The sequence below is a fragment of the Nyctereutes procyonoides genome, unplaced genomic scaffold, assembly GCF_905146905.1.
Source record: "Nyctereutes procyonoides isolate TBG_1078 unplaced genomic scaffold, NYPRO_anot_genome, whole genome shotgun sequence".
In the NCBI taxonomy this organism is placed as follows: Eukaryota; Metazoa; Chordata; class Mammalia; order Carnivora; family Canidae; genus Nyctereutes; species Nyctereutes procyonoides.
The window spans coordinates 32,859,628-33,002,017 of NW_026575030.1; the positions used below are offsets into that span (position 1 = coordinate 32,859,628).

Consider the following 142,390-nt stretch of genomic DNA (forward strand, 5'->3'; position numbering starts at 1 on the left):
GAGCCCCATGGCCTTGGGAAACTGGCCTGCTGCTGTTCCCATCTGCTGGCAAATGCAGGAACGGGAATGCTCAATTTAAGAATTTCCTTCCAGCAAGCTTTTCTGGAGCACCAGGCCCACATAGTCACCCCCCAGCCCCCCCAACCTCACCCCCACCCCTCCCCACCCCACCCCTGTGGCCTGCGGTGGACACAGGTGCCTCTGGACACTGTGGCTCCTCTGAGGCCCTCCACCGCCTCCCGTGCTGGCCTGTGAGCCCCTGGGGGACAGGACCTGTTTCTGATCTGTCTTGGTCTCCACAGTGGTACAGGTTGGGCATGCTGGGAATTTTGTGTGAGGCAGGCAGGGGTCAGGGGCTGGAGGGAAGCGTGGTTTCCCTCTCAAAGCCCCACCCAGTGTGTCTCCCTCCACTCAGCCTCTCAGCCTGAGCTCGCCTGCCCCCCTCGGCTGTTTCTCGTTCAGCTGGTCCTGGGGCTCCCCTGGGGTGCGCTGCAGGTTGGGGTGGCCTGATGGGCTATTGGTTGGCTCTCTGACTGCTTCTGTTCCAGTCTCCACACTCCCTGCCCCACCCGGCCTCCCCCCTACTCCCCACCCTCTCTCCTCAGGCCTCCCCACGGCCTGACGCTGATTGTATTTCCTTTCTCCAGGTAAAGAAATGTCATCTGCTCCCACGCAGGTAACGCAAACATCTCTGGGCCTTTTGCTGAGGTTCCCCAGATGGCAGGAGTTGGCCTCCAGGACCCCTTCAATCCTTGATATGAAAGAAAGACTTTAGACGCCAGTCCTTGTCAGCCCAGGGCCCTGTGTGGGGCCTGGTGGCCCCAGCAGCAGCCACCTCTGTTGCCCATCTCACTGCGAAGGGACTGATGCACACGGAGCCCCATGCTGATGCCAGGCAGTGAGCTGAGAGCTTTGCCTGTAGTGGCTCATGCACCTGGTACAGCGACCCCAGAAGACCGGCACTATTATTTCCCCTCCTTCACAAATGAGAAAACTGAGAGTTAAGTGATACTGTCCCCAAGCCAGATAACTGGCAGGAAGTCAGCGGCATGATCCAAAACCAAGCCTCAGTCCCAGATCCAGGCTCTCCCTCTTGTACTTTGCTGCTTTGCTCTTTATCTCCTGAGATTCCACTGACTGGGAGCTTCTCTTGAGTGGTTTCCCTTTTGAATAACACAAAAATCCCTAGAATGAGTAGTTAAATATCATAAGCCAATCATGTTAGGGTGGCCTCGGGTTGTTCTTATGAGCAGGCTCCCCTCAAGGCCTGAGACTTGGGAATTATACCCATTGGCAGGGGTCACTCTGGAACAAGAGGCAGAGAGGACCTGCCTGGGGAGGCGGAATAAATATTCTAGACAGCGTGAGCTCTCTGGATGCCTGAGCTAGGGGTTAGGTGGAGGCAGTCATTTAGGAAAAAGAGCCAAGAGATGGAGAGGAGATGGTCATGGAAGACAGACCTTGCTCGGGGTTGGGTCTGTGTTGAGCCTGGAGTATGTAAAGGGAAAGGCAAGAGGCCCACTCTTGATAAGATTCTTCTGTGCCCAACAGGACAGTGCTGACCAGAGCTCCTCGGAAGATCTCTGCTACACCCTCATTAATCACAGCGTCCTTGGGGGAAAGTCATCAGGGATCTCTGCTGAGAGGTGCTATGAGAACATTTCCCTTAAAACCGAGACACCCAGGGAGTCCTTGGGAAAAACCGAGGTTTCATATGCACTTCTCCGTGTGCCTTCCTCTCCAAGGCATTCGTCTTCCCCAGAAGATGAATATGAACTCATCATACCTAGGAGAGTCTTCTCCTACTCCCTGCAACAGCCACATCCACCAACACCACATTTGGAGAACCGGGTTTCCTACTGATAATGAAACAGTTGGACCAGCGCTCGTCTAATAGCAGTAACTATTAGATAGGGGTTGTGGGGCTTTGGTTGAAGCAGGCATGGGGTATAGGGCCCTTCAGGCTTACCCCACCTCCACACACAACAGCCCTTTCTTAAGGGGTCTCTGCAGAATCTGGTTTGCAAACCACAGGGCCTCATAGATCCTGTTCCATAGTCATCCAAACACCAACCACCCATCCTGAACACCGCTCTTTGAGAAGAGAGTGGCCATCTGTGATTCCAAATGGCTTTGGAAATGGGCCACTTTGCTCAGTGGCAGGAAAGGTTTCTTGGTCCCCTACAGCTATGAGCATCACAAAGGGTCTGCTCCTCTGTCCAAGTTCTTCTTATAAAACGTCCACAATGATTGTCTTCTAAAGACACAAGGAAGCTTTTACCCATCGTAGTAAGTGTCCCCAGGGGTGTCCACTCGTTCGACACATGTTTGAAGGCCCTACCCCTCACCCAGAGTCTTCCAGGTGAGAACCTGTGTGTGCTTCGCACCCCATGCCACTTAGGTATGTCCTTTGACTCATTGACCCTTATGAGTTTGTTGGTTATGTGGTCTGAATCAGTATGTTCTGGACCAAGTTTTTATATAATTTTTAATATAATTTTATCCCATGTTTTTTAACCTGTATTTCTCCCTAGAAATCTTATCAAGAAAATCATAGCATTAGAGAATGGTAGAGTAGAAAGACCTATGGAGACACTCTAACTCCATTACCCTTTTTGCTTAGAGAGGATAAGTAGGCCAATGTACCTTGCAAGTTAGTGTCAGAACTTTATCCAGAGCCTGATTTCCTGGTTTCCAATTCAACACTCCTCCAACATACTACATAGAAGAGGCTATACTCAACTGAGTGGTGTATGCGTGGATGAACTAATATGCTATGTATAACATATGAAAAAAATGTGTCCACATGGGAAAAAAGAACACACACACACACACACACACACATCCCTTCTCTAATGAGACTTTCTGTATGTTCTGATTATTTTTCCTAATTTTTTCCACATTGCTCCTGGAATTCCATCTATTGCCTAAAACAGGGTCAGCAAACTGTGACCCAGAGGCCAAATCTGACCTACTGTCTTTTTTTAATATAAATAAAATGATATTGGAACACATCCATGCTTATTCATGTATACTGTATACATGTTCATACTGCTCAGCCACAGAAGAGTTGAGTAGTTGTGACACACTGGAGGTCCCACAAACCCAAGAACACTTTTTTTCCCTTTTCAGAAAAAAAAAAAGTTTGTAGATCCCAGGCCTAAAGGATGATACTTGGAGATAAACTTAACAGAAGTGTGTTTGGGTCTTGTAACTCATAAGAACTGGTACCAGTAAACTGGCATGAAAATATTAAACCACAAATGAGATGGGACCAAGAATAATTAGCAAATTAGACTATTTCTATAGTCACACCTGCATTCTCAACTTCCTGTTTTATTTAACCCGTGGCCATTGTCCTAATTTTAAGGATGTTAAAATAGTAGAGGTTTGTTGACAAAGTAGTAGATACATTATGTGAATTATTGTTTGGTCCCCCAAAGTAACAAAATAACTATTATTTAAAATGTATTTTAGTACATTTTATGCCATCTGTGATTTATGCATTTACGCCAGTGAGGAGAAACCCAGTGACATCAGGTGGGATGTATCAATACAGGTTCGCTGAGACTTTGGCTGGTCGGTGATCTTCAGCTAAGAGCCAATCACATCTGGGTATCTTATCCTCTACTAACTTCCTATTTTCAGCAAAATTCTCTCCCATGGGACCCCAGCCTTGACCCTTGGCCAGGATTCACTTAGGGAAAGAGTATGGACACTAGGATCAGATAATCAGTGACTCACATCAGGGTTCTATCCATCCCTTCCTCCCTCTACGACCTTGAGCGTGTAACTCGAAGGTTCGGCTTTATCACCCACCAACAGCAGAATGATCTAATATATGCAATCCACTTACTGCAGACCCTGAATAAATGCTATCCAAGAGCAAAGAGAAACAAACAAACAAAAAAAACTTGATGATGTATGAAGAAAAACATGTGTTGACGTGCTTGATTTTCAGGGTCACCCAGCGATCATCCAGTGGGTTAGAAATGGAATTGCTGGGTTTTATCCTGGAGTTTTTCATTTGGACACTGGACCATTGTTGAAGTTGACTGGCTTAAATATTTTTGGTATGACATAAGTTATATCAGTTTGAGTCTTAGCCTGTGAAAGTATTACTTGTCCCAAATAGTATATGCCTTTTACCATATATAGTAAATATATAGTATTTACTCCAGCAATAGATTCGGTATAAATGCTGAGCCAACAAAATTTGTTCTCAAGACATCTAGAGGGATGAGGGAAGGGGATCACTTTTGAGCAGGAGAGCCCTTTGGGAATGCTTTGTCTGTACATAATGCTAGTCCTGTTTTCCATAGATTTCAGGATTTTGATGAATGCGATGGAAAATACACATTCACACACACTCGCACATGTTTCATTCCATTTCAAGTGCTTGGGGATGCCACCCGTCCCGGAAGGAATTCTTGGGTTCTTTTTTTTTTTTAAATTTTTATTTATTTATGATAGTCAGAGAGAGAGAGAGAGAGAGAGAGAGAGGCAGAGACACAAGCAGAGGGAGAAGCAGGCTCCATGCACCGGAAGCCCGACGTGGGATTCGATCCCGGGTCTCCAGGATCGCGCCCTGGGCCAAAGGCAGGCGCCAAACCGCTGCGCCACCCAGGGATCCCCAAATTCTTGGGTTCTTGATAAGAAACCGAGGCTGAGGGTTTAAACTGCTCCCTCGGGTCACAAAGATCATCAGGAAACTCCCCCCGCACCCCCCCCGCCCCCAGCTCGTCTTACACCTGTAGCAGCCAGCTCACACAGACACATTTTATGCGGCAACTGCAGGTTTTGTGGTTTCCGTTCTATGTTTGTAGTAGCGTCTATAAATAATCTTTAGGCTGTGAATAAATTCTTATTCAGAACCAAACAGAGGTAAAAGACAAGGGCAAAGCTAGGTCAGGACAACTGACCGTTGATAACAAGTAAATTCAAATGCTGACATTTTTAGAACAACCTTGGGTGACAGGTGCTTCCAATAGTCTGAGGAATGGAGGGAGGGGCAGAGCTGGGACAGGACAGGGGGATCCCCAGGATGTCACAGGATGCCTCAGACAAAAGGAGATGCTGTTTACATCGATCTGACTCCCTACTTTATCCAGTGGCCCCTTGTGCTCAGAGAGCAACTTGAAAGTCACTAGATCTGAGCACCCCTCAGTTCTGCAGGCTGTGAAGTGGGTCAGCAGTTCCCCCGACTTTCCCACAGGGGGTGCTTTTGCAAGGCACTCTGGGGAGCCCTGAGAGGTCATTACCATCGCAGTCTTCTGCTGTCTGATAATGACCCCACTGAATGCATCCCCTCCCCTCTCACCATCTGAGTTCTTGGGGGTGGGGGGTCCCAAATTTCAGTCAAGCCTGAAGGAAACATGGCCCCGGGGGCCACCAAAGTCAGAGGCCACTGACGGTGTGAAGGTGCCAAGCACGTTGGACTTTGCTCCCCAAAGCTGCGGAACCCCAGCCTCATCCTCCCACCTCTCCAGACCGCGGTTCCCTAAGTACACGACGAGGGACTGCCTTCGGATGCTAAGAGCATCTGCTCTCTCACCATCAAAGAAGGACGAAAAGGCATCTGTGGGCCCCACTGCCAGCAACGCAAGGACAGTGAGGATGAGCTTACTTTAAGGCAATGAAGCCATAATGGAATCAGGGAAGGGAAGACGTGAAGAGGCTTCTCTCATTTTTCTCAGCACCGATGAGATGCTAAATAGGGCAGGTGTCCATGCAGAGCCCACAGCTAAAAGGGAAAAGAGGGGCGCGTGGGTGGCTCAGTCAATAAGCAACTGACTCCTTTTTTAAAAAAAAAAAAAAGATTTTTATTTATTTATTTGATAGAGTGAGAGAGAGCACCAGCGCGGGGAGCAGAGAAGCAGGCTCCCCACTGAGCAGGGAGCCCGATGTGGGGCTGGATCCCAGGACCCCGGGATCATGACCTGAACCAAAGGCAGATGCTTAACCGACTGAGCCACCCAGGCACCCTGAGCATCTCTCTCCTGATCTCAGCTCGGGTCCTGATCTTGTAGCTATAAGATTGAGCACCACATTGGGCTCCATGCTGGGTGTGAAGCCTACTTAAAAATAAAATTAAAATAGGGCAACCCAGGGGCTCAGCGGTTTAGCCCCTGCCTTCAGCCCAGGGCCTGATCCTGGAGACCCGGGATGGAGTCCCACGTCGGGCTCCCTGCATGGAGCCTGCTTCTCCCTCTGCCTGTGTCTCTGCCTCTCTCTCCTCTCTCTCTCTCGTGTGTGTGTGTGTGTGTGTGTGTGTCTCTCATGAACAAATAAAATTTTAAAAAATCTTTAAAAAATTTAAAAAATTAAAGTAAAATAGAACAGAATAAAATAAATAAATGGGAAAAGAAAGAACGTGAGCTTCACTCTAATCAGACACAAACATGTGCTAAGGGAAGCCAATCTGTTTATTCCAATCCCACCACGGCTTCAAGTTCAGCTCCGGCGTCCTTCCTAGGCAAGGCCTTCACTGACCACTCTCCCTTCTGACTACCCACAACCCCACGGTCTGTCTCTATTGTTCATCCCAGGCTGTTTTTTTCCTGCTGTTTCCTATTTGGTCTGCGCAGAGCCTCGCTGCCTAACAAGACCAGCAGCTTCTTATTATTGCCCTGCTCTTCACTGTTATCTCCCAGAGTTTTCTGCAAAACACATCCTTAAAAAAAAATCTACGGAGCTAAGTTAAATTGAAAAGTAGAAAAGAACTGAATTCAGGGACAGAAATTTTGTTGGGGATGGGAGCAGGGGCACGCTCCACTGCTCTGGCTGTACCCTTCCTGCCCGCATCTCAGTGACTTCCAGAAAAGACCAGTGTCTCTTCTCAAATCCCTTGTACTTCAGGGATAGTTGTTGGAACCTTATTATGCCAGGGATTATGCTCATCATGAAGATGCCTGATGACCAATAAATTTATCTCCTATAGCAGAGCAGTGTAGACGTGAATGCCATTTCTTCAGACACCTCACAAAGTCCAGTTCTGCACATGCCACTAGAGCCAGAGTCAAGCCTATGCAAAGTCTTCTGTATGACTTGCAAGGGGTCCAGGTAGCTGCGTCTCAGCGCTTTCCAAGGGAGAAGGGACGAACACACTGTCTTCCTTCCAGCTCCAGGCCCTTCAGACACCTGGGCCTGCCAGGGGAGCCCCAGGAGGAAGCAGAGGGGAGAGAGCACCCCGCTGCTCTCCCTGGAACAGAGAAGGACCTAGCCCACTGCAGCCCATCCGGCTGAGTCTTACTCAAAAGGGGAAACTGCCGTCAGGGATATGAAAACACCAGTTCCAGCACCATTTACCGCAAGAAAATGCCAGCCCACGTCACGGGCCTGGAGAGTCGCACCTGTGAAGCAAACGTGAACGTGACAATGCCCGTGCAAAAATAATTTATTGTAAATATTTTTAAATCCCTCCCCATTAAAGTCATTCATTACATTCTAAAAAATACAAACACACAACAGTTTACATTTGACATGTGAAAAATAAAGAGGAAGAAGGGAGGTGCACCTATTTGGCTAGTTTGAGGAACTGGCCTCAAAATGAGACACCAGGTTACAATAAATGCATCCTCTAGTTAAATAAGAAAGTGAATTCACATTATCCAGAGTCCTGGAGCACAAAAAGACCAGGGCAAATCCAGCCTGAGACACCCCCTTGGACACTTCCCGTACACAGCAGCCCCCCACACTGACATCTACCCACGGCCAATTTAACTGAGATCCTGGAGCTAAGAACATCTCCTTATGGGACCACAACACACAACACTCTCTCCTGGAAAATTTCCTGCAAACAATTTTTTTCCAAGGAAACAAACACTGTTTCCTCGTGCTGGACAATTCTACGTCCGTAGATGATCAACACAGTCACTAACATTCCCCCCAGCCTGCAAACAGAGTGGCATTCAGCCTCCCACAATTAACTTCAAACAGAAAGTGGTTCTTTCTGTTTCCAACCACCCTCAGTAAGATACACAACCAGTGCCTGCAGACACTGAGTTTTGGACGAAGCCTAGTCCCAAGGGACAATAAAAAGCCATGAGCCAGCGTGCACGAGGTAAGCAGCCTCAGTGATCCTCTGATGGAAGCTGGAGAAACTGTTAAGTGGGAAAACGATCCCAAACGACAGCAGTGCGTTCAAAACTCAAAACGCTCAAGGACCCACGTTTCCAAAAGGGGTGTTCAAGAGTCACAGGTGCAATGAGGAAGGGCGAAGTAAGAAACACGCATCTCATTTCAGTAGCTCCACATAACACAGTAATGTTGGATGGCGGGTCTCAGGCTGGTCTGCTAAGGTATGCAGCCGCAGGTCCTGGAATCGGACCCAGAACTTTGCTGCTTTGGTCTCCCAGGTGCCTCCCTCACAGTCCTGCTTAGAGGTAGATCGTGCATCACATCAGGCCTGGGCGAGTGGGAGAAGGATTTCAGTGAGTGATTAGCTATGCAGTCCCTCACCTCCTGCCTGCACACTCTCTCCACCTGCACGGAGAGGACCCGCCTGAAAGGTCACCTCTGCACTATGGAGTAAGTGTCCACATGTAGGTGGAAGCAAGCGGTGCTCTGAGAATAGCAGCGAGTTCCACCCACCGTCTGACTTCCTGCCTTTGCCTACACCCAGCTGGGGTCGCCCCTACATGCTGTTGCTGGACGCAGAGCCCAGACTTCCCAAGTGCAGAATCAGGAGAAAAAGGACAGCCTCCAACCCTTCACGTCATTGCCAGTCCTTCTCTGGTAATTCGCAGGATCTTCTCTGGAAAGCAAAATGCATTCTCTCATTCCAAAAACTCAGTGGAGCGCTGCTTTCAGATACAGACCAACATCCTCCACTTCATTCTGAAAAGAGAATACAGACAAACGGAGGTCACTCATTTTTTAAAACCGTGATTATTTTTTAAAGATTCTTTTTTAAAGATTTATGCGTTCACTTTTCCCCCATTGGGTTTGAATATAAACTCTTATGCAAAATTGAAATGCCTGGAAATTCCTAGCAGAGGAAGTTTTCTTTTCGATCAACACACGCGGACACACATACAAGTGCACGCGCGCACACACCTATCTCTGAATGCTTTACGCAAAGCAAGTAACACATTGCTCATTTGTTTTGGCCTAATTCTTGGTAAATGACATTTGGTGAGGCCTTTTGGGTGCTGAAGATATTTAAATACTCAGTCTTTTTTCATAATTTAACTACTAACCTCTAAATTTTCAGTGTGCTATTGTGAGAAAGTCTGATGAGGAAATGGTGTGGACTTGGCCTGACCAAGGAGGACATGCCCATGTAAGGACCTGGGGACATCACACAGAGAGTCCACGCTCTACCACAGGGTCCTCGCGGTTGCCATTATGGGCTGGATAATTCTTTGTCGTAGAGAGCCATCTGTGTAGTAGAAGATGTTCAGAAGAATCCCTCACGCTACCCTAGATGCTAATATCTCACATACACACCCATCAGGACAACTAAAAACATCTTCAGACATTGCCAAACACCCCTGGGGTGCAGTGGGGGCACAAAGTTGCCCCCACTTGAGAATTAGTGCTCCTTGGCTAAACTTCCCAAGTTTCCTGGACAATCTATAAACAACCCAAATGACTGTCTTTGATACCAAGCAGTCCTTTTAAGGACAGAGCTCACACAGTGGCTCCTCTGCCAACAGGCAGCTCATTGGTTCAGCCCAAAAATGTGCAGCCAAGATTCACTGTTCTCATTGCCTACAGCTTTTTCCTCTTTTCTCTCACACAAATCTGGTCTGTGCCTTTGTTTCTCATTTAGTCTACTAGCTGACTCCTTCCCATATGAGAAAACACTACCAAATATCTGACTCATGTTGAGATGTCTAAAATAACTCATGCTGCCATTTTATATTTGTAAAACAAACTTTCTCTCCTCATCCCTGGGCCCCCAAACATCCATAAGGTGAAACAGGCCAAAAAACAGGGGGAAAGGGAGGTGAGAGCTATTAAAACAATCCCCTGGAGACACCTGGGTGGCTCAGTGGTTGAGCATCTGCCTTCGGCTCAGGTCATGATCCCAGGGTCCTGGGATCAAGTCCTGCATCGGGCTCCCGGCATGGTGCCTGCTTCTCCCTCTGCCTTTGTCTCTGCCTCTCTCTCTCTCTCTGTGTTTCTCATGATTAAATAAATAAATTATTAAAAAAAAAACAATTCCCTGAACCTTGATACCATCATGCTGCATGAAATTAGATAGAGAAAGACAAATGTTGCATGATCCTCACATGTGGGATCTAGAAAGAACAAACTCATAGGAAAAGAAATCAAACTGGTTGTGGGGCAGGGGGCTCGGGGGGGTTGGGTGAAGCCATGGCACAAACTTCCAGTTATAAAATAAATAAGTTCTGTGGGTGTAATGTACAACATGGTGGCTAGAGTTAACATTGCTGTATGGTAACTCTGAAAGTTGCTAAGAGAGTCAATCCTAAAAGTTCTCATTATGTGGAAAAAAAATTTTTTTAAAGAGTCATTTTCTGGGCACCCCGGGTGGCTCAGCGGTTTAGCGCTGCCTTCAGCCCAGGCCCTGATCCTGGAGACCTGGGATCGAGTCACGTCGGGCTCCCTGCATCATGGAGCCTGCTTCTCCCTCTGCCTGTGTCTCTGCCTCTCTCTCTCTCTCTCTCTCTTTCTCTCTCTCTCCCTATGTCTCTCATGAATGAACAAATAAATAAAAATCTTTAAAAAAAATAAAGAGTCATTTTCTTTCATCATCAACAATAGCCAAGCTATGGAAAGAGTCCAAACGTCCAGCAACTGATGAAGGGATGAAGAAGACGTGGTGTATATTTATTATATATTCTATATATGGAGTGAAATATAATGGAATATGACTCAGCCATCAAAAAGAATGAAATGTTGCCATTTGCAATGACATGGACAGAGCTAGAGTGTATTAAGCTAAGTGAAATAAGTCAGTCAGAGAGAGACAAATACCCCATATGATCTCACACACATGTGGAATTTAAGGAAGAAAACAGATGAACATAAGGGAAGGAGAAAAAAAAGAAGAGATGGAAGCAAACCATAAGAGATTCTCAATGAGAACAGAGGGTTGATGGAGGGAGGTGGTGGCGAGGGGGGCGATGGGCTAGATGGGTGCTGGGGGTTCAGGAGGGCACTTGTGAGGAGCACTGGGTTTGTATGTCAGTGATGAATCCTTGACTTCTACTCCTAAGTCCAACATTGACTATATGTTAACTAACTAAAATTTAAATTTTTTAAAAAAAGAATCATCGCTCTCTGTTCCTGCGGAACATTATCTCGGTAGGAAACCAGCTGCCCAGCTCTAACTAACCGCCCACTAACTGCCTGGATAACCAGAGGGGTGGGGAGGGCAGCAACCCTCAGGCCCACAGTGCACATGAACACGGAAAACTGGCTCAGGACACACGGGGTCTCACTGGGTCCCTCCCAGGGGCCTCTGCCTCTCCAGCCCACCCCTCCTGAACTTGCCCCCTCTCTTGGCCAGCCTGCCTTTCCTAGGTCTCTCTTCTTCCTTCCTCACTTCTCAAATGGTCACTGTGTCCTCTTCCTTCCTGTGACTGACGTTTACATTCCTGAGAATATCAAAGGTCTCAACTACAGCACATGCGTACTCTAGAAAGTGGACATGGGTCATGGAAACACCCATCCCCTACAGCAGAAACGTCTGGGAGGAAGGGCACAATCCCTGGCTGAGCTCCCAGCTGCCCCCAGGGGACGGTGCGGAGTCTGGCCCTGGGGAAATGTCCCCAAGGCCATCTGCTCAAGGTCTGTCCAGGCTCTCCTCAGGCTCACAAGCCACCCCCTCCCCTTCATCACACTCTGTATGGCCTTCTCAACCCCATAATCTTCTCAACTCCTCCTCTACCTTCCTCGCCTACATTTGGAAATTGCTGGTAACCACCAGACTCCAGAGGGGGCTCAAAAAACCAAGACCCATCACAACACAGCAGTGGCCACCACACAGAGCTCAGGCAGTGGGCCTCCCCTCTCCCCTCTTCACACAGGAGGGGGCCGAAGGGCTCCCTTGTTTCCTTTCATCTTTTTCTCTCTTTCCTTCCTTTTCTTTCTTTCTAAAATTCCTATAGAGGGGGGCATAACCTCTTCACTCTCTACATGTATGCCCTCTGTCTGGCCCACAGACACATTTGTTTTTTAAGATTTTATTTATTTATTCATGAGAGACACAGAGAGGGAGGCAGAGACATAAGCAGAGGGAGAAGCAGGCTGCCTGCGGGGAACCCGAGGCGAGACTTGAGCCCAGGACCCTGGGATCATGACCTGAACCCAAGGCAGATGCTCAACCACTGAGCCACCCAGACACCCCCCCACAGATGCAATTTATTCAGATGTTCAGCGAGGAAACTATTCATTCCCAGCGAGCTAAGATTTGGCCTCCTGAATGTCATCCTTTCCACTTATTTGGGAAAAAGAAAGCTTGAAGAACTGCAGTACATAACCCTTTGCCTTCTTACACAGGGATTAGCCTACTTTAACTTCCCATTATAAGTGAAATAAGAAATAAGTGTCATTATAACGGACGTCCCTTCTCATACTATGAGTGGCTGGGGAGCTTCATAACCTCACTGCTCTGCTCTTTGGATGCTAGGCTGGGGGGCCTGTGCTCGTGGCTAACCCTCCCCCGATCTGCCTTTCTCAGCCACTTAACAGCATTCGCTCCTACTAGTGGGTGCACAGTGTTTCTGATGGACCGTGGATGATGGAATGTCAGGGACAGTCGCATGGGGGGCTAATGGGAGCCCAGCGAGGGGTCAGAGTGGGACGGGAGACCAGAGGTGAGGGCAACCTGGTGCAGATGCAAGGGGGCACCTCTCCGGGGCTTGTCACCCGCTTTTGTGCCAAGTCTTAACTGCTCTCAGATTGTGACATGTGGGTGGCCTTCCCTGCTCACTGAGTGACATACCAGTTCTCTCATTCCACCCTTGGTTTCAAAAGCAGACAGGGTACGTTCATTCTACTTTTCTAAGGAAGGCGACTGGTTTGCCTTGTCCGGCCCCTGGGTCACTGTCAGAGACCCAGTGGCCCCCAACAGAGAGAGACGGGTTCCCCCCACTGGGATCATCGTTCAACAAGCTGGCTGGGTCAGTCGCCTCAAATGGGACACTCACTTCTCCCGTGAAACCGCGGCCTTCCCATGGAGCCTACTAATAATTTTGCCAAGTGGGGTACAGGCCTTCAAATGTGGGTGAAGGACACCAAGGAAACATTTAGCCGTCCTCCTCCTTACAATTTAATTGGCTGCCCTCCAACTACTCCGTCTGTCGGTCTGTCTGTGGAGGGCAGGCACCTGGAACCTCCCCGCCAGCTGCCCTCGCTCTGGTTCTCCCGTTGAGGCCTCACGTCTGCCCTCCTGACTTCCTCCACTTACCGTAGAGCAGGAGCGACGCCGGCCCAAGGCCCAGGGTCTCACAACCAGACACCCCCTCGTCATGCAGACTCTGCAGTAAGACGCCCCGCACCAACTCCTCATTCATCATGTACCGCATAAAGCTGTCGTCCTCGGAAGGAACCCCAAACTGCAGGTGGTAGGCTATCGTGGCATTTTCACCGCTGAAAGGCACAGCAGAGATAGCGACAAATGTCAGCGGGATCACACTGCCACTCGGGAAACTCACTTCAGCAGGAGCCTGTTTGCAGTTCCTCGGCTTCTCCCAGTAGGAAATAGCACAGGGCCTGGTGTCCTAGAAGGACCCTCTTCTGTCGTTTCCTCACAAAAAGGTGAGGGGACCCCACCCTCTTCCTTCCACCTAAAACCCACCCTCTGGGAGACCAGTGTTAGAGGCCGTAGAAGGGAGAGTCAGGGAAGGTCCAAGGCTGGCCCACGGTGGGTGAAGCAGGCTCCCCGGGGGAGCCCCAAGCGGGACTCGATCCCAGCACCCCGGGATCTGACGCTCAACCACTGAGCCCACCCAGGCGCCCCTGGGTTCTCCTGCTTACTCCCCTCCCATGTTCCCACGCTCCATCCACCCTCTCCCTGCCCTGACAGGTGCTGCTCAGGACTATTTGGTTTAACCAGTTCATTCCTTGGCCTATAAAATGTTCAAGGTAGGCCCGGGCTCCCCGCCCCCGGCTGGCCGACGACTCCTGACCCCACAGGCCGCCCTGCAAGAGCAGCAGCAAATCCCACCTGCCCGGTTGGTCTCTGAGGCGAGAAACTTTATGTTGGCAAATCGAACTCCAATAAAACATAAATAAATAAATAAATAAATAAATAAATAAATAAATAAATAAATAAATATTTAGATAGATAGCCATTTAGATAGATAGAATGGTAGATAGACAGATATTTAGATATTTAGATAGACAATAAATATTTAGATATTTAGATAGAGAAAGAGAGAGAGAGAGAGAGAGAAACTCGCCCTGTCCCATTCCCGTCTCCCGGCTCCAGCTCTGCAGGGCTCAGCAAAGGGACCAAAGGAAAAGGAGTTTTCATCTGCCTGGAACGTACCTTTCCATCACCAGAATAAAAATGATCACAGGGCGTCCTCGCTTAATTAGCAGCTGACGCCGCTCGTCAAAGGCCAGCTCGGCATTTAGGTTTGCCAAAGGCATCCTGTGACCTTGCTTCAAGAAGGCCCAGATGAAGAGCCAGCAGTCAAATAATCACGAGGGGCCCCATCTGAGACACCCCCCAGCCCCTGGACCCCCCCAGGAGCCCGGATCGGCCTGCAGGCCCCCCACCCCCGGCTCACGACGGGGAGCCAGTGCCCTCTGGTGACCAGAGGTCACCCAGGCCACCCCTCCGCCTAGAAACCGCGACCCCCAGTAGGGTGGGCAACCCTGCAGTTCAAACGCAGAACACACCAGCAACCCCCGGCCGGGTGTGCTGCTCCTGGCACGCTGGAAGTGCGCGTTCACACTCAGCCGGCCACACGAGCTTGCAGGTGTCATCATTTGCACCCGAGCCCCGCCTCCGATGACTGCCCTCCGTGGTCACCGCCTGGACACACAGTCACCGCCTGGACACACCTTGCCCACGGTGGGCAAGGCTCACCTCGGCTGCCGGGTGACCAGAGGCTGGCTTTCAGGAGATCAAACCAGGTGAAAGGGAGGGTGGCCCTGCCTAACTCTGTCCCACCCCCTAGCGCCAAGGCCCACTGCGGCAGGTCACCCACCGGGGGACTTTAGAGGGGAGGCCAGATTTTGAAGCAAAAGGAGAGATTTGCAAGAAAACAGAGAACCCTGGGGGCTTTGCCTGGCTGCCTGCTCCTGGTCAGAACGGGCCTGGCAGCTGATGAACCAAGGAGCCTCCCAGAAGGTTCCCTAGGGCCTTGGCCCGGACAGGACTGGGGCCAGTATCCCCAGGCTCTAGCTCTCTCCTGCCCACTAGAAGCAGCATGTTTTGGGGGGTCAATGGCTTTTGTTTCTCGATTCAATATTGTTAAAACACTGCCTGCACCTCTTGGCACAAAAAAAAAAAAAAAAAAATGCTTCCTGTACAGAGCTCCTCTATCCCAAATCCTAAAACCCTTGGGTTTTTCTTTCAAATCACTTTGAAAAGCAAATTCCCTAACATTAGGTCTTCAGAGGTCTAGCCACATTTGACTCAACTTGAGGATGTCTTTTTCCCTCACGTCTACCCCAACCCATCCTGCAATCCCACCTCCTCTAGAGCCATGATATGGGGCTGGATTCTTGGAAAGAAGCAGGTTGAGTGTCTTTCCTTTCTGGGCTCAATCTTTAAATTGCAAGTTAGGCAAGTACTTGGAGGAAGATGTGTTGGGCTTTCCTACTGGCATTTTAATACCCACAATCTGCGATTGAAATGAGCCATGTCGGGGGCAGTCCCAGTGGTGCAGCCGTTTAGCGCCACCTGCAGCCTAGGGCATGTTCCTGGAGACCCTGGATCGAGTCCCACGTCAGGCTCTCTGCATGGAGCCTGCTTCTCCCTCTGCCTATGTCTCTGCCTCTCTCTCTGTGTCTCTATGAATTAAAAAAAAGAAAAAAAAGAAAAAAAAAAGGAAATGAGCCATGTCAGGGATGTCACCCCAAGGTAACACGCACCACGGGGGTTCCATAAAGGAAGAGGAACAGTGTTGGTGCCAGGGCAATCCGTCACTGTAGGCGCTTTCAGACTTCGGGTCCCTGTTGGTCCCAAGTCATTGTGCCACTACCTGCTTTCCATGTTTCCCCTCCCGTCTGCACCGTGATTATGTTCTGGGAAATGTGGACTTTGAGAGGGGGGATTTCAATACAGAGCTATCTTCCATGGTCACACTCCAGAGGTACCTTAGGAATAGTGGATAATAAAGCTTTGCCACGTAAATCTTGTCCTAACAATACAAAAAGACAATCAAATGACTCCTCCACACATATACCTTTTATCTAAGTCCTGTAGACAGAGACACAAATATTTTAAGAGACGTAAAAAGTAAAACTATATGTGTGCGTAAAAGCTCTACATGCTTAGTACATAAAGCATATATGGCAAATGTAAGTATAGAAGAAACCACACCAAGCCCGTTGATGGCAGTCCATTCAGCGGAAGGGAGTGAAATGTACTGCGTGTATGGAATTGACTGGTACATGCAGTATCCGGGGGTAGTAGGTAGTAGGGTGGAAGGGAGAAGGTAGGCTTTTCCTTTATGACATGTCTTTATATTCTTAATGATACAAGGGGCAGGGACTCCTTATGTTCCTCAAAAGCAAAAGCTAGTGTACAGATTATATCATTTATATCACATTACTACTGGAGATCTGGTTTTTTTTTTTTCTTTTTAAGTAGGCTCCATCCAGTGTGGACCCCAATGTGGGGCTTGAATTCACAACTCTGAGATCAAGATGATCAAGACCTGAGCTGAGACGAAGAGTCGGATGCCTAACTGACAGAGCCACCCGGGTGCCCTTTGAGATCTATTTCTAGTCCTACCTGTAGCTTATTTGAGCATCTGCTGTTAAACAGGAATGGTTCACCCAGGACTGGCTTTTCCTCTCTTTTCCGCGTGACCTTATTAAGACATATAGCTAATAGGGGCTTGACTGCGCTCCTTTGTACAATCAGGAAGTTGAGCTAGTGGGTGTCCAAAGCCCCTTCCAAAGCCAACAGTCTGTGATTTTCTCATCGGTTCCCTCTGTGCTTTGAGACTCGGGAAGTCTTTCTAGACAAATGGTGATCGGTGTCGCTTTCTAGAGGAGACGGCCAACATGGAACTCTCCACATTCTTACCTGAAGTCTGTCATTTCCACTGAAGTGAAGTAACGACTGAGAGATGGGGATGAAGTGTACACATCTGTGAGCTGAAACAAACAGGAACAAGTAAGACAACCACACGCATCACAGATGGATCACACTGCAGATCACCTGACAAAGCAAAACTACTGGGACACAGATTCCACGCTAGCGCTGGGATCCACTTATCTGCAGGCTCTGGATCAAGAAACAGGAGGGTGTGCGCCCACCCCCATCAAAACTCAAGTTAACACTCATTTAAAAGAACCTCATTTATAAGGAGCAAGTGACCAGGCTGGGATTTTCAACATCTCTCACACGTTGCGATGACACCTGTGGCCTTCATGGTGAGAATGGTCAGCAGCCGGAGCCCACATGGACCCCGAGGACCCTGGAGAGGAGATAACACTAAAGTGGCTGGGCAGGTAGCAGAACAGGCCACTCAGGACCTGGCACATCATGGGACAAGGGCTTATTCTCTGCTTTCTATAGAGCTTCGTTGTACAGAGAAACAGCCAAGGGAGCCCCATATAGCACTTTCCCCTGGATAAAGGGACTGGATGAGGTTGGTGGATAACTGCAGAGTTCTTACTGGATGCCTGAAATACTGTAATCACACGCCAGAAATGACACCTGCGTGCCCACAACCCACGTTTCTCACCTTCACATTTTACGATATTTAGTTCAGCCCTTCACTCTAAGAAACAAAACAAAACAAAGCTAAAGCTACTCCTACACTGTTTTTCCTCCCTCCCACCCCCAACTGAAGGTTCTAACCATTGATTGTCCTGAAGTGGGCGTGTGTTCCTTTTCACGCCTGTTTTTATAAATGTAATACTTCTTTGTGTGATCATAACGATTCATAATGAGTTTGCTTTTATTCAAATAAAAGGTGCCACATTCTACACAGTCTTCCGTGACTTGCCTTTTTCACTCAAAATTACATTTGCTATTTACCCATCGAGATGGAGGTTGTTCAGGGTAACTCCTAACTCCTGCAGAGATCCCATTAAATGATTCCGTACACCAACTTTCCCATTCCCCTATGCTGGTGACGTGCATCATTTGGGATTTTCTCTCATCACAAACTCTGCCCAAGTAATCATCCTTGAACATTTCTGCGCCTCTTTTCCTGTACCTGTGAAAGCTTCCCTTGAGCATGTGCAGAGAAATGGAACTGGTGCATCCAAGAGTGGGTGCATCTCCAACCCACCTCATTCTTGCCAAGTTGCTCTCCATCTGAGCAGGTCTACGTGCTCCATTCCCCACACCCTTGCTGGCACCTAGTGTTGCGAGATTTTTTAAAAAATTATTGCCAACACAAGGGGTATAAAGCCGCTTTACATTGCTTCAATTTGCACTGTTACTAGTGGGGTCGAGTATCTTTTCATGTGTGTTTATGAACTCCTTTGGGATGGTTCACCTTTGACTTGCCTCTTGGCTTCCTGTCTTTCTCCTGGGTTGTCTGCTTCTTGACCGTATCTGTATCTTCTGTATCTGAAGTTTTGGTGTTATATTCTGGGCATTAGTTGCTTTTACATTACCAATATCTTCTCCTTGTCTTTGATTAGCCTTTTCATCATGTTTCAGAGACGGGAATGCCAGCCAATAGGACTTGAAGACAGGCAGCTGAATGTACTTACATTGCACTTTTGTAAAATTGGCATTTGAAGGTTACATGCCTTGGTCTTTTGCAGATGGGTTCCAGCAGAAATTGGGAGGACTGCCCTGGGATCTGGCCATACTCTCTACTATGGACCCAGCTCTGGGGCTGCGGTGAGCCCACCTCCAGGCCTCTGAGAGCCCAGCCACGCCGACTCCTGCCTAGCATGAAGTCTTAGTCTTTGACATATTTTTGGAAGGCTCAGTGGCATCCAATGGCCTCCTAGTGCCAAGGTGACTGGCCCAGCTGCACCCATTATGGCTCAGTGCCCTATTACCTCATCCGGTGGCAAGTAGCAGTGCCCCGAGGAGAGCTCTGCTCCTTTTGTCTTCCACTCAATTCCAAAGGGAATCTCAAGGAGCCTACACTTCCATACACTCCCACTTGAATCACCTGCTGACAATTCAATCCCTTCGACGTGGAGCAGGGGGGATCAGAGCACCTACGGTTTGTATGCCTCCAGTCTTGTCATTTCTGTTGCGATCTTCATGAGAACCTGACACAAGAGGCATTACTCCCCCTTCCCTTTTTACTAATAAAGGAAACAGCATTCAGAAAGGTTATGAAACCTGCTCAAGGTCACTCTACTCATAAGGAATTCAGTGCTAGGTGTTACAGACACTAAAACCCACCTTCTTCACATTTTACCACACTGCCCAGTGGGGATGAAGCAAGAGGAAAGGTTCCAGAGTATCAAGGAGGAAAGAAGTGACAAGTGATAAGAAGTTTGGGAAAAATGACTGAGTCACCTTACAGTTTTTGAGCCCCAGAGAAAAGAACGCTGCCAACAGGCCAATGCAGGAAGTAAGAAAGTGGCTCTCACAGAGCTGCTCAGAGCAACTGGGAGGAGGAGGAGGAGCAGCCTATAGATGGGGTTTTATTTTTCCAAGCACTTCCTTACACACACACACACACACACACACACACACACACACAAACAAATGGGTTCTGGCAAGGATGCTGTCCTTCTAGCCTTCTCTGTTCCCTCTCTCCTCTCCTTCCTTTTTAATCTTTAGGGCCTAGTATTGTTTTGCGTATAGTAGGCTCTCAGAAAAAGATGCTAAGCTAAAATTTTACATTAAGAGCTGGAATGTTGTCCCAGATCACTTCTAGTGTCCACTCTGGTTCTTTTTGGCGACGTGGTGCCCTGCTGTCATTAGGACATGTTCACACACCTGGGAGCTGTTAACCACACTACTTTGGGCCTGAAGAAGTGAAATGGGGGGCCCCTCACCCCTTGCTCTGGAGTCCCACACTAACACGGTGCCCCCTGAGCTAGGCGCCCAGTGAGCTGAACCAGAGTTGGGTAGTCACGAATTCGGGACCTGGTAGGTATCTTCCCCATGTTACCAGAGGTGCCACTGTTAATTCCTGCATCTAGTGCACAGGCCAGGGTAACACAGCTAACAGGAGGGCTTAAGCAGAGCAAAGGCCCCAAAAGGAAGAGAACTCTGGGGGTGGAATAAGGGAGAGGCTCGAAAAACTGTTTAGAAAAGCAAGACTAGGGACGCCTGGGTGGCTCAGCGGTTGAACATTTGCCTTTAGCTCAGCGCGTGATCCCGGGGTACAGGATCGAGTCCCACATCGGGCTCCCCACAGGGGGCCTGCTTCTCCCTCTGCCTATGTCTCTGCCTCTCTCTCTGTGTCTCTCATGAGCAAATAAATGAAATCTTAAAAAAAAAAAAGGGGGGGGGAAAGCAAGACAATAAAGCAAAAGCGAGGACTTGGTGTTCCACTATCCACTCCCATTCACCTTCCATATCCGGAAACCTCTAGAAGTTGGCCTGAGCAAATGAAAGACTGGGGTTCTTGACCTGACAATAAGACTAGTATCTCTTAAGCTCTCTCTTTTGTTCCTGAGCATATTTGGTTGAGACACCAGGGGGCAGCAGCTTTTTCACCTCTCGGTGCCTTAGCTCTTATCTGTAAACCAGGCCATTCTTTTTTTTTTTTTTTTTTTTTTTTTTTTAACGTTTGTAGTTCTTTATATGCATCTCATATGCACCTGTGGGTATACAGGGAAAGTACAGGATTTCCATTTATCAGAGAAGGAATAGCTCAAACAGGCCGGTGAACTTGTCCCCAGGATCGTGCCAGCCCCTGATCCTTTGCCACTACACAGCGATGAGCTAAAAATACCTACAGAATCTGTTCGTGTTGGCTCTGTGCAAGCGATAGGCTCTTAGCTGAATGATTAACATCTATTTCCCTTTGACATACAGAATTTGGTCTGTAACACGTGACACATTTGGATGCTGAATCATCGCACTTCTGCGCAGCAAATGTAAAACCCCTGGCTGAAAAAAAGAAAAAAATCAAGAGGAAAAAGGCAAGAGGCAACCTGCCCTTGAAGCAAGTGGAAGAAAAGGATGAAAAGAGCCTTGCAGATAAAATTTAAACAAGCAAAAGAAGGAGGAAGAGAAGCCCAGGTCATCATCTCAGAGCACAAACTCTTGTGATCAAGGAGCAATCAAATAACATGCACTTGGGTACCCAGAAACTAACTCTGGGGTGACCGAGATGGAATCCCCTCCTGGCCAAGCTTTTGTAGGAATCAGATGGAAACTAAATGAAGGTGACTCACACCATTCCACCTATCTATCAACTGCAGAGAAGAGTGCAATGGATGGCAGGCTAGACTTGCTTAGATTGTCTTATCAAATACTTTTCTGGGTCTGGCTATGAACCCAACTAACACTCACGGTGAGGATGCATGTCCTTGTATTGCACAAAGGACCTTCTCCTGCATTTCCTGCTCCACAGAACAAAGCCACCATCCACCCACTAGGTCACCGAACCAGGAGCCTGGAGTCGTGTTCTCCCTGACTCCCACATCCCACCAGCCATAAAGTCCCACTGAGTAAAAAGATCTCGTAAATGTCTCTTGAATCCTCCATATCCCTCCTGCCACTTCACTGGGTCGAGGCCCCCACATTGATCACCAGGACGACTTACTGCAGTACCTTCTAACTAAGCTCTCAGCCTCCAGGATTTCTCCACCACCACACAGCAGGACTAAAATGAAAAGCTGACCATGTCAACAAGCAGATGAAAATGCTTCAGTGCCTTACCAAAGAGTAGGAACACCTTCATGCCTCATCCCTGCAGGTCCCCACCACACTGTAGGCCGAGGCAGCAGGACACTGCAGTGCAGACCCCCTAGCGATCTCTGCTCTTTGATCAAGAACACTCCTGCCTCATCTTTCAAGACTCATCCTGAGTAGCACTTCCTGCAAGAAGTCCTCCAAGTCCTTTCCATCCCAACCCCAGGTAGTTTAGATGACCCTCCTTGGTGCTTGTCAAATATTCTGTGCGTGCCTCCATGAGAAAACACTTCACACTTTTTTAGAACTATCCATTTAACTGTTGCCTCCACTTGGACTGGGGGCCCTGACACTTGGCATATTTTCTGGCACATCGCAGATCCTCAGGGACACTACAGGTTGAATCAAACGTAAGACCAGAGTGAGGAAACAGAACACGGTCCTCCTGAGTAAGGGACAGGTGGGGGTACGGTAGGGGGCTACGGGGTCAGGCTCACAGGAATCCCCAAAATGCTGACATGTAAGGAAACCAGAGATAAGGGAACAAACCAGGCCACCCTGTCCTAGGTGTGGGTGGGGAAGAGGACTTTTTTACGACAGTTATCTGTGACCAACAAAGAATAACCAGCCCCCCGCCCCCCAAAGAAGTAAGTTGTTAGAGATGTCATCACCGGTCCTTACTCAAACCAAGACATCACAAGAATCATAAGGCCACAAGCTGGTCAGTTCTACATAAAAGACTGTCAGCGGGGGCCCACGGTGGTGACCCTGTCGGGACCCATCTCACTCCTGACAGCTTTTTTCTGTATCCTTGCTTAATAAACTTCTGTCTCTTTACTCACTCTCCTTTGTCCTCAAGATTCATTCTTGGACTCCGTGAGACAAGAACTTAGCTCTCCTGCTTCACTCCAGGGCCCCTTTCCGTGGAGGGTAGGGCTCTTCTCTCAGCCCTTTGCACTATAGAAAAACCACTTCTAAGCATCTTTTTCTGCCAAAATCCAGACAAAGAAGCCAAGCCTGCAGCTACTTACTTGACAGTGCCAGGCCCACTCTTCTGGAAGAATCCGCATTCTAATGTTAAGAACTCTGTCAACAATGCTGAAGATATAATTACCCTTTTGGTGAGCAAGTGAGGCAATTCCTCTTCAGTAACACACTCCTCTGGAATCTTCAGCATGACCAAGAAGGTTTTATTTGATGATAATTCAAGTATTTCGTTTGCATCTTCGTCGATGTAAGTTACTAAAAGGAGGTGATTAAAAGGAAAGGAAACACATGCTTACACACATCGGCCAATGAGCATTGATCAAGGAGAAAGCCTGACACAGTCAGCAAGTACAAGCAGAAATGCTTTGTCTCCTCAGTGACCCCAAATAAAGACAGTGGCTTGCCTCCGTTGTGATAAAAATTTTGTTTGTTTTAACGCATAAGAGGTCCCAGATTCCAGTGAATACAAACTGGGGGCAAAGCCAGTGGGAGGATGTGGGAAGAACATGAATTTCTTGGCTAAATGGAACCTGTCGCTTTAGTTCCGTACACGGGTGTCAAGGCAGGTGCTTGGAGAGGGTCTACACGGGCTGAACGATGGGGGTGGCAGGAGGGGACAGGGATTGGGAGCAAGGAACATCAGTGAATCACCTTAGTACTGGGCCGTTAGAGACCAGGATGAGGAGGGGACGATGTCATGGACCAGAACAGAGCAGAGCAGGGACTAGACGTGAGCACGTGAGCCATGTCTTGGAATCTCCCAGCAGACAAGGGATGGGCATGAAGCCACCCCTCTGCAGTCTGTCCCACGGGAGAGAAATGTTGACTCTCTCTCTCTCTCTCTCTCTCTCTCTCTCTCTCTCTCTCTCTCTCTCTTCTGACACACTGTGTTTGTAGAAGGGAAACCAAAGTGCACTCAGAGCCCCAGGGCCCGAAGGCCTGGCATTCCTGGCACAGTGAGTTCTGTGCGGCTGCTGGGGCTCTAATCGTGGTGAGCTAATGGACTGTTAAGCAGTTAAAGCCAAAGGAAAAACACAGCAGGTCAGGAGCCAGGAGCTGGAGGCTGGCACTCGAGGTGCTCACTCTGCTCCCGGGCTCCTCGACTGCTGGCTGGGCCGCAGGATCCCAGCCTCTGGGGCCCTGAGAAAGGCGTGGGTGGCGCAACCAGAGCTATGCTGCCTTAGACCTGACTCGCAGACCTCATGCTTCAGACATAACCTAAGCAGCCACTTTTGCTGGACTTTGGAAAGGCTGCGGGAAGGCAGGTGAAAAGAAGTAAGAATCCGGATTCTTATTCCCTGAGAAAGTTCAGGAAATGTGAGACCCAAGGAGCAAGGGGATGTGCAGACAAGAGTTCACAGGGCCTGAGTGACCAGTGCAGAGAGGCCTGTGCAAGGCGGGGCCCTGGCTGGCCTCGGGGACCCTGGGTCTGGGGAGGGTTCCCTCCTTCCCCTCCCAGGAGGGCCTCACTGTGCCTCAGAACCCTGGTATGAACAACCCGGCTTACGCTGAACACCCTTCCCTCTGGGCAGCTGGAATTTTAGTATGTTCCAGGCAGAAGCCACCTGCTGGATCCAACCCCAGCTCCCCGCACAGAGCCCCAGACGGGCGCCCCGGTGGACAGCACTTCTCTTGTGTTGTTGCATCTCATCATTGCAGCAATTAAGCGTGTCCTCGCCTTCATGCCTGGTTTCCTCTCCATTCTGCTACGATGAGTCTCGACTGATGTGATTTGACATGGGGTCTGGGAGCGAATGGCCAAGAAAGAATTTGTGATATGTTTTGGGGGCCAAAAAGGTGGTTTTATTAAAGCAGGGGGACGGGACCTACAGGCAGAAAGAGCTGCACTCAGGTCTTAAGGAGCCATGCATTATTACTTTTAGGTTAGGAGGGGCGGAGAAAAAGGAAGTTTCCAGAAGGATTTTCACTTGTTAAAGAAGACTTAATGGAATCCTGGAGGCCTAGCTATTGTCAAGCTGGGGTGGTTTGTTTTTCCCGTCCAGCAAGGCGTTAACCTGAAGACAGTTGGGAGTTCCCAGAGGAATGTCCCAGTCCCCACTCAAGTATTTGTCAATGGGCTGCAGGTTATGAGGAATTTCATTTTATCTACATTTCCTTTTTTGCCTTTGCTCTCGTCTATAATCATCTCTATGACTATATGCTGAGCCCCATGAATTCTCCCAGCAAATCACTAGATCTAGGAGTGATTTTGAGGACCCCAAACATAGGGAATTATTCCCACACCCTTATTTGTTGCAAGTCATTACACTATTTGGTCTGACAATAAAGTTATGTCCTCGTAGCTGAAAACTTGTCAAGTACAGGAAATTGCAGCAAAACAAGAAAAAAAATACTGCTAACCCTTTAATCAATGAGTTTCCCCCCACATTTTATGTTATATATTTTAAGTGTTGGAGCACCTGGGTGGCTCAGATGGTTAAGCGCCTGCCTTGGGCTCAGGTCATGATCTCAGGGCTCTGGGATCAAGCCCTGAGTCAGGCTCCCTGCTCAAAGGAACATCTGCTTCTCCTTCTGGCTCTGCCCCTCCCCCTGCACATGCTCTCTCACTCATTCTCTCACTCTCTCTCTCTCTGTCAAATAAATAATTTTTTAAAAGTCTTAATGAAAAGGTAATTTGTATCCTACTTTTTGTTGTTTGTTACTGTCATTGCTTTATCTGCCTTGATCCTCCTATTGTTAACATAACAAAAGCCACCCCCCCTCCCCCGCCGTGTTTGGAATTCCTTGCAAAAAGTACCCTGAAATGCCAGATGTATTCAGGAGATGATGAAGGTTGTCAAATGTCTCCCAGGAAAGAAGTGGAGGAAAATCTGGTGATGGGTGGGAAGCAAGGGAACTAACTGGGAGAGATGAGGCAGAGAGGCCACTAGACATAGGATTGGGAGAGACTGATTTTGACCGAAGGGCAGTGGCACCCAGAAGGAAGGAGGAGGGTAGGGGAAAGCCTGCGATGGCAGAAACAGCTGGCTTTCCCGGTAGCCAGACTTCGTTTGAACCTCAGGGTTGGCTAATAGTTCTTAGCCATGGAATCTGAGCCAGTCACTTAAGTCTCTGAGGTTGTTTTCTCAGCACAAATATCAACATGTCCATGGAGATGGGAAAGGTGAAGACCAACACATAAAAGTATCCCGGCAGGGTGCCCCGCAGGAAGCAGGCAGGTACTGATGAAAGTTGCTATCAAGACACTACCAAGGAATGATTGGATAAGACTGGGTGAGGTTTGGCCACTACCTAGACATAGGAGACAAGAAGGGATCAGAAAAAGTTCAAGATATCAGGCCCAGACAACAAGAAAAATAGCTGCTGTACCAAGCATTACGTACACTCAGCTATGCACTTGAGAATTGCTCAAATCAACCCCATCAGGTGCCTGGGTGGCTCAGTCAGTTAAGCATCTGCCTTTGGCTCAGGTCATGATCTCAGTGTCCTGGGAACGAGCCCCACATGGCTCTGCTTCTCCCTCTCCACCTGCCCCCCCCCACACACACACACACTCTTTTAAGTAAATTTTAGAAATCAACCCTCTGAGTTACATTTTGATGTTTTCATTTTTAAATGAAGATGCTGAAGCTTCAAGAAAATGCATAATTTGTTCAGGTCAACTGAGCTAGTAAGCAGGAGAGTCAAGGTCCATTTACAGACTCAGATTCAGTGATTTTTTTTATATTTTACAAATGTGGAACCTGAGGTCAAGGTGGGGGGGTGTCTGAAAGAATTTGCCCGAAGTTGCACAAATGGAAGGGTACCAGAGCTAGAGCTTGACTGTGAAACTATAAAGAGTGAGCTAACTGGGGAAGAAGGGGATACAAACAAATAGTTTCATGCAATGACTGAGGTGGTTATTGCCAGGTAGAGATCTTCAACAAAGAGTATGACTAAATCTCAGGAAAAGTGTGTGGATGCAGCTCTACGAGTCACATGTAAGAGGGGTGGCTGCTGCCTTGGCAGTAAATGAGATCCTCAAGGCAAAGGATGCAGTGTGTGAAGACAAGCCTCATGCACCGCATGTGGACGCCAAGGGCAGAAACAGCAGGAGATGTAAGGTCCAGGAGTTCTCTAGACCCACAAGAGTACAATACACTCAACAGAGCTGAAGGCTGCAAGTAGGGCAGGGATGGGGGAAAGGCCATTGGGCTTCGCGCTCAAGCAATTACTGCTAACCTCGGGAAATACAACTTGGAACCAATGGGTTAGGAGTGAGCAGGAGGCAAGATCCAAATGCAGACCTCTGTTTCTAGAAGTTTGCCAGTGAAAAAAGTTCAAGAGAAAAAAATTCCTCAAATGAAGGAGCAGGATTCCGACGGAAGAAAGTTTTGAAGGACAGACCATGCTAACCAACACATTGGAAGAGGCCGGCCCAAGTTGAGAAGAGCCTGAAGATGCTTAGTGAGACATGGAGATACCATATGAGATTGGAGACAACAGGTGAAAACACAAGGAAACTTCAAGGAACAGGGCCTAGAGTTTTGCCAAGTTCCTACCCCAAGGACCTGGCTTGTTTGCTAATGCTGTCTGCCAAGGGTTTTCCCATGAGTCACCCTACACCAGGGAGCACTGCCCTGTGCAACCTGCCTGCCTGCCAACACACTGTGAGAGCATAAACCGTGGCTCTTACACCCAGCTCAAAGGCAAAACAATCCAACCCATGGCCCTTGTGAAGTCCCTGGCTCTATCTCAGTACCGTAGCGTTCCCACTCTAAGAAAAACCTGTATGGGAAGAGAGTTCAGAAGTCAGACAGAAAGCCATAATGCTGGGGAATATCACATAAGGGTCCTTGGAGTGTTAACTTTGATCACCTTTAAATTATATCTCCAAGTATCCACCTACCTGTCACAGTTTCACAGTTTGGCTTTTATAATATTTAAAATACTTTGCCCACTCCAGTAGGGGTTTCTTTACTAGGGGTGCTCCTCTCCCCTCCCTGGCTGGGGCAAATAGGTGAAAAAGGCAGAAGAACCCCAGAGGATGCTTAATTAACTGATCCTCCAAATTACCCAGAAAGATGACTTTGAGAGAGAGGTGAAGGCTTTTTTTTTTTTCTCCTTTCCATTTACATCAAGGAATTTATACCTCTTTAGGGAGACAAAGAGAAGCCATCATTATCTTTTCCCTCATGAACTGAAGACAAAACCAAGCCTCCAGACTCAACAGGATTCCCTGGGCTTTGCTCCCCAAATTGGACGCTTTAAAAAGATTTCACTACCATAAGCCTCTCCTGCACAGTGTGGGTGCAGCCCCAGCTCAGCGCCTTGAGCTGAGCCATGGTCCTGAATTTGCCATCACTTCAATGGCACGTCAAAGGCAGAGCGGTGGGACACCCACCCCAGATGCAGGCAATTAACGGTGTACAGTTTGTAGGGTGGACGGTGGTCCTCAGCAGTGTCAGCGACAAGATATACCTCTGCACCGAACACTTCACCCTGGGCACCCCACTGTCCCCTCCTCCCTTCCTCAACTCGTTCCCCCTTCTAACTGGGACCCGTTCATGGTCCACTTCTGTGTCCACTCCAGCTCCAGGGTTATTAACACCTCAGCCTCTGAGCCGCAGCTACTACAGAGCCCTGTGACGGGAGAGTGAGGAGCTGGGGGAGAGGAAGGAGGAGGCAAAAGGGCAAAAGGGCAAGAGCTCCTGAGGAACCTCACTTCCTTTTTTTGTTAGGATTTTATTTATTGCGATGGGCACTGAGGAGGGCACTTGATGGGATGAGCACTGCGTGTTATACTACATGCTGGCAAATTTAATTTAAATTTTAAAAATGTAAAAAAAGATTTTATTTATTTATTCATGAGATATACAGAAAGAGAGGCAGAGACACAGGCAGAGGGAGAAGCAGGCTCCAGGCAGGGAGCCCAGTATGGGACTCGATCCCAGGACTCCAGGATCACGCCCTGAGCTGAAGGTAGATGCTCAACCGCTGAGCCACCCGGGTGTCCCGAAACCTCACTTCTCAATGAAGCCAGCCATAAGCGCAGTCCTTAACTCTCCTAACACTGAGCTTTTCCAGCCAGCAGTGTTTTCCACACAGAGCTCAGAAGCTCTATAAATTCTATTCCTATCACTGAGGCTTGCCAAAGAGGCAATGGCCAATCATTGTTTTTTTTTTTAAGATTTTTTAAATTTTTATTTATTTATTCATGAGAGAGAGAGAGAGAGAGAGAGAGAGAGAGGGGCAGGCAGAGGGAGAAGCAGGCTCCATACAGGGAGCCTGACGTGGGACTCGATCCCAGGACTCCAGGATCACGCCCTGGGCTAAAGGCAGGCGCCAAACCACTGAGCCACCCAGGGATCCCCAATCATTGGTTACTGTCATCCAAGAAGAACCTACGGAGCCACTCTGGGTGAGGCTGGGACTGTCAAGGAGGGGAGCCCTGTCCCCACCCCTTTTACCTATTGCATTCCCCCAACCCCACTCCTATACCACCTACCATGACTCCCCCCCAAAGGCACAAACCCCTGAGGGCTGAGGTGCCACGTAAACTAAAAGTATTTCTCCAATTAAAAAAATGTGCAAGTCTGCAAATCTCTTTACAGCATTAGCATTTGCAAATACAGTCTTATAACCAAATGGAAAATGAAGTTTGCTACTACAAGTGTTACAGAGTTCTTCCCTGAATGTTGTCCTATGAACTCTCACATCCCTTGAGAAACTATGGAAGGAAATGGACTCCCTTCCTCTGCAGATGGCTGTGGTGCGGTGAAGAGGTCCGATGATTTCTGAGAATGGAAGACAGCTCTTGGGTCTTGTGCTCTAGAATCCTGAATATTAAACCGGATATTAATAGAATATTAATCCTGGCCCGGGACGCCTGGGTGGCTCAGAGGTTAAGCGTCTGCCTTCGGTCCAGGGCGTGATCCTGGGGACCTGGGATCGAGTCCCATATCCAGCTCCCTGCATGGAGCCTGCTTCTCCCTCTGCCTGTGTCTCTGTCTGTCTGTCTCTCTCTCTCTCTCTCTCTCTCTCTCTGTGTGTGTGTGTGTGTGTCTCCCATGAATAAATAAATAAAATCTTTTAAAAAATAAAATAAAAAAATAAACCAGCTGGATCTGTTGCATTGTCCTTGGTTACAGGCCCCAGATGCCAACAGACAAATTAGCCAATGTTCAGGATAGCACCACCTAATTGCGATGGGAAAAGGCTGCATGGCTCAACTTCAGTTTCAACACCCAGGAGTGGGAGTTGATGGGAAGAGGGAGTATGAAAGCTCACATCAAAACTCTTATCCTCAGCATTTCGGAGGAGGTGTAGCACCCCTTATCAACTTCTCCCTACCTCGAAACCAGCCTGCGGCCTCAAAGGATCACCATCATGTCACCTCAACTCTGCCCTAAGTAACTAAGCAAACATGGCACCTGCCTGAGAAACTCACACGCTGGAGGTTGGCATATGTCATCAGATTTTCCTATTTCTGGGCAGCCCGGGTGGGTGGCTCAGTGGTTTAGTGGCACCTTCAGCCCAAGGCGTGATCCTGGAGACCTGGGACGAGTCCCACAGTCAGGGTCCCTGCATGGAGCCTACTTCTCCCTCTGCCTGTGTCTCTGCCTCTCTCTCCCTCTCTTTTTCTGTGTCTCTATGAATAAATAAATAAAATCTTTAAAATAAAAAAAAAGATTTTCCTATTTCTTCATGGACTTTAACACCTTGAGAGGAGAGGAAGAGACTGGGAGAAGGGACAGGAGGTGAAGGGCAACTGTAGTTCCTAAAGAAATTTCCCAGAACCTCTTCTGGAGAGACTCAGGGGTTTCTCATCCAATATTGGGTTTATTAAAAAGAATCTGATTCAAGTTTGCTTTGTAAACACATACAACACAAATATAATGAAGGTATTTCCAAAATAAGTTAAAGTAATGACATCACATAGATACATGGTTCCATAAAGTTTTTAAGATGCTTTCAAATGGGCTATTCATTATTTGTCATTATAATAATGGACTAGGTATATCAGATGAAGTACAACGATTATTTTGTGAAACAACTGAGAAGAAGAAACTTTCAAATAAGCAGGTGTAGAGACACAATAAAATACAAATTAGTGTTTAAGCTAAAGCTTAAGTAATCTTCAAGATCCAGTGAGCAGATTATTTAAAGTAAAACACTGGTCTCCAGACTTCTTTCAGAGCTTATTAAACAAACAAAAAAAATGAAATAAAACAAAGGACCATGGATAGCTACCACCCATACAACAATCCCAAATTCCCAAATTTTTAATATGAATTAAAACCAGTTTTAAATTCATATTATAAATCATGAAATAGCAATGAGCACATCTTCCATATGGATGTAAGTCATAAGCAAACATTAAAGAAGTTCTTGAAATGCATCACCTCAGTCCTGTTTCAATCCTCTTACCTCCAATAAGACACAAGCTTACGACGATCACTACAATGAGACCTACGAAAACAGAGGCGATGACCATCCACAGTTTGCACTTCCCAATCAGTTTCTTATTACAGGAGCTCCAAGGGTTCTCCTTGTTGGCCTGGAAAGCAGAGAGACACTGTGAGGCGATGACTGGTTTCGGGAAGCACTTCTGAAGGTTTGTAAAGGGCCAGTGATACCGAAACGAAGGCAGCAGGATCCTGCCGTCCAGGGCCCACACTCCACAGTGAGGTTTACAAAGAAGCAGAATGGAACCTCACACAAGAGTGAGGGAGGGGCTCTGGGTGGCTCAGTCGGTGGCTCAGGTCATGACCCCAGGATCCTGGGATGGAGCCCAGAGTCTGGCTCCCTGCTTAGCCTCCCTGCTTAGAAGAGTCTGCTTCTCCCTCTCCCTCCCCCCCTTCCCCCTCTACCCCCACTGCTTGCACGCACATGTGCCCTCCCTCTCTCTCAAATAAATAAATATGTATTTTTTTTAAATATGAGGTAGAAAATACCCTGGGAGCTCTGAGGTGGGAGGGAAAGGCAGGATTTTGAAGGATGGATGGAGAAAGGCATTCCAAAGCCAGGAGGGAGCATCCTCAATGCTGATTCAAAATGGAGTTGGCCAAGAGGCCCCTCTGATGGGACTGTGGGCTCCAGAGGTGAGTAATGATTGTTAAGATTAGGGATGGTGAAAGGCTGGAGGATACTTGAGAGGGTTTTGGATGCTGCCAGAGCCATCTGGACCCACCCCGGTGTGTGCTGGGGACCTGTGGAAGGTTTTGTAGCACAAGAGCTGAGCTGAAGACAAAGAACAAAAGGATGTATGGTTTAGAGTGGACGCACCAAGAAAAGGCGAAGGGGCTACCGCTGTGCCCCACACCACGTAATTAGGGCCTGGGATGGGAAACCAAAGGAAAGAAGGATGGGAGCTGCAGTGGGTTGAGTAAGGCCATGACTGCCATGGTCAACTGATCACCAACACCATCTCATTTTGGTCTAACAGGCCTGCAAGGGACCCATTAGCTCGTCTCCAAGGCGCAGTGAGAGAGTGGCCAGGGCGGATCCCCGCTGCGGGTCACTGCAAAGCTGGCACCTTTTGTCCACTGCCCCGTGTCACCGTGCAGAGCTCCGGGTTATGAGCGTGCCTGGCTGCCACAGGGGTGCCACCACTCGGGGCCACCTCGTGCCCCTGCTTCCCCCTGAGCCAATAAGGAATTCCCACACAGACACCTTGGGCCACGATGGGGAAAAGGTGTTTCTATAGAGGCATTCCCTTCTCACACGTAGAAGCCGAGCAACTGGCTCACTCCGCAAGTGACTGAAGCTCCAACATCATCAACTGTAAAAATAAGAAAGCTAGCTCACAGGGCTGTTGTACAAACTAGATGGCGTACGTGAGGCACCTGCTAAACAAAGATTAGGAACCCAACACGTGGGAGGCATCATTACTCAGTGTTCTCCAGGCCCACAGAGCAGCACTTCTGCGGCCTTGCCCCGAACTGGCACCTGGTTCACTTTCTCTCCCATCGTGATTGTGGCATGATGGCCACAAGGAAAGGAAATTGTTCACTTTAGGACTACAGTTCAACCTTGCTCAGCGAGAGGTTCCCAAGCCTGGCTGCACATCAGAACCCAGCGGAGGAGGAACTTAAATGCACACAGCTAGGCCCTACCTGGACACAGGGGACCAGATCGTAGAGGAGGTGGGGGTAGGCCCCAGTCTTTAATGTTATTATTATTTTTTTTTTCTTTATTCATTTGAGGGAGAGAGGCAGGGGCAGGGGGAGAGGGAGAAGCAGACTTGATGCAGGACTCGATCCCAGGACCCTGAGATCATGACCTGGACGGAAGGCAGATACCTAACCGACCGAGCCGCCCAGGTGGACACCACCCCCCCTGTCCAGTCTGTATTTTGAGCCTCCCAGAGCGAATCAGGTGCTTTATCAGGGTTGAGACTTCCGTTCTGAAGCCCCATCACTCTCCAGGAGCCAGGTCAGACCTCTCCGTTTGCGGAGGCCTCCCTGCCACATCACCCATGGAGAGATCCCCCAGGACGTGAGCTGTCCACACTGCTCATTTGTCCCTGCTTTGTCTGGTTTCATGTTCAAATATAAACAGATACCGGCCTATCTTCCAAGGTAAACAGAAACCAGATAGAAGGAGGGTGGTTCTTAAACTTCCTCGTTCTTGTAAACCCACATCTGTGGCTCATTCAGGTATTGAGCACTGAATTCGTGTGTGTTGCTGAGTCATAGAGGGTTCTAGAATTTTTAAGAGGGCACTTTGAGGAATTGCAGAGTAGAGGTCACACTTCGGAGCCTCTTCGGTTCCGGTGTGACAGGAGTAATAAAGGGAACACTTGGACAGAAGAGACTGCTCTTGAGGTAAGTGTGTTTCTGGAGTCCAAGGGCAGGGCCACCTCTCACCCCCGCCCCCAGGCTGAAAACTGCGCCAGAGCCACCAGAGCCAAGGGCTCAATAAGGCACATGGGGGAAAACGTCCCAGTACAAGGAATCTTCAACTTCCCAGGGAACAGAAACGTATCTTCCTACTTACAGAGCTCGTGAGAACAAAATGACCTCCTGCCCTACTCAGTCCTTCTACAAGGGGCAGCCCGGACACTAAGATTAGTGCAAAACGAAAGGGGCTGGAGCCTCAGATGAGCCACAAAATGAGAGTTGGTGAACCTCTTTGGCCTCTTGTGCCTTCACATATGTTTCCCCTTAGAAATAGTAAGCTAGGACCCTGGTGGTATGAGGGGACCATTACTGTGACTCCCTAGGGATGGTCACCTCCCAGGGACACAGCCCTCGCCTATAAGAAATGCCTCTTCCCGTCCAGCTGAAAGCGGCCAACCTACAGCTTCACCATCTGCCATCAGCCCTAGGGGAGAGCCACTGTCCTTTGCAAAATTAATCTTCACAGACTTTAAGTCATGGGGAAGGATTCCATCAGCTTACTCTCACCCTAGGAATAAATTACTTTCAACTCTGCACATGAGTGTTGACCAAGAAATCTGTATTTTTAAGAAGTTCCCCCAGGAACTGTGTCCTGGGAGTGAAGAGCCCCCGATACACTAGGTGTGTGTCACCTGTGCTGAGACTCCCCTAAAAATCAGATCACAACGACACAACACTGCCTCCTTCATTAGCATCTTCTTTCTCTCATGCCCAAGTTCTAGGTCACGAGGAGACGCCACGGGCAGGTTTTTCTGCAGGGTACTTTCCAGAGATTTTTGCGAACTACATCTTATATTCTAGGATTGCATTATATGGCTGGAGAATTTTTGTGGCTTTCCTCCAAACAGTCCCCCAAACAGTCACATTCCTCTTCAGATAAGGATCCAAATACATGACATAGGGCCCTGCGACAATGGCAGGGTTACTTCTCTCTTGGATACAAAGGCTTTTCTTCTTTTTTGTCTCTATTAGGAGCAGATGTTATATACATCCAGAAAAATTTTCTTAGCATGTAAGAAAATCGCTCTACTTTATAATCTCATTGTGGGATTTAATCCACTTGTCCACACACTGAAAATCCACCTCATTCTTGTCCTAAATTCTAAACAATACCTAGCAATGGGGCTAATTTCCCCTAACGTTCCAAGCCCAGAATAAGCAAGGGAAAGAAATTCTTTCCACTGCCTTCGTAGACTCTCCCAGATAATCCCTTCCAACCAGGAAGTCACCCATGAGGTGGGATATCGTCTTCCCAAAGGTCCCAAGCTGGGTGTGGAGTCTTCTTGAGATTCTCTTTCTCCCCCTGCCCATCCCCCTGCTTGTGCGTGTGCATGCTCTCCCTCTCTCTCTCTCTCTCAATACATAAATAGATAGATAAATAAATCTTTTAAAAAATACACTTCAATTTATTCTATGGAACCAAAGAGAACGATTAACACATGAAATGAGGATTCCCCTCCCATTTTTAAATGTTTCCTGTTCAGATATTCGAATGCCCCCCAAGTGCTCATGCAACCCTTCACCTTCACGCCATTCTAGTTTTTCCTAATTGGTGACCTACAAAGCTAATTCACAAGGAAGTCTAGGCTCTCAGTGTACAGCTGGCTGATGAGGAAGTAATTAGAACATGAAAGAGCAATCTCTCCTGGGTAGGCACTAAACAATTATAAAATACTGATGCCCTACATACATGTGACATGTTCTCCTACTCAATCTGTTTCCAGCGAAGCATGCCCAGGCCTCCCAGGGAAGCCCGGCTACCCACTTTACCTTAACCATTTGACTGCGGGGAACATACAGACCTCGGCACCTTGCCACAGAGCAATTTCACCTTTTAGTGGTGAAATTGTCACCAAAACCCCTATCGCTGGATTCAGTCCCAGGAGTCGTTGGTGTGGCATGGATCTACCTTCCAGGAAGCAAGTGTTCCAAAATCCATTCCTGGACCCTGCCTTGGAGGACCCACACAGCCAGCCCACAGCTGTGGCCCCTGCACAGAGAACAGAGCATCTTCCTCAACCTTCATTCTTCTTTATATATATATATATATATATAAATTTATTTTTTATTGGTGTTCAATTTGCCAACATATAGAATAACACCCAGTGCTCATCCCATCAAGTGCCCCCCTCAGTGCCCGTCACCCAGTCACCCCCCCCCCACCACCTTCATTCTTCCACGGTGTTCCTCTATCATTCAAACATAAAGTCCCAAGTCAGTCTCCAGGGCACCTACAGGTGCTTAGGAAAGCAGACGCTCCAGTCTTTCCAGGAATCAATGTGGAAGCAAAAGCAATGCTCTCCCTTTTTGATGTCCTTGCTTATCCCTGGAATCAACAGGATGATGAGTCAAAGGGGAAGGGGTGGAGAAGTGAGACCTAGGAAGATCAGGTTGGAGCCATCCATCTGGGGAGCTCGGAGCACCCCGAAAACCTCAAGCCAGCGGCAGGGGTTCATCAGAAGGTACAGGGCTGTGAATTCAAAGTCTCTGCTGCTTTATAAGCATTTGCTGAGAAAAACACTGTTCCCAAGAGAGCTCAGCCTGAACACCACCGGCTCCCCCGGAGACCCAGAGCAGGGAGAGCGACTGAGGCACAGTCTGGGGACAAACACCTGTGAACTCACTTCCCATCAGCTGAGCGGGGCAAGTTCACACTCGCCTCTTGCCTGTGTCTTGGGCAGATGGGGGGGGGGGGTGTAGGCTGTGTGCGTCCAGGGGATGTGCGCCGCGGGGTGGGGCTGGGGAGGCGGGGAGGCCCAGGCAAGGAGAGGAAGACCCCGTCTGCCCCTCCGGTTCCCCCGGCTGCGGAAAGAAAGGGCGGGATCCCAAGTCCCAGGGCTCTGGAAACCGCCTCTGTCCCTGGAGGTTCCCTCTGCAGCCGGGAGGAGCGTCCGGGGCGCGCCCCCAGCGCTCGGCTCCGGACCCCCCGCGGCGCCGGCCGCCCTTACCTGGGCCGGGCGGGGCTCCCCGCCCGAGACAGGGACCACCTGCACGGTGCCATTGAGGGGCTTCTGCTCGTCCGCCGGCCCCCCGAGCGCCAGGAGCTCCAGGTCTTCCCCCGGCGACGGGGATCTGGGCCCTTCCATGGACGGCGGAGGAGGCCGAGCAGCCCGCGGCAGCAGCGCGCACGCACGCAGGGGCAAAGTCCACACGGGCTCCCGCCGCCTCGCACCCCGCCCCCCCTCCCTCCCTCCCCTCCCCTTCCCCTGCCCCGGGCGCGGCGGGCCGACCTCGGGCGGCGGGCGGGGCGACCTCGGGCGGCGGGCGGGGCGGGACGGCGCGGGCTCGGGGGCGGGGAGAGCCGCCGCGCCCAGGAGGCGGTTTTTCTGGTTTGTCCGGGGCGCTGCCGCCCGGCCTCTCCCTGCCCGCGCCGATCCAAAGCCGAGGCTGAGCCGAGGCCCCGCTCGGTGGCGGCTGTGGCCCGGACCCACCCCGCGGCGCCGCGCCCCCGGCGACACTCGGCCACGTCCCGAGCGGCCGCTGCCCCCCCCCTCCTCCGGCCCCGCGCAACTACGTCGTTCGTTGCATCCACAGGTAACGACGAAGCACCCGCGGCGTGCGGGCCATCGTGCGAGGCGCTGAGCCGCTGGAGATGAAGACCACACGGGACACAGCACCCACCCCCAGGTCACCCCCGGGGAGCCGAGCATCGTGCAAGGTGCTGAGCCGCTGGAGATGAAGACCACGCAGGAGCACAGCACCCACCCACCCCCAGGTCACCCCCGCCATCGTGCGAGGTGCTGAGCCTCTGGAGATGAAGACCACATGGGACACAGCACCCCCCCCAGGTCACCCCCGGCGTGCGGGCCATCGTGCGAGGTGCTGAGCTGCTAGAGATGAAGACCACAGGGGACACAGCCCCCCCTCCCCGCCCCCCGACAGGTCACCCCCGGCGTGCAGAGCATCGTGCAAGGTGCTGAGCCGCTGGAGATGAAGACCGCACGGGAGCGCAGCCCCAGGTCCAGGGGTGCAGGAGAGGGCAGGCCCGGGACCAGGCCGCCCAGCCCAGCTTGATCCCCTGTCGCAGGATCCTAGGTGACACCTGGAGCTTCTCTCTCCTACCGGTTTTCTCATCTGGAACCTTGGCCTCCGGGAAGCGCCTACATAATGGGACTGTTGCCAGGATTAAAAGAGTTGGGGGCAGTCAAGCTCTCAGCAGTGACTGGCACGTAGGAAACATTCACAGATGCTTATGATTATGGGCCTGTGAGGAGTCACAGACACCCCCTCATCCCCAACAACACACTCCCACACCATCCATAGTCGACAACTTCTGGTTTGCCGAGCCTGGAATTATGTTTGCTAAGCACAAATGTGGGTGGATCCTCTTAAAGCTGTGTTCAGAGCCGGCTTGCCCCCCCTCCCCCCAAAAGCTATTGAGACCAGTCTGAGGTGCGCACAGGATGCATTTAAATAAGCTTCACTTCAGAAGATGCTGACTCGTGTCCCAAAGTCTGACATCCTCAATGCCTACTGGTCAGAGCCTTCCTAAATATTGGGTCTCTAGTTGTCTCTTGCCTGGCACCAGATTACCTGGACCCCAGCTACCTGCCCTCGGGGCGCCTGGGTGGCTCAGTCTGTCGAGCCTCCGACTCTTGGCTTTGGCTCAGGTCATAATCTGGGGGTCCTGGAATCCAGCCAGCCTCAAGCTCCATGCTCAGCATGGAGTCTGCTGGAGAGTCTCTCCCTCTGCCTCCCCTCTCCCCCTCAATCCCTTCCCTGGCTCTCTAAATAAATTAAATAAATAAATAAATAAATAAATAAATAAACTGGAAAAAAAAAAAAAAAGAAACTGGAACCTTTAAAGAGGGTCCTGCTGCTAGGATCTGTAGTGACAAACCAGTTGCAGCTGCTGCCGGGGCTGCAGCCTGGCAAGAAGGAAACAGACAGGAATAAACACTGACCCCCCCCCCCACCTGCCACTGTCCTCTCCTTGACTCCCATTGGTAACAGAAGAAAATGAAAACGGGGTATGAAGAGAAAGAGACTCTGCACCGTACGTTTCCCTACAACTGACATCCTGTCTTCCTTCTCAGACATTCAGCAGTCAGGACACTTCTCTTGTCTGATTAGCTTCCTCTTCCAGGCTGGCCCTCACCCATCCCACTCTAGGGCCACCCCCACTTCTTTGGGCTTTTTTAATTGAAGATTTTATTTATTCATGAGAGACACAGAGAGAGAGGCCGAGACACAGGCAGAGGGAGAAGCAGGCTCCATTCAGGGAGCCTGACAAGGAACTCGATCCCGGGACCCGGGGATCAGGACATGAGCCAAAGGCAGACGCTCAACCACCGAGCCACCCAGGTGCCCCCGCCCCCACTTAAATGTATGTGATGTTCTCTGCTTACAATTTTTTCCTACCCACTTTCTGCGTGGACAATTCCCATTCATCTTTAAATTCTAGCTGAGACATACTTTTTCCACTAACCCTTCCCTGACTTGCCTCCTCCACCAGGAGTGATCTACACTCTTCTCTGCGACCAGTACACATTGTACTTATGCCAAATGCATCAGATTTAGTCCAATTTAATTCAACAAGTAGTACTGAGTGCCTGCCATGTGTCAAACATTCTTCTGGGTGCTTGATATAGGTCTGAAGAGATAGATAAAAAAATAAAATCACTGCCAACGTGAGGCTTATATTTAGTGAGGGGAAACAAACTTAAGCAGTCTTCTTTCTAGAATGTTTGAAATGCCTTATGCATTGGGAAAAAAAAATAAAGCAGAGTAAGGGAGGCTGGAGTGTCTAGTAGTGAAGGTTAGGGTTAAGAGGAGGTACAATTATAAATAGGGCAATCACTTCAGGCCCCATCAAGAAGTGGAATAAATAGGACATGGGGATGCAATGCTCAGCACGGCGACTACAGTTTAAAATATGTGTTACAGGTAAATTGAACACCAATAAAAAATTTTAAAAAGATAAAAATAAAATATGAGTTACATATTTGAAAGGTGCTAAGAGAGTAGATCTTAAAAAGTTCTCATCAGGAGAAAAAAAAAAAACCTGTGGGTGGGGATGGACATTAACTAGACTTATTTGGTGATCATTTACACAAATATCGAATCATTATGTTGTACACATGAAACTAATACCATGTTATATGCCAATTATTCCTCATCCATGTGAAATTCGAACCAAGAGTTAAAGGTGATAAGGACTGTAGCTGTGCTGTGCGGAAAGAAGAGGGAAGTTCAGGATAAGGACTGTAAACTGGAGCCTGTTCGATTTGTCTGTCTGAGAATCAGTCAAGCAGCCAGAGTGGCTAACGTGAAGTATGAGCAGTAATTTTTTACTACTGTTTAAGCTCCTTGAAGTATCTATAAATTCCCGGTGCTTAGCCCTATGTCGCCCTATATAAATGTTGGTGAGTTAGAATGATAGGATGGTATTCCCAGCAACGATGGTTTGCTAGGCCCAGGCCTGAAACCCCAACTAGAGTCACAAAGACCCCTCAAACCCTGACCCCCATCCTTACCCAGGGCCCAAATAACCTTTCTCACAGGTTCTCTGGTTTGACTGCAGGAGCTTAGTCTCAGTGGGACATTCCCTCCCTGTGTCAGATGAATTGTAGCTCTTTCCCCAAACTGGTTTCCCCAGGAATCAATGCTTAAACTCTCCTTCATCCTCCAGAGGATCAAAAAGCTACTGTTTAGCATCACAAACACTCTGCACCAGATCTCCTAATGCTTTCTGAGTAGTGCAAAGCAGGGTTTATGTAATCCCTAATCTAGATTAGTATGCATTTCTAGAATTCCATAAACATAACCCTTGCAGACAGTTGGTGTCTTTATGGTAATATAGGTTTTAAAGACAAATAGATTTAGGACTCTCACTACTTTGTGCTCCTGGGCACAAATTTAATATCTATGAGCTTCTTTTTTTTAGAGCAGGCCCACGAGCAGGGGGGTGGACATAAAGAGATGGAGAGAGAGAATCTTAATTCTCAGTGTGGGGCTTGATCTCCCCACCTGAGCTAAAACTGAGTTGGATGCTTAGCTGACTGAGCCACCCACGTGCCCCAAGCTTCTTCATCACTATAAAATCATTTCTACCTAGTAATGACAATTAAATGAAGTAATTAGAGTAAAGCATTTATTTCTGTGCCGGACAAATATCAGGGTCTCAGTAAATATTCCCTAACTAATACCCACCCACCTCCAACCCTTAGCAGCCAGCAATAGTCTTTGATTTAATAGATTTTTTTTGTGATATTGATTTGTGTTCCGATCCTGTCACATTTTCTTGATCACTCACACTTGCTGACACCTCCCTATATTACCCGGACTACTTAAATGCTTACTTGCAACTTGTCCCTGATTTCTGATAACTGCAAATTTCTTAATCTCCAGAGAGCTGATACTTGAATGTAGATAAGTGTCCCAATCTCTTCTTGAGGACTTTTTCATGCTACCAGTCAGTCTGACTGTAAATGAAGGATTCAGTTAGAAAGAAATGTTTCTCCTTTGAGGTTAACCCCAAATTTAGATGAACCACTTCTTGAAAGATTTTTGGGTGAGAAACCAAATTCTACATAGATTTGTTTTTGTTCCCCCCCCCCAAAAAAAAAGATTTGCTTTTGCCATTTCTTCATAGAGGTAGCTTTTTAAAAGATATTGTTCTTTCCTAAAGTCATTCAAACATGTTTTTTAACGTATACTGTTCTTGCACAAATAATTTTTTAATATAGTCTCAAATTATTATTTTAAGGAGTAAAATGTAAGTAACGTTAAAAAATTAAAACCTACTTGTTGCCAAGACTCACCGACCAGTATAGATTTTCAATTTTGCTTTACTTGTCATAGTACTTGCTCTTCTTTCTCCCTCTCTCCTTTGAGAGCAAATAATTTCCCAAATGATTATTGTATAAACCAAAAAATAAAGTAACATCATCTAAGTGACATCACCAAAGTACCAAAGCATCTGATTACCTTCAAACAGGTCTGTGCCTCTTGAAAACACAGCCAGAGTGTATCCATATGTTTGTCAGGTGACAAGCACAACTACTGTACACGTAGGCAGTTGGGTCAGCCTCTCAGACTAATCAAACAGGAAAAAATTGAGAAATGGTTGGTTTGTGATGTTACATTTTGCCGATTTGAAGACACTGTGAAGGAGAGCAAGAGTCCCCAGGAGTCTGACACATGAAAATGTTCCTATCTTGGTTTATGGAGGCCATTCCATTCTGCCAACTAAACAGTCTTTGGATTTGCCTCTATTCACACTTTTGTAAGAATAAAGTATATAGTTCCACGTCTCCCTGGCATCTTGGCATAAAATAGCCAAGTAAGTCAGGTTTGTGCTTCTGAAGCTTTTCCCCACCCCTGCACACCTGAGGAACACGGTACACTCACATTTGTGCAAGCAAGTGCATAAAATGGTAGCCCTTACATGTGGTTTGAAAAAAATTCCCTGTGATGAATCTAATAGATCATTCCAGGCCTCCTTCATCTCCTAACTGCGATCACAAACTTATGCAAGATGTTGGTGATATTTTTAAATCATAAATCTCCTTAGAACCGACCATGAATAAAAAGTACAATTCACCTTGTACCTAGGTCATGGCAATCCCGGGCAAAATAAACCCAGGTTTTAAGAACCATCCGCCTAATTTGTTCTTCTCCACAGTGGATTTAGTAGCTAAGTCCCATTGTGACTCAGGTGGTGCACTTGACACCCTGAATTATACTATGCTACAGCAGGTTTACTGAATCCTTAGGGACCTGTTCAGAAAGGTATCATTAAAATGTTGTGTCTTTTATCTGAGAGAACCAGTCTTTTGGCAAATCAAAATATGTCCTGTGAACTGGAAATCATTCACTAGTTCAGGGCTATTAAATCCATATTTCAGTTTTTCTATTGGATCCTGGGAATGACCCCTTTTGCTCTCTCTCTCTCCTTACATTAAGGATGTAATTAAGGATGTAATGTAATCCTTACATTAAGGCCTCTTCTGAGGCCCCATGAAAACTATTTTCATTATTGTGGACCCTACTTATTTTTTTTTTTTTTGGACCCTACTTAAAAGGAGCATTGTTGGGAGGCCTAGGTGGCTCAGTGGTTGAGCATCTGCCTTCAGCTCAAGGTGTGATCCCCTGTCTGGGGATCCAGTCCCGCATCAGGCTCTCTGCTTCTCCCTCTGCCTATGTCTCTGCCTCTCTCTCTAGGTCTCTCATAAATAAATAAATAAATAAATAAATAAATAAATAAATAAAATCTTTAAAAATAAAAATAGTATTGTTATTACTCCTTTGACTTTGTCCCAGGGAAAACAAATAATATCATTTTTCTTCCTGCTGTTTTTACCTCATCAGAGAGAGGTATTGTGAAGTCTGGCCTCTGTTAATGGAAAGCTTATTCTGAGATCAAGTTGAAATCCTCTAAATCAAGATCAAATAAATCAATAACTGTGATGTATTGAGCATGTACTACAGGTTTACAACTACGTTGGGTATTATAATGCCCTGATAACAGAAGTAAGTCTAGGCCATTGGAGTTTTATTTAAAAAAAAAATCAGAAGCCAAATGATAATATTTCTGAAGATTGTGACTTTCAAAACAATCATCTAAAAATTCCTTTATCATTTGACTGCTGACCAGCATTCACAATTCCTTAAATCCCATGTAAGTGCTTTCAACCGAACTGCCATGATGTTTCATTCCATGATTTTAGTGAAGATTACCATCAATTTTGTTGGTTAGTTGATTGGTTTTTCTGTACACGATATTACCCTGTGCCGTGGCTGAAGAAAGCCTGTTATGATGTGGTTAGACAAAATTGGAATGGAAACCAACAGTTCAGGAACTCCCTTTGTCAATAACTGAGCTTGGGTTTATTTACATTTATAAAGGAGGCATTTTTGTGCATTTATTTTATTAGAACACTGAAATCAGGAATTTTTAATAGAAATTTTTATATCAATAAATCTGTTTTTCCTTAGTCTTCATAAATATCCATATCTTGAATAGAAACATAAGTTAAAGAATGGATTTCTGAGCAGCTCATCTATTTCTTACCTTATTTTAGAGTCTTGATTCATGACTTTACTTTAGGTTTCCTCCATTTCTGAATCAATGACCTTTTGATGCTTAAAGATGAATACAGCTCTACCCTTGAGGCAATTTTTCATGGAATAAAATACATGTAAAACTCTTTGTCGTTCGATAAATACTAAATGTATGCAAGCTGAAATTTACAGACGAAAAAAATTGGGTCTCATTTTAAGGATAATTACTGAATTCTTTTTTAAAGAATCTGTCACATAAATCATAGTCAAAACTCCAACTTGAACTTTTACAAAAGAGAAGGGACATATTTATGAATCCAGGGAACAAAGTTTGACACTCTTGTGTAAACACCAGGAAAGTTTGGTCTTCCACATCCATGTCCCCAGCTAACGATGCCAGTCAAAATCCATTGCCCATCACTGGTTCTTCGACAAGATAAAGGTCCACCCGAATCTCCCTACACAGGAAGAGAATGCAAGTATGAAGTGCCTTTCTCCCGTGAGCACCAATTTTGTCATTAATGAGTCTAATGGACTGTATCAAAACTCCCATTCTGGAAAGTTTTCGCTTGGCTAATTACAATGCAGTTTGGAGAAGAGAGAAGAGTCAGGAAATAATGTGAGTTTCTAATGTCATTTTAGAACTATTCTTCCTAAAATCAAAAAGCTGCATTTATCACAAGAAATGTAATCCTCAGGCTGAGAATATCTTTAGAATATTCCTGTAGGGGAAACAACTCTCACAAACCCCAAACAAAGAACGAACTTCAATAGTAGCGGAAGTGGCCATAGTAGTAGTAGTAATAGTAATAATGGATAACATTTATTTAGCATGAGATGTCTGCCAAACACTGTTTTGGGTCTTTTAGCCCTGACAACAACCTTATGAGGCATAGTCATCTTGGAAAGTTGACCTCTGCCTCTGGGCCGTGCAAACTGAGTGGCTGGTTCCAGAAGAGGCCCCACTTGGTTAGCCCCGGGTAATCCCTATGGCTCACTGGGCCATAGCCATCGTGGACAAATCACCCTCATTTGAGAATCCCTTCTGATAACTCAACTCCACAAAGCAAAGGCAAAACTAACTCAAAGTTTAAACATAATTCCCATAGTGTCATCCTTTAAATGATAACATCTGGGCTTTATGTTTCTAGTCGGGAGGACAGGAAAAGCTGCAACTTAGCTAGAGGCAAAGATAAAAAAAAACCATTCTGAATCTGCCCCTGAATCCCACTCCCCAATTCGAACCCTGATTAGGTAAATTCTGACTAGTAGAGAAACTGGGCTCTTTATTTTAATTATTGCCACACCAGCTCTACTAAGTCTAACTTGACCTGTAAACTCTGGTGACTGCGTGGAAGAGGACTGTAAAACTGACTAGTCTCAGGAAGCAGCCAAAACGTAGGAGCTTTAGCATTAGAGAGATGGGGGTTCACATTCCAGCTCAAGCATTTACTTACTAGCTGTGTGACTTTGGGTAATTTGCTTACCCTCTGTGTCCCTGTTTCCTCTTCTGTAAAATGGGCATGAAAGAAAAACTTGACTGCATTTATGTAAAGGATCTAGCACTGTGCTTGCCAGAGAATAGGAGCTCAGAAGATAAAATCCATTATTATATTAAAATGAGTCTTTGTGGCATGGTGGCTAAGATTGTGGAGAGATGTGGGAACAGCTACCACAGCCCTCTCCATCCTCTAAATCATCTGTTCACTTTTTGGCAATCATATAGCTATCTGCATAGATTGGAATCTGAGACCTAGAAACGTCCCCAGGAAGATGAACTCCAACTTTACCGCTGTCTGGAGGCCTTATCAGAGGCATAAAATGAGTGTCCTCCATCACTTCTCCCACTCCTCTTTCCCTTCCCCCAGCCTATGCATCAAAGGAGCAAGTGAATAAAACCCTGGTATTTCAGAAGGGAAATGGTTTGGTAGCCACCCTAAAACACTGTGTGTGTCGGGGGGAGGCGGGGGCGCGTGGAGTAGAGGGAGAGAACTGCTTTTCAGTTTTGGGTTATCAGAAAATAAATCATGGCAGAAAGATCAACCCCAACCTCATTTTCTAAATGCTGGAGGAAAATACATGGGAACTAGAAAACGGAGTTTTATAGACCTAATTATTTAATCACCTTTCCCTGATCTTAGACAATTAGATTATAATTAATATCTGAATTAAGGGAAATATTTGTCCTGGTTATTTCCCAGTGTTGTGCAAATTAAATGTGAAAGTATTTATGGAAAGTATAAGAGCCTGGTAGAGGAAAGGTATGAAGACTTACCCTGCAAGCATCTCTCTTCCCTGACATGACCCCTGCACAGAGCATCCGTGAAGTGATGATCCCATAGGTGGAAACGCAGAGGGTTTGATCAATGAGCTCTACCTCTGCTTGCTGCAAAACAGGGGAGCCTTTATTGTCTGGAAAACACATTGGAAGTAGAAATCATGGTGATGATTACACTTATTCAGGGTGTTATTAGACCATCTACTCACATTATCTCCTTTTATCCTCATAACAATTTTTTATGTAAATTCTCTTATAATCGTCATTTTGCTGGTGAATAAATAGAGGCTGAGGAGGAGGTTAGAGGGATTACCTTGCAGGTAATAGAGCAGGATTCAGACCCAACTTCTGACTCAATCATCTGAGCCACTGAGCCATCCTCCTTAACTATGTACTTCCTGCTTTCCATAGGACTGTGAGTTCCAACAGTTACCAATACTTACTGGTGGAGAGGCCTACTCCTTAAATGGAGCAGCAAAACCGACATATGGAGAGTCCTGGGAACTATAAAAATATGTTTTGTTATAGTGATTTCCCTTCCTTCTTATCCTGTCTAGCTACAGTGATTCAGAAAAATAAACACACAGTCATGCTTATAAAGAAAATGTCTCATGAGAAGCTGGTTGAACAGACTCTTCCCTCCTGTGAGATAGGATATTGTAATTAGAGCCCCAAGCACTGTCCTGATAGGTTACAGGTGTTGGAGCTGTGAGCCCTCCCCTCCCTCATTAGGGCTCTGAGACCCCAGCAGGCCATATGAGGGCACATGCAGGCAGTGAGGCCGGGAGTGACTGCCCACAATAAATCTTTAGAGACGAAGCCAAGGGTACGATTCAAGATTTGTGGAAAATGCGTCTGTCCTAAACCCTTGGAAAGGGCTGCATGGGAATCTGAGATGCATGGGAGGTGAATGGAAAGCGTCAGCAGGAGCCTCTGGGGAGGCGCTCACAGAGCTGTGGCTTCTTCCCCTTACTGCACACTGGGAATCGGCCATGAATCCTAGACCATGAAACACCTTGACAGAGCAGATGTAGGGAATTTTCCCTACCGCTCTGACCTTTGTGCATAATGGCAGAGGCGCCTGCTCTGGTGAAGGGATTGTAAAGAGGTGACCCCTCTGGGTGGACAGATTGAGGCTGGTGTAACCTTCACGCCTGAATGGGCAGTCCGGGGAGCTAAGAGCCGGCTGGTTTTCCATCCCAACTCTCATCTACCTGAAGAGTTGCCTTTGTGAAGGGCATACTCACATAATCCTCCAGACAGTTGCCTGTGATTTGACATAATAGACTGTGTGTTTTGGGTGGGGAGAGGGGTTGGTCATGGATGTCTTCCTCTTCTTTAAGAAAAGGAATCATTTCTTTGGATGAAAGGGAACCTAAAAGTAGTGAGGAATTGCTCTTCGATAGCAGAAAACCTAGCAACCCCCTCAGGTTTGAAAAGGGCCCATAGTATCTATTCAATCTTGCTTTGCCTGTAGACACCCCCTCCCCGCCCGCCCCTTATTGAGGTGGGTCTTGCTTCTTCTGAGGGAAAAACATCATAAAATAGGATTTAATAACATTTTCCTCCATTCTACTTCCTAGAATTATCAGGAGGCTTGAGTGAGACCATATGCAAAACTTCTCTATGAGCCCCAAAGCACTACATCAACCCAGGCTGTACTATCCGGAAGGGGAGGGCATGACCATTCACTCTACACACACCTGCTTCATGCCTGCGCCCCCAGCCAGTTACCCAGCACTTCTCCCCACTGCGCACTTTCTGGCCAGCAGGAGGGATGCATATGGGCTGAATGAGCTGTTTCAGGGTCTCAGGCCAGGCCGTACTGAGCTGTAGCAGGGCAATATCATAGTCAAAGGTCTGACTGTTATAGTACTCATGGACCACAATTCTTTTCACCGGGGAGACGAACTTGGCATTCCCCTGCACATACATCCCAAGGTGCGCGGTCCATGGCGTGGGGTCTGACAGCCTGGTAGAAAAGGAAGGAAACATGAAGTCAGTGGCCTGCAGAACCATCCGAGGTTTGGACACAAGCCCTCTGCAGGCAGATGAGGGCTGAGGGAAGGAGGCCTGCCTTCCGGTTCCTATCGTAGCCCCTGGCTCTGTCCATGGACGTGGCAAAAGCACAACTTTTCTGAGCCTCCTTTGTCTCCTAGTAAAACCAGAGATGAAGGAAGGTGTAGTAGGGGTGGTGCCCTCACCCACCCTAAGGAACTGCTAGAAATTCTGTTGCCCTTGCCATCTCATGAACCACATACAGGTCAAGAACGTGACTGGAATTAATTTGTTACATTCTCCTATTCATGCTGAGATAGGCATTTGATGGGGACAGTGGTCTGGGGATCCTTTTGCCAAATTCCAATGATATGAATTCCAAGATAGTTTAGAAATGAAAGTTCAATAAACAGGAATTTAATGAAATTCCTTCTTGTCATCTACCATAAGCCTGAAAGATCACTGCTATCACTGCTCAAGCATGACCATTCACAGGGGCCCCACTCTTTCTTTGTCACCCCTTCCAGAACTCTACTTCTGACCTCTGTGGCCTTGCACAGTCAGTCACTGAGGGTCTTGTAGTCTCCATGTGAGGCAGCCATCTCCACCTGCACAGCAGCCTTGTTCTAGAGGGGTGAAGACCTTGCAAAAGCTTTGCAAGAAATGTAGGGACAGAGTCCAAAGAGGATAGCCCCAAATCTGCTTAGCTAACATCTCATGGGTGGCGCTGGGGACCCGGGAGAGTATTTAGGTTAACGTAGTACTCGGAGCAGTGTCATAGCATAGAAGACTAATGATCAAACAGAAGCATAGCCATTTTAGTCATGAACGTGAATTCTATAATTTCCAAAAGAAGCGAATACTTAAATTGTATAAATTGACTGACATACTATACTTTTAAAAATTCAGAATGAGAAATGAATGATATACTTTTGTACCTAAGATCTAGTAGATTCTAAATAAGGTTACCTTTGAAGTGAAGTGATTTGTTCTAAGCTTCCCTTTCGCCCTTAGCTGGAAGAGGATCTTCCCCACAATAATCCCATTGGTAAAGGCAGACAGAGCCCTTCCAATGCCAACCCTAATAATGGACCCTTGCTTGATTCCCCTCTGTGATATTGTGATTTATAATAAATATGTATTTGGTATTTATCTTGTTTCTGGCAGAGCTCCTAAACACCCTTGGAGTTTCCCAAGTGAATAGAGCCACAAAGCTGTCTTTTGTTGTCTTGCTGTGTTAAGGAGCGACTGTCAGACCCCACCTAAGGTTGGGAGCTGGTTGCCAGGAGAACCAACTATGTGACTGGAGGGTTTGACCTTTCAGTCCCGGACACTTGCTGACCCCTAAAGAGGAGAGACAGGCTGGAGATTGAATCCATCGCCAAGGCCAATGATTTAATCAATCATGCCTGTGTAATGAGGCGTCCATAAGCACCCGAGAGGACAGGTTTCAGAGAGCTTCAAGGCTATTTAACAGGTGGAGATTCAGGGAGAGTAGCTCAGGGAGAGTGGCACACCTGGAGCGGGCATGACAGCTCCTTACCCTTTCCCCAAACCTTGCCCCATGCCTCTCTTCCAACTGGTTGTTCCTGAGTTATACCCTTTTCCAATTAACAGGGATCTAGAAAGTAAAATGTTTTTCTGAGTCCTCTGAACTGCTCTAGCATATTAATTGAACCCAAGGAAGGGATGGTTGGAATCTCCAACTGATAGCTGTTAAGCCAGACGTATGGTGATAACCTGGACTTATAACTGGCGTCGGAAGTCGGGGAGGAGGGACTGTCTCGTAGGTATGAGCCCTTCACCTGTTTAATCTGATGCTATCTGCAGGCAGACAGGGTCAGAATTGAGTTAAATTGTAAGACACTCAACTGGTGTCAGAGAATTTCTTAGTGGTGTGGGAACCCTCCCTCCAACCGCCACTTTGGAAACTGGGTGCAGAGTCATTACCCGTCCACTTTAAATAGAATTCCAGTGCCCATTCTACACACACACACACACACACACACACACACACCATTTGAATTGATCAAATGTCCCCAGCAGGCAGTTTCCTTCCACAACCCGAGGGCAGATGTATGGTCTGTGATCCCAGAGTGTGATCTTAGAGTAAGAACTGAGATGCCCTACCTGTTTCCATGGAAACAATGGGCTGCAGAAAGAAGCCACTCCCTGGAGATTACTGAGGCTGCGCAGTAGGCTGATCCGACAAAGTGGAGGCTGACTTGCCACGGCCAACCCCCTTCCCGGGTGTCAGTACCCCCAATGATGCGGTGAAGGGTGGAGGAACTCCTGCTGCAACCTTTAGGAAAGGAAGGGTCACATGCTTTAAAAGCCGACTTGGAAGAAAAACTGGAAATTAAGTCAGGTTTAGAGCTGCATTGAGAACTGATGCACCAGGAAAGCAACTGGAAACCTCTTGCTTATCTGGAGAAAAGGCACCAGGAAACCACTTCCTCCCTCCTGAGAACAGGCTCAGACACAGAGTCTCCATACGATAAAGTACATTTACTCAAGGAAGACGGGACTTGTTAGCAGTAGCTGCCCTGATATGAGCAGTGGTGGTGGGGCTCAGATTATTACAGATTAGGTCCAAAGGCAACAGAACTGAGCTTGTCTTTGGAGGTGTGCTGATTTGAGAGAAAGCATTTGGAAGAGAAATGTTTAAATTTCAAATGAAAACCTATTAAGAAAAAGTAGTTATCAGAACAATTATTTTCCAGGGTAAATTGTATGGATAAGGATGCATAACATGTTGCCAGCTGGCCAGTTAGAGACCACGTAATAACATGCGGCAGATTACAGTTCTCAAGTCACAGCCAAAGAGAGAAGCAGCACTTGGTACCGATTATAATTTAAGGCCTAAACAACCGTCATCCACTGTTCCAGGACGTCTCCTTTCTCATGGACTTCTCACTTAGGAGCTTCTCCCTTGATTAGAGTTATCAGAAAGTGAAAGTTCTCATTATAGACATCTGATGCTTTAATGCTAGTTGTCAAGAAAGCAGACAAAATCCACTCCAGAGTTTTTAATTCTGAGAAACCGTGTCAGATGCAGTTCACCAAGATTTACTATTCTTCCCTGGACCCCAACTTTTGCCAGGGAGATTTACCCCTGGAAGGGAATGCAAAGGAACAACTGGAAACGGAGGAGGATGCATAGGGAGTCGGAAGGAACGTATTTCTACTCACTGCAGCCTTCTTCGTCGCTTCCGTCTGGGCAATCCACAGTCCCATCACACTGTGCATTTTGCTTCCTAAAGCAAATGTCATTGCCACACTTAAAAGTTCTGTTGCTACATGGAATGCCTAAAAATGAATAAAAGAGGGAAGAGTTTTTCCTGCCCAGAAACAGACTTGACTGAGTGGCACTCACTCTGTCCTCCAAGGATAGTTTAGCCACTGCATCAGCATTTGCTGCTCTGGGAAACACAGCAGAGGGTGACGGAAGAAGCCCCGGGTGACCAGTCCCCTCACCTCAGCAGAGCCCTTGGGAGGCAGGCAGGGAGGCACCTGTTGAGATCAATCCGATGACCCCTCCTTTCTTCCACTAGAGGTGAGATGCAAGGCAGTTGGCCCTATTAGTTGCTCTAGGCCATGGCCCCTTTGCTATCCATTATTTTGTCTTGTTCTCCAAGAAAATTTTCAGTAAAAATCAACACCCTACTCAGTCTTTTTATGCCATTATGGGGAAAATGGGCAGACTCTGCGAGCCACAGCCCATTTGTTCACAACTCGAATGGTGTGTGTTTCTGCGGGGGCTACAACAGAACGTGTTCCATCACAGTCCCTGGCATCACATCCTCAGCGTCCTTTACTCTCCAGCAACATTAAAAGCAACTAAGTGATGAAAACCTTCCAGTAGTCACAAGGACACACACACACACACACACACTCAACACACACATTCAACTCCAATAGTGACCAACTGTTCCCATTTTGCCTGCGGCCCAGCGGGTTCCAGGGAACAGGGATCTTCCGTGCTACAACTGGGTAAGTCTTGGGGAAACTGAGGCACGTCCGTTGCCCTGACTCCCCCCGCCCCCCCCCCCCCAGGTACTTGGGCTCTGACTTAGAAGGGTGTCCAGGAGGAGGAGCAGCGGGCAGGGGCCGTCCCTCACTCTGGGTGCAGTTGTGCTCATCCCGGCCGTCGTCGCAGTCCCTGAAGCCGTCGCAGAGCAGGGGGCCGAGCCGCCTGAAGGAGCTGGCGTTGCAGGCGGGCGGGAGCGACGCTGGAACGAGAGCGGACTGAGCAGCGTGCCCTCCACGGCGCTGCGCCTTCGCTTACCTGCAGCTCAGGGCAGCGTCAGGTGGTTGCTGTGTTGTGTTTTGTGTTGTGCTGTGTTGCTTTAGGGAAAAATCCAAATCATAGGCCGCTATCGAGACTGAGCTTGCCTGCACCACCTGGGTGACTCAGTCAGCTCGAACCCGGGATTCTGGCTCCGAGGCTTGCTTGTCTTGGGGCGAGCCTGCCTGAGATGCTCTCTCCCTCTGCACCCCCTCTCTCTTAAAAAATTAAATGGGCAGCCCGGGTGGCTCAGCGGTTTAGTGCTGCCTGCAGCCCAAGGCCTGACCCTGGGGTCACCAGATCGAGTCCCGCGCTGGGGTCCCTGCATGGGGCCTGCTTCTCCCTCTGCCTGTCTCTCTCTCTCTCTCTCTCTCTCTCTCTCTCTGTGTGTGTGTGTGTGTCTCATGAATAAATAAATAAAATCTTTTTAAAAAATTAAATGAATAAATGAATAAATAAATGAAATTGAACTTGTCTGCCCTCCTAAACAAAAGTGGGAGTGTCCTTACATCGATTTTTGTCTTACTCATCTCTGTACCTCAAGCCCCTGAGTCCAAAGTTTTCTTGACTTGGGGCACCTGGGTGGCTCAGTCGGTTGGGCGTCTGTCTGCCTTTGGCTCGGGTCATGATCCCGGGGTCCTGGGATCGAGCCCCACATCGGGCTATCTGCTGCAGGGAAAGCCTGCTCCTCCCTTTCCCTCTGCCTACTGTCCCCCTGCTTTTGCTCGCTCTCTGTCTCTCTCTCTCACTGTCAAATGAATAAATAAAATTTAAAAAATAAAAAGAATTTTAAAATATTAAGTTTTCCTGACTAGATTTACAGTTATGAGTCTTAAAGGACAACAGGCTTGTAGTCTGTGTGGAAGGAACCCTCTCTTTAAAATGATTTTGTCCTGAGGGACCCGTTTCCTGAATTAAGAAACACCACTGTGAATTATCACAATTTTTCTTCTTTGGAATATTTTCAGGAATTGCCTTTGGACAAGTGACAGGTGCAGTTATATTATAGTAAGCACCTCTGGGAGGTGTGATTCCTTAGACATTTCTGGTGTTGTGAAAAGTGATCATTTTTGTTATCTGCTCTTGGTTTTTTTTTTTTTTTCAGTGGCATCTTTTGTTAGGGGGCAGGGGGCGCAGGGGAGGACGCTGCTGCCCTGAACTAGCTCACTGAGCTGGGTGGACCTAGCTGACTCCTAGAGAACTCTTTCTAAAATGGCACAATGACAAAAATGATTGCCAAAAACAGTCCTTATAAAGCAAGAATAATCCCTTCTGTTTGAAGCATCATAGCAAGGAATGATAATAATGTAAAAAAACACCAGCAGCCTCACTCACTATATAATAGGCAGTATTTATTTGCTTAAGCAACAGAAAACCCGATAGATTGAAAAGGTCAATGAACCATAAGTTAAGAGAGTTTTATTTTGTTTTGTCAAAAAAAAATCCAAAGGTGTAGAGCCATAGGTTATTTTTCATAATATAATTTTTCATAGTTATATTAACTGTATGTAATATTTCTCCAAGAATATGAAAGAAACTAAATAGCTTCACCATTGCAATTATATTTGAATTAAACTCTGGGTCTTTAGGAGAAAGTGTTGCCAATGGTGTCATATGGTCTGGTGAACTATCCTCCCCATATTACTCCCTGAAACTGGAGATAGATTCAGGAATGATGTACACATAGTAATGAAAAACCAAGAGAGAGAATCTCTGTCCAAAATAGGAATATCCAATACCCTAGCCCTTAATCATTGCAGGTATGACATTGTTGCAAATTATACAGGTAATAACGGTAATAATAAGAATTCTCTCATTCACAACACCTGTGCTCTATAAATGAATGTGCTGAAAGTGTTTGCTTTTCTGCAGACTCTGAGCTCCTCTCTAGATAAAAGATCTGTGCTTTAAAATAGGATTGTTGGTTTAAGACTGTGGTTCATTGAATTACTAGCCACAGATCCTCACTCCCTGGGGTAGTATTATACACCTCTACCCTTGCCATGGCCCCAAAGTGTGCAGGATAAACTTGCCTGCCCCTTGACTATGGCCTCAGCTAAAGGGCTCACTTTGACTGATAGAATATGATGTGATGGTGTGCCAGTTCCACCCCCAGAACTCAAGAAGAACCATGTGTTTTTGCTCACCCCTCCTTTGCTCTACCACTAGTTCAATGAGGAAAACAGCCATGAGGACTACACCTGACCCCAACCTGGGAAGAACCAAGCTTAGAAGGACCCACTGCTTAAAGCAGAGCCACCCAGCTGAGGCCAGCCTACGTCAGTCATATCTCAAACATCCCATGGATGCATGGTCCAGAATAAATGATTGTTGTCAGTCTCAGAGTTTTGGGGTAGCTTGTTATGCCTCAATAGACACCAGCTGCTAAGACCCAGGATATATGCCAACAGCAAAAATGGCCCTGAAAGTTCACTTATTCCTAACAAAGCCATAGTACAACTTGAATACCCACCACAGAAAAGTTCATCACTTTCATCAAAGCAGTCATTTACTCCATCACATCGCTGGGCCTGAGGGACACACAAACCAGACGAGCATCTAAAAGATCCAACAGGACAGGCTAGAGACAATAAAACACAGGAAGTCTTTGTGAGTCTCTAAAAGTCATTAGGCCACATGAACAAAGGGCTATGAGTATTAGGTAGTTAAGGAATTGGCAATGTTGCAATAGTAATTATACGATTTCTCCATCAAATCCAGCTATGGGCCGTCAATGAAAGACAAATAGGTGATTTAGGAGAACAAAGAAAGTGGACATTGCATCCAAGTCACGTGTACAAACTTTCTACTACTTACATGTTTCCCTCAGCAACCCGGCTTTGTCTTTGACTCGGAGATAGCTTAAGCTGGAATATGGTTTAGAGAGTCCAGCACTCTTAGTGTGCAATCTTTAAGACTCCCCAGGGAATTACAAATAGCCTTCTGGTATCTCTGAATCCTATATGATCAGACGCACTGTTCTGAGGAGTCCGTGCTTTTAATTACATTATCAATTATCTCTGTCCCCAAATACATTAGTAGCCACTGCTCTCTTAGACACTTGGACCTAGAGAGATTAGCGGCTGGCCTCAAAACTCAGGACTCCTGCCTTCTACCTCCCAGTTCACCTCACCCGGGCTACTCATCAAAGATCCATTCCCTGACTGATCTTGAATCATAAATCCTGGGCTTATTACTAAATATATTAGAAATAATAAATCCTTCTCTGCTGCTATGGTCTGAATGTTTGTGTCCCCACAAACTAATTTGTTGAAATCCTAGCACCCAATGTGATGATATTAGGAAGTAGGGCCTGTGGGAGGGAATTAAGTGTTGAAGGCAGAAGCCTCATGAATAAGATTAATGCCTTTATAAAAAGAGGCCCCGAGGAGGTCCCTCACCCTCTTCCACCATGTGAGGATATAGGAAGTCTGTGACCCAAGCAGAGCCCTCACCGGACCATCCTGATCTCAGACTTCCAGCCTCCAGAACTGTGAGAAACAAATTTCTGTTCTTTATAAGCTACCCAGGCTGTGATATTTTGTTAGAGTATCAGGAATAGATCAGGACACTCCCCTTGTGCATAAGAATGGGGGGAAACATGCGGTCAGGTCAACAACTATTTCACTGGCACATGATGGGGACGGTGAGTTTCTAGAAAATACTCATGCTTTGAAAAAACAGTTGAAAATAAGATGGCTCACTATTTACCTGTAGTTCTTGCTGGGAATTGTAATATTCTGATATTCAGAAGTGTAATATTCCAGATCCAGAAGCAGGTATATTGCCAAAGAAGAAAGGTTCTACATGAGCCTTCTCTCAAGTCTTAACCTCATGGACCCCTTTGTGGTTCACCCTTACTTTCTTACTTTTCCCCTTTTAAAACGGGTTGAGAATTTCCTGAGTCAATATCTACTCTCTCCAGTTCTGAAGACTTCCCTCAAACACTGCCTTCACCACAGGCCATTTCCTGGCCACCGTTCCTGTGGTTCTTCATGTAAAGTGTGACATCTTGGGGCTGATGTTTGAACTCTCCTTGACCCACCAGCTCTCCCGATGCATTACGGGCCTAAGTAAGTCATAACAGTTGCCTTCTGATCCACCAAATGTTGGTATGAACATCATATATACAAAAATTTATGAGTAGCGGGAACAATAGTTCAACAAATGGGTTTGTCCCATATTGTAGGAATAATGCAAAAAACCATTTTCAATTGTAATAAATAATTATATTATTTCTCCTATAATTTAAACTGTAGGAGTCACAAATACATAATTTTCTGGTTTCATTTATTATATATTTTGTTTATATGACATATATTTATAGTATATTTACATATTAATACTAATAAGTATTAATAAATAAATAAATAAATCCCTTTTTACTCCTTAATTTCTCAAGGTTTAGAGCTACAAAGTATTAGGCTCTGTTTAACCATTTGTGAAGATTTTCTAAAGAGTTCATCCCAGGCTTACGTTGACTGATGTTGTAACTGCCATATTCCACCAAAAGTGGCTTGTCGGAAAGCCTTGAACTGCACTGCAGCTGAACGTGAACGAGTGGGCTAGGCACTCGGAAGATCGTCTGGTGATCCATGTAGGAACCACAGTACCTGAGGAGATAAGAGTCAGGGAAGAGGTGTGGCATGAGGCCCTGTCAACTGCATTCCCAGTGACCATGAACACATTGATGGTTTTGTACTCTGGGCTTCATAAGCGGAGATGCGTATACAGAGCTAATGGTAGTTATCCAGTCTGTTAAGTGACTGTGATGGAGTAACTTCTGTCCCCTTGATTTTCCACTCTGCTAAATACAACAGCGATACTACTGACTGTCACCTACTGTTTTCCTCACCAATACTTGTAATCAGAAGAAATAGGGCTCCTCTCTTTCTTCTGCGTCAATAACCATTAACAACAAGAATTGTCTGCTTTTGCCCACAAACCTCTCCACGGAGCAGAGTAGAATCCATGAGCTCAGGCTGAAAGCATGCAAAGAGGCCCAGCAGTACTTAAAGTAAAACACGACAATATTTTTTCAAACTAAATTGAAAACCAACGTGCACTTTGAGGCTTGTCCTTGTTAAATTTCAAAGCAGTAAAGTCTGTCTGCAATATTTCCTCCCCTTGATTTTTCTTACTTCTTGTACCTAAGAGAAAATGCCCCTCTTGTTAGTAATTCTTATTCAAGCAGGGTGATTAGTAGAACATGAAATTCTACTCTGCTGGGGGCCCATGATAAGTTAGGTCTCTGCCATGTGTAGGCAAAGCTCTTCACAGGGTGAAACCTGAAAGGTCTCAAAGGGAAATAGCAAACACACGGGGGCCAGGAGGGACATCCTCCACTGGAATCTGTGAATGCCAATCACTCCTGGCCCCTAAAGGCACTTGGGAACCACGAAAGTTCCATGGATCAGACACTGGCTTTTGGTGGGACAACCACAGAAGTGGTGATCTTAAGGTCCAAAGAAGGAAAGTGTTCACATATATTTCGAGAGGATTCTTTTACAGCTGGCTAAAGCTTGGGCCCTGATGGGCTGACAGACCAGCTCTAGGAACAGAGGAAGAGAAAGCTGCTAGAGGTAGGTGGCCCCCTGGCCAAGTGGGACCCAGGCTCTAAGAGGCACCTGAAGTCCACATTAACCTTTTGGGGCCAGGGTCTACTCCAATTGGTCATCTTGGCATCCAAATCCTGTGTGCCGAAAACATGATCATTGTCATTTGGGTCTCATAGTGGTTTTATTTGTGTTCTCCATCAAAATTTACTAGAGCTTTCTAACAAAGATGAATCACATCTTAGTTATAGTAATAACATCATACTGGTTAGGTATGGAGTAAGGAAAAAGGGATCTTTGAGTCCATGCTTAGGCTGAAGTTTAGAGGGGAACAGTATAGAATGGGGGCATAGTGGTAGCCAAAGGAACAAACGTTTTTGTTTTTTTTAAAAAAAGTGAGAAATTGGAGAAACCAGCAAGAATTGGCTTACAGGTACAGACACATGAAAGAAAACAGAAGTTAAACGGGTGAAGTAAAGCATTAAGGTTCAAAATAGCAAGAAAGTAGAAGCAGGATTAGGATACAAGTCTGCCTGGTACTAAAACACTAGTACTTTCTAGCGTACTAATAGCTTTCCCATCAGGAACTTTGCTCTGCAAAATATCACAGGAAGGACATCCATGCCTCCAGGGCTCACTTGCTGCATCCTAGCTACTCTGAGCATGCACACCCCATCCTGGAGTTCTCTGAACTCAGGAGCACTAGGCTTCCTGGTGTCAGCATTACCTTCTCCTACTTCCCCATTACAAACCCAGCGCCTTTAGGCAACATTTCAGCAAGGTGTCAGAAATTAGTTCAATTAGAGCCTTTCCTTTTTAGATGAAGAGAACTGATAACGGGAAGGCCTGGTGTTTAAGTCCTACCGGTGCAACTAGCATCAAAGGAATCTGATAGGATTTCAGCCAGCCCGCAAGATAAAGTGAAGAGCTGGCCCTTCAGAGAAAGTATTTAGGACAGAGAGCTTTCCTGGTATTGATGGCTTGGGAGAAGATCTTGCTCATAGTTGGGCAGCAACACTTTGTGGGTGGTGGGGTTGTTACTTAGGACAAAAAAAAAATGGTATCACATTTTGAAAGCATAGCTCTATCTTATGCCTACAACTTTATAAAAGAATTAGAAAGATTTGTTTTCTAGACCTCAATCTAATTAAATATCAGAATGCAGTATTCTTAAAACTTGGAGGGGGATCACATTCTGCAGTATTTATCCATCTAATGTCATTTCCAAAGCAATCATTTTTTTTTAGTATTTCTTTTCTTTCTTTCTTTCTTTTCTTCTTCTTCTTCTTCTTTTTTTTTTTTTTTTTTTTTTTTTTTTTTTTTAGTTGACGCACGATGTTACCTTAGTTCCAGGTATACAAAATGATGATCCAACAACTCTACCCAAAACAATCTTATTAATTATAATAATGGCTAATATTTTTTGGTATGTCGTATGCATTATCTCATTGAATGCTTGCCAAAAAAAACCCCACCTTATTAAGTAGGAATTATTAACTCATTTACAGACTGAAAAATCAAAGAGGTTAAATAATTTGTCCTAGTTAACATAGCTACTAATTAGCAGAGCTGGAATTTGAGCCCAGGCATTCTCCCTCCTACATAATAGAACCTGATTCAAATATATTCCCAAAAGGAGTATAAGCCACATCTTAATAATGGAACCAAGAATGCTCTGAAATCAGATAGGATCTATTCCGGTGAAGACAGACCAACAAGCTATTTTAGCACGTAACCTAAGAGTCTCCAGGAAATGAAAGAAGGTTGTGCAGGAAAATCATTTCGAAAAGGAAGGTCTCATTCATTGGATTAACAATGTGCAAAGAATTAGCAGGCAAATCCCTTAGGCTAACTTCACACACACAAAAAAATCTTACCTCAAAGTAAACTTAGAAGCTATTCTGCTGCAAAGACAGGACATTCTATCTTTTTCAATACAACATCTATCACAATTTGAGAAGCAAATAAACAATACCAACAGCTAAAGGACAAATTAAGGGTGAGAGTCAGGAGCTCCTAGGTCAGTTCAGGAAGCTCAGTCATCTAGATTTCTTTGATCAGCCCCAACCCACGTCTCAGCCTCAGGATACAGGCAGGCCTATCCAGCCTCTCCTCCAGCACAGAATTGGCCAATGGTTTCTAACTTTCCTGTCACCATGACCTCATTTACGATCTCCTCCAGAGCTCCATGGTTTGAAAGACTTTATCTGCCAAGCTATTTTTGTAAAACGTGGAGTGTGCACACCCATAGCCCAGCAGCAAAGAGCAGCGGTGCAGCAAGGATTTGGGAGCCGTAAGTCATGGATTTGAATCCTGGCTTAATCACCTATGATCTGAGTGCCTTTGAGAAAGTTCTTTCACCTCGGTATCCTTTGCTGTCCCTATCCATAAATAGTAAAGTGCGAACTCTTTGGGGACAAGGAATCCAAGACTTTGAGCCCCTCTGGGTCAGGTCTTTCATCAGATTCCTTACATCTGAAATCCACTTACATGTGCTCATTAATTTCCCACCATCCATGGTCACAGCCTTTCACATTCTTCTTGGTTATTGAATAGTTATGGAATTTCAGTGCTATGCCAAAGGTTGATAGGGAAGTCTGAAAAACAAACAGAAGTCAGAAAAACGTTTCAACTGAAGGACATATTTCAGACTGATTCCTCTCTCAAAACTCATTCCCTTGACTTGCCGTTCTTAGGGCATTTTATTCTTTATGCCTTATGGCCTTCGGTGGGGTAGACCTGGCCCCCCTGCCCCCAACAAACCAGAATGATGTAAACATAATAGAGAGGGAAGTGGGTGGCCCAGTGCTCAGGGAGTGGCTATTAGGCCCCAGTTTGAGTGAGCGGGGTGACATGGGACATATTAGATTATCTCCAAGTGTCAGGTCCCCCTTGTAAATGAGCTCGAAAACACCCCCTTGTAATGAGTGCACAGTTTCCTCCTTCGGTAAACAACAATGACATAGTTTATTTAAAGCACTATTCAGATTATTTAGATAAAGAAGAAATGAATCAGTATTCCCCTCATATTCAACCTCGCTATTCCTAAAGGTAGTTACTGAGTCACTCCTACGTCTGCTCAGACAGGATGGAACAAGAAGAGGCTCCCCACACTGCATCTGCCCATGTGAAAGCATGTGTGGGCACACGCGCACGCACACACACACACAGAGCTGACCTTTTTACAGCACTGTATGACATACACATACATTATGTTTGTTTTGTCATGATTTTAGCCTTAATTTTCACTTTGACCCAGGAATTATATATAGAGAGAGTTTACACATTTCCAGGGAGTGGCATTTTTGCTCACCCACTCAAATTTTCTAATTCTATCCTAATTTGATAAGACATTATTTGCTGCTTATACAGCTTTTTTTTAAAAAAAAGTATTTATTTATTTATTCATAAGAGACACACAGAGAGAGGCAGAGACACAGGCAGAGGGAGATGCAGGCTCCCTGCAGGGAGCCCGATGTGGGATTTGATCCCAGGATCCCAGGATCACGCCCTGAGCTGCAGGCAGATGCTCAACCACTAAGCCACCCAGGTGCCCACCTATACTGCTTTTTAATGTTTTTATTTACTAAGGAGTTTGACGTGATCGAATTTGTGAATGCTCCAAGGTTATTTGAAGGAAAAGGGTAATGTATGTATGTATGTATGTATAAGGCCAAACCCATTACTTGTGTGGTATGATATCCTTCCTAGCTGTAGTTACTGTCCTCACCACCTCCGTCAGGAACCAATGGAGAGGAATTAAAATATCTTAGTTAAGCACTGTCCATTTCTCCTTCTATTTCTTATACATTTTGATTTACGAGTATTGATGTTATGTGCTTTGGTATATAAAAGTCACAGACCTTCATGTGGATCGTCCTATTTATCCTTACAGATCACCTTCTACTCCTCACCCAATGTTGTTGCCCTAATGTTGACTCCCGTGTTGTCTGGCGCTAAGGTTCTGATCCCAGCTTTCTTTTTGTTTATATTGCTTATTGTTTTTATATATTGTTTATTGTTTATATTGTCTGGAATGATATTGATTTTACTTTCAGCTTTATTAAATCACCTTTTACTCTGCCATCTTTTGAAAATAACACACAATTCAGTTTTAGCCGATATTTTCTGATTCAGTCCTGTTGTCTTTTTCTTTTAAGAGATAGATTTTACCCCGGATTTTTATTGCCCTGATACGTATTTTTAGAGACGTCATCATATTTGATGTTACAATTTCTTGGTTGTGTGTGTATATACTTCTTTCTAACATGTACTTAAATATAGTAGCCTTCCTCTCTCAACCTATCTTTGAGAGGGAATGAATCAGGCTCTTTATGTCTCTCATTTAAGCATCACAATAACATGGTTAGGAAGGTAGTATGAACCCTATTTTAAAGAAGAAATCAAAACTAATCAAAAATAAGTGACATGCCCAAGGTTACCCTGCATTTCCCTGAAGGCCACATGGTGATCTTTCCAGGCGCCATACTGTATCATGGACCTAGAAACGGACAGTCAGGGCTCAAGAGGAAAAGGGATGTCCTATGTTCAATAAAAACTAAGAGATCCTGAGAGAACACATCAATTTTTCCCCCGTCTTGTTATCTGATTGTTTCTTTACATTAAAAAAAAATGCAAACTGATAGTAAGTGTCTTGAGTAATCACTATAATTATATAGCATAAGGACATATTCCAGTGCAATTCTCCATAGGAAGCTTATGTAGGCATTTTCACTGTGTTCCATTGCTCCAAAGTAAAACAGATTTAAATATTTTATTTATTTATTCGTGACAGACACAAAGAGAGAGGCAGAGACACAAGCAGGCTTCCCACAGGGAGCCTGATGAGGGACTCTGGGATCACGCCCTGAGACAAAGGCAGACGCTCAACCACTGAGCCACCCAGGTGCCCCCAAAGTAAAACAGATTTAAACACGTCACTGCTCCCCAATCTACAAAGCCTCTCCACAGTGAAAGGAATTAAGTCCCCTTGCACACCAGATTTCACTGACACGGATTTGCACACAAATCTACATTTGCGCCCAGATCGGCCAAGAAGCACTATTGATATTAGCCAGCTTGATGAGTGGGGTGATACAGTGCAGTCCCACAAAGCATTATGAGCTACTTTGTTCAACAAATGGACAAAAATGGAAAGACTGCTAAGTATGCTATTACCTTCTATGTCCTGTATTCTCTGTTCCCACCGCCTGACCCCTGACCTTTTACCAAGTGAGGGGAGCATGTCTCCTGATCTGGACCTGCTGTATTGAAATATTTCTCTCGTCAGTGATAGGGACAGGATGCAGGGCAAGCTTTATGCTTGTCACTTCTCACTCGCCAGTGGTTATGTGCGCACAGCTCAACCCATCTCCAGTGGGCCCTGGAAACTTCGTGGCTAGATGCTTGCCACAGAAGCAGGGAAGAGGGATTCCTCTCTGGGGAATCCCATCTATTTTGTAGGTGATTCAAAGAGGTGAGTTCACATGGCCCACAGTCATCTCTGCTTGTGTCGGATGCACCTGGATCAGTGTATGCTAGGTTCATGGCATCTGTGATAAAACAATTCAAAACTCCACTCCGTGTTTTTCTTCCAAGATTGCACAACAACATGTATCAATTGGAAAGCAAAAAGAAGGAAAAGAGAGGGAGGTAAATATTCGACCCAGTGATTGTTATGAAACATAGGGAAGCTGAACAGCTTTAAGAACCCAGAAAAAGAGGGGGGTGCAGAATTTGCTTATGGGGGGGGCATGATTTGTTTTAATGCTGCCTGGGTCACTTTCCATTTGAGTAGCTTCTGGCCAATGGCTTGCCCCGGCTCTATTTCCTTACCTATAGACTGTGACACGAGTCTCCTACATCAGAGGTATGTTTTAAGAGCAAATAAAAATGTGTGTGCCCTAAACAAATGCAGGTGACATGTTATAAGCCTCAATATTCTTTTTTGCTTTTTCTTGTGTCACCTTCTTCCCCTGCTGCAGTCTGTGAGCGCTGGGAGAGCAAGGACTTCACCGCACTACTAAGGGTTCCCTCTGGTTATGCACCTGACATTCAATAAACATTTGTTTATTCTTGGGAGAAAAATCAGACGGATTTTAAGTTGGAGCAGGAGGTAATCCTCAGATAAATGAGACCTTGAAAACTCAGCTGAAAGGATGTTGGCAAAAGGGATTGATGGCGCTTCAGTTACATTTGGAAATCGGACCAGGCCTGAGAAGAATTGAGGATGATAGAAATCAACTCTTGTGTAGAAAAGGTTTTGTCATGACTTGAGTCAATATTTTTGTCATGTGGTCATTCTTCTCAGTTGTTTGAAATAAATTCAAAGCTATTTTACAGGTGACATTATTTTTTTATGTGATGTCTGTTTGCAGGTACATGCTAGCACACAGCTCAAAGCCGTCCGAGGAAGGAACAGCTTTATTTAACCTCCACACTGAGGAGGACCAACCTTGACCTCTGGGACATGCTGTCACCCACCAAAGTCTGTTCCCAGTATTTCCTGTCTCCCCTCTCCCATTCTCCATTCCCCCAGTGACATGCTTTTTTTCTTTATAAAGAGTTTTTTTTTTTCTTCTCAGCATTTCTAACCGTTGACCCCTAGTAAAACAGAATCTGATGTTCTTATTTACATCCCAACCAGAACAATGCTTAGGGATCTTCACATTAGGTCTCAGAAATTATCACAGAATCAATGTTTATTTTAGCTCAAAGGAACTCCAAACATTTGACAGAGCTTTTGGGAATGGGCCTTTCTTGTTCTCGATGTCATAAAGGAGATACCCCTGCTTTGGGGAGAGATGGAAGAGACAGGTTTGATGCCGCTCTTTTTCCTTCCCCAACTCATGAGTCACCTGAGGCACTGAGATTCTGCTGCCCTGATGGTGAGCAAGAGCCCAGAACCTTTGGGGTTTAATTATTTTGGAAATATTTGCAATGCAATGATGATGAAAAAAATAAATAACTTGAGGATGTATGCCATCAGGACACTGACACTAAGTACACATTTGGGTGTAATAAAATTATTAAAAATATTTAACTCTTGGGATCCCTGGGTGGCGCAGTGGTTTGGCACCTGCCTTTGGCCCAGGGCGCGATCCTGGAGACCCGGGATCGAATCCCACATCGGGCTCCCGGTGCATGGAGCCTGCTTCTCCCTCTGCCTATGTCTCTGCCTCTCTCTCTCTCTGTGTGTGTAACTATCATAAATAAATAAAAAAAATATTTAACTCTTTGTGTACAAATGACATATGCAGCCATCAGGCTCCTGCCTCGGGGCCTTTGCCTCAGCTGTTCTCTCTCTGCAACACTCTGATCCTAAGGATGCACTGGGTTAGTTCCCTCATCTTTCTCAGGTTTCTGTGCAAATGTCCGCTTGTAGACAAGGCTTCCCCTGACCATGTTATTTAAGGCAATCATTTGCTAACATCCTATCCTTCATACTCTGGACCACCCACTCAGCTACAGAGCCCCCTTCCCTGCTTTGTTCTTCTCCGCAGCATTTTACCATCAGGTCACATTCTGTACACATTTTTGTTCCTTTGTTGCCTGTCTCCCCCTACTGTACAGTAAGCTCCATGAGAGCAGAGTTTTTGCTCTGTGTGCTGTCAGATATCCTGGATCCCAGTGTCTAGAATACTGCCTGACACATAGTAGGCATTTAATAATGACATGTTAAATGAATGCAAACCCTAAACTGCCTGCCACTTAGATCTAAATGTTATGCCTCACAAAAGATGATTTCATACATACATGTTGAAAGAGCCTTGCCCTATGTCCCTCCACATGACACTACAGTTGGAGAAAGAAAAACAGTTATAGAATAAAATTTTAAAGAAAAAAATAAAGAAGGAACTCTGTTAAGGACAGACAGAGATACATATATTTTATATAAATTTACAAAATTTGGTTTGCTTACATAGCTGAAATATGCATTGCCTAATTCACCTTATTATGTCTTTATTATTTCTTACTAAAATGTTGATAGTGAAATAATTAAAAATTGATAAATGAGCTCTATCACAGTAAAACAAAAAATTGTTTGATTCCATAACAATATCATTGCATTTTTTAATACAAACAAACAAAATAACATTTGGAAAAATAAGCTTGTCTGCAAAGAACGGTTAATTTATGGGCAAAGGGCTGAAATTACAAAGAACTTTAATATTCTAGGTAATATATTTAGTTAAAGTTTAAATATTATAAAATTAACTAACATACTTTTTGTGGTAAAAAATACAGGTAATTAAATTAAAAATAAATTGCTACTAAACATAAGATAACAGTATTTTTCTAAAATAGCAATAGGCTACCTGAAATTTCCAGGTACACTTGCATTTCGGAGGGTAGTAGCTTGGATAATATGGACTTGAAATTTTCCCTTCAAAGCCAGTGATTTCTTTGACCAATACTGTGTTTTCACACTCTGAAAAAAAAAATATCCAGTAACACACAATGATTGCAGTTGCGAGATTATGGGAAATGTATTGCATACATTTAACTACAAACACATCCTCCTTGATCAACAAGATTATATACTTTTTGAAATTTAAACTAATTTTTCCAAAAAGAACGAGTAGCCTATAGATGGATAGCTAAGCTTCTCGTTCAAATTCTGTATTTGTTTTCAGATCATATACTTTGACTACAGATCTATAGGATTCTTTTACTGTCTTTAAAAACATAGCTTAGGGATCCCTGGGTGGCGCAGCGGTTTGGCGCCTGCCTTTGGCCCAGGGCGCGATCCTGGAGACCCGGGATCGAATCCCACGTCGGGCTCCCGGTGCATGGAGCCTGCTTCTCCCTCTGCCTGTGTCTCTGCCTCTCTCTCTCTCTCTCTCTCTCTCTCTCTCTCTGTGACTATCATTAAATAAATAAATAAATAAAAAATAAAAAAAATAAAAACATAGCTTAAATGTTTTTTTTTAAGCTTCTGAACTTATTTGTTCAAAAGAGTGTATATTGTTGAAGAATATACCCAGTTTACGTAACATATTGTTCTGTTTAAATAAAACAATCTAAACATCTATTTTTACTGTCTGGTTATCGTTCTGCTAAAACATAATTTCCTTGAGAGTATTGATTTTTATCTATTTTGTTTGCTACTTTTCGTAACACCTAGAATCATTTCTGACGTATACTACATGCTCAATAAATGTTTGTTGTTCACAAATTCCACTGCAATATTTCTGAGCTAAACGTTAAGTTTGGAGTTAGAGATGCTTTTCAACCCAGTAACATCTCAAAGAGCGAGTTCAATGAGGTTCAATAAATCAATTTTACATTTAGTTTTGTGACAATTCGACAGAGGAACCTATCAAAATAAGCCACTGCCTTAACATAGAGGTGGACCTACGAAGCTATGACCATTTAACTCAAGCCAAATGCACTGCCCTCCCCACCCACATCTCTCATTCTGATCCTTTTGGCCTTGTCCGTGCTGATAACGAAGTTACCAAGACATGACCTGTAAGATCTGACCGGTTACAAGGCAACAAATATTACAAAAAGACTAGAGTTTCGGTGAAGGCTCTTTTTGTTTTGTTTTACTCTGTCCACCCAAGTCACTAAGAGAAGAATGCAAGGGAGCCAGGTGACTCTTTATTATCACACAGCTCCCAACACACCCTGCAAAGGGCTTCTCTCTCCTTTGCCACGGGCTTCCTGCCAGGCCCTGCCAACAGGGGGGTGCTACGGGGAGCCCAGAAGACTGGAGGAGGGGAATTGGGGCCTCCGGGTTTCTTTCCTTTCCTCTTCCTGGGAAAGCCAGCCCAGCAAGGATTCTTACCCCGTCCCCCATTTCCCCACATTCTCTCCCAGTCCCCTCCCCCACCCCTCCTGCGCAGCTACACCTCAGTCCTCTAGCAGAGTTGAAGCCTCTTAGCAGTTTTCCCAGCTTCTACTTTATTGGATCTTTCTCAGAGATACCAGCCTGGGCTGGTCTAGCACCCTCTCCTCCAAAGTCTGGGTCCCAAAGTCTGGGTCCCAAGTCCATGAGCACCTGCCTCTGAACTCAGAGACAGCAGCACCAGCTGAGCAGCACCCCTCCCCACTCCTCAAGGCCTGAGTTTCTGTCCACAGACCCTCCACCCTCACCCCCACCAACTGTAAATTGTGAGCACTGAGACTGCTTTCCTTCATTCTCCCCAGACCCACAGTCTGTATTACCCCCGTAACACCTTCTAGTTTTCTTTCTGCCTTTTGAGGGACCTAGCTGCCACCTTGGTGCAGAGTTAATAGTTCTTCCCATTAAATTTTCTGTGTTTTTTTTTCTTTCTAAGATTTTATTTATTTATTTGAGAGCCAGGGAGCATGAGCTGGGGATAGGAGGAGCAGAGGGAGAAGCAGACACCTTTCCCTCACCCCCACCCCCACCTGAGCAGGGAGCCCAACACGCTTGGATCCCAGGACCCATGAGATCATGACCTGAGCCAAGGCAGCTGAGCCACCCAAGGCGCCCCAGACTCTCTCTGTTTAAATAATATGATCTGTCTCCTCTGGACCCTGAGTCAAGGTCGTCCCTGACTCATAGGACTGGTATCACAACACAGCTTCGGGAGAATGAGGCTGGAGTATCACAGTAGATGCTTTCCAAGGTGACTTTTTTTTCAATGAGGAAAGACTTACTTTCTTCTGGAATGACCTCGAAAAATGCCCGAATTCCTGATAGCCTCTGTATCTGGGGAGACTTAAAGGACACCAACATGAGATTATTTGTGGAAACAAAGGACATTATCGTTCTTGTGGGTTCACAAATTCTGAAACCAGACAACAGAACAAAAGTCCATCAGTAATAGGTTATTGAGCAGGGAGCCTCCATCCAACACTAATTCCACACGTTTTCCGGACCTTCCACACAGTTCTTGTTACCCAGACTCTGCCAGCCAGATCTTCATTGGCCCCAGGGCACGCTGGAAAGGAGCTGATAAAAGTATAGAAACTTCTGTCCAGTAACTATCAAAGAATTTTCCTGGATGGCTGCCACCGGACCTCCCTTGAGAGCAAGCGAGGCATAGACAACCACTGAAATGGCTACTACGGTCCTGAGCTCTACCCTCAGGAAAACCGGGTTCAAAACTCAGCTCTGTCACACAACTGGCTGAAGGAGCCTGGGCATTGGAGTAACTAAGCTTCATGAGTGCCTGTTCCTCTACTATGAAATAATATGGAATATGGTAATAATAAGGTGAGGGTTAAATGAGATAATAGCAGAGTATGTCTGGAAGGATGAAAAGAAACAATAACAATGACTGAGGAATGGGAGCCAGTGACCAACTTTTCCCTGTAGCCATTATATACTGTTGGAATTTCTACCATCTGCATATTCATCACCAAAATATACATACATTCGTATATAAGTACTATTAAAAAAATAAAATAATTCATGTGCCTTTTTAGTAACAAGTAGTACATGTTTAATAAAGTGTAACTATCGTTATTAAATTATCAAGATAGTAAGCACTCATAAAAAGATGTCTTTTAGGGGACACCTGGGTGGCTCAGCAGTTGAGCACCTGCCTTCGGCCCAGGGCGTGATCCTGGGGACCGGGGATCGAGTCCTACATCGGGCTCCTTGCGTGGAGCCTGCTTCTTCCTCTGCCTGTGTCTCTGCCTCTCTCTCTGTGTCTCTCATGAATAAATAAATAAAATCTTAAAAAAAGAAGGATGTTGCTTCTATTAAAAAAGATGTCTACTGTAAGTAAAAAATATTAGGGTGTGTTTATATGTGTGTAACTACATATCTATATAGGAATGAAGATATTTGTGCAAAAAGATAACAGACATTTCTTCTGGGTTATGGGACTGTGAAATATTGATCTTGTTTTTCTCTGATTGATCTGGCTTTCACAACGAACATTGTGTTACCTCTATAATAAGGGGAAAATTTTTAATTGTTTTACTAATGCTATGCGACCGTCAGAGAATATCTGTTCTCACACCCTAATGAAATAGCTTCTAGTGCAATTGCAATAAACGTAAAATGAAATGAAAAGTTCTGCTAGATTTCCGGAATATTGGCTGAAGTTCCTGCTATACTGACTTTGATCCTTGTGTAGAAAGCAAACATTGCATCTGATAGACTCTGGCCAGTACAGGGCATACCAAGTAAGGCATGAGTCAGTCTCTGATCTCATGAGTGCACACAAAAATAGTATTAAAAGTCCAAGGGAAACAAGATACTGCCAAAAAAAGACACTGGAAGAGAATCTTTTCCCTCGCCAACCAGAGTACCTATATAAGATGGTGCTCCGGAGTGGCAAGAGGGAGTCGTAAATGGTCAGGGAGTCGGTGACACAGTTGTCAGCTTCCATCTGGACGGACTCTACCGAGAGACGGATCAGATAACCCACAATGGCCACCAGCTTGACGTGGCACATCAGCCTCCCTGAGGTTGCCGAAATCTCCAGAGGGTAGCGGAGAGACAGGTGATCAGCATAGAAGTACTGAGAGCAGCCTTTGTCTGGGGAGACAACATTTTTGTTTTGTTTTAGGAATGACTTTTCTAGACATCTTTACAAAGAGTAAGGAGCAAAGAGTTCATGTGGAGGACATCTGCTATTTTTGCCACCCTGGAGTCTGCTCCCCTCTCTTCTGGTAACAGCACCAAGACTTGACTATACCTTGCTTCTGTGTTTGGGTTGGGGTTATGCTCATCTCTAGGCCCAGAGATGGGCACATGACCCAGACTGGCCAATCAGAGTCAAAGAGACTGGTTCATAAATGGGCATGCCAGCCAATATGAAACACTAAGTTCAGCCCCAGGACTTCTGCAAAACTTTTGGAAATTTGTGTGGGCCTTTTTTTTTTCCCCTGCCATTGTTGCTACTGATAAACTACAAGCTTGTGCCCACTGGTTGCCATTAATGACACTGCATTACAAGAATACACTCAACGAAGCTTCAACAGGGAAAGAGGAGATGCAGAGTCCTGATGATATTTTATTTTAGAACCCGGCCCCAAACATGCCTGAAGCCAGCATATTCCATGTATGTCGCAGCTGTAAGAGCCAATCAGGTGCCTTCTGTGCTTAAGCCAGTTCAAGTGTATTTCTGTCACAGGTGACTGAAAGACCACTAGCCAATACCATCATTTGAAAAAGAAAACTATAGCCAAAAGGAATCCTAATATGGAAGCAGCATAGGAGAAACTGCCTGCCATAACTTACCAGATCCTATGGTTGAAGAGTAATCTGACCGAAGCCCAGCTGCATTGAAAAAACACATGGAAAAGAGACAGTCAGTTCCAGCATTTCATTTTGCTCATATCTGGGATTTGCTTTAAAGAAATCCAGGGAGGGTAGGGGAAGTTGCTTATGTAGTTAGAGAGCAAGTGAGATGGTCATGAGTTCATAGTTGTTGAAGCTGAGTAAGGGTGTACTAGAGTTCATTATACTAGTCTATTTACATGATGCTTGAAATTGTCCATAGTAGCACATTCTAAACATCATTAAAGCTAAAAAGCAACCAAACAAATAAAATAATAATTAGTCTTACGTTTGGGGTAGTATTAGTGGTACAGACTTTTCCCCTAGAGATTTTTTTATTCATTCATTTAACAATATTTATCAACTACACACTATTACATTACATGCTTGGCAGATATATATATTTATATATAATAAATAAATATATAAATAAATATTTATTTTTTAAATATATATTAAATATATATATTTAAAGGGAGAAAGTTGCATAATTTTGGGGTCACTCAATTAATTAAAGTATTTTACTAGCAAATCTAATAATGAAATTTGCAATTTGGTGGGACTTTCAATAATTTACTTGGAACATTGGGCAACACGGTATAATACAGGGGCAGTTCTGTCTGGACAGGGCAAAAGACAAGATAAGCCTCAGCAAAATTCTTTCTTCTTTAGGACTTGGAGCCTTAGTTTGAAGATTCATGAAGCTGAATTAAATAAAGGGAGGGATACACTTTAACAAATTCAATTTTGTATGAATTTTGAACCCACTCCTATTGTCCAATCATTGTATATAACATTTAGCAACTTCCTTTATCAATGTCCTCGACTAATCCTATTTCACTGGGGTTGTGGAAGAGAATATTTCATTATGATATTGACTGTGTTTAATGGCAGGATCAGGAGTCCTGCAGGAAGGAAAGCATAAAAAAGAATTACCCAACAGTCACCATTTAGTACCACAGAGTCCATGTCGACAGCCAAGCCCTGCAAGGTCCCCACAGAGGTTCGGTTTATGATGCTCGTCTGGATGGAGTCCTTCAAGATGGCAGCCACACACTCCTCACAGAAGATATGGCCCTTGGCGTGTGGCATGACAAACACAATCCAAAAGTGGACAAGGAGGCCACCTTTGTTATTGCTGCTGTAGGAAAAAAAAAAAAAAGAGAGAGAGAGAGATGTTCAGGTATCTATCTCAGGAAGTGGACTCTCATAGAAAGCCAGTGACCCAACTGAATGATTTAAGGTAAAGCCAGTGGGGACAGCTTTCCCACTTCCAAAATTCCTTCTTTAGGAAGTCATTGACTCCTATTGTGGGGATTGGGAAGGGAAAGCATCATAGTACGTGTCTTCCTGTGTTGGGTTCACATCTGGAATCCTTCGTGTACAGTTGCATTTGCCTGGAGAATATATGATTTTTATGGGTAACAGTATTCACTGTTATTGCAAATAACAACAATTATGATTTTTGATACTTCACCATGTCCAGTCACAGTGCTAAATCCTACTTTAGCCTACTTAATCTTTATGGGGAAGGTCCTATCATTCCAGTTACAGAAAAGGAAACCAAGGCCAACCACAACTCAAAACCATAAAGCTAATAAGTAGCAAATCCAGGAATCGAGCCCAACTTGGTTTTTAGCCAAACCCTGGAGCGAGACCTCTAAGTGCACAAATGCTGTCATGTTTTATGAAAGATAAACCTTAAGTGTTCTATAGTAAATAAGGAAATAGAAAGCAAACAAATTGCTTTCCTCTGAGACATTTTAGTGCCTTTGATATGCCGAAGTGAACTGTGGGTCTCTGCAGATATATTGGAGGTGGGGGAAACATAGCACACAATTTAAAAAATAAGTTTTAATAAAATAAATCAGCTAGAAAAGGAATAAAATAAATTTTAGTAAAAATTATTTGACCACGAGATCCTTTCTTTCCCTCAGGAAATCTCTAGTGACCAGTTTTTTACTGATCATATTTTGAGAAATACCAGACTGTGTTTTGTTTATCCCCCAACCCATGGTAGCCATGGTGGGGCCATCTTGCCCAGAATCATTAACCCCTGGGTGGAGCCCAGGATCCCAGCCGTGGGGAGAGGACAGACTTGGGCAGATAAAGAGAAAAACTCAGCACGATAGCAGGGCAGAGTGGGGTCACCAGGTGTGCTAAAGCCACCCCCAGGAAGTTACTCAGAATGGTAAGATCAGAGCCCTTCCACCGCCTTGACAGGAATTCACAGGTGTCAATGCAGAGGTCGCAAAGCAAGGGACATACCCTACCTGACATCGGCAACCACAGACTGCTTGTAAAACTTAGAGAAGGCAGATGTTGTATAAACCAGGTTTACCTGAAAAAGAAAAACCAAGGTGTCTGACATCTTTCCGTGAAGAAGAACCCGTTACCTTCATTCATTCATTGCCATCTGGGGACACCCTAATCAAGCTTAACTGTCTTCTGCCTACTTCAAAGTTTAATCTTCTCCACAATGAATAAATCAAACTCCTTTAAGCATATTTTCTTTTTTTTAATTTTTTGAATTTGTTTTTAATTTTTTATTTGAATTCAATTTGCCCACGTATAACATAACACCCAGTGCTCATCCCATCAAGTGCCCTCCTTAATGCCTTTGAGTATATTTTCAAAGGACCCCACCAACCTCTTTCCTTTCAACGCTCAGCAGGGAAAATGTATATTCTTAGGGACACATCGCCGTATTAGCCACCAGGGGGCAGGTGGGGCCCTAGGACAGGTCTACCGCCCGCCTTCCTACTCCGCAGCCTCTCTGGGGAACACCCAGGCCTTTTGAAATGCCAGCTGGATCCAAAGGAGAGCTATTTCAATTTACCTTCTTTGCCCTTCCTTAGCATTTCTAAAGCCAAACTGAGTCTCTGCCAAATCTCATCCTCCCCTGTTCCCCTTCCTACCTAATGGCAAAACCACCCACCTAACTGTGGGGTTTAAATTCACTATGCAACACAGAGCATGTTACCTAAAACTGCTGAGCCCCACTATTTTTTTTTTCTTGTTATCTCTCTCTCTCTTCTTTTTCTTTCTTCTATAAGGTGATCAAAATGCTTACCAATAATCTTGGGGCTAATTTAAGGAATAATTGATATACAGTAAAGGTAAAGCTAAGTTCAGCTACATAGTCCCTATATAGGTGGCCTCTGGTAAATAGGAGCCACTGTGCCCACTGTTGTTTCAGCTTGCCCTCCCTCCCTCCCAGCCTTGCCCCAGTCTACACTGCAGGGTGCCTGTCACAACAGTACAGGGCCACTATCTCTGTTACTGTGCAGATAAAAATTGGCAACAGCTTTCTAGTTGGTAATATATACCAAGAGCCACGGATAGATATTTTTATACATTTTTAGGGGATCATCTAAGGAAGTAATCGCATATATACACAATCTACGTAGCAACTTTCTGTAGCATTATCCATCGTTGCAAAAATGAGAGACCATTTAAATATCTGATAAGAAGGGATAAGCTCTGCCATTTGCAACCACGTGGATGGAACTAGAGAGCATTCAGCTAAGGGAAATAAGTCAGAGAAAGACAAATATATGGTTTCACTCATATGTGGAATTTAAGAAACAGAACAGATGAATATGGGGAAGGGAAGGAAAAATAAAGTAAGATAAAAACAGAGAGAGAGAGAAACAGACTTAACAGACTCTTAGCTCTAGGAGACAAACTGAGGGTCGCTGGAGAGGATGGGGTGACTGGGTGATGGGCATTAAGGAGGGCACGTCATGAATGAGCACTGGGTGTTACATGCAAATGATGAATCACTAAGTTCTACTCCTGAAATGAATAATACACTATGTGTGAACTAAATTGAATTTTGATAAGTTTGTTTTCTAAAAGGCTAACTTTGGAGCCATTAAAACTTACGTTTTATCCATTTTTTAAAAGATTTTATTTATTTATTTGAGATAGAGAGACTGCATGAGAGAGAGAGAAAGAGAAAGAACAAGTTGGGGGAGGGCAGCTGGAGAGGAAGAAGCAGATTCCCCACTGAGCAGGAAGCCTGATGCTGGTCTTGATCCCAGGACTCTGGGATCATGACCAGAGCAAGAAGGCAGACGCTTAACCAACTGAGCCACACAGGTGCCCCAAAACTTCTATTTTTAAAAGAATATTTACTTGCATAGAAACATGTAACCTAACATTAAAAGGAAAAAAAAATCAGATTATAAAACTGAATATATATCTCTACTAATATTCCAATATTATTCTGTCCTCTATGTTTATGGGGCCCAGAATAAAAAGGGGCTCCATATCGGGAGATGATGTTAAAGAAATGTTAATGTTTCTTTTCGTAATTTTCTAATTCTTTATGGTTAAATACATTTTAGTTCTATAAAGAGAAGTTTTGTGGGTTTTTTTAAGTGAAGAGATTTTAGTGTGTTGAGGTTGAGATAAATGTGTACAGCTCCAAGAATTAACCAACATGCATGTAACCTTAGTTCTGGAAGGCATTTTAACGATCACCCAATCCAATTCCTTTATTTTATAGATGAGAAAAACTGGAGCTCAGACAGCTATTTGCTTTTACTTTCAGCAATAAACAAAATAAATAAATAACTTACTTATAAACAAATAAATTAATTAGCAATTCTATCAGAGAAGCAATGACAGCCAAGATGAGCCAAATCCCATGTTTCCCTGTGACTTCTTCTTTCATCCACCCTGCTCACTTCTGACACTTATGACCCTTCCACCCCAACTCCTCATCCCCTGACCCCTGACCCCACTCTCCCCAGCCTCTCACACAACTCTCTGCCCTACCCCAGTCCCGCCCCATCACCTCACCACTTGCTGCACAGTCCGGGCCATGGACAGAAATTCCCTGGACTCCTTTTGTCGGTATTCAGGAAGGAACTCAATGTTGGTGATGCGAAACATCCCAACAAAGTAAAAAGCATCTTTGCTTTCTGTGTTACCTATAAGACAGGAGAAGAAGCGGTAAGAGGCCTTCCTTCTGGGGGGCGGTGAGGCATGGTCTGCTCTAGGTCAGTATCGGGCTATTCAAATGGTTTTATTAGACAGCTACATATATCACTGGTTCGTAGCCTGTGAAGCTCTAAATGTAGTCAATAACAACACTTCCATCAGCACCAAATCCTCATTTCTCTTAGGAGAGTCTATTCTATTGACTTCTGGTAGATACAAGGTAAAAGATAGGGACACCTGCGTGGCTCAGAAGGTTAAGAGTCTGTCTTAGGCTCATGTGGGACCCCCTGCTCAGTGGGGAGCCTGCTTCTCCCTCTCCTTCTGCTGCTCCGCCTGCTTGTGCCCTCTCACTCTTTACCACATAAATAAATAAAATCTTAAAAAAATAAAAAAGGTAAAAGATACACCTTTTTGACTTCATACATGTCCTAGAGTCACTAAAGGACCAAAAAAGCATATGCAATTTTCATGGATTCTGAGTTTGTAGAAGGTAAGGAGGTGAGAAATATATACTCTCAAGCTCCGAGGTGAAGTGAGCATAGTGGGAGAAGAGGGAAGGGCCCTCCAGCTGACCTTCCCTGAGCTCCTGGGGGTCCTCCTTAACTGACTTGTGTGGCTCTTCGGCAGGGTGCTGGGCGGGTCTGCAGCTCTGCGATACATGGAGAATTCATTTTTCTCATGAGCCACAAAGCCTGGTTCCCAGCCCAGTGTCAGGTCACTCCTGCTTAAATACTCCGCCCAGTGAGGACCATGGGATTAGATGTCAGGCCTGCCCGGAAACCCCTGACAACAGGAGCAGGAACACTGCTGTGTCTGAGCTGTGTTAGAGCACCAGAGAATAGCTTGGGGAGGGGTGGGGGAGGGTGGAGATGAAGGGTTCTTCCTTCTGCTTTTCTTTGTGTTACCGAGGCCTCACTCCAAGTGACACCACTCCCCAGGCTCCCACGGCCATGGTACATTTCCCGCCTGTGACATATGTCCCACTATATCATAACTTCTGTCTGTCTGTCCTTTAAGAGCCACAGCAACTTCTTTTTTGTCTCTCAGCCTCTTCTGTAGTTTTGAAGCTCAATAAATGTTTGTGGGAAGGAAGTGAGAGAGGAAGGGTGGTAGAGGAAGAAAGGGAGAGAGTATTCTCTGCTAGCACGGTGCCCAGTACATGGAAATGCTCCATAAGGGATGGCTAAATTAGGAAGAAGGGCCACCTATGCCAGTGATAGGAAGCCACCTCCCTTGTGTGAGCCATCCAGGGTGACATTAGTCCCATTCAGTGGAGTCAGGCTGTGGAGGTGTGGGAAAGGGTCACAGGGGTAGAAGGCCTGAGCTGATGTCCTATATTTGTTCTTTCAAGCTGTGTGCCCTTGGACGGATCACTTTGAGTCACTAGTCTCCTATATAAAACAATAGTTGTTTTTATTCCTGATTTTTGCAGGGAAGTGCTTCTTAGATTGCTGTTGTTGTTACGGACTCTTTAATAAAACTTAAATGAAAGCCATGCCTTCCATCTAGAAGCTCGCACTTATATTAGTAAGTACTCAAGGGTCAGGATAACCACAATACAAACAAGATCAATTTAACCTTGAACTAGATTACATTTACCTAACTCTTCAGCTCAGCCCAACATACAATAACCTGCATGGTCACAACACTGTTGTTTGTTGAACAATTCTCGATTATTCTTACCAGTTTCCCTTTGCTCACACTAGTCTATCTTCCTGAAATGTCTTTCTCTGATTTGTAACACAGGCAGCAGACTGCTTCTACACAGGGATGTTCCAAAACTTTACACAAAAATGCTGAGGCAATGTGAGTGTGTCAGTTGAGGGCCAGCAGAGAACTGGTGGGAAATAAGTTGGTTTGTTCTAGGTTGAGGTTGTGTTTTGTGTTTGTCTTAACTGCCTAATGACTTGACTTCCTTCCCTAGTCTTTAAGCTCCTTAAGGATAGAGATCTTGTCTGCTTTCCCACTCTGCTTCCATGCTGATCACAGGACCCAGCTCCTGTGGGCCTGCTCAAGATATGAAGGAAATGAATTTTGGACAACCAGTTCATGAAGTCTATTCCTCGGCAGGTTAGATCCCTCTCTCCTGTGATTGAAACGTAATTGCTTCAGCAAAATAAATAAATAAACATCAATAAAAATAAAAAGCCAACTCACACCCCCTCTCCAGTACTGAATTGTGAATTTTTCTGAAAGTAGAAAATGCATCTGTGAGCTTTCTGAGGGTAAGAGATATATCTTGGTATGTCTGATGTCTTACAATGTACCATGGAAAGTACAAGTAATCAGTTTGTATATGTATAAGTCACCTGAACTGTTCAATACAATATTCATTAATTCTTTGCCTATAAATCTTGCTTTGCAACCAATTTTTAATACCCTCAAGAGTACACATATCTTGTAGCAAACATATTAACATGTATGGGGGTTGGAAGTTGAGCATAAGTCGACAAATGCTATAGTTACTGAGCTGCACGGGTAAATGCTCTTTAAGAAAAAGCTCAGTCATAACTCCTGTCCAACAGGATCAATCTGATGGACAAAAACACAACCCATCAGCTTGACAAAAACACTGGAGCGAAAGATGCATGAGTAAAAGGAAACTCAGGGAGCTGGAAGTGTGAGGTTGCCTAGAAACCAGCAGTGGGTGGAATGAGGAAATGAGACAATTTAGAATTCCATTCTTTTCTTAAAGCTAAAAATGCATTACATTTCTGAACTAGTCCAAAGCTCCTGAGCATCCATCCTCCTCAGCTCTTGTCATCCTATCCCCCATCTCTGCTCCTCCCGCTCCCCTGTGGGAAGAAAGCAGTCGTAAAAGAAGAAATGGGAAAGACAATTCTGCTTTCTTCCTCCTTAAGACCTCAACAGCTTGGGAAGTGGCTATCAGTCTGGGAACTTGGGAAATTCTATCAGACACACCCAGGGGCAGATTGGGTGTGCATTGCAGAAGCTGAATCCATAGGCCAAGCCCTAGCCCCAAACGAACATGGATTTTCACTCACTGATGTAGAGCCACAGAAGCGTCCAGGCTATGACTGCTAGGATGAATAGAAACACTGTGAAGACAATGATTTTGTTTTGGACATTCCAAAAGGGAGCTTTCTTCTTGGATGGCTTCTTGGGTTTGACTTTGCCGATGGGTTTTCGAGGTGCTCGTCTACCTGGCAGCTTCCCTTGGGCACTGACCACTTGAACTGAGATATTGGATATCTTAAAAAAAAAAAGGAAGAAAGAAAGAAAGGGAAAGAAGAAAGAAAGAAAGAAAGAAAGAAAGAAAGAAAGAAAGAAAGAAAGAAAGAGGAAGAAAAAAAGGGGAGGGAGGAGATATATTAGTTTAGAACACATTTGGAATGGAGCCACCCAGTCAGGAGACTCCTAGTGCTAAAAGGCCTAAGTATATCCACCAATTCATTGATATAAGTGTAATGAATGGACTTGCATTAAATCATGCAATTAAAATCAGAAAAATCAGACATTATATGAACCACAATGAATCAGTCCTCGAATCCCCTCCTCAACTCTTCAATTCTGCTAAGTAGATGCTGTAGAGAATGGGCCTGAATTTCATGGACCCTCATGGCCCAGAAGACCCGAAGGTCAGGAGGTTAGGAGTCAATGAAGGTAACATGGCGTGTACACAGCCAGCTGTGGGAATATGTGTGTCTTTCACGTGTTTGTATTATATTGCTTTACTCCCACCATCAATTTCTTTTAAGGCAGGACTGAACATAAGTGAGTTCCTCATAGCAGCAGATTGATTTCTTACTTATGGCTTCCTGACTGGGTGATAGGGAAAAAAAAAGTTAAGGATGATGATGCTCTGGCTCATGTAGGGCTGTGGGATAGGAACCAGTGCCTCCCGTGCATGCACTTTTAAGATTACCAATGAGACGATCAGGGACCCAGTTTCTCAATGGCAAATAAAAGAATTATTTGAAAATAAAGAATGAAACAGAGGACTTGGAAAATTCTTGGTTTTAGCGTATTGATATGCAAAGTGTTCTGTGCAAGAGGAAAAAATGCATTATTTAATTGTTTCCCTCCTCTTTTTTTTTTTTCTCCTCTACCCTCTGTCACCTGATGCTGTGAATTCTTTAATAATGTATGCAAGAGTTTAGCTTCTTTGAAGGAGAGATTTATACATGTCAGGGTAACTAAACTCCGGTGATGAAATAACCTTTAACCACACATTCCTTCAAAGGCAACAATCTAGAACACCAACTGCAAAGAAATCATCTCTCTTTTGAGTCCTCTTAAAGAGTTCTCTCATTCTCTCTTACTCACCCTCACTCTCCCCTTCAAAGTCCGTGTCTTCCAGTCTTTAATCCTACCAATTAATGAGGTAATACGTGGCCAGGTACATTCTGAATTATGCATGGCCCCCTCATTCTTTTTGCCAAACACCCTTGTCAACCCCTGGAGTGAAATGTAGCTTACATCCTTCCTGGTGAAATTGAACTAGACCAGGCCTCATTTGATGTCCTGCAGACACGAGGGTGGTGTTTCTACAGAGAAAAAGCATTCTATTGCACAATGAGCTAAATCTGGGGTCAAACTACTTTCAAATACTTCCCCAATGAAGCAAAAAAGGTAAACACATAGGAATGCTGGCACATGTAGGACTGACAAGGCCAAGGTTGGGGCTTTCAGGGCAGGAACACATTATAGGCAGTCTCAGTTAGCACTGATTAAATTTTAAAATGGAATTTGTACAGAGATCAGTACAATTTCCCTGGAGTCTTAGAAAAAACAGTTGCAAATCAAATGCCAAGTACAGGGTTTTGAAACAGGCTCACATTGGTAGAATCCATTAAGCGCCGTAAGAAGATAAAGTCTGTCATTATTGGTCTCTCTTTTTATTTATTTATTTATTTTTTTGTATAAAGTAACCCGGTCTCATTTTACTCTCAAGGTCACCAATAAATGGCATTCAAGTAAGACAGAAGGCTTCCCATACCCTACTTACCTTCACGTCAGCAGGCTTGGAGGAAACATCAGCGCTTTCTTTGTCCATTGTTAGTTTGTCCATGTGTGAGCATCCGGAGGGGTCTCAAAGCCAGTTTGATCCCCTTACATTCTCGCTTGGGAAGAATTGGTGGCTGTGTTCAAGCTAGCTTTCAGAGGGAAGGAATCAATTTACCTCCACCGGGTTCAGTTCAGAAACTGAAGCTGCCTCATTGCTATATAGTGAGTATTAAAGGGACCTAGCACCCCAACTTTGCACCCCAAACCACAGGTTGCTGAATGTAACTCTACGAGGCAGGCCCTCGGGGCAGAGCCTCAAGGCAAGATTGCCTCATAAGGACACATTCAACAAACTGAAAATATTTACAAGCCATTATTAAAATGTTGCCTCCCGGTTATAAAATTAGTAACAGGGAGGAAAAGTTAAAAAAATTCAAAAAAAAATTTTACCTGTATCTTCTAAAGAATTTACTGAGAGATCTAACTTATAACCCTCAGTCCTCTGCTTCTTAGAAATCTCCACACCACCCTTTCTCTTGCTTGGATCCAAGAAGGTTCCAGAAGCCTCACTCTCCAATTCTGCCCTTGACTGTGCAGTGCTGTGCTCTGAAAATCCCCATTCAAGAGGAATTTTTGCTTTCTTCTCCCCAGTCTTGCAGTCCTGGGTTTTTTTTTGGATAAAACCTCCCTGCACTCATCTCTCCCATTCTTTTTTTTTTAATAAATTAATTTTTATTGGTGTTCAATTTACCAACATACAGAATAACACCCAGTGCTCATCCTGTCAAGTGTCCCCCTCCGTGCCCGTCACCCATTCACCCCCACCCCCCGCCCTCCTCCCCTTCCACCACCCCTAGTTCATTTCCCAGAGTTAGAAGTCTTTATGTTCTGTCTCTCTTTCTGATATTTCCCACACATTTCTTCTCCCTTCCCTTATATTCCCCTTCACTATTATTCATATTCCCCAAATGAATGAGAACATACACTGTTTGTCCTTCTCCGATTGACTTACTTCACTCAGCATAATACCCTCCAGTTCCATCCACGTTGAAGCAAATGGTGGGTATTTGTCGTTTCTAATGGCTGAGTAATATTCCACTGTATACATAGACCACATCTTCTTTATCCATTCATCTTTCGATGGGCACCGAGGCTCTTCCACAGTTTGGCTATTGTGGACATTGCTGCTAGAAACATCAGGGTGCAGGTGTCCCGGCGTTTCATTGCATCTGAATCTTTGGGGTAAATCCCTAACAGTGCAATTGCTGGGTCGTAGGGCAGGTCTATTTTTAATTCTTTGAGGAACCTCCACACAGTTTTCCAGAGTGGCTGCACCAGTTCACATTCCCACCAACAGTGTAAGAGGGTTCCCTATTCTCCGCATCCTCTCCAACATTTGTGGTTTCCTGCCTTGTTAATTTTCCCCATTCTCACTGGTGTGAGGTGGTATCTTATTGTGGTTTTGATTTGTATTTCCCTGATGGCAAGTGATGCAGAGCATTTTCTCATGTGCATGTTGGCCATGTCTATGTCTTCCTCTGTGAGATTTCTCTTCATGTCTTTTGCCCATTTCATGATTGGATTCTTTGCTTCTTTGATGTTGAGTTTAATAAGTTCTTTATAGATCTTGGAAACTAGCCCTTTATGTGATATGTTATTTGCAAATATCTTCTCCCATTCTGTAGGTTGTCTTTGAGTTTTGAACTTGGCCACAGTAACTTCTTGCAAGATACATCCACGAAAGCAAAAGAAACAAAAGCAAAAATGAACTATTGGGACTTCATCAAGATAAGAAGCTTTTGCACAGCAAAGGATACAGTCATCTCTCCCATTCTTGCCCAAACCAGGCTGCATTCGGTTCCAGGGTGGGAACTGGGGAATCGTGAGGGCCATCTGCCCCTAGCACACAGGGGAGGCAAAGGCCGGGCTTGCTCACACATTACACGGCTCGTCCGTCCCTGTGACACACATAGGCTTTCCTGTGAGCACCAAGCATTCCTGGAAAGCTGATCAATGGCCCTTTAGGAGAGAAGCACTGCTCAAGATGCCATGTCCGGAGTCATTTCATAAGAAAGCATGTGAGAAACTGGCTGCTGAAAGCAGTCCAACATTAGTCAGGTAAAGACAGGACAGACACACTATGTCATGTTGTACTGATTCCCTGTCTGGCTTTGCAATTAATTAATAACACTGATGAAACAACTAATAATGCTTTAGGTTTTATCATCATCATAAGATTGGGAAATCTAAATCTAAAGAGAGATTGCCCCTTTTTTCTGTATAATTTCCCTTATTTCAAGAACAACTCCTTTTACCAGTGTAAGTAAGCCCCATGTCCTGGGCAGTGGACACTAACAAAGACTCTCTGCTTGAGAGTCAACCCTGAGACAGGCTCCTCTGAGCCCTCTTTTTTTTTTTTTTTGAAGGTTTCAAATGTACTTTATTTCTTAAATCATGCCATATTTTAGTAGGTGCACAGTGCTTTCACCTGGCATCAATTATGAGTTGGTTTTGAAACAATTCATTATTACACCAGCTGGGATTACTGATCCCTCCATTCCTTTGGGGTGACTCTGCCAACAGGGGACAGGTTCCATTCTATTCCAATTTGTGTTGCTGTATATGCCCACACAGCAATACAGAAAGTGGCTCCACTAGCTAATACAGCATTACCATATTTATCATGGAAATCAGGTGCCCGTTTCTGGTGACTCTGCCTTGCCATTGTTTGTGGAATGCTTTGAACTCGGAGACGACTTAGAGCGTTTCTGGCCACGGGAAACATCCTGAAGCTGAAGGCAGAACGGTGCAACTGCGGTGACTGCTTTGCTACAACTTCGTGCTAAGTACCCTTGCAAAGAGCCCTGAAAAACCTGAGCCCTCTTTTTGACTAGGTACCTCCTTGGGCTCTGTCCTCAGCCTACTGGTTGTAGCAAGAATCCTGTTGTCGGTTTAGTGAGAATCCCTACCCCCACCTTGACATCTTGATCACCCTTGACACCTGATCGAGATCCTCATCCCTCACCATTGATGTATAAAATCCTTAGGCCTGTCTTTAGCGAGAATCATCCTAACCCTTGATGTTTTCTCTTAGTGATTTTCCACCCACGGGCTCCCTTACTCTGCTCATTGACTGCAAATCACCAGCTGTCTTTACTGTTTTTGGAGTTGGGCTAAGTTATATCCTGCAGTCTCTTTCCCCCATTGCAACAGTACTGAATAAAATATGTCTTTGGAGCCTTTCGCTGGGCATCCAGCTCTGTTTCTCTTTGACATCACCATGAGTGGGGAGGGTTAGCAAATAATGGAAGGCTGGTTTATGCACAGAATTTTAAAACAACCAGAAAGCCAACTAAAGTCTGCTTTCTAGTATTGCCATATGCCAGCAATTCTAAAAATGTCTAGGGATGCCTGGGTGACTCAGCGGTTGGGCATCTGCCTTCGGCTCAGGGCTTGATCCTAGGGCTCTGGGATCGAGTTTCACATCAGACTCCCTGCACGGAGCCTGATTCTCACTCTGCCTATGTCTCTGCCTCTCTCCCTGTGTCTCTCATGAATAAATAAATAAAATCTTTTTTTTAAAAAAAAAAAAATCTAAATGGGCAGCCCAGGTGGCTCAGTGGTTTAGCGTCACCTTCCACCTAGGGCATGATCCTGGAGACCCGAGATCGAGTCCCACATCAGGCTCCCTGCATAAAGCCTGCTTCTCCCTCTGCCTCTATCTCTCACTCTCTCTCTGTCTCTCGTGAATGAATAAATAAAACATTTTAAAAATAAATAAATAAAAATTTAAAAATCTAAATAATGTGTAAACAAAAAAATACTCCTCCCTGAAAAAAAGCTTTGACTGGGATAACTTTGAACCAATTTCTGCTCATCATTGCAAGAATTTTAAAAAATATTTATATACAAGCTTCACATGAGCACATTTTTATTCTCATCTTTCAATAAATAATGAATGTCATGTAGAAGTTCATTGGGAGAACTCCCATTTGTACACTTGGTCTCAAACACAAAAGGACTCTGTGACGCATGCTTTTTTAGGAGTAAGATTCTAATGGTCTGGAATCATTTGAACTTAGTTGGTGCAGAATCCTGGATTTCCACAAACCCCATGGAGCTACATATTCTTGCAATTAAACAGAAAGTTAGCTTAAGCAACAATAGCACTATGACAAAGATGAAGATGTGGAACTTCAATTATTTAGTTTTTGTTAATCTGTGTGACCACTTGGAGTTAATTTACATAACAAATTTAAAACAGGCACACAAAGGTGTAAACTGTAAAGTGTATATTACTTACATAATATTTTGTGTGCAATATTTATCTTGTTTATTTTTTACTTGCATAACTATACACATAATGTTGAGTAACATTTTCATTGTTTTTTCAAGTTATTATTCATTTCATTTCATGATTATTGCTGAAATGATTTGCAGTGTGTAAAAGAAAGGATTGTTTAAAAAGGATCCACTCTAGATGGAGAGATACATGATAAAGCAAGTTTATCAAATATTAATGGTGGAATCCAGATGGTTACATATGTATTTACACTACAGAATTTTTTCGACTGCATGTTTGATATTTTTCTTAATAAAATGTTGGGGGGCTGTGGGATTATCAATTTTAGGAGTCAAATACTCTAGATAAGCCATTGGTTTTGAAAGACAATGACAAAGCTGGGATACAAGATAAAGTCTTGGTGACTGAGCTTGCATCTATCTCCTTGTTGCCTTTACTGGCATGGAAGTTCTGGTACAGAACCCCTTCCTTCAACTCCAAAACATATGGTCAAAGACAATCACAAAGGCCAGATACAGGTTGGTGCTTCTTATCATAAGCAGTTTGAAAGACAGTGAGGAGGTTTCTATTCTCTTCTTAGAACAGAGATCCCTGTGCTGTCTGCTGGCTGACCAGCCAAGTAAGATAAGTGCAGCGACCTGGATCTCGAAGGAGGAATACTTCTCATTGAATTCAGCGGTGGTCACTGGGAGTGCCTGACTGACCCAACACATCGAGTCAACCAACACACATTTTAAAAGTTTCAACCTTCTATTGAATGGCAAGTCTGATGCATCTGAAGGCCAGGAGGTAGAGCCAAGTCATCCATCTAACCCAAGCAATGTTCTGAGCCCCTGGCATAGAAGGCACTTAGCGGGTGCCACCTCCATCCTTGCTTAAGCAGAGGAGAGCCCAGTTCCCCAGCAACTGATAACGTTTGTTTCTACTACTTAGGACCCACTTCTCTCTACTACACTAAATGGCCACGTGCAAAGTTGCTATCTGATCACCACTCACCACCAAGCTCTCTGTGGAAGGGGAGTGAAGCCTGAGGAATCACAAGGCAGCATAGGAGCCTGAGAAGCCAGCCAGCCATTTAACCCTGTCACCATTCAACCCTATCACCATTTAACCCTACAGCACCCTTAGGGTGCTGTAATAAAATGACATGACAGTGATCCTGGTTTCCCTTTCTCTGCTGACTCACATGGACCATAATCCTCATCCTCTTTGTCACATCACATGAATCTTTTTTTAAAAAAATGAAGTGATAGTGAGGCATCTTAGAGAACCCCTAGATCTAGACTATTGAATATCCCCTTATCTGGTTTCCCTCCTCTGGGCTCATCCCTCACAGGTGCACATTACTGCTAAATAAATATTCCTAAAACAACTCCAATGTCACCTCCTGCCATGGGCAGCCCAGTCTCCTTCTATTCAATGCCCCCAGGCTGACATTCAAGGTCTGTCTCAGTGTGGCACGAGGCTACCTTCTTCTGTCCCCCTGTCACATCCACTAAATCTGCTCTGTTAAATCATGCATTTTCAATCTTTATTGCATCCATTTACTCACCCATCGTCACGTACCCAGCATTTATTACATGCCTACTATGTGATGGATGCCAAATATTGTTAAATGAATAAAATACATCACTGCCCTTTAAAAGCTCTCAATAGAGGGAGCAGATGTAAACTACAGATTACAGTATACAGATACAGATTACAGTATAAGGGCTATCAGAGAGGTGTCAAGAAGCTATAGAATTGTAGAAGCAGATGGCAACAGCCCTCTCCTTTGAACCTTGTGCCCCCAGGTCATATTACTGTTCAAATACTAATCACTTTCATCATTCCACTTGTAGCTCACCTGTGAGTTTTTCCACTCCAGCTCGTGTACCCTCTTCTCTCTAACTGAACATCTTTATTGTATATGACAGTACTTGAGACTTAAGTAATGTTATAATGATTCATCACACACTACTTAGTAACATCTCTCCTATTGTCTTATTGGTTATTTCTCTTGTTATATGTATATCCTATCTCCAAGCTCCTTGAAGACAGGAGCCCTTGAAGCAGGTGCTTGAAGACAGGCATTGGGGGCTGGGTGGTAGCCCCTTCAGAAATCTGCTGTGTGTGGGATTGGCTTCACCTTACTTACTAGCTAAGTAATGAGCTAAGTCAGCTCATTACTGTTTCATGGATGGCAAAAGACACACAATTTATGGCTCAACAAGTGGCATGAGTAGCAGCAGGTTTGCATCAGTTCCTTCTTTCCCAGAGTCCCACGGGGTGACACAACATGGTTCAGAGGAGTGCAGTGGACTCATCTCACAGTTGAGGAGTACTGAGCTTAGGGAATCCACCATTTTTATAGCAAGCAATAAGCAAGACTGTCCATTGTCCCAGATGGAGATATTACCTCACCCTTTAAGGTTATTCACTGAAAACACACTCAGAGAAATGACCAAGACAGAGAGCAGTCAGGACACTGTGTTCTGGGCACACATGGTGTCTTAGTTTTCTGGGGCTGACGTAACAAAGTACCACAATTGGTGGGGGCGAGGGTGCTTAAAAAAACAGAAATTCATTGTTCCACTGTGCCGGAGGCTTGAAGTCCAAAATCAAGGTGTCAGCAGAACCATGCTCCCTCTGAAAATATGTAAAGTTAAATCCTTCCTTGTCTCTTCCTAGCTTCTGATGGTGGCCAGTGTTGCTCAGCACCTTGGCTTTCAGCTGCACCACTGTCACATTGGATTTTCCCTTTATGTGTCTCCATGTCTTCTTACAGGGACACCAGCCATATTGGATCAAGGGCCCACCCCACACTGGTATGACCTCGTATTAACCAATTACATCTGCAATGACCCAATTTCCAAATAAGGTCCCATTCTGAGGTAGTGGGAGTTAGGGCTTCCACTTATCTTTTAGGGTGACAGAGTTAAGCCCATAATGCCCCACAAGATCTATAGAAGTGGGAGAGACTAATGGAGGATTGTGACTTTCAACAGAGTAAACCTGCTTTAAATGGACAGCATTGTGAAAATTCTATAGCCTGGTCATAGTCTGGGGCAGCTACAAGTATATTCTAACCAAATGATCTAGATGCCAGCCTGAAACTCCGTCACACTCTTCTGACTCCCTTTGCCTCTGTGATGAGAAGGAGGGAGGATGGAGAAATAAATATGACTGAGTCATGGTCCGGAAGGAGCCACTAAGACCTCATCCATGGTCAGCCACATCAATACAAGGGGCAAATTGTCCTGCATTAGGCCACTAATGGAAGAATAGAGGGGAGGATGGCTACTGCTTCTTCTCTTTCTAGTTCAATAATCACATTATAAAGATCTCTTTTCTCTTTTTAAGTGCCTGGTATAAAGATGGCCTGGTAAAAACATGTACTGGGGCTGAAGAACACTGGAATAAACTAGTCCAGAAGTGACTCTACAATACATCCCTAGCCAGACACACCCTAGAGCCCTCAGATGGCCCACGCTGGTGAAAAGCATTCACACAGGAAGCTACCACTGTATTGACCCGGCCAAACATCTGGTTCCCTGCAGGTGCTGAATCAGCTCGATGTCTGTTGAAAGAATGAAGCTGCCCTAACTAAAAAGGATTGACTTTGGAACGTATGCAAAGGTCACTAGATTATAAAGGAATACTTTGAAACCAACTTTAAAAATCAGATGAATCCAATTGAAAGGCTAGGATTGAGGAAATAACAGAATGATGAGAAATGAGAACGGTGTATGATAGAAAGGATGAACTAAAACAGATAAATCAAAACGGAACTTGGCACAGAGAGGCATGGGGAAAAGGGAAGAAGAGGAGAAAACAAAAAGACAAGAGCCAGCAATCTGAGCTCCTTTGGAGTCCAGCCCCTGTGTCATACCAACTTTCCCAGAGGCTAGGTGCATGTTCTGGAACCTGCAATAAATCCCATTCAACTATTTGCTCATTATCCTGAATCATTCCCAATTAGAGACCACAATGCCCTTGACATAATTTGCAAATGGCAGACAAGAAATACCTCTCAGTATGTATTCTGGTCATTTCTGTCGGAAGATCAGATAGATGTTTGGGAGCATAGCCAACATCCAAATAAACACATCAGTGAGGTGGTAAATCAAAAATCCTATCCCCAGGAGAGCCTTCTGATTTTCATAGCTTTTCTGAGATTTCCAAATTGAATTAGACCTTTCCTCCTAAAAGATAGTTTGGCTCTCCAGTATTTCCACTCTAATTGTGGAAAGTGACATACTTGGGAAGCAGCTCCTTCTCCCCTTCTTTTTGCAACATGAACCAGTTGTAGGTTCGGGTTTTGTTTCAGCCAACATGTACAAGTCTCTGTGTGGTTTCTGTCATGGTAGTTGCTCAATTACTTTTTTGCTCATTTCCACTGGTATCTCCATTTGATTCAGCTTACCTAAAACCTCAGGTAATCTGAGATAGGTGTTTGTCACCCTGTCTCCTGGCTGTACTATTAGGATTGATCTCATTTGAAAATTCTGAAATATGGTTGGGAATAATCTCAAAGGCTCCAGTGGCATTTTATTGCCTTTCCCCAACAGGCCTTAAGTACTTCTGACTTTTTGAGGGCAGTTGTTGCCATCCTCTCGCCTTCCCGTCAAGCATAAAGGGCAAATGAGTGGTTGTCTGTGCTAAGTGATCATTCAGTGCATCAGTTTGCTCCAATGGACCGGAAAGTGTTTTATCTGAAATGGTATTTTTGCACTTCTTTCACAAGGTGAATGCAACTAGAGGTCCTTGAGAGCGCCAGCTGACAGCGATCCACAGCTGCCAAATCCCCTGTCTCAATACAGGCTCCTCAGCCTCACTAATGAAATTAGTGTCCTACCAAACCAGCAAAGACTGGAATCTGTCCACTGGGCTGGTATCAGACTCTAAGAGTCATTGCTCTTGCATGGTAATCCAGAGCCAGGAGGCAGGTCTACACAGGGAGGTCATTGCTCTTGCATGGTAATCCAGAGCCAGGAGGCAGGTCTACACAGGGAGGTCTACACAGGGAGGGGGCTCCAGTGCTGACTCTCCTAGTGATAAACTCAAGTCAGCTGAGGGAGTCTCTGTTTTGTCTTTTTTTTTTTTTAAGATTTTATTTATTTATTCATGAGAGAGAGAGTGGCAGAGACACAGGGAGAAGCAGGTTCCCCTACTGAGCAGGGAGTCTGATGCGGGACTTGATCCCAGGACTCCAGGATCACGCCCTGACCCAAAGGCAGACACTCAACCACTGAGCCACCCAGGTGCCCTGGGAACCTGTGTTCTTACAAAAGGCTGAGGGTAGCATAAGGCTTGACATATAGCAAGTGCTCAGTAAATCTTGGCTAATGTGTTAATTAAATATAATTAAGAATATCCACTAACTACCATGGATTAAGGAATACAACACTGCCGAAGACCTAGTTTCTCTAGACTTCCTTCTTTTGCCACATAGGGGTGGATGTATTACAGACTAGTTTTCTTCTCAAAATTAAATTTCCTGCCCAAGCAGAGATCCTCACTCAGCTTAGCCTAATTCTGGCCCTAATTAAACAATTCCAAAGAAAAGGAAAAATTTATGTAACATTTATATAGTTTTGCAGGAATAATTCTGATCAAGAATCATATGTTAAGGGATGAGTCTCTGCCTCTCTCTCTCTGTCTCTCATGAATAAATAAATAAAATCTTTTTTAAAAAAGAATCATATGTTAAACTGCATGTAAAACAAGATATCTTAAGTATTGGTTATTTCTCTATATACTATATATATGATTTATAGTGTTATAATATATGTTATTACTATATACGCTATATTGGTTATTTCTATATTCCTCCCTTCTGAATTCAGGGAGGAATTAAACATGTTTTCTGAGCTGGGTCCAGAAAATCGTACATATTTGTGCTTTCCTGAATTATAAACAAGTGAGCTCTTCACCAGATTAAATGTTGGGTGAGCCCAGGGGGGATCCGAGTCTCCACCTCTACAGCCCCCAGAGCCCAGCCATGTGTCTAGGATGTGGAAGGCAGTGTAGTGTAATGGAATCCACAAAACTCTGGAATCATAATATTCAGTTCAAATTCTAGTTTCCCCATAACTAACTGTGAGAGCTTGGGCAGTCCTTCACATTCTCTGATTCTCACTTTTCTTATCTGGAAAATGATGTAAGTACTCACCTTGCAGGATTGTTATATGCATTAGAGGAGATGGATTATATAGAGTTCCTGACACTTAGTAGGTGCTCAATAAATATCCTTTCAAGTGAAATTCCCTTCTCACTTTGTTTTTTCCTTCAGTTGTTTTGAAGCAGGACTTCTTCTCAGGCAGACTTCCTCATTTTGTAACTTCTGTGAGCCAAACTCATTCCATCATAAGACTGATGCAGAGGCCTCCCAAAGAATTATTGATCCAAGAATGCGGAACCAGCATGGATCTTTAATTTTATCCGACAGAAGGCCATTCAATATCTGTTTCATTAAACTAAAGGTCAGCAGGGCAGTAATCACTCCAAACCCAATCGGACCATAGTGAGATTTATCCTTGCCCTTCAATACAGCTTTACATTCTCCACCCAGGGCCATAAAAGTTGACATATTTATTTTGTGAGTATATAACAGGCTTATAGCCACATCAGATCTTTGATTTTTGCTGAATGACAAATTAGCCACATTTTGCTTTAGTTCTTTGGCCTAAGACATTCAAGTTGAATTCTGGAAGTAATCATTTCTGCTCTGGTCTCATATTTTGCCTTTTTATTTATTTTTTTAACCAGTTGACTCTTCTGTTTTACCAACCCTGTGTACGTCAGAGTCAGTAACAAGCATGAACAGCTCATGGATTTAATATGCTCTTTGTGATGAAAAATGTCAGGATTTGGGGTTAGGACCCAGCAGTCATAAAACTCCTTGGCAGCTGCTCAGAAAATATGCTAAGTTCCACTTATTCCCTAAAACACGGATGACGTCTTTCAGAACATCACAAACATATTTTTTAAGTGATAATGCTGATGAGAGTGTGGAGAAATAGCCACACTTATCCCTCACTCGGGGGAGACAGTCATCTTAAACTTACTCATCGTCCGCATGACGTGGGGGCATTACCGAGCTTGCCTGACACATGGCCTTGAATCTGCATCACTCAAGAAGCTGACTGTCATCTGTTTAAATGGGGACATTTAGCTTTCAGGATGTCCAAGGGAACTGAGCACCCAAAACAGTCTGTAAGGACCATGTGCTCCTTTCTGCCAACAATGCTACCTGAAGTTACTTTGTGCTTCGTGTTACCATAGCAGTGAAGGATTCATAGTCAACAGAGTTACTTTGTTTTTTAAAAAGATTTTATTTATTTATTCACGAGAGACACAGAGAGAGGCAGAGACGCCGGCAGAGGGAGAAGCAGGCTCCATGCAGGGAGCCCAATGTGGGACTCGATCCCAAGATCCCGGGATCACGACCTGAGCCAAAGGCAGATGCTCAACCACTGAGCCATCCAGGTGCCCCGAGTTATTTTAATTTTAACGATTGATGAAATCAGCAGTTTGAGGTGTCGGCAATTACATTTATTATCAACAATAGTGCTGCAACCTGTGATGTCAGGAAAGCTTTCTATAAATGATAACTAAAGTGATAGCATGCCTGCGAATAAAAAAAATTGGCTTTATGAAGCTTGACCTTTGCATTTCCTCTGACATACGACCCAGCTTCAATCACTGTTGCTGGTGGGAGGGGTGCTGGGAAAAGTAGAAAACTCTGGCCTGGTCTGTCTGCCTGGATTCAGACATTTTCTTAAATCCTCTGTCTTTGACGTATTAGACAACCAGGAATGGGACACATATTCACACTGCAACCTGGCACACGACAGGCCGCATGCTTACAGAGGTCTCTAGCCGTTAGCAAATCTTTTTGTCTCCATGATCATCAGGCTCTTGATCTTGGCTCCTGGATTGAAACAGATTACAGCTGAGAGCTGGCTGTCTGGATCCCGTGGTGGACCTGCAACCATCACCAGGGAATGTTTTAGATGTTCTGTACCTCCTGTACATTGCACAGTAAGGTGACTGAATTGTCCTTTATTTATTTTTAAAATTTTATTTATTTATTCATGAGAGACACACAGAAAAAGGGAGAGACATAGGCGGAGGGAGAAGCAGGCTCCCTGAGGGGAGCCTGATGTGGGACTCGATCCCAGGACTCCAGGATCACGACCTGAGCCGAAGGCAAGATGCTCAACCACTGAACCACCCAAGTGCCCCTGAATTATCCTTTTAAAAAAATAAGTTGAAAACAAACAACTTTGATGCCTTTTTTAAAGATCCTGACCCTCAACCCTGTCTCCTAGAGGTCTAGGGTGGAATGAGGCTCCCAGCTGAGTGCCACAGGTGCTCCCCGCGTCACCATGGTCGTTGCTCAAGTCCACCCGGCAAGGATTCTTCTTGCCATCCAAGCCTATTCCTCAATGTTTTAACTCGGTTGGGTCCAGGCAGGTTGGGACAATGGTAAGGCCGCCCACACAGCCCCACAATGGCACAAAGTAGAAATACCCCGAGTCCAGCCTCCTCCGGCAAACATTGCCCAGCCAGCCCAGCGGGGAACTGTTCCTTGAGTCCAAGTGCACGTGGCTGTCATTTGGCTCTTAAACAAGCAGCTGATACAAGGAACTGCAGAGTCGATTCTGTTTGTTCCACTAGACTACAAATTCATTCAATTAAAAGTCATGTTTATGTTTCATCGTCTCCCTAATTTGTAGTATAATTCCACAAATACATTAGGGACTCCAAAAATTCTTGTTGACTCATTGATGGCAAGGATGGTTTTCTGGTCATTTTCATTCCTTCAGCACATAGATGGCTTTTGCTGATCACCAGGACAGTTTTTGAATAAATAAATAAATGAAAAGAATAGAGTGCTACGTTAGGACGTTACTTAGTGAAGCCACAGGAGGAATTAGGATTAGCAGGAAGGCTGAGTAAGAACAATGAAAGAGTCCTGACCTGGAAGCCTCTAAAGAAGCCTCTAAGGATTAGCCAAATGACTGGGAGAGGTCATTTCACCTTTGGTCTCTAGTATTATTACCAATAAGGCTCAAGGCTCAGAATAGGTGATATCTCTATGATTTTAGAACAGGAAAAGGAAAGGGATGGAACATGGGTTCAAGTTTCTACTCTGTGCTAGCTAGGGATGGGTCCCCAAAGAGCCTGTCCAATTAAAAAAAAAAGTTCTCTTAAAAAGAGAGAAAAGGGTTCATTCTAACAGATTTTCGAAATTCACTGCTGGAGTTGATTAGACATTATTTTATTCAGAATTTTTCACATCTATGTTCCCAAGTGAAATCAATCTGTAACTTTCTTATTCTTATTGGGTTTGGGAATCAATGGTAAAAAAGTTTCATGAAGTTAGATTCAATATGTTTGTCTTTTCCTAACAATTTCTTAAATTCATCAATATATTTATATTTCCTCCAAACAGGACACTTTCTTTTTCTTTTTCTTTTCCTGGACTGTTATGGATCAACTTTCTCTCACTCTATTGTTTAGTCCTGGTTTATTTAAACAAGAATAAAATTTTCTCTTTTGCTTCTCATTTCCTTTATCAAATAGCATTTTCCCGGGAAGGTATTTTTCTAATTGGAATCCTTAATCCAATTATGTCTTCAGAGGGTTTTTGTTAAATATTTCTGTTCTACTTTTGGGCGTAAAAAAATTAGTTGGTATGTAGAAAATTACATGTTGGATGTTTTCTTTTTTTCCCCTTCAGCTCCTTGAAAATATCACTTTATGTCTCCAGGGTTACTGTTGAGAAGTTCAATGTTAATATGATTTTCCCCTCTTATATGTAATGGGCTTTTACTTTTTAAAAGCTTTGAGAGTTCGGTATTTATTCTTAGTGGTCATACATTTCACTACAATGTTTCCTGCTGAGGATTCTTACCATTTATTTTTTGGCATCTTTGTAAGTCTTTTAAAAATTGAGTCCTTTGGTCTTTATTTTTTATTTTATTTTATTTTATTTTTTTACTTTTTAGGAAATTCTCAAAATCATTTCTTCAGATTTTTCCTCCCCTATATTTTTTCCTTTCCTTCTAAAATTCCAATTTTATGACTTTTGACCCATATCACTTAGCATTTTCATATTTATTTGTGTCTATCTTTTTTTACAGATACCTTGTTTTGATATTCCAATTAGCTGGTTCATTTTTATCCATTCTACTCTTGATCTTTATTTTATTTATTTTTTATGCTCTGTGTCACCAGTTGATTTTTCTTCATAATGGATTATTGCTTCATGTTTCCAATACTTTCCCTTATTGTTTTTAGTATATTTATTAGACTGCTTTTAAATGATTCGTCTGGTCCATGAATTCTGCTTCATGGGGTCGGGGGGATCCAGTGTGTCATTTGATGAACAGTACTTGTGTTCCTCGGGAGACTTCCAGATGCTGCCCAAGAGCTCACGTTGCCCTGGGGTTATTTGCAGATAACCTTGATTGCAAATACAAAGTGGAGAAAGAGGGAAAAAAACCTCAGGCCTCGGTTGGATTGCTTCTGGTGATTCTTGGGAGCTGGAAATACTACACTGAGGCAGGTAGTCTTTGGGATTACAAATTGGGCTCTCTCATTCATTAGGTGTTAACTCCTAGGACTCCAGTACACCTCCACAGGGCCTCAATTTATTTAACAGCCTCATCTCCAGGCCGTCATCATGCATTGTCAGAGGTGAGAGCCTGAGGGGCTTGGGGGGCTCTGGCTGGGAGGAGGAAATGCCTGGGTGTCAGCAAGTCTATCAGCGTTGTCACCTTCTCCTCACTGTCTGCCCTCAAGCACTGCCCTGGGATTTGGCAGCTACTGATTTCACTTTTTCTGCCTCTTTGTGTCTCTGGCACAACAGAGGTGGAGCCGGGCCGTGGGGGCACAGAATAGGCCCAGCCTGCCAGGGTCTCACAAGCCTTTCCCACCTCTGATGGAGGTCGTGTCCCATGCCCTTGCTCCCAATCCCAGCCAGGGACCTGACCACCTTCTATCTCTCTCCAGGAATTCCCTCGCAGTATTTTACTTTTTTGGGATCCTTCAAGCCTGTCTCTCTTGCTTTTGTGGAAACTCTCAGGTCCTGGTTTGGCCGTCATGGTCATGTGACATCTTTCCAGGAACAGACAACCCACCAGTGGCTGTCAGGGTCAACAGTGCTCCTACAGGACACATTAGGTCCTTTAGGTGACTCAGGCTCATTTCCTTTATTGTAGCTTTTATTCTTGTGTGTGTGTGTTTTAAAACATTAGAAGTTTTAAAAAATCTTATGCTGAATCCTAACATATAAAATAGATAAGATCCGTGGTGTTTTCACTAAAGAGGGAATAGGGACCCGGGATTCTGGCTCCTGTAAGCAGTGCTGCCCACCCTCCTGGGGAGCCCATAGAAATCTCCAAGGAAGCCTGGAACTGCAGAAAACAGTCTGAAAAGGCACCACCCAACTGAGGGCGACAGGATCTATAGTTTCATTTATTTTTATTTTATTTTTTCTTGCTCGTGAGCAATCCGTTGAACATCAACAACACTTTATTTCTTTTCTTACTAAATGCATCACTTTCTTCCACCCCGTTTCTACGGGTAGGAAAGAATAAGATTACGTCGTGGCCCTCGGGTTGATTAGCCTTCTTAATTTTTATGTGGCTCACAGAATCTTTAGAACCTATCCCATCTCAGCTAGATCTCAGTCTCAGGCAATTTCCAACAGTCTCAGGGATCTAGGCTCCATAAGTGAGTGGAAGGGAGCAATCGGCAGTGCCCCTAACTCCAGGCTTCTGAAGAAACTGTATCGATGTGCAGGGGGAAGGTTATTGGTACAGACGTGAGAGCTGCACTTCCCTTCCGCTGTCACCCATCCATTTCATAAAACCACCCACCCAGAGAACGCTTCCTGGACATCCATAGGAGAGCCCCTTAAGAACTGGGGTTTCCGTTTGCTCATTCCGGTGCCCCCACACAGGGCCTAGCATCATAAGCACAAGGTCAGAACTTTGACCAAGGGATCAAAGAGCTTGCTTGGTCTTGAACCCATGGCTTTCGGCGGCCAAAGTGGGCAAAGCCATTCCTGAACTTCTACGGCCACTGCCAAGACGTGCAACACAACCTTCTTAGAGCGTCCTCCCAGCTACCCTCTATCTCTGCACCTGCAATCAGAGACTGTTCACTAGTCCCATGGCCCCGATCTCTGGAGTGTGTGGAGGCCAGCCCTGCCGGCCAAGGCCCGATGGTGACCGAGAACGACGCTGACATTGAAGACACAAGACTAATCTGTTTATTAGGTGTGTTCGGAGAAGTCGAGGAGGGGAATTTTTGGCCAATAAATAAATAAATAAATAATCGGACAAGAGGAGGCTCGGGCAAAGAAGGAGCTGGGGGAGAGGAGGCGGAGTCTTTGCATAGTTCTCGGGGACACAGGTGGCGGCGGGCAAGGCGGGTTCTCAGCGGAAATGCGGCACTTGCAAAAACCAGAAACTGGGAGGCTCGGAGAAAGAGAAGGTCGGAAGGTGACTAACTATTTCTTTATCACAGAGACGGTGTGTGGAACCTTCGTGCTCCCTCCGGGGAGGCGGGAGGTGGCCTCTCACATGATCTGCCTGGGCATCCCGTACCCCGTCATGCCGGCCTGGGAGGCCCCCTTGTTGCTGCCCATCTGCAGCCCGATGACGTTCTGTCCCTGGCGGAGCTGCTCCTCTGAAAATCCTCGCCGATTCTGCTGGGCTTTCCTGGGCAGAGGAAGTGGGGTGGAATCGTGTCATGCGGACAGTTTTCAAACCCTTTGCAAGACAGGCGGTTAGACAGGCTCTCCTGGGGGCCGCCAGACAGACACGAGGTCCACCAAATAGAGCAGGAGGCCCTATACTGGGCTACAGTACCGGCAGGAACGAGGGCCCACCCCGAGCTGTGGCCCTGCCCCGAGCTATGGCCCAACCCCAAGCTATGGTCCAATCCTGGGCTATGGTCCTACTCCAAGCTATGGTCCTGCCCTGAGCTATGGCCCTGCCCCAAGCTATGGCCCTACCCCAAGCTACGGTCCTACCCTGAACTATGACCCTACCCCAATCTATGATCCAGTCCTGGGCTATGGTCCTACCCTGAACTATGGCCCTACCCCAAGCTATGGTCCAATCCTGGGCTATGGTCCTGCCCTGAGCTATGGCCCTACCCTGAGCTATGGCCCTGCCCCAAGCTATGGCCCTGCCCTGAGCTATGGTCCTACTCCAAGCTATGGCCCTACTCCAAGCAATGGTTTTATCCTGAGCTATGGTCTTATCCTTATTTATGGCCCTACCTTGAACTATGGTCCTACTCTGATCTATAGTCCTACCCTGGGCTATGTTGCTACCCTGAGCTATGGTTCTACCCCAATCTCTTGTCCTATCATGAGCTATAGCCCTATTCCAAGTGGGCTTTTCCATGATACATGAGCTCTCTACTCCTTAGAATCCAGATGATTTTTCAGAATTTCCAGGAAAGAATCGGTGGCTTTCTCTCTGAGCACTTAACCCACAGACAACTTTTCCTCTCACTCACTCTCTTACAGTTACCTCAAGCCCTTGTGAAAATTACAAACAGCTCTTCTTACAAAGCATGCCATTAATTCCATTCCGCCTTGCCCTGTGTAGGGCCAAGTATCAATGTTCCCATTTTAGAGCTGCAGGACCTAAGAGTCAAGGAGGAAAAACGTCTCATTCTTAACCAGAGGCCAGCAAGTTTCAATAAAGAGTCAGATAGCAATTTTGGTTTTGTGTGTCATAGAAACCATGTTATGTCACTGACAAAGCTGGGACTAAATCCAGAGTTTCAACATGCCAGTATCTAGGAGGTTTTCAAACCAGGTTCATTTAAAATGACACAAACTGGTACCTTTTTATAACTGTCTAGAAGAAGAAAGAGGGGTGAGGGAAATATAAGGCCAATTATTTACTGCAAAGTGCTCTTTGGTCTTCATTGCCCACTGAGCTATTGCGTTGAGTTCAAGCTCCATTGCTTCCCCTACCCCTGAAAACAACAACAAAATAAATCCTTTACGGACGTGACCACATAATACAATATCCAGGCCAGGCCACTTTTGAAAGTGAGAGTGACTATTATCAATAAATTCACTGGGACAGCAGGACATTGTCCCTTCACTGAGTACAGGAAAAATTAGAATAAGTAAGTTGACTTGGGGCTTCTTAGATCATAATAAAACCAAGTTCAGACCTCAAGTCACCTCTGAGAATAGCCAGTCAGTCCTGCTCAGCCTCTGGAGAAAGAGCATATGGCCAGAGCTGGAGAAGCGTCCAGGTCTCTAGCAGGAAATACTCAACCATGTCGGCCCCGGGCGGGCTGCTGGCCTCAAGGGCAGCATGGGCCTGTCCTTGCTCTCGGGAATCAGCTGTGGGACAGGAGTGCTTGCTCCTGAGGGCTCGTGTTGCAATAGCCTCTGGGGCTTCAGATGCTCTCGCTTGTAAAAATCATCCTCTGCTGCAGGGGAGAGAGGTAGAGGCAGGGAGGCAGGAAGGGATGTTCACCTGTGAAACCAGGAGGGCTCTCCCCTGTAACAGCCGTCATCCTTGGTGACTGCAACGCTGCCGAGAGCCATCAGGGTCCTCTGCACAGCTGCCATGTCCTTCCCTGCAAGTCAACAAAGAGATTAAAGCCAACCCGGTGTCAGGCCTTCCAGAGGAATCTAGGATAGGGCTGGCCCTCTGGGAAGGAAGTTCTGATAGGAGGCTGTAGGTGGTCCCATCCAAGGGGGAGGGATAGCAAATAGTTCTCAAAGTCCTGAAGCTCACCATAGCACAGCTTCCAGGAAGGAACAGAAATCACCTGCCTCGTCTCTACAGGACTTGCCCAGTTTCTCATCCTTTCATAGCTGCTGTAGGAATAAAGCGTTCCACACTCTTACGTGCTCAGATATATATGTAGGTCCCCGCCCTGGGCAGAGGCCCCTGCCTCAGTGGGTTCTACAGGCTGTGGCAAGAGGAAATCCTGGGGATAGGCTCAAGAGCTGGTTGGCGGAAGATGATTTGTCTTGGATGGATTAACTGTGCCCAACCCCAGGTTGGCTCCTCTCTTTTTTATTTTTTCTGGGTTAAAAGGGTCTAAAATCACCCTTGTGCATCCGACGGAGTACTTACTTGGCTCTGGGCTGGCAGCCAGAACATGAAGGAAAGCAAACCACAGAAAGCACTCGATGTGACACAGATGATAGGCCCTTTCTGTTGTGCAGCTTGGAAGGAGCTAAATGGAGATAACAGAGAGCTGGCTTGCGTGTGTGTGTGTGTGTGTGTGTGTGTGTGTGTGTGTGTGAGAGAGAGAGAGAGAGAGAGAGAGAGAGAGAGAGGTGTGGTGTGTCCTTCACACGGTGGGAGGGGGGGCACTGTCACCTGAGGAGCTCAGGGACACTGAACCCACAGAGAAGGCAACCGGCCCCCCAGGTCAGCCTGTTCTCCCACCTCCTTTCCTCCCTTCCAGCTGACCACTGCCCTGGACTGGGAAAGGCGCTCCTGTGTTGTTGGCCCTGATTTAGGGCCAGATCCACGCAGGGCACAAGTGTGGAGAGCAAAGTTTAAGGCACGGGGTTGGAGCGGCCCAGGGTGTTCAGCGGGGTGGGGGGCAAAGCTGTGAAAGTTAAGGGCAAACACAGACAGGCCCTGTTTGGGAGCACCTGGGGGGCCCAGGCAGTTAAGCATCGGACTCTTGATTTCAGCTCAGGTGGTGATCTCAGGGTCCTGGGATGGAGCTCTGCCCTGCACGGGGCGGGGGTGGGGGGTGGGGGTAGGAGGATGGGGGTCTGGCAGGGGTTTGGGGGGCCTCCGTGCTCAGCGGGGAGACTGCTGGAGATTTTTCTCTCCCTCTGCCCCTCTGCCCATGCATGCACACACTCTCTCTCTCAAATAAATGAATACATCTTAAAAAAAAAAAAAGGAGGGCCCTCTTTGCACTGAGGGAACCATCTGTGGTCCGTGCAGCCGGCTGCCGTGGCTGGGTCACCAGGGACCTCAGAATCACAGGAGAAAGGCAGATGGAAAGGCGGCCCGGGGTGGGACTCTGATGAAGTAAGCAGTTGAGGCCCACGGAGGGGCCACTTCAGGTTGTGCATCTATTCAAAGGGGGAGAGAGACAGCACATCCTTCTTTCCCTTCCTCCCCCCCCATTAACCACAGAGCAATTTCGGGGATCCTGAGGCCCAGTGCGGGGAGGGGAGGCCATGCTGTCGCAGGAGACCCCCCCCGGGGTGCAGGGAGCAGCTGGGGCGCTGGAAACAGAGTGCTGGGCAGCAGATGGCCGGAGGAGGCCACACGCCAGAGAGCCAGCCCGCAGGTGGCTCTGAGAATGACTTCTCTCCATAGATAAGAGCTTTTCTGTAATTGCCACTGTGTAATGGGTTCCCTCCACCTTTTTTTTTTTTAAATAGAGCTGCAGTGATGATATTCTGAAGGATCATTCTGGAAAGAGGCAGAGAGAGGGGCTGCTCTTAAATCGTGAGCTATCAGAAAGACGCTAGATCATGACTAAGCACAAGAAGTGTAGGGTAGGCCACGCATCTGGACTCTGTACAAGAAGCACACGGGACATCTGTTTCTGATGGTTGGAAAGAGCCAGGCCGGTGGGCCCAGGAGCTGGGGGAATGTGCAGCCGGACACCCAGCAATCCAGCCACGGACAGTACCCCAGAGCCCCCCGGGGTGCAGCGGCAAGCTGTGCAAGAGCACCGACCCGACCTCCCCAGCCTCCTCCGCCAGCCCCTAGCTAGAGTACACACCACAGGAGGCCAGCAGGGAGGAGGGGAAAGAAAGAGCTGGGGGCAAGCGTCAGACACCCAGCAACCCAGAGCTCTTTACACCCCCCAATCCCCATCCTGGAGAGTGGAAAAGGGAGCAACTCTGTGATTGGGAGCAGGAGAAGCTAGGGAAGGGGGCTGTATCCGACAGGACCACATGGGGGAAGTTTTTCTTTTTCTTTTTTTAAGTTTTTAGTTATTTTTTTCGAGAGTGAGAGAACACGAGCGGGGGGAGGGGCAGAGGGAGAGGGAGAAGCCAACCACCTCACTGAGCAGGGAGCCCGACTGGACTTGGAATTTGATCCTAGGACCTGGATGGACATGACCCGAGCCGAAGGCAGGCGCTTGACCAACTGAGCCACCCAGGTGCCCCGGAGGAGCTTTTCTTAAGAAAGGCCCCTAGGCAAGAGATTTGAAATAAATTCTAGGCTAGACACTTCATTATACATGACCTCAGCCCAGTGGTGTTATTATTCCCTCCGGTGTACGGATGGGAAAACTAATCCAGGAGGTTAACTAACCAGCCCAGAGTCACTCAGCAAGGAAACCAGAGCCTGGCTCTAGCTCAGGTGTCAGAATGCAAAGTCCACCAACAGTCCACTAGGCCACCATCTCCCAATGGTCCCCCATCGCAGGCTGGTTGAGATGGCATGTTTCTTGATGATCCGAGATGATCTGAAGGGGTGGCAGGGGTTGCTTCAGTGCCAGGCTAGAGGGTAGGCACTGGGGGGACAAAACCCGGTCACGGTTCTTGGTCCCCATTAGTTCAAGGGTACCAACCCAAGGGTCATAAAGTCTGAATGTTTTGTCTGGAATCATTTCTCCAGGTCTTAACCCAAATAAGGTTAAAACAAGAGGAAGCGTTGGGGCCTAGAGTCCCCCAACCATGTGCCAATCAAATATTTAAAAAAATTTTTTATTAAGTTCAATTTGCCAACATATGTGCCAATCAAATTAATCATGGCCAAGATTCTAGGAAACACTGAGCAGAAATCTGCCTCTCTACCTCTGCCCAGCTTGCTTTCCGCTCATGTCTGGTGAGCTTTCTCACAGACGTCCCTTATGCGGAGCCCCAGCGCTCGGGGATTGATGGAAAGGACGAGGGCCTTTTCCTAGCTTCCTGTCTCTTCCCAGTTCAGAATTCCAGATCACATGCTGTTGCAGGGAGGGGGCCGTTTGTGGGAGCTGACTTCTGCAACCAAGGGGTCACATATTCAATGGCTAAAGGAGTAATGAGGTCAAGGAAGTTCTGTGAATCTTGTCACCATCTGCCTAGAACACGGCATTTCAGAAGGAGGTTTCCCAAGCCTCTTGGGCTATTTACGGGATGCTGCAGGGGAAATCGCTTTAAAAATATGAATTTTGACATCATTCCTCTGAAAGACTGATTCAGCAGGCCTGGAGGGAAGCCTGGAAGTTTATATTTTTAATAAGCTCCTCGGGTGATTTACACCATCAGGCAAGTTTCAGAAACATGATGACTGTCAAACCAGACTGATCACCCGAAACACCTGAGCATGTTAAAAATCCAGATTCTGGAACAATCTCTGGGGATGATTCTGAAACAGCCAGATGGATAGGCAAGCACTGCTCCAGCACTTTTTTTTCCCCCACTTTTTAAAAACATCGCAACGTCTGGCACATGGCGAGTATTACATGACATTCCTTAAGCAATAACGCCTCCCTTCAGAGAGATCCTCCACGGAATCAAATGGTAAAGTCAATAATTGGAAGGACTCTGATCCAAGTTGGGAGCCAGCTCAGAGTCTGGCAGCATGGAATCTCTGCTCCCTGAAAGCTACCCCTAGATATTTTGGCAAGACAGCTCGAAAACTGCTCAGGGCTATTCTTCCAAGAAAAAAAACAAAAAAACAAAAAACAAAAAGAACGGTTCTAAAAGAAGTACCAACTGGTTGGGAAGTGCTGGGAATTTTCTAGATGCTGAGTCCTTGATAGTGACCTACAATGGAGACCACTGCTCTTAAAAAGAGAAGTGAAGTACGGACTAGGAGGTAACAAATGTAACATTAACAGCTCAGCATTTGGATCCCGCAACCCGGCCTCTCCTCGTCTCCTCTTATGGGAGGGGCTAATATTATACTTACAATTCTAGAAAATGCGACAGTGGTATAGTACAGTAGCCTCCCTTGTCTACCCTGGCAGACCTCTTCTCGGGGGACCTCTTCTCAGGGAGGCCTGAGTGTGCCCTCCCTCCTGCATTATCAGAGAGCAGTGTTTCCCCCAGTGTGGTCTTGCACTTCAAACTACGAAATGATAACCTCCGGGGGTGGGGGGCAAGGGTATCATTAGGTTCCCTGCTTCCCCAACCTAGGATTTTTTTTTTTTTTTTACATTAGAGGCTCCATGACAGCATGGAGCCCAATGCAGGGCTTGATCTCATGACCCTGAGATCAAGACCTGAGCTGAGATCAAGAGTGATGCTTAATTGAGCTGCCAGGCATCCTTACTACCCATAAAGTTTGAGTGCAATTACCATAAGGACACTTAAACAAGGATTTTGTTCTCTTGAATTTTTTTATCACTTTTGTGATATTTTATGCATGTCTTTGGAAAGAAAAAATAATCGAAAGGGTAGAAGAGAAAGAAGACCACAGAGAGGTCATTGGGTCAGGTAAGTCAGATTGGAAGCTCTACTTTCAATACTGAACGTTTTTTACTGTTTTCAGGCAAAACTCTTTGCTTCAGACCTACTTCCATCTTTTTATCAGTCTTGACTAGTCTTTGTTACTTTTGGAATACTGGCTTTTTTTTTTTCATCTTTTCTGGGATCATTTCTGATTTCCCTGAGTGATAACTTTGGCATGGCCCCAATTCTCTATTTAAGGTAGAGAAACTGTTGCTAGAGTCAAAGGAGAAATGTCCAAGAGTAGGTTGGGCCTGCTCTGTGAGTTGTATGGATTTTTGTTGCTTGTCTTCCTGGAGACACTCCGCAGGGCAGTGGTTCTCAGAGCAGGGTTCCCAGGCCAGCAGAAGCAGAGTCACCTATAAATTAGTAAGCAATGCAAATTCCTGGGTCCTACCCCAGATTTAATATCTCAGAAACCCTGGGGTGTGTTTTCCTAAGCCCGCCGAGTGATTCTGATGTAGACTGGAGGTTGAGAACCACCGCTGAAGGGGAAACCTGCCAAACATGATCACGAGCAGACCTTGGGGTAACTGAGCTGACAAAAGAGGAGGCTGCCAGCAACAGGCATGTGTGATGACTCAAGTCACTACAAGTACCTCACAAGATCCCAAAATGTCTCTCAAGCTGGGTGAAATGTTTCTTTGCTTTTGCTGTTAAGGAATGACACACACAGCGTCACCTCCCCAGAGAATATACTTGGACCTTACAGGTACTCCACCCCCCGATGTAAACCCCCAACTCCTGGTCATCATGCAAGGGGAACTGGGAGAGGGCAAAACTACGGGTCCAGGATCCCCATCAGTAGGACTACTGAGAAAAGTAATCAGACAATTGCCTTATCAGAGTCTTGCCTGCTCTGATATTCTAGAATTCTACATGTCTAATGCTTGCTCAGCATGTGGCGAGGCAAAGAAACCCAAAGGTTAGTTGCTGATGGTCTTGAAGCTGGAGAAAAAGCCAACATTTATTAGTGTCCATTAGCCAGGCATTGTACACGTTTAATCCTTGTAAGAACCCTCTGAGGAAGGTACTAGACCTATTTACAGAGAAGGAAACTGAGGCTCTTGGAAGCTAAGAGCTCACAATGCTGGGATGTAGCTAAAGAGTTTGGACCCATCTCCCTGACTCCAAACTCATGCTCTTTTCACTGCACCGAGATCTTCTGGGTCTGGAATTGGCAAAGCGACATATTATGGGGAAAGACGTCAAGAGGGTAATGACTACAAGATAGAAAAATGTCAAAAAAGGCAAAGTCAGTCCCTCTGTGTTAGAGAATGGCCAATGCACCAAAGACACCCCAGATGATAGAGGGCAGATGTCATCCAGGCGACCTTACCGGCTTCTGTGTGAAACCATTAACGGAGTCCATCTGTCCCAAGACAGAATCTGTGCCTTCCCAGCCTTGCTCCTGCTGCCCTCATTTCCCATTTGTCCTAAAAAGGACAGGCCAATGACAACAGTAACTTTTACACTGCCACGGTGTATTATGCTCTATATTGCCAGACACTACACTACGCACTTCTAACGCATCATCCAATTCCATCCGCATGTCAACCCTGTGAGATAGATACTATTCCCCCATTTTACAGAGAAAAAAATCCCCCCATTTTATATGAGAAAAATTGAAGTTCAAAAAAGTTAACTGATGAGGGGTGGAGGAGAGGTGTGAAGTAGGCCATCTCGCTTCTGACTCAGAAACCTGCCTTCTACGAGCTTCCAGGGTAAGTTTTCTTTGAGTCTTTTGGACCAGCGCATTCCCCAGCTCCCACGTGTTCTCGCTCATTCTCTCTGTCCCTGTCTCTCTCTCTCTCACACGAACACGCACACCTCCTTTTCCTGCTCCCCTCTCTTCCCCTTCCCACTTTCCTTGCACAGGAAAGACACTGACGTCAAACCTCCGGAACGCTGTCCTGAGTCATGGACAGCTGAGACTGAGACACTGCTGCCCCTTCCCGTGCCCACAGCAAATCCAGAAGGTGCCAGGCGATGGCCTTCCCTCATCCAAGAGGAAGACTGCTCCAGGCTCCAAGCGGCCCTCACTTCTTCCCTAGCCCTGGCGGAGATGGCCCTCCCTCCCTCCCTCCCTCCCTCCCTCCCTCCCTCCCTCCCTCCCTCCCTCCCAGGAGAACTTCAGGAGCTTTGTCTCTCATATCCCTGGGATTGGGTTGTTTTCTGGGCCATTCAGCCCTGGGTTCCTTTTCAAAGCCCGAGTCCCTTTTTTCTGGTAGCTCCCAAGTCCATTTCACACATTTCACTGTGCCTGGAAAAGGGGTTCCAGGACAATGGGTCCATCCATCCGGGGGCCTCTGCGTCTCTAAAAAAAAACCCCCGAACCCTACATGAGAAGGCCTCCTGCAGCTTTATCCACCCACAGCATCAGAACAGCATGGGCCATGGGGGGGGGGGGCTTCAGGCTCCTGGGAAGATGCCAGCAGGGAGGCAGGCAGGGGGCACGGAGGCTTGCAGCGTGGGGGCCGCGGGCAGCGCCCGGAGCCGCCGTGCAGAACGCGGGGAGACGGCCCAGCTCCTTGTAGCCGCGCGCCCGCCTGCCTCGTGGCGTCCCTTTGATTCCTGCCTGCTCAGCGCCACGCGGGGGTGAGCACAGCCCGGAGGGCCCAGCCAGGCTCCCTGTGTCCCGAGGGCCTCGCCCAGGCCCAGCCCGGCCCTCCCTCCTCCACCCAAGGCCCCGCCGCGCCACCTCCTGCCGCACTGCGTGGTGGTACCTGCGCCGCCGGGGCCCATTCCCGTCCCCGACCCTGAGTCCCTGAGCACCCTGAGCCCCTGAGCACCCTGAGCACCCTGAGCATCCTGAGCGCCCTGAGCATCCTGAGCACCCTGAGCGCCCTGAGAGCCCTGAGCACTTTGAGCATCCTGAGCACCCTGAGCACGCTGAGTGCCCTGAGCATCCTGAGCGCCCTGAGCTTCCTGAGCACCCTGAGTGCCCTGAGCACTTTGAGCATCCTGAGAAGCCTGAGTACCCTGAGCACCCTGAGTGCCCTGAGCATCCTGAGCATCCTGAGCGCCCTGAGCATCCTGAGCGCCCTGAGCGTCCTGAGCGCCCTGAGTGCCCTGAGCATCCTGAGCGCCCTGAGCTTCCTGAGCACCCTGAGTGCCCTGAGCACTTTGAGCATCCTGAGAACCCTGAGTACCCTGAGCACCCTGAGTGCCCTGAGCATCCTGAGCACCCTGAGTACCCTGAGCGCCCTGAGCACCCTGAGCACTTTGAGCATCCTGAGCACCCTGAGCGCCCTGAGCATCCTGAGAACCCTGAGCACCCTGAGCGCTCTGAGTGCCCTGAGTACCCTGAGCGCTCTGAGTGCCCTGAGCACCCTGAGCGCCCTGAACATCCTGAGAGCCCTGAGCATCCTGAGCGCCCTGAGCATCCTGAGTGCCCTGAGCATCCTGAGTACCCTGAGTGCCCTGAGTGCCCTGAGCACCCTGAGCGCCCTGAACATCCTGAGAGCCCTGAGCATCCTGAGTGCCCTGAGCATCCTGAGTGCCCTGAGTGCGCTGAGCACCCTGAGCACCAATTGCCACTAATGCTCAGGATGACCAGGCCTGATCCTCTGTCCTCACTGTCCCATGGGGGGTCCTGGGGCCCCTGCAGGCCACCTGGACACTCCTGAGCACCTGCTTTGCTGCTGCGGGCCACGGCGCCCTCTACCACATTAGCCACATTGCCCTTGGAGCCAGTCTCCTTCTCTTCCTTTTAAGCTTCGTACTTTGCACCCCAGGGATGAGACTCCTCAGCGTCAGCCTCATTTCCTCTTTTCTAGAAGCCTTAGCCTGGCCTGGAGCCCACCTTGCCACTACCCTACCTCAGGCTACCACACTCTCTCTCTTGCGCTTCTTAACCCTCCTTACCCCCCCTTCCCTTAAGAAGCATTAACCTAAAGGGCTGGGGCAGGCGGTGTGGTGTAGACCTCCCCTGCTCTGTTCATCAGGGGCCATCGCCCGCCCCTCCCCTCCCCTTCACTGCCAGCGCCTTCCTGGGTATGGAGTTTACCTGCCTAGTCTTCGGCAGGTAAAAACATCGTCAGTCCCATAAGGACAGGAGAGCACACTCAGGGGCCCCGTGTCCCACAGACCTTCTGCTTTCTTCTTCTTCCTACACACTTCCTATACTGGGGAGGGGGGCTCACCCTTCTAGTCACATGAACCCCGTCGTGCAGGGGCTCCATCCTTTGTCCCACACAGCCCCGACACCCCCTCCTCCTCCCCTCAGTCACTGCTAGGGCCCAACAACCTGCTCCGGGCACAGGTGAAGGAGGGAGCCTCCTGCCCGAAGTGGGGTGCACTGGTTGAGGCTCATCCTCCAGCATCAGAGTTGGGGCGTGAGCCTTGGCTGCTAATTGCCAGCCATCGGACGTGGTAACCATGGACAAGCCTCCGCTCCATCCTCCAGGAAACCGGAAAACACCACGTCACCGGTCCTAGGAGAGTGGGTTGGCCCTTGCACCAGGCCCACTGCATGGGAAAATGTCCACAAGCAGTGGCTCTCGTTATCAGCTGGGGGAAACATCATAGCTCTGATCTAAAGAGCAGACCCCACAAGCCTGGAGTGTGACGTCCAGGAGGACTTGGAGGCGAGCACGCACCGGCCCCAGGGCCTGACCCACAGGTCCGGAGATCTGCGCTGCTAGGCAGAGGCAGAGCGCGGTACACTGGCTGGTGTCTTAGGATTTTAACAACTCACCAGTGAAGGAGACAGGAAATACCACCGGCCCGGGCATCCTACTGGTTGGACCAGTAGGCACTGACAACACCCAGTGGCAGCAGGCACCGAGAGCGGGGCCTGCCTGGCAGCCCGCCTTCACCTGGTCTGTCCCCAGGGCCTACACGGTTGCATGCAGCATTTGGGCCCAAGGGCGCCTCTAGGCGCTGTGACCGTGGGTCCCAAGTTCTCGGGCACTGTCTCCCAGTCACATCATGTCCCCCGACAACGGTGGATTATTAAATATGTCAGGAAATGTGATTTGATTTTTATGCCTCATAAGACTTCTTAAGTCACCAATGTGAAAGAAAAAAAAATCATGTCACACTCTCTGAGCAGAATACATATCTGGGAAGTAGAGTCACCGAGCCCAGTAAGAGGTTGGGGTGCTCTGGATTTCTGGGCTTGGAAGACAGAGCTGCGCCAGGCGGCTTTGTCTGGAAGCCCTGCCGCTGGTGAGTCAGAAGCGGGCTCACCACCTCCCTTCTCTTCCAGTAGCTACCATTTGTGCAAGAGTACGTTGTGGGAGGGGTAAGAGCAATAAAAGCCATCCCTGCAACCATTACTGGCTTCCTGTCCTCAGAGGCTTCGGTGTCTGCTAGTTGCCCGACCCTGCCATGGCCTCAGGGTGTGTGTTCCCTCAGAGGAGGGGACCCTTTTCAATAGAATGTCCCGAAGGGGTGGGGTCACAGCGGATCCCCCCCCAGGAGCGCGCGCGCGCGCACACACACACACACACACACACACACACACACACACAGGCAGATGCAGGCAAGAACAGTGTGAGCAGGTTTCACGGGGGCGGGGGGGGGGGGGACGTGGAGGGGGACGGGAACAAGGCCCCGGGGCTGTTTACCTTCCCACAGATCCACCGTCTGAAAAATGTCAGTGGTCCTGACCCCGTAGATCTCTGCTGCTTTTAGGAACTGGGAGATTTGCTCCATCTGCTTAAAAGCCATCTTCGACTCTGAGATCTTGGGAATAGGCTCCTGTCCGGGTGGGTATAAACTGTTTATCAGCTTGCACAGGACCTGAAGGGGGAAGGGGAGCCAGTATCAGTGTTTCCCTTTGTACGTACCGGTGGCTGAGGCAGAGGAATCCCAGGCCCCACAGGGCACGCCTCACAGGTTTGGGCAGCGGCAAGTCTTTGGCACCCCAGGCAGGCCCCGGCTCGGCTCGGGGCTGGGTGGCCCGGTTCCCAGAGCACATCCCAAAGCCCCAGCTGGCCTGGCTCCCAGGGCTGCTCCTGACCGCAGTGGGTGCTGCAGCCCAGGCATCCCCTTCTCGCCCTGCTCCTCCGGGCCTTTCTCTGGCCTTTCTCTGGCGGAGGGAAAGCAGGTCTACAAATAGGGAACAATATGGGTGATGGGGCCTGGGGTCCAGACTTCCAAGGGAGGGAGGAGAAGTCAAATAGTAGAATCTAATACTATGTCCTCTATCGAAAGGCAGATCCGAATGAGGCTTCCGTAACTCATCCCCTGTGTGCCAGCCACGGATCCCAGGACTGGACCGGGGACTCCCGCATGCCTGGAACCCGGGTCCTGGGCAACCCAACCAAAGCGACACACAGCTGTTATGTAACCGTGCATGGCAGCCTGCAGAAGGGATGGGCTCGTTCCCCTCGGCAGGCCCCAACCCCCAGGCGCCCAAGAGCATCGGGTCGGCCAGGATCCCCTTCAGTTTCTGGAGATCCCATGTGTTCATCAGACATTCAGCGCCTCCAGGCAGCAGGGCCCCGGGAAGGGAAGGGAGGTGGGGGGGCGGTTAGTGTCCTCCATCCCTTCCTTTGTTGCACCTTGTAACTAACCCAAATCCCGGGGCCTGGGGAAGGACGACCCCTCCCGGAGCTGATGGACCAAGAGGCTGGAGAAATCCTGATGGGAGTCCTTCCCGGGGTTCCCTTCAATGCAAAAGGCTTCCCCTTTGGCACTACGTCCCGGGCAGCTGCCCCGTCTCGTCTCGGGGGGATGGGGATGAGGATGGGGATGGGGATGGAGATGGGGATGGGGATGGGGATGGGGATGGGGAGTGCTCCGGGCTGCTCCGGGCTGCCGGGGAACGGCGCAGGGGCGCGCAGCCCGGAGGACACCGGCACGCCCACGCCATGCCCGGAGCCAGCGGCCGCCCGCGCCGGGAGAGGAAGCCCCGGGGCCCCGGGCCCGCGCTCGGCCTTACCGTCCCGTCCATTAACCATTGCTGAAAGTGGGCCCTGCCGGGGGGCGGGTGCGCGATGTCCTCGGCGCACTGCAGGATGATCCAGTCCACCAGCTTGTTCTCCAGGTCCGCGTCGTACTTCTGCTCGATCTTCTCCTGCACCTCTCGGCTCAGGCCGTAGCTCGGGCCCCGGTTCGCCATCTCGGGAGGAGCGCGGAGGCCCCGCGCCGCATCCGCATCCACACAATAGCGGCGGCGGCCCCGCGCCCCGCGAGCGCGGCCCGGACGTGCTGGGCGGCGGGCGGGGTTAGATCCCGGAGCCAATGGAGCCCCCGGCGCCTCGGCTACCAGCGCGCAGGACAGCGCGGCCACGCGCCGGGGACTCCAGAATAAAGCCCCTGCTGCGGGGGGCGGGGGGGGGGGCTGGACCGCCCCTCCCGGTCCCGCCTACCGACGGGTGAGTGGAGACGATGCACGCGGGCGCACCACCCAGGCCGAGCTCCCCCGCCCCCCCCAGCGCCTCTCCCGGCAGCACGGGGCTGGGGGTGGTCGACACCCCCCCCCCCCCGCCCCGCTGCAGAAGCACTTTGCGAGCCAGGGATGCGGAGGTGCAAGAGCAGGTCACGAACCGGCAGGCGGGCAGGCCGCCTTGACGGTCACCTGCGGATGCTGCGCGGCGCCCGCAGAATGGTCCCCGGAGCGGCTGGGAGTGTCTCCCCGCACACGAGGGGCAAGTGGGGGCCGCTGCTAGGAGCCCCCCCCCACCCCCGGTGTCACTCAAGCCCGCCAGCCTCGCCCCAGCTGAGAGCTTCTTTCTGGCTACACAATTCTTTCCCCTCCTGGGGTGGGGTGGGGGGTAGAGGTGGGGGGAGGGCCTATTGTCTAGCAGAGCAGCCCACGGGGGTGGGGGTGGGGGGTAGAGATGGGGGAGGGCCTATTGTCTAGCAGAGCAGCCCACGGGGGTGGGGGTGGGGGGTAGAGATGGGGGGAGGGCCTATTGTCTAGCAGAGCAGCCCACGGGGGTGGGGGTGGGGGGGTAGAGGTGGGGGGAGGGCCTATTGTCTAGCAGAGCAGCCCACGGGGGGTGGGGGGGGGTAGACATGGGGGGCAGGGCCAATTGTCTAGCAAAGCTGCTCACAGCTGCAGGGGCCACGGCCTGGGCCTGGGGGGAGGGTCCATTCTGTCCGCAGTCCACCTGCCCCCGCGCTGCCCAACCACTTTCCCTCTGTCCCTCGCCCCGAGGTAGCAGTTGTCTGGCTGGACAGGAGGGAGGGGCTGAGAGCTGCAAGCATTCATTTGTTCAGCTGCCAGCTGCCAGCCAGATTCCATCCGGAAACTTCCATCCTGGTGGGGAGACTGTTGTGCCTCAGTTTGACTTATCGGAAGGATGCACCCTTTTTTTTAAAAAAAAAAAGATTTACTTATTAATGAGAGAGAGAGAGAGAGAGAGGGAGAAGCAGGCTCCATGCAGGGAGCCCGTCGTGAGACTCGATCGCTGGTCTCCAGGATCAGGCCCTGGGCCGAACCACCCGGCTGCCCAGGATGCACCCTTCTAATGCTATTTTTAATCAGAAGATACTGAGAGTGTGAGAAATCAATTAAAGGAGAGCACACAGAGTGAAAGGTTTGGGTAGAGTGTAAACATTTCATCTGTTTATTTTAGTTAAGGACCTGGCAGGCCCCACTGACGTGCCACCAGTATTTGATCAAATAAGACCCTGGGACTAATCAACTCAGACCTAAGTTGGCCTGAAATTTTTGTAACTGCTAAGAGGCTTGGCAACTGTCTTCCTAACTGTAAGCCACCTGGAAAGGTCTCATTGTGTATGCCTCGGAGTACTTTTTCTCTGAGAAAAACACTCAAAAAAGCGTTCTTTGGGGCGCCTGGGTGGCTCAGCAGTTGAGCGTCTTCCTTTGGTGCAGGTCATGATCCTGGGGTCCTGGATTGAGGTCCACATCGGGCTCCCCGCAAGGAGTCAGCTTCTCCCTCTGCCTATGTCTTTGCCTCTATCTGGTCCTCTCATGAATAAATAAATAAAATCTTTTAAAAAAATGCATTCTTTTGGTTCATTCAGCAAATATTTTTTGAGTGCTTAATTGTGCCAAGTACTGCACCACTGCACCACAGAGGAATCAAATACAATTCTTTCCCCTGGGATGGATTGTTCAATTGACTCAGGCATATTAGATAAAGCAATTCTGATGTATGTAAAGGTAATCCTGGTGCCTGGGCAAAATTGGTCAGAAGCTAGGTAGGGAATGACTCCTTCAATATTACATGTATTAAGAGAAATCTCCTGCCAGCTGGGGCCTGGGCTATTGAAAATGTAATCACTTAGTAGACATGTGGGAGGTTTGCTTGAGAGAGAACCCTGAGACACAGGGCACTGGAAGAGAATCCACTTTTAGGAGAGCAGCAGGTATAGAAAAAGGCACAGCAAGGCCTGACTAATGCAGATCTTGAGGCTGCATGGAATCATCGGTTGAAGAAGCTCTAAAGACGACAGAACTGTCTCTGGAGATTTGGGGCTTAGGGGCAGAGTTTGGAGCAGGGAAATTGTCAGCAGAATTTTGGAAGTCACTAAGTTGCATTTGGGTGACAGTAGGAAGGTCAATTCCAGCTCTTGACTAAGGAAACAGAGGCCTGAACAGAAGGCATGTTACTTTCTCTGTGGCTGGAATTGCCCTAAGGAAGAGGTTGGTTGGTTATATAAAGCTAGAAACAAGTCTATAAGATGTACTGTGCATTTATCTTCCTTCCTTCCTTTCTTTCTCTCTGACTGTACTTTGCAGATCATTTGTATCCAAAAATTTCCTTTTTTTTGTGACAAAACAGCTGGGGTGCTTTAAGTGTGTGATTGAGCTCATGGTTCTAGAGAAGATACAGTGGCAAAGAGTGGGGGCCGCAGCAAGCAATAGGTTAGCAGTGTCCAGCAATCTACAGAGAAAAAAAATGTTTGATCCCTCGGAGAAATGGGCTCAATTACTGAGTGCTTCTCAGTTTCTCAAAAACTTTTTTTTTTTTCTAAGATTGTATTTACTCATGAGAGACACAGGCGGTGGGAGAAGCAGGCCTCTGTTGGGAGCCTGATGTGGACTCTTTCCCAGGACCCCGGGATTACGCCTTGAGCCAAAGGCAGACGCTCAACCACTGAGTCACCCAGGTGTCTCTCAACAACTTTTTTAAAGGGCCTGTGTATGTATGCACTCTGGATCTTTCATGAATAAAACAAAGAAAATCTTTGAAAAAAAATAAAGGGCCTATGTATATGAGTACAAAAATGCATGAGACATGGCAATGTGGTCTAGTAGCAAGGTTAAGCTTTAAAAAGTAAATCCCAGCCAGGTATCATGCTAAAAGTATGCACAAGGTACTCAGGTATGATGATACCTAGAAGAAAAGGAGGTAGGGATTGGTGAAAAGGTTTACAAATGGGATGACTTTAAGCCTCAAAAGATGAGTGGGCATTTGCCAGGTGGATGGGGTGAAGCAGGAGAGATTGGGAATTCAGGAACGGGCTTGGCAAAGGCAGCTTATTTAGGCAGTGAAAATGTTCTAGTAACAGCAAAGCATAGGATTAAAGGTAAGAGACCTATAGGAAGAAAAATAAGGCTTGGCTGTCAGACAGGCTCTAGACCATGAAGTAGTCTGTTTGCAAGTGCCCATGGTCAAATTTTCAGGATTTTGAGAGCCAGTTGTCACTTAACCATTATAAGCAACTGAATTATGTAAACTTACAATTAAATAAATTACAAATGTTAAATACTCAGAATGGATCAGTTCCTAATTTATTTTGCTACGTTTTACTATTACCTGTGCTTTGGAGGATATTATTATGTTTATTGTCTCTCTCTGGTATATACACTATGTAATGGTGGGCTACTGGCCATTTCTTCCCAGCTTTGTTGTATTCAGTGACAGCATAGAGGTAGCTTCAAACCAGTCATTAACAGGTCTACTAATGCCATGGATGTTGGCAAATTTATAAATCAGGGTGTTTTTGTTTTGTTTTTTTCTGGAAAGCTGGTTAGTTGTATTTATTGGCTTTGTCTACCACTGGACTTACACAAGAGGTTTTCAGTTTTATCGCAGAAAAAGAGAATCATCCAATTGATTTGGGCGAAGGAAAAGGGGATGATTAGAATGACTCACAAATTTGACCTGTAAAATAGGTTAAGGTGGTGCCATTTATTGTAAGGGGACTTGTATTCGGGGTCACCTGTACGCGAAAGGTAACAAGATTTGTACTTACTAAGTCTGGGGGCCCACGATCCATCCAGTTCATTAGATACGTGGTTCTGTGGATCTGGACCTCAAGACAAAGATCTGGAATGGAGGAATGGACTTGAATCATCTGCATGCGTTAAAGCTAGGAGAAAGGTAGGGTGTCCGTCCTTGACTCTTGATGTCGGCTCAGGTCATGATCTCAGGGTTGTGAGATCAGAGTCACCTCACAGTCTGAGGTGCCTGGGGATAAGCCATGTCAAAACGAAGCTCCTGACCTCAGTGGTCCTTTGAGAGAGGGAGGTTGGAATATACCAGAGAATCTCAAAGCACTTAAATTCTACCAAAAGGGGGAGAACAGATTGCTGTTCTTGAGAAAGCACAGTGGACCAGGGACAAACTTATTAGAAAAGAAAGGTGGAAAGGAGTTGGGAAAGGCTTTCCCTGGGAAACTGACATTTGAGCTTATTTTTTTTTTAATTTATTATTTATTATTATTTTTTTTTAGTAGAAGAAAGTTTTTCTGTCGGCAAGACTCTGAAAGCCCAAATGTGTGGAAGGATAATTTCTTCAAAAGACACATTTGGTTAAAAAAGAAAAATTGCTTGCCTTTTCCTAGGTATATTCTCTAAATGCATAAAAGCACCACTTTTTAAAATATCAAACCAACTATGCATATCATGTGATTACGTTTCTAAATTAAAAATGACTTTATTTTTTTAATTTTTAAATAATTTTTAAAAAATGACTTTAGATGTACTCTTAGAGGGAATCTTTAAAAGCTATATTTACATTCCACCATCTTCTTTCCTTCAGAAAATAAGAGTTGTTTGGGTTTTGTTTTTTTAACAGTTTCAAATTTAATGAACATTTGGCACATTCCCTTTGGGCCCTGAATGGTTGTGTGGCGAGTCCTGTTCTCCTTGCTGTCTCCATGCTTCCATGCTTTACAAAGCTCAGCCTTGCCCAAGGCTCTTTCCCTCCTCTCCTCCACACAGAACTTTCTATTGACTGCTCAGAGAACAACATACCGTTTGGATTTGTGTCTGGAGATGCCTCTAAGCTCAACAGATGCAGCAAAAGCAAATTTATTCTGGTCTCGCTTAGCTTTCCTTACCATTGGCGTTTGCCTTAGCTCTTTCCATTGTACATGCTGAGATTTAGAAGGGTCGTGCATTTAGAATGATGCAGGAGTTCCAGAGGATAAAGCACTCGGGGGCTGCTGGTTGTTCAAGCATTTTCTGTGTCACTGGATACATGGCATGGAGTTTTAGGGGGGAAAAACCCACTAAAGTAACTAACAACGCACTAGAATACATGATCTCATTGATACAAAAACCATATGGAATTCGTGTTATCTTTGTAAAACTAGTTGAAAATTTTAAACAGTTTTTCCTATATTCGGGTAGGGAAGGTTCCTCCTCCTTCCTGTTTTTTTTTTTTTTTAATATTTTATCCATTCATGAGAGACACACAGAGAGGCAGAGACACAGGCAGAGGGAGAAGCAGGCTCCATGCAGGAAGCCTGATACGGGACTCGATTCCAGAACCCCGGGATCACACCCTGAGCTGTGATGCTCAACCGCTAAGCCACCCAGGCGTCTCTTCTAACCTTTGAACGTTTAAAAGGATACCACACAACTAACCTTCTAATTTGGCATCTTGAGGAGAGGCAGGTACTTTATAAGCCCTGCCTGCTTCCTTGCCTCTTTTCCTTCCTAACCCCCACGAATTATGTCCACCAGTTTCTCACCAGACTGTGCTCAGTGCATCATAAAAGTGAAAAGGTAGGGACTCCCATGTTGGTCACTGTTCCAAATGTACTGCACCTATTTAACCCTTATGCTTTATTATCTAGCTTTATGTCATCTGACAGCTGAGGAAACTTCGGGGAGGTTAAGTAAATTGCTCAATTACAGGGTTTGTAAATGATGAGCTGGATTTTAAGCCCACCTGCATAGCCCATCCCTAACCACTATGCGTAATGCCTCTACAGGTATGCTGGCAATCTTCAATCATGCTTATTACATTTTTTGAGATGCTTAACCCTAGGAAAATCTCATGGGCAGGGCTGTTTTCTCTTCATCTTTCGAATTCTCATGCCTAGCAATGTCTGGGTGGAGCAGGCCCTGGCATAGCCACCCTGCCATCTGCTACAAACTCATGCTAGCACTAGGCATCGAGGAATACGCATGATTCATGTATATTTGATTGGTAAGTGATTTTTGTTCAGTATAACTCATAGATTGTAGTCCTGTAGGACATTCTCCTTTTTAGTATCTGTGTCCGGGGTCCTGAAGACCACCTGTAGGTTTGACAATTTGTTAGGACTCAGCACATAGTTCTACTCACGGCTATGACTTACTAGGAATACAGAACAAAATCTGCAAAGGAAAGACATATGGGGTGAAGTCTGGGGAAATTAGGCACAAGCTTCCAAGAATTCTTTCCCAGTGGTCATGCCGAAACTCCCCCAGTAACAGTTGTGACCATACATGTGAAAGGTCCACCGGGTAAGCTTGTGATACTCAGTGCCCAGGTATCGGGAGCTGGCCACTTAGCCTCTGTCTGGTACCTATCACAATTCCAGACTCCCAGAAAGGTGTGGAGCACAAACCATACCGTTCATACAGTATAGACAGTTTAGTGAGCCACTTTTACCAGTTCCAGGGATGGTGGAAACCTCCTAAAAGTCAAATTCCCAGACGCCAGCCAAGGGCTCACCTTGTAAGCTGGTCTCGCTGAGTCTACGCAGTCGGGCTTGCTATTTTAGCGTTCTCTGGCATGGGAATTTTATCCCAAAAATGTTCTTTCTATAGGTCATGTTATCAATTTATTTTACTTTGACAGACACAACTTAAGCAGCCTAAATAAAGTCCAGCCAAATTTAAAAGCTAAAAGACACCACCTCATTGATATCAAGGCTCACTACTATGTAAGCCCATTTTAGTTCTTGAAAAACACCTTTGTACTAATTGCAGTTCATATTTTCTTACTATCTCCCCACCTCAGGAAGCCCTCTGACTTAGATGGCAGTCACTTGGCTCTTTGTTCTTAAAGGCACATAATAGTAAAGGAAGGTTTCTGCAGGCAGGCAATTATATAGAAAGATAAGTTGCCTCTTTAGAGTACTACATCAAGATCAAATCCCCCCCATTTAAATGGCATATAAGCCAAAATTTAGAAATGATATATTTTCTTTATATTATTTTAAAGTTTTGAACATTTAAAAACAGATAACATTAAGTTCAAACATAACATGCAGAACATAATATATAAAGTGTATCCTCACTTTTTGAACTTTATTATGCTTCAGACATTTTTCTGATCATTTCAGGTTTATTTCAATAAACATTGTCCTATATTTTGTGAACTGCATTTTAAAATCAGGAGCAATTTTACAAATCTCTACAGAACTGACATCAGACAAAAGACCAAAAAAAAAAAAAAATCAAACTTTCTTAACAATTCTGAGAACACAATTAAGAGCTATCCCAGTTAACGTAAGCATTTAGCAGGTGAACATGTCTTGAATAAAAAAGCAGGAAATATTTTACGAAAAAAAAAAAAACAACATGCAACATGTATAGACCTAGAGGGTATTAGATTAAGTGAAGTTAAGTCACAGAAAGACAAATATGTTATGATTTCACTTATATGTGGAACCTAAAGAGCAAAACAAATCAGAAAGAGACCCATTAATTCAGAGAACAAATTGGTGGTTGTCACAGGGAAGGGGGTGGGAGGATGGGCAAAAACAGGTGAAGGGGAGATACGGGCTCCAGTCATGGAATAAATCATAGGGATGAAAGGTACAGAGGGAACAGAGTCAATGGTGTTGTAATAGCACCATATGGTGACAGACAGTAGCTACACTTGTGGTGGGCATAGGATAATACATAGAGTTGTCAAAATCACTATGTTGTACACCTGAAATTCTAACATTGTGTGTCAACTATACTTCAATTAAAAAATATCAAGGATTGGGATCCCTGGGGGGCGCCAGAGGTTTAGCGCCTGCCTTTGGCCCAGGGCGCGATCCTGGAGATCCGGGATCGAATCCCACGTCGGGCTCCCGGTGCATGGAGCCTGCTTCTCCCTCTGCCTGTGTCTCTGCCTCTCTCTCTCTCTGTGTGACTATCATAAATAAATAAATAAATAAAAATATCAAGGATTGAAGGAAGGAGAAAAATTTTCAAACAGCAACTTCTATTTTCTTTACAATTTGTATCATACTTCATTAAATAAGTATTCGTGTGATATTTACAAAATATAGACAAAGAGGAAAAAACCTAAATATCAGGGACTTTCACCTGTTATCCCTCCTCTAATCTCTTGGATCCATTAGTTTACATACCAACTAAAAATATGATCTAGTTAACTATAGTTGAAAGCTTATCAATTAAGTCATCAATAGTATAAACAAGAAGTTGAATGTCCGCTTTTTCCTTCATTCGGTGATCACTATGTTTTCGGAGGATGACATCTACATCTGTGCTGACTACTCGGTCAGCAACTTGTATGGACGTATGCCAAGGTATGATGTCATCTTTCATGCCATGGAGCAATCGTACAGGGCAGTTCACGGGGATTGGGCTATGTAACAAGCAGTGGTGCTCCGCTTCTTTAATGAAACTGTACTGAATGTGATAAATTCCTTCTTCACTGTACTTTGATGGTATGTCCCACATGCCTTTCATCTCTATTTCTTTTTTTACCTGTTAAGAAAAATGAGGAAAATAAAAGTTTTTATGCAACACTGACACATGCAATAGTCTTAAACAGTCCAAGGAAAGCAGTCCTAGAGGAAGAGGAAAAGAGATAAAAATGTAACAATGATAGTAATCAATAACTAAACAGTAGATGCAAGGTACTGTGACAGGGACTTTACACAGTATCTCATAAGATCCTGTTAATGATTATTATTGCATTTTCTTTGCAAAAGAGGGTAGAAGAATCTAGAGAAGTTAAATTTCACATTTAAAGTTGACAGGGAACAACTGCTGTGGCTTGGTTTCAAACTTAGATTAAGCTTTATCAGGTAACATCTTAATTCAGGTGTTGCTTCACCCCAACTGAAAGGGAAAATGAAGGGGAAGAAAATTATTTCTTGGAATCAGTTTGGGTATCATTCTCATTACACAAAACTAAATCTTAGGAATAACAATTGTTTACATTTCAAGATCACAAAACTAAAAGTGTCTATAGGGCAGCCCCGGTGGTGCAGCGGTTTGGCGCCGCCTGCAGCCCTGGGTGTGATCCTGGAGACCCTGGATCGAGTCCCATGTCAGGCTCCCTGCACGGAGCCTGCTTCTCCCTCTGTCTGTGTCTCTACCCGCCCCCCCTCTGCATGTCTCTCATGAATAAATAAATAAAATCTTTAAAAAAAAATAAAAATATATATCTTCTATATGTGAAGTCATTAAAATAGGGATGGAATAAGGGGAGAAAAGAAAGAAAGAATCAGAATCAAAGAAAGCCTAGAACTAAAAATGAAAAATAAGATGGCAGTTACTCTGGACAATCAAACATATAATTTCAGGCTAAACATTAAAACAAACAAACAAAAGTACTGTTTTTGCCTTTCAGATTCCTAGGGAATGAGAAAAAAATGTGTTGTTTTGGATGACAATGAAGTCTTCCAAGTACTTCCTGAAAACTGAGCAAGGATATCATTAATACATTTATTCTCTTAAGATAAAACACAGGATATCTTTTGATTCTTGAAGAATTTTAACATTTTAGATTATAATTTGTCTTATTTTTTAGATCATTTATCTTAAACAATGTTTCTAATCAAAGTCATATGCTTGTTATAGAAAACACAGGAAATACAGAAATTATAAAAAAAGTAACTGCACATAATCCCACCTCATGGATATAACCACCATTAATATTCTGGCTGACTTCCTTCCAGTATTAAACATATGTCCACTACTAACAAGTAAATTACTTTCATTTATTTCAGAAACCTCATTTCAACCATGATGTGCTGAAGAGGATGCTAATAATGAAAAGCACTTTTTTTTTTCTAAAGTGAGAATTAGTAGTAGAAAAAAATGCCAACTAAATGTTTAAGCAGGAATGGCTAATTTCATCTCCTGTGTGCTAATTCTGATCGACTGATGGTGTGTACTTGGAGCGCTTCACTGAGAGGCTCTGAGGCGGCTTTCAGGCTTAAAAAAATTTTTTTTTCAACATCGATGAGCCAAGTCTAACATGATCATAAGAATAGGTACTGTTTCCCATATGCCACAAAATAAAAATAAGAGATACAAAAAGAGATCAAGATGTATGATACAAGTAGATAAATGTGATTAATAAAATGTTGCTAAAAAAAGAAATTTAAAGTGTGATCTCATCAACAGGGCTCAAATATTTGGCAGAATGATTTGAAGGGGCTGTGAAAAAAAGAAATCTTGAACAGAGGCCAATTATTTAAAGAAGGCAAGGAGATTATATACAAAAGTGCAGCTAAGGCAAAAGATGAGCGAGCATAGGAAGTCAAAGGACAATGACACATGAACAAATATTCAAAGACAGAAGGAGCAGGAGAATGACAGGATTTATACACTGAGGCTACTTGTGACTTACCTCAACAGGAAGCTGATTGAACTGTGTCACTAGGCTATCTACAGCTGTCGCTATACCAATAAGTGCAACAACCTTTTGTGGCCTTGCGATCGCAGCATGAAACATAAGCCATCCACCGAGGCTAATTCCAACTAGTATCTAAAGTAAAAATTTATAAAGTTTTAAAGAGTAGTTTCTCTTTTCTGTAAGCAGACTAAAAAGCTTATGTATGTACTTTTTTTCTTTTATATCCGTTAGCTCTCTGACTTTTAATATTTGGCATAAAGTAGAATTAAAACCATGATTACAGTGAAAAGTAAAAGGCTACTTACATTTTATGAGACAATTAAAATGATAGAACTATTTTATTTTTTTTTTTATAAATTAATTTTTATTTGTGTTCAATTTACCAACATACAGAATAACACCCAGTGCTCATCCCGTCAAGTGTACCCCTCAGTGCCCGTCACCCATTCACCCCACCCCCACCCTCCTCCCCCTCCACCACCCCTAGTTCATTTCCCAGAGTTAGAAGTCTTTATGTTCTGTCTCCCTTTCTGATATTTCTCACACATTTCTTCTCCCTTCCCTTATATTCCCTTTCGCTATTATTCATATTCCCCAAATGAATGAGAACATACACTGTTTGTCCTTCTCCGGTTACTGTGGCCAAGTTCAAAAAGGGTGTTGCTGAGTTCTTCTCTGGGATTTTGATGGAATCTTGTCTCACATTTAGATCTTTCATCTATTTTGAGTTTATCTTTGTGTATGGTGCAAGAGAGTGGTCCAGTTTCATTCTTCTGCATGTGGATGTCCAATTTTCCCAGCACCATTTATTGAAGAGACTGTCTTTCTTCCAGTGGATCGTCTTTCCTCCTTTATCGTATATTAGTTGAGCATAAAGTTCAGGGTCCACTTCTGGGTTCTCTGTTCTGTTCCATTGATCTATATGTCTGTTTTTGTGCCAGTACCACACTGTCTTGATGAACACAGCTTTGTAGTACAACCTGAAATCTGGCATTGTGATGCCCCCAGATATGGTTTTCTTTTTTTAAAATTCCCCTGGCTGTTTGGGGTCTTTTCTGATTCCACACAAATCTTAAAATAATTTGTTCTAAGTCTCTGAAGAAAGTCCATGGTATTTTGATAGGGATTGCATTAAACGTGTAAATTGCCCTGGGTAACATTGACATTTTCACAATATTAATTCTGCCAATCCATGAGCATGGAATATTTTTCCATCTCTTTGTGTCTTCCTCAATTTCTTTCAGAAGTGTTCTGTAGTTTTTAGGGTATATTTTGAGAACCATTTGAATGGTAAATGGTTCTCCAACCTTTTATTTTCAGGTTGTAGGTGTCCTTCTGTCTAAAATGAGTCTCTTGTAGACAGCAAATAGATGGGTCCTGTTTTTTTATCCAGTCTGAAACTCTGCGCCTTTTGATGGGGTCATTAAGCCCATTCACGTTCAGAGTTACTTGAACTTCTTCTTAAAGGGGAGTTTTAAGAGTCCCCCTTAAAATTTCTTGCAGAGCTGGTTTGGAGGTCACATATCCTTTCAGTTCCTGCCTGTCTTGGAAGCTCTTTATCTCTCCTTCCATTTTGAATGAGAGCCTTGCTGGATAAAGTATTCTTGGTTGCATGTTCTTCTCATTTAGGACCCTGAATATATCCTGCCAGCCCTTTCTGGCCTGCCAGGTCTCTGTGGAGAGGTCTGCTGTTACCCTAATATTCCTCCCCATGAAAGTCAGGGACTTCTTGTCTCTTGCTGCTTTAAGGATCTTCTCTTTATCTTTGGAATTTGCAAGCTTCACTATTAGATGTCGAGGTGTTGAACGGTTTTTATTGATTTTAGGGGGGGATCTCTCTATTTCCTGGATCTGAATGCCTGTTTCCCTTCCCAGATTGGGAAAGTTTTCAGCTAGGATTTGTTCAAATACATATTCTGGCCCTCTGTCCCTTTCGGCGCCCTCGGGAACCCCAATTAAACGTAGGTTTTTCTTCCTTAGAGTGTCATTTATTTCCCTTAATCTGTCTTCATGGTTCTTTAATTGTTTATCTCTTTTTTCCTCAGTTTCCCTCTTTGCCATTAACTTGTCTTCTATGTCACTCACTCGTTCTTCCACCTCGTTAACCCTCGTCGTTAGGACTTCTAGTTTGGATTGCATCTCATTCAATTGATTTTTAATTTCTGCCTGATTGGATCTAAATTCTGCAGTCATGAAGTCTCGTGAGGCCTTAATGCTTTTTTCTAGAGCCACCAGTAGCTGTATAATGGTGCTTCTGAATTGGCTTTCTGACATTGAAGTGTAATCCAGATTTTGTAACTCTGTGGGAGAGAGGGCTGTTTCTGATTCTTTCTTTTGAAGTGAGGTTTTCCTTCTAGTCATTTTGCTCAGTGCAGAGTGGCCAAAAACAAGTTGTATTGGAACACGGGGGAGTATCACTGGTCCGTCCAGCTGGTCTTCTGGGGGAGGGGCCTGCTGCGCTGATTTTCAGGTGTTAGCACTTGGGGGAGCTGCTCTGCCCCTGCCTGCTGCCGGGCTCAGCGGGGGTTGTTTACCCGGTCAGGCCCCAGGAGGAACAGTCGCAGTTGCTATGGCAACTCTGGAAGCCTGGATTCAGCCTCCGCAGGAACTACGGGGCTCGGGGCTCTCGGCTTCTCCGTCCGCAGGGCCTGGAGGCTCCGGGGCGGGGCCGCTGATCTGCTCAGCTCGGGGCAGGAGCGTCCGTCCTCGCTGTCCTGGGCCTTCCCGGCTCTGCCTGTCCCGGGGGAGGCCGGATCCTGGGCTGTGTCCCGGCGCCCTGTGCTCCGGGGCCTGCGCTGTTGGATTCGCGCTCCCGCCCTGCAGCTCCCTCCCTGGATCCGCTCCCGAGCCCCTCCGAGCTGCTCCGGTCGGTCCCGCCCTGCGCGCTGCAGCCCTTAGGGAGCTCGGTGCACTCTCCTGCGCTTGCAGGTGCCTGTTAGTGTCCCCGGGAGCCCGAGGGCATCCCCGCCCTCCTGGGTCCTGCTCCAACTCCCTGCGAGCCCCTTTCCGCCCGCCCGGGAAGGTTGGTGCAGCTCCTGCTCCTCCGGGACGGGGCTCTCCTGTCCTGGGGACACTCGCCCCGGCCTCAGCCCGGCTCCTCGCGGGGCCCCTCCCCCTCGGAGGCCTTTTGTTCCTTTATTTCTTTTTCCCCGTCTTCCTACCTCGATAGAAGCGCGGACTCTTCTCACTGTAGCCTTCCAGCTGGTCTCTCTTTACATCTCAGGCCGAATTCGTAAATTTTCAGGATGGTTTGAAGGTTATCTAGGTAATTTGTTGGGGACAGGTGATTTGGGGACCCTGCTCTTCCGCCATCTTGCCCCTCCCTCGATAGAACTATTTTAAATCAAATACCAAAACTGATGGTAAAACACTTGAACTATTAAATTTTCATAGCTAAAGAAACAGCTCAAAAAGCATGAGGTTGGTCAATAATCAGATTTAACAAAAACAATCACCTGAGGTCCTTCAGCTACATCGTCAATTATAGAAAGAACATCTTTTCTCCACTTTCCCACTGTGCATTCTTGTAAATTACCATCCGAATTTCCAACTCCTGACAAATCAAACCTAGAAAAAGGGAAAACATAGGTCTATGTCTAGATATTTATCTATACATTTGCTTCTCTGATTTTTAAGAAACATAGCACATTTGTTATAATTACAATGCTTGAAATATATTAAAATAAAATACTGAGGTCAATATATATTTTAGCAGATCCTAGTGGTAGAACCTTCAAATACCACTTCCATCCACTCTCACCTCCCTCTGCCACCAGCGGCCACTCCATGTCACTAATCTCCTCTGACTGACTAGTGTGACAGTCTCCTCAGGAGTCTTCCTGCCTCCCTTTCCTACCGTTGCATCTCTTCCCCCTGCAGCAGTCAGTGATCCTTTTAAACCAAAAATCATGTCTTGCACAAACCCTCCAAAAGCTTTCTATAATCTTTAAATATCCAGTCCTTACCATAACGTGGCCTCTGACTACCTCTCTGATCTCATTTCTTCCTGTTCCTTCTCTGCAACTGCATCTTCACTTGCCTTCTTGAAGTTCGTGGACTACACCACCCATGGTTTTGCCTCAGGAGTTTGACATCAGCTGCACTTTCCACATGGAACACTGGACACCTCCAGATAGTCACTTTGCTTGCTCCCTCACTTCATTCAGGCCTTCAGCTCCAACGTTTGTTTCATCCCCAGGGATGCCTTCTGTGACCACCCAATCCCAAACTGCTTCTCTCATCATCCTCAAATTCCTTACCCACTTTATTTTCTTCATGGCATATGTTGCTGCTTGACCTATAAGGAATCTGACTGTTGGTGTGGTCTGTCTCCCACACTGGAATGGAAGCACCAGGGGGCCCAGACTGCTTTGTTCAGCATTCCTATCCTGGGGCCTAGACCAGTACTTTGCATGTGGTGAATGCTGAGTATTTACTAAATTAATGACAGGGAAAGAGGCAAATCAACCTCATGAACACCAGCTCATCCCCTTAGTTTGCTTCTCCTTTGAACTTTCTAGTTCTCCAGGTTCCAAGTCTGTGTGATCCGGGCATTTCACCTCTCTTTCCAGGCCTCAATTTAACAGATCATGAAGTATCATCATACCATGCCTGCAGATTACCTTAAACCCCCGTCCTACCTAACTATTCCAATCCCTGGGGAAGCCCTTTCGTAATGCTGAGCCTTTGTGTGCTATCCCACTGCCTGGCAAGCCTTCCTTCACCACTCCAGCTCCTGATCATCCTTTAAAACAAGACACACTGCCTTTGAGGCACATTCTTTGACATACATGCCCTGCTTACTACCATCACTTTCTTTTGTATGTACTCACTCAACGCTTTTCTTATTATGTAGTCAGCAAATTTTAAGCAGATTGTTTTATGCAGATTAGTTTTTTCCAGGATACTGAATGCTGTGTGCCCTGTACCATCCTCCCTCACTCTCATTTCTCCTCCTCATCTCTGTCTCTGCAATCACACTGAAGGTCTCTGTCATGGTAAGCCTGGCCTGTCACAGCAGCCTTCCATGTCTCTACGGCTAGTCTCTCTCCAAATGAATCCACTGTATACCTAACAGGTTTCTTCTGCAACATTATACTGACACGGCATTAACTTCAGTGATTCTCTGTGACATACAACATAAACATTCAGCGTGGCAGCCTGTTTTTATAGACCATTATCTTCTGGTCATCTTGGATCAACCTTTTATCATTTCATCAGAGGCAACTGCTACCTTGGCCAAACAGATCAATCTGCTGTTAATCAACTGGCTCTTGCTTTCTGTCCTGTTTCATGCCTCATAATATTCCCTTTACCTGGAACACCTTCTTCCTTTCACCTTCACAGCTCATTTACTCTCAGAGCTTAGTCCAAATGACCCTTTTTCTCTGCTGGAAAAACTTCCCAGACAAGCTGAAGAAAAAAAGGTCTATCTAATGCAACTTATATAGAATTCATTTTTATCAGTCACCAATAATTGTTTATAACCTGCTCTGTAAGACAGTGTGCATGTGTAATGTGCCTCATCATTCCTGTGAGACTGTCAGAACTTTGGGGGTGGGGGACGAGGAAACACAATTCTTAGTTTTGTCTCTGCAATCTTCATGGAGACCAAAGATTGAGGCATGTAAACCTCATACACTAAGTATCACATCACATACTAAGTAAATAAAAGTGGAGGATTAAAGTAGAATCACTGTATCCAAATATGAAGCTTTCAGGTTTTTCTCTTAAAATCTAGTGAAAACTAATAAATCCTAGTGTTTTTAATGTACATGTAAGAACACATATGTGATATATAGCATATAACATTTTCTTAGGGATTTATAAGTTATGGAGGAAGAAGAAATAAAAATTTTTAGATATAAAGTGAAAGAATTTGGGACCCGTGGATAATTGTGGAACAAAGCCACGGGTAAAAGTGCTGATCACAGTTATTACTTCTCTTCAATCCCGGGGACACAGCAGGCAGACCCAGGAGAAGGAAGGCACCAGCCAATCCTCCTTTACCCTCCCCTGGTGGGCAATCGGGCATCTCTATTTGCTGCATCTTTTACAGCTGCATTCCAAATATATGATGCTTGTAGAATACATGTAGAGCACCCCCCACCGCAAGATGGAAATAAAAATACTTATAATAAAAGGTTTAAGTAAAAAAACAGTGACTCTGGTTGAATCCTAATCAAAGGACAAAGATATTTCAAACATATTAAGCTGTGTAAGACTTTAAAACACAGCAACACAACTCTATTCTAGTAGCCTCAACTCTAGGACATATTCCCATATCTAGAATTAAATATTCTATGACAAATAATTATGAGAGAATAACAGCCCTAATGCCATGTATTACATTCCTGAGTTCTGGCTCAATCTTATGTTAGGCATGGAGACAGGACAATAAGAAACCATTTTCTTAGAGCTGTATGTACCATTCCTTATATAATATACAAAACTACCATTTCCTCATTCAAGGTCCAAAACCTTACAGCCAAAAGCACAACAAAGTAAACTAGGAAACTGGAGTATCAAAGATCAAATCTAGAACAAGCTAAAAGACAATTAATAGTAATTGATGTGATTGCAGCAAAGTTTGATAAAAGAAAATAAAAAAGAACGTGGTCAAATTAAAACTTTGTAGTGAAGGGCTATACTTTTAAAAAGATTTATAAAGATATACTTAGGCTAGGTTTTAACACTGTACCATTTAATGGTCTGTACACATTATAATTCAATTATGTTTGTTTATCTTTAACAAATGTATTTCATATGTATCCAAAATGCGGAAAACCCACCCATGTCATGTCTTACAGGGAGATGGGAACTGGTTACAGTATTTAGAGTCTCAGTTTAAACCCAAGAACCAGTAAAGTAGCAATTTCTTGATTCAAATTCTTTTGAATGATGGCAGTTTTTCTGATATTTTTCACATTTTGGTCCAGGTGGTCCTCCTTCCTGTACAACTCGTTCTTACCCAAATCTGAACTATCCTTCAATGTGCCTTTATAAAGTGTTTTTCATCACTTCAATCCCCAGTTTTCTCTCACCTTGTGCAATTAAGTATACTGTTCTTTTGACACAGTCATATTCTGATGAGTATTTTTGCCTAATTTCTCACATGTATTTTATCTTGTGCTTCCCCAAGCTGATCTTTAAGAACAGCGCCCATGTTTTAGAATTCATGGTGTTTTTTACAGGACCCAGTAATAGTGTTAGAAAGTCTACTTAAAAAAGATACAGTCTTCAGAATAACAGGTAAGTCAGAACAGATTTTTTAAAGTTCTGAGCATGAAAATGAAACCATTCAGTTAACGATGAAAGGAGTTAACACTAAATCCATATAACTGACATACTCTCTGCTAATATATTGAATAAAATCTAAGTTTTTTTAATTTATTATTTTATTTCTGAAAGATGTATTTTCTAGAGCCATAAAGTGAATGTTAGTGAAACTACTAACAGTTAAGATGAACAGATTTTTAGGCTGTTAGTGCTAGAATGGATTCAGAAATTATCTTTAGCTCAACTTCTCCCTTTTTTATGATAAGAATAGAAGTCCAGTGTTTATCAGCCAACTCATCTTGTCATAGTGATTGCTAGAATTGATGCTAATACCTGTATTTCCTGAATTCCAGGCCAGTGTTCTTTCTGCTAAACCATACTATCTCTTCTGGCAAATTAGGCACTATATAAAATGATTGTTACAGGTAAACAAACCTAATAACAACAGTGTAATAAGCACAGTACTTTACTAAAATAATTAACAGTATTAAATATTAGGAACTGTGAAATCAAATTTTGGTTAAACAACACATATCCCCCTCTTATTTAGGCTTCCACATCTTCAGACTACTAGAGTGAGGGGAAAGAGAAAACTCAGTGGAAACATGAACTATACAATGCTAATTTTAGAATACTTTCATTTATTTATGTATATGGACAGGGAACACCAATGAAAATACTAGCCAGAGAAATAAATTGAGGAGTTACGGACTGCACTTAACACCAAGGGAAAGAATGGGCTCAATATGAATATGATGTGAAATGGGAACTTAAAGGATCTTAGGTAAGAGACATGAAAAATATATAATGTTCTTAAATACATATACTATCTTTAAATACATATTTTAAAAATAGAATTATAAAGGCCAAATAAAAGGCTTTAACTCTCCAATGGAAAATCACAATATAATTACAAGGCATTACAAGAAAGCCAACTATTATCAGTAGCTTGCTGTCATGTTATATTATCATTTGTAAAGGGTTTAGTTGCCACTAATTTCCTTTCCTGTCAGTATTGGCAGAGTGGCACAAGGACCATCAAAAAAGGTCTTTTAAAGGTTGCATTCACGATAACCCTAAATCACAAGGTTAAAGTTTACAGGCCATTAACAGAAGTTAATCCATAAAAACACTGGCCATTTGCTTTTATTGGTTAGAGCAGAAATAATTCTCCATTGCCATGCTAAATGGTAGCAGTATTTTCTCTGAAACGTGTTGTTCCTACCTTATACAGGCGTGACCTAGAGATTTGCAAAATTCTTCAATCGCCAATGCTTTTGTACCATTCATATCAGAAAGATAGCCAGGGATGAAGATAACTCCTGGACTTTTGCCTTTTAGCTTCTTATAAGCCAGGTTTGGAAGCTCTGGTCGACTAAGGAAAGAGACTGATGTCTTTTGTCTGCAAGCTAAACACAGCACACAAAACATAAACTATAGTTCACAAATACTGTTTTTGGAAAACCATATACAATTGATCCTTGAACAACACGAGGGTTGGGGTGCTGACCCCTGTGTAGTCAAAAATCCATCTGTTAACTTCTGACTCCCCCAAAACTGAACTACCAATAGCCTACTGTTGATTGGAGGCCTTACAGATAACAGTGGATTAACATGTATTTTGTGTTTATATTGTATTCTTACAACAAAGTAGGCTAGAGAAAAGGAAATGTTAAGAAAATCATATAGAAAATATATTTACAGTAGTGTACTCTATTTTTTGGGGAAAAAAAAAAACAATGTATAAGTGGACCCTTGCCATCAAACCCGTATTGTTCTAGGGTCAATTGCATATTTTCAATTTTAACTTGTCAAACTGATGTCAAAACTACGTCCATTTAAGAGGAAAAACAAAAAGACTTGAAGTACTAAAATCACAAGCTTATGCATGGTATTTTCTGAACTCATCAAAATCAGTGCCTTTGAGCAAGGCACTTGATTCTTGATTCTTCCAAAATACGCAATGAGGAGGAAACTCCAAGGCAATGAAAGCTAGAAACTTATAAAAAATGTTTTCCTGTTGCTGCTGTATCATCTGTCCTAAACAGTATTAATTAATGTTCAGATTTATCTACACTAGTTTTAGTCTTCTATTGTGAGGGTTTTTATTTTTCTAAGTTATTTATTTATTTATTTATTTACTAATTTATTTATTTATTTTAAAAATATTTCACTTATTTATTCTTGAGAGACAGAGAGAGAGAGGCAGAGACACAGGTAGAGGGAGAAGCAGGCTCTAATGCAGGGAGCCCGACGTGGGACTCGATCCCAGGACTCCAGGACCACGCCCTGAGCCAAAGGCAGGCGCTCAACCACTGAGCCACCCAGGCGTCCCAAAAACTTTTTATTTATTTATCCATGAGAGACACAGACAGAGAGGCAGAGATGCAGGCTCCATGCAGGGAGCCAACGTGGGACTCAATCCCGGGTCTTCCGGATCAGGCCCTGGACTGAAGGTGATGATAAACCGCTGAGCCACCAGGGCTGTCCTTGTGAGGTTTTCATAAATTTTTTTCCAGTGTTTGAGGAGTTTCACATTCTCTACTTTTTGGCAGGTTGGAGGAGAAACAAGTTTGGTCTGCCTTGAGATCTTGTTCCAAAGATGGGGGTGCTGGTGTGCCACTTTCACCTTTATCATGGGTGGCTCTCATGCCACCCAGAAAATCATGGGCCATGGCTAATAACCAATCATGATTATTTTTCAGGTGAGGTGGGTTTAAAGAGCAGTTTCTTTACAAGTAACCTCGAATAACTTATAATAGTACTATATTTTGGAAAAAGATTTCTCATGGGGCTCTGCAATCACTTATGTGTTTTATGTGTTGGTCTGGCTTGCTGTGGATGGTACACAGATCTTCACACAATCTAAGTGCAATAGTACAACTGACAAACCTTATATAAGGCTACTCCGTTTTGTTGTTTTTGAAATTTCTTCCCTACCACAGAATCTGTACTTGTTCTTAAAAAAAGGTGAAAAGGCACTTTAAAAAATTGAGTTACTTATAATCCCACCTCCTCCTTCCAAAGAAATTAGGTTTGTGGGGGGCCTGGGTGGCTCAGCTGTTTAAGTGTCCAACTCTTGATTTCAGCCCAGGTCAAGATCTTGGTGTGAGATGGAGGCCAACATCCGGCTCTGTGATGAGCGTGGAGCCTGCTTGGGATTCTCTCTCCCACCCCTCCCTGTGTGCACACACATTCGTGTTCTCTCTCAATAAATTAAATAAATAAATTAATAAATTAATTAATAACAATTAGGTTTGTGTATTTCCTAACAATCTTGTTCTAGACCAACAGAATCTCTTCTACTAAATGGAACCTTCCTCTACTTTATTGTGGCCGATGGAAACATCTTGGCCCCCTTCATGGGGCTGATAAAAGCTTTCTTCATTTTGGATTTGAGGCTTGAACTCATGAATCTGTGATCAAGAGTCCTACATTCTACCAACTGATCCAGCCAGGCAGCCCGAGAAGCTGATTTTTAAAAAACCGAATTAAAGGCCTTAAGGGTCTCCTATTACATATAAGTGTGTTTCAAAGTTTCAGTATATCATGAAATGTGCCAAATTAAAACTTTTAGCAACGGGCAGCCCCGGTGGCTCAGCGGTTTAGCGCCTGCCTTCGGCCCAGGGCGTGATCCCGGAGACCTGGGATCCAGTCCCACATCGGGCTCCCTGTGAGGAGCCTGCTTCTCCCTCTGCCTGTGTCTCTGCCACTCTCTCTCTCTCTGTGTGTGTCTGTCATAAATAAATAAACAAAACCTTAAAAACAAAAAAAAAACCTTTTAGCAACAACCAGGGCTAGTCGGGGCCAGTTATGCTGGCTGGTGGACTGCATTTGCAAAAATGTCATCTTCCCATTTCCTTAAAAAAAAAAAAAATCCCTCCTATCCTCTTCTAGATATTACTTCCCAAAACAGGAATTTCTCCCTCAGACGATTACAACGGACTTCATTTTGGTGAGCTGTAAGTGGACAGGGTTTTCTTAACATTATAAGTGATCTTACTGTATACAACAAGGGTTAGCTCAAACTAACGCTCGGTGATGTGTTGAATAGATGAAAGGCTATCACAACCTAGTTAATGAACTGGCGCACTATACCTCACTAGAGGAACTTAGGTATAAACAAGCCTTTAGGTTGTATCCAATTAAGCATAAGGTTTTTTTTTATATTTTATTTATTTATTCATGAGAGAGAGAGAGAGAGAGAGAGAGAGAGAGGCAGAAGCAGGCTCCAAGCAGGGAGCCTGACACGAGAGTCGACCCCAGGTCTCCAGGGTCACCCCCTGGGCTGAAGGTGGCGCTGAACAGCTGAGCCACCTAGGCTGCCCCCCATAAGGTCTTTTGAGAATGTTATACCAGCAGAAATAATGCCAGCTTGGACTGAAAGGGACAGAGATAGGACAAAATGAAGGACGAGTCAGACTCTCAAAATTCTATAGTTAGCAAACAGGCTTGAAGTTATTCTTCCTTTTCCTTGAAGTCCATGCTTCAGCTGAGTAATTTCATCAGCCTGTTCTTTTATTTTTTTTTTTAAGATTTTATTTATTCATGACAGACACAGAGAGAGAGAGAGAGGCAGAGACCCAGGCAGAGGGAGAAGCAGGCTCCACTCAGGGAGCCCGAAGCGGGACTTGATCCCGGGTCTCCAGGGTCACGCCCCGGGCTGCAGGCGGTGCTGAACCCGCGGAGCCCCCGGGGGCTGCCCAATTAACCATAAGTTAAACTGTGTTATACACATTTAAAAATTTCAACCAAGACCAAGGGTATAAAGCACTGACAGGTTCCACTCCCAGCACAAGCGCACCTGAGAGCCTGTACGTCAAAAACGTAAAACATCACAAAGGCGGAGAGAATTCAAAGACACGATTCAGAAAGAATGATCGTATATACTGCGGGTGGAGCGGGACGGGGAAACAGCAGACTCACAAGATGGAAATACAAGGAAAACGCTGTCGTTTTTGGTGCAGACGCCAGTTTCCTCCGAAGGGTAAGGACTGCGGTCTGCGCTGAGCGCGGAGCCCGGGGAAGGCAAACTCAGACGAGGCTCGACGGCGACGGCTACGCCTTCGCAACGACGACGCCACGTCCCCGCCGTAGGCCCCCTCCCGTGATGCATCCGAATAAAGGGTCAGACCCCTAAACTCCTTGGGCTCCGGGAGACACGAGCAACGGCTGCGCTGCAGACCGCGGCTTCGCTTCCCCGGGGAGGCCGGCAGAGCAGCCGCAGCACGGGTCTGCGGGGACCGCCCGCCAGCGACCGCCCGGGCCGCGCAGCGCCACCCCCCCCCCCCCCGGGCCGTCCTCCCGCCCCCGCCGGGCGGGCGGCGAGAGTGTTTGCGAGCAGGACGCCCCAGACCGCACGAGACAGGCACGTCCGCGAGCGCGCGTGCTTCTTTCTCCCTCCGTCCGGACACTGACCTGGGGGCCACCGCGGAGTCCCCTCGGGCTCCCTTGCGAGCCAGGCGCTGAGGCCCCGGCGGAAGCCGAAGACCGCCGCTCCGCCCCACCTCCAGCAAGGCACCCGGGCGCCCAGAGCCGCCAAGCGCAGCCCCGCCATCTTCGCACCTCGCCGACCCGCACGGCCGCCGAGCGCCGCGACCCGGGCTGCGCATGCGCCGCCGGCCGGAAGCCGGGACTGCCCAAGGGGTACCCGGAAGGGCGGGGAGGGTCCCGCGAGAGCGCGCAGGCGCAGAGCGGTGTCGCCCCCCGCCCCCGTCTTGCCGGGGCAGCGCCCGCGGGACGGCTGCTCTGTGATGGCTTGGGGCGCGCTGAGTGGCCCGGGCGCGGCGACCCCGGTGGGCAGGCAGCCGTTCCGTGGCTGGAGGCGCCGGAGAAGCCGTAAGGCCGCGTTCCAAGGAAACCCTGGCATCGTTCCGGGGGACGCCGGGGAGGGAAGCGCGGGAGGCGAGGCGGCGGCGATTCGAGATGGACGGTTTCAAGCCTTCCCGGAAGTGCTGCCGAGATCTGACCCGAATCCCGCCAACCCCGTCCCCCTCGTTTTGCGCCAGCTCTCCGGATGCCCGACTGCTGAATTTTTGGATTGTTCCCTCCCTTCTCCCGTGTTACGCGCAAGAAAAGAAATCCCAGTGGATGATTGACCTCAAAGGAAGAATAAAATTGAGGGGATTTAAATACGCTTTGGGAGAATATAGTTTGGGAATAGAAGGGCTTTCTTGAGCCTGAGATGGAGCCCTCCAATCCTAAAACAAAAACAAAAAACAACAACAAACTGCATGGGCAAAAGTCCCCTCGAGTCAAATTGAGAGTCTAGAAAAACCAATTCTACAGCACAGAGAACAGAACATTCTATCGACTTGCTCCTAGAAATAAGGGGGAAAAAAATCTATGATTTCAACAGCATTGGACGAGGGCTGTGAATAGGCAATTTGTGTGTAGAGATGTCCAACTTCACTAATTGAAACGTGAATTAAAAAGAAATGACGTTTTTTTTTTTTTTCTCACCCATCAGATTGGCAAAATCTTAAAAAGGCGATTCATGGCAAGGATGCTGGGAAACTGGCACTCGTGTAGGGTTGGTGGGGAAGTTAATTGCTAAATTCTTCCGTCAGGGGGTCTCACCGAATCCATTACAATTTAAAATACAGATCATTTTCAATGTCCTTGACCAAGTGGTCCCGGTTTGTGACTGTCCTGTAGAAAATAATACTAGTTCCTAAGGACACATATCATCGGCTACAGCATCATTTTTAGAAGGAAGCAGCAGAACAAAAAAATAGTCAATAGAAAAATGGTTGCATCAATTGTACAAGGGTTTCTGAATTTTAGCTCTGGCACCCTTCAAATTAGTCCTGGGGGCCTCTGTCGGCACCAACAGGTTTTTTTCTACTCATCAACTCGTTTATTTCTACTTCGGATTACTGTGACTGGTGTAATACTTAAGGAAAGCCACATTAGTATGTTGTCATAAAGTTTGGAGCAATGATTGGAGCTGGAGCTAAGTGCAAAGTTTGCTTATAGTGAATCCGGCCTATCTTTGGAGTCTTGAGAACTTGTCTTATTGGGACATACTAAAAATGTTGGATAATTAAAAATTAAATAGATCTGTCTTGAGTGGTGTAGTGCCAGAAATAGATCGCAAGGAGGGCTGCTTGATTTCAGGACACATTCCAAAAGTTGTTGAGCTGTTGTGCCAGTTCTCCATTAGACCCATTGTAGACTCCAAAGGAACTAAATCGCTACTGTGGTACACCATGCCCGTCACTTCACTATCCCTTCTATCTTAATAATAAATATTTCTCACTGTGGTTTTTGGATAACTGCAAGTCTTCTCGATCATTCCTGTCCCTATTCTGTCCCTTTATTTTTGCTGATCGTCTTGCATTTTATGTACAACAAAATGAAGAAAATAATCTGATCTGTCCCCACAGTGGGAAAAGCACTGTACAAAAACAGGGAAATCCATGGATTGTTTTCTCTGTCCACCCTTATTCATGTAACAAATCAGGAAAAATTGTGGCCAGTGTCAAGATGCTTTTATCCACAGTGATGGGTTTGAAGTAAACCAATTTGTTTCATATCCACTGTCAGTATTGCCTTCATTAACAGGAGTGATAGGCCATATTGTTCAGGGCCAGTGTCTCTCTCTGAAATCTGCTGCCTTAGTCGAGGGAGACAAATGAGGTCACCATCAAGTAAAGCCCTTTACTTCACACCAGCATGATTTTTTCCCTGGCAGAGAAGCAAGCACAGTCCTTGAAATCCCCAGTAACAATTGCGTCTTTGCAAAAAGACAGGAAGATGTCACATTTGTCAGGCGTTAGCTCACTTTGTTAGCAACAGGAATGTGACCAGAGATCAATACTTCAGTTTATAAAACTACAAATCATAATGTTAGCAAACATCATTTTGTGGAGATTCACAATTGACTTTTGCTGATTAATCCATCCCCTGTCATGTCACCAATAGGTATACTCCTAGAGAGAGATGAGTTTATTTTCAAATGTGAAATCTGGTCAACATTTTAATCCGTACGCAACATATTTTAACACACATTTTTAAAAGGTTTACTACATCATGCAAGATATAATGCCGATTAGAATATCTTTATAATCCTATGAAGAAAGTACATTACAGAAAAGCCGTATCTTTATATTAACCAACAAAATTTTAGCAATTGCATTTCACTCTTTTAGATCATTACAGGGTTTAGGGGTGATCTCTGAAAAAACATATTATCAAAACGTCTCTTGCAATCATGACTTCGTCCTCCACTGTTCAAGTAAAATCATGTGTCATCCAGTTGGAAAATCTATTTATTGGCAACATGTATACAGCTCACACTGCAAATTTTTAAAAACTGTACCCCGTCAGGTCTGACAAAGATTTTATGGACGCTGCCAATCTCATCATTTCATCTCGTACTAGTAAGCAAAGCCATTATTTTCTACTTCTATTCATTTGCCAACTTTTCGGAAAGAGTACGTTCATATTTGCAAATACACACAACATGACAAACCAGGATAAATGGCACTGAAAAACTGTTATAAAAGAGACTTGCCTGAAGTCATTTCATTCAACAAAAATTGATTTAACTCAAAAACAAAGCCCAATTGTAAAGAAATACATAATAAAATAGTATATTACAGAGAACATTAGTCAAAGTTCATTTTCTTTTTTATAGAACTATGCTACCTCCGTAAATAAGGATTTTAATTGGTCTGTTCTTTGGTGAAAACAGAGCTCTGATTTCATCGTTACGTTACGTGAGGCTGCAATTAATGGGTGTGTTCCAGAGCAAAGAGGAAACGGACAACCTAAAGGAAATCAGCTCCTGGGTACTTTTATTCTCAGCACTGGGAATAGAGAGATCTTTAGCAAAACATGAAGTATTTTATTTTAAATTGCTCAAAGTGACAGAATGTCTGTCTAATAAGACTGCTCCTGTTTAACACACACAACTTTGTCTTTTCTTCTTTTACAAAAAGTGATTTGCTATATATGTACAGTAGCTTATACCAGAGGTAACTTCAGAGTCAACTTCCTGGACATCTGATGGCATCAAAGTACCATTTTAAAATGTAGAGTAACACTAAATGCGGTTCATCACCTGAAACTACCACTATTAAACAGAAGTCATATCAAGTCTTTGGTTTAGGTGCAGTACTTAATAATTGGGGCAAAACTTCTCCTAAAATATATTCCCCCTCCAAACTCTTATTTGCTTCTATTTATAAAATAACCTTCAGAAAAATGATTTTTAGGAAACCAGTTGATAACTAATGATGTCAATGCCAATACCTGGGGTGCTAAAATAATTTCGTATTTCCAAGTACATACATTTTGTAAACCATTCAGTTTATTTCACCAAAGTAAACAATTGATAAAAAATAGTTTGAAAGAAATGTTCCTATAAGTGATGCTATTTACCAAAATAGTATTTTTTTTTTCCTCATAGGTGCTTCGGTCCTTTTGCTATTTATCATGAAGCTTTGAGTTAAAACCCCCTTTTTCTCTTTTATAAGTGACTTCCTGTTAATATAAAAGGAGTTCCGAGTATACACGGTTAAAGGGATGGGTCTGTTGGGTCTTTTCATCTGGGATTGAATATGGCTTCATTCTTGTAAGAGGTTATTGCAGTTGCCCTGAAGTAGACTGTTGCACCAGTTCGCTACAGTAAGAAGTGGGTGTAACCTTCTGCCCCGGTAACTATAACATCCATCCAGATCCGCATGGCTTCCGGCGATGGCGCAACCATATAATAAATTCTGTCATGGGTCTTGACACTAAAGGTGAGTAATGGATTAGGACTCTAAAAACCAAAAAAGGAAAAAGAATGTGAAGTTAACATCCTGAAATTACATTAAATAATACAGATATATGTGAGGACCTCTTCCTCTTTAAAAGCTCTAATTTATAGAAGTCTAAATTGGTGTCAGTTTTGCTCTAGTAGAACCTGTAACCCCACTTCCAACTCCTTTTCTCAAGACTATCTTTTTGGCCTTTCTGCACCAGAAATCTCATACAGAGAGCTCACTGATCAATCCTCTTAGCAGCTACTTGTAGGGAAAGCTCTAGCTGGGTACCTAGCTCAATATTGAGCTCTAGCTCAGTAAATAATAGCTCTCCTTCTTAGCCCTGCTAAGATTCTTCCTTATAACCAAGTAGTATCTCCTTCCTAGAATCTCACAAAAAATCAATTAACAGGATCTTCTAGGGGCGCCTGGGTGGATCAGTTGGTTGGGTGTCTGCCTTCAGCTCCGGTCACGATCAGGTCCTGGGATTGAGCCCCAAAGCTGAGCAGGAAGTCTGCTTCCTCCTCTCCCTCTGGCCCTCCCCTGCCTCCTGCTCATGCTCTCTCTCTGAAATAAATAAAATCTTAAAAAACAAATATGTCCAGAAGAAGATTTTCTCATTTCACCATGACTTTTTTTTTCCACAAAAGATCAGCTATATTAATTACTTCTATGTCTGTTTACTAGAACCATTATGATTATATCAATCAGTTATGTCAGAACAACAAATCTAAATTGCTTGGAGTTCAAAACACATCTTTTCCCCAACTTAATTATGCATTCAATGATAGAAATCTGAAAATCAGTGTTTACCTTATTAGCGTTCTTGAGGTGATCATAATATACTTCTTCAATAGCTTGGAAGTATATTACTCCTTTTAATTTAGCTTCATGCTTGTCTGCAATAATAGATGGTGTTAAAATGCCTTATCACCACCGATGGACTGAAAACATTATAATTGGATTATAATTATTAAAATATTGATCTAGCTTTTAAATTACGTAAGATTAATTTGGATAATTTAGGTGAAGGGCTTATAGCCCAGTTTCCATACTGAAAAAAACAAGAAAAAAAAGTAATTATCAGCCCAAATCTCAGGGACTAATTGACTTTGCCCAAGGCTCTCCAGTGAATCTGCAGTCAAAAGACAACTCAGAATTACCAATACTCAAGTTAGCTTGCAAAGTCTAAAAACACCACTGACACTGATACAAATTATCTCCCCACATTCTCCAAACAGTGGTTGTCATGGAAACATTAATATGTAGCACTGTTGTAATGAAATTTGTAAGAAGAATTTTTTTTTTTCTAATTTAAAATAAGTAATCTACTGATATTTCTTTCCTATGAATTTCTTGTCCGGCATGCTTTTTCTCCTGTTCCCAGTAGAGTTTCATGTCAAAGATTTAAGGTCCTTTCAATGCAGCACTTTTCCAAACCATTTCTAAGATTTCATCAAATTTGCCATAAAAACCAAACAAAAGTAAAATAAAACAACCAACCAACGAAACCACTAACTAAACAGCAACGCTCTGTGATCTAATACCTTCTTGAAATATTTTGTGAGTCAAACTCGGCAAAGATCATAAATGTGTGTGAGCGTACTAAAGAATTTTAAAGGCACGGATGAGGCTGCAAAGAAAAAGACTCTATCATATCCTGCTGGTGGAAGGGCAAATCAGAAAGCTTTTGGAAGGCAGTTTGGGAAAACAAACCAATTAAAAATGCAAAAAATCCTCTCTCAGGAATTCCATTCCTAAAATGTTATTGTATATGAGCTACTCATGCAAATGGATTTGTGTTCATTATAGCAGAAAGCTGCAAAAAATCTGCTTGAATTTTAACAGGGAACTGATTCAACTATAGACTGGCCATACAGTGGAATTGACAAAGCCACTGAAAAGATTGGATCTGCATATACTCATCAGAGAAAAATCTTGAAATACTGTTAATGTGAAAAAAGTTAGGAAGAAAGTGAATAATTTGGTCCCAATTATATTAAAGAAGAAAGAATTCATATATATACTGAAAATATATATAAATGAATAGAGTAAATCTGCAAAGATTTTTTAGACTTGACAATGGGAAAAAGTTACAACTTTTATGATGCCAAAGAGACTTTCATTAGACTTTTGTTCTACTTTTAAGATTTTTACTCATGAATGTCTTTTTTTTTTTCAACAATGAGAAGCTAGTCTAAAAAACCACAGCCCCGATAAATTCAGTGGAAAATAAAAGCTGTTAAATGACATTTAACTCCGCATTTCCCTAAGTTACTTGCCCATGTTTGACCATGGGCCATATTTGCATGTGTTTGTTTTGCTCCTCCTCGGGAAACTGTTTTAATTAATGCCACATTCAGTGGGTTCCAATCAATTTCTGTGAAAGAGGTCAGTGTATCTCTCAATTCTGAAGGATTCTGCAACTATTAATGGGAATACAGTTAACACTTTATTTTCTGAAAACAAATGTAAAACAAAATCTGAAGATAAAAGCAAATCGTATGAGTGTTTCAAGGAGGCAGAAAACTGGGGAATGAAACTTTTGTTTAGAGGGCACTTCCTATATGGGCAAGAGCTCTAAAAAAAATACTGGCCTCACAAGGACATTGTGAACTAAGAGAATCAATAATGCTATCGCGAATCGACACAATAAAGCTATTTATCATTCAATTTCCATAGCATTATCCCATCAATTTACAGATATGTTTTCTGTGTCTGTTTTCTTTAGAGACTCTTGTAAGGTTATCCAGTTAATATGCAGGAGGCCAGGGGCACGATTGGCTCTTGTCAAGACTTTGGGCTCTTGTCACCACTTACAGCTCCTTTTGCAAACACGGTGCCTTTCTACCCCACCACCAGTGGAAGGGCCGTGGCGCCTGTGGGGTCAAGTCCAGCCTGAACTGCAATCTGTATGGCCTCCTGTGGACCCGCACTTAGTGATGTCTGGGGAGAGTGGGGGTGGGAGTGCGGGG

General features: G+C 45.3%; 7 protein-coding genes across 9 annotated transcripts in view; 1 reads left to right on the top strand and 6 right to left on the bottom strand.

Moving 5' to 3' along the window:
• The window catches only part of GCSAM (germinal center associated signaling and motility), a 9,672-nt gene extending 7,809 nt beyond the window's left edge, over positions 1-1,863 (top strand). The window contains exons 5-6 of the mRNA XM_055316028.1: positions 648-676; positions 1,552-1,863. Of these exons, the coding sequence (XP_055172003.1) occupies positions 648-676; positions 1,552-1,863 (341 nt within the window). The remainder of the gene's footprint in view (positions 1-647; positions 677-1,551) is intronic.
• Positions 1,864-7,384: 5,521 nt separating this feature from the next.
• On the bottom strand, positions 7,385-36,882 carry CUNH3orf52 (chromosome unknown C3orf52 homolog). Its single transcript, XM_055316258.1, has 6 exons — positions 36,675-36,882; positions 31,253-31,382; positions 23,010-23,137; positions 17,186-17,256; positions 13,385-13,566; positions 7,385-8,838 (listed from the first exon to the last, which is right to left on the bottom strand). Exons 1-6 carry the CDS (start codon positions 36,810-36,812, stop codon positions 8,834-8,836), a joined length of 654 nt encoding a protein of 217 aa, XP_055172233.1. The 5' UTR covers positions 36,813-36,882; the 3' UTR covers positions 7,385-8,833.
• A 7,136-nt stretch (positions 36,883-44,018) lies between these two features.
• On the bottom strand, positions 44,019-81,091 carry TMPRSS7 (transmembrane serine protease 7). 2 transcript variants are annotated; one of them, XM_055316361.1, is made up of 18 exons: positions 80,980-81,091; positions 79,016-79,223; positions 75,870-76,000; positions 73,334-73,401; positions 72,008-72,201; positions 71,022-71,060; positions 70,088-70,316; positions 68,483-68,613; positions 66,169-66,281; positions 60,341-60,447; positions 56,772-56,908; positions 54,769-54,876; positions 52,129-52,239; positions 51,200-51,316; positions 50,138-50,309; positions 47,713-47,981; positions 46,007-46,143; positions 44,019-44,189 (listed from the first exon to the last, which is right to left on the bottom strand). In XM_055316361.1, exons 1-18 carry the CDS (start codon positions 81,040-81,042, stop codon positions 44,019-44,021), a joined length of 2,505 nt encoding a protein of 834 aa, XP_055172336.1. In that variant the 5' UTR covers positions 81,043-81,091. The 2 variants fall into 2 exon arrangements, with proteins under 2 accessions (XP_055172336.1, XP_055172337.1); XM_055316362.1 differs by lacking the exons at positions 71,022-71,060; positions 79,016-79,223; positions 80,980-81,091 and having other exon boundaries at positions 72,008-72,198; positions 75,870-75,962.
• A 2,314-nt stretch (positions 81,092-83,405) lies between these two features.
• Positions 83,406-83,847, bottom strand: LOC129503871 (cytochrome c oxidase subunit 7B, mitochondrial-like). Its single transcript, XM_055316333.1, has one exon. It carries the CDS (start codon positions 83,761-83,763, stop codon positions 83,521-83,523), a length of 243 nt encoding a protein of 80 aa, XP_055172308.1. The 5' UTR covers positions 83,764-83,847; the 3' UTR covers positions 83,406-83,520.
• Positions 83,848-97,539: 13,692 nt separating this feature from the next.
• On the bottom strand, positions 97,540-111,942 carry TAGLN3 (transgelin 3). Its single transcript, XM_055315849.1, has 4 exons — positions 111,582-111,942; positions 110,263-110,437; positions 99,792-99,894; positions 97,540-98,000 (listed from the first exon to the last, which is right to left on the bottom strand). Exons 1-4 carry the CDS (start codon positions 111,759-111,761, stop codon positions 97,859-97,861), a joined length of 600 nt encoding a protein of 199 aa, XP_055171824.1. The 5' UTR covers positions 111,762-111,942; the 3' UTR covers positions 97,540-97,858.
• A 4,597-nt stretch (positions 111,943-116,539) lies between these two features.
• On the bottom strand, positions 116,540-136,231 carry ABHD10 (abhydrolase domain containing 10, depalmitoylase). Of its 2 annotated transcripts, XM_055316353.1 has the most exons (5): positions 135,082-136,231; positions 130,889-131,072; positions 125,841-125,952; positions 122,380-122,517; positions 116,540-120,503 (listed from the first exon to the last, which is right to left on the bottom strand). In XM_055316353.1, the coding sequence occupies exons 1-5, from the start codon at positions 135,530-135,532 to the stop codon at positions 120,159-120,161; spliced, it is 1,230 nt and encodes a 409-aa protein (XP_055172328.1). In that variant the 5' UTR covers positions 135,533-136,231; the 3' UTR covers positions 116,540-120,158. The 2 variants fall into 2 exon arrangements, with proteins under 2 accessions (XP_055172328.1, XP_055172329.1); XM_055316354.1 differs by lacking the exon at positions 122,380-122,517 and having other exon boundaries at positions 135,082-136,230.
• A 1,359-nt stretch (positions 136,232-137,590) lies between these two features.
• Positions 137,591-142,390, bottom strand: part of PHLDB2 (pleckstrin homology like domain family B member 2) — a 217,746-nt gene continuing 212,946 nt past the window's right edge. Inside the window, 2 exon segments of the mRNA XM_055316051.1 lie at positions 137,591-139,432; positions 140,229-140,314. Coding sequence (XP_055172026.1) covers positions 139,292-139,432; positions 140,229-140,314 — 227 coding nt within the window. The 3' untranslated portion in view covers positions 137,591-139,291.

What these genes read in the sequence shown, in the direction of transcription:
- TMPRSS7 (XM_055316361.1), bottom strand. Translation starts at nt 81,042, where the DNA reads ATGGACAAACTAACAATGGACAAAGAAAGCGCTGATGTTTCCTCCAAG. An exon ending in CGAGGTCATTCCAGAAGAAA is followed by an intron (nt 66,282 to 68,482) that starts GTAAGTCTTTCC and finishes TTTTTTTTTCAG; the next exon opens with AGTGTGAAAACACAGTATTG. An exon ending in GGGGCGCAGGCATGAAGCAG is followed by an intron (nt 46,144 to 47,712) that starts GTGTGTGTAGAG and finishes TGTGTTTTCCAG; the next exon opens with ACAATAAAGGCTCCCCTGTT.
- LOC129503871 (XM_055316333.1), bottom strand. Translation starts at nt 83,763, where the DNA reads ATGTTTCCCGTGGCCAGAAACGCTCTAAGTCGTCTCCGAGTTCAAAGC.
- TAGLN3 (XM_055315849.1), bottom strand. Translation starts at nt 111,761, where the DNA reads ATGGCGAACCGGGGCCCGAGCTACGGCCTGAGCCGAGAGGTGCAGGAG. An exon ending in AATGGTTAATGGACGGGACG is followed by an intron (nt 110,438 to 111,581) that starts GTAAGGCCGAGC and finishes TTCCCCCTTCAG; the next exon opens with GTCCTGTGCAAGCTGATAAA. An exon ending in GACGGTGGATCTGTGGGAAG is followed by an intron (nt 99,895 to 110,262) that starts GTAAACAGCCCC and finishes GTTGACTTGCAG; the next exon opens with GGAAGGACATGGCAGCTGTG.
- CUNH3orf52 (XM_055316258.1), bottom strand. Translation starts at nt 36,812, where the DNA reads ATGGAAGGGCCCAGATCCCCGTCGCCGGGGGAAGACCTGGAGCTCCTG. An exon ending in GGGAGCCCCGCCCGGCCCAG is followed by an intron (nt 31,383 to 36,674) that starts GTAAGGGCGGCC and finishes TCTGCTTTCCAG; the next exon opens with GCCAACAAGGAGAACCCTTG. An exon ending in CTCACTTGCTCACCAAAAGG is followed by an intron (nt 17,257 to 23,009) that starts GTAATTATATCT and finishes TGTTTGTTTCAG; the next exon opens with CTCACAGATGTGTACACTTC.
- ABHD10 (XM_055316353.1), bottom strand. Translation starts at nt 135,532, where the DNA reads ATGCCAGGGTTTCCTTGGAACGCGGCCTTACGGCTTCTCCGGCGCCTC. An exon ending in CTAGGTCACGCCTGTATAAG is followed by an intron (nt 125,953 to 130,888) that starts GTAGGAACAACA and finishes CCCTTTTTCTAG; the next exon opens with GTTTGATTTGTCAGGAGTTG. An exon ending in TCAATCAGCTTCCTGTTGAG is followed by an intron (nt 120,504 to 122,379) that starts GTAAGTCACAAG and finishes TTTTCTTAACAG; the next exon opens with GTAAAAAAAGAAATAGAGAT.